At 64.1% G+C, this 120,429-nt stretch overlaps 6 protein-coding genes and 1 long non-coding RNA gene across 15 annotated transcripts; 3 read left to right on the forward strand and 4 right to left on the reverse strand.

Moving 5' to 3' along the window:
• Positions 1–2,029: 2,029 nt before the first annotated feature.
• DNMT1 (DNA methyltransferase 1) lies at positions 2,030–34,116 on the forward strand. 5 transcript variants are annotated; one of them, XM_048831399.2, is made up of 34 exons: positions 2,030–2,091; positions 7,955–7,997; positions 10,197–10,304; positions 10,753–11,017; positions 12,218–12,290; positions 13,298–13,385; positions 13,549–13,589; positions 14,696–14,747; positions 15,181–15,264; positions 15,347–15,456; positions 15,826–15,944; positions 16,499–16,591; positions 17,111–17,262; positions 17,963–18,150; positions 18,893–19,082; positions 19,740–19,837; positions 20,803–20,950; positions 22,012–22,127; positions 22,654–22,855; positions 23,511–23,644; positions 24,283–24,456; positions 25,776–25,997; positions 26,740–26,932; positions 27,606–27,696; positions 28,276–28,404; positions 29,172–29,454; positions 30,183–30,324; positions 30,638–30,804; positions 31,020–31,197; positions 31,556–31,751; positions 32,150–32,313; positions 32,660–32,776; positions 33,186–33,276; positions 33,733–34,116. In XM_048831399.2, exons 1-34 carry the CDS (start codon positions 2,045–2,047, stop codon positions 33,768–33,770), a joined length of 4,536 nt encoding a protein of 1,511 aa, XP_048687356.1. In that variant the 5' UTR covers positions 2,030–2,044; the 3' UTR covers positions 33,771–34,116. The 5 variants fall into 5 exon arrangements, with proteins under 5 accessions (XP_048687356.1, XP_048687354.1, XP_048687353.1 ...); XM_048831397.2 differs by lacking the exon at positions 2,030–2,091 and adding an exon at positions 2,207–2,290; XM_048831396.2 differs by lacking the exon at positions 2,030–2,091 and adding an exon at positions 4,073–4,146.
• On the reverse strand, positions 30,991–32,661 carry LOC142069696 (uncharacterized). The gene is made up of 2 exons (XR_012665646.1): positions 32,484–32,661; positions 30,991–31,968 (listed from the first exon to the last, which is right to left on the reverse strand). It is a non-coding gene; the product is annotated as an uncharacterized LOC142069696 (long non-coding RNA).
• Positions 34,117–37,684: 3,568 nt separating the features above from the next.
• On the forward strand, positions 37,685–44,785 carry EIF3G (eukaryotic translation initiation factor 3 subunit G). The gene is given in 13 exon segments (XM_048831472.2): positions 37,685–37,841; positions 37,844–37,995; positions 37,997–38,007; positions 39,013–39,059; positions 40,038–40,199; positions 40,282–40,370; positions 40,827–40,886; positions 41,364–41,468; positions 41,754–41,943; positions 43,784–43,891; positions 44,167–44,303; positions 44,419–44,525; positions 44,689–44,785. Coding segments are annotated over 13 exon segments (1,341 nt in total). The 3' UTR covers positions 44,705–44,785.
• Positions 44,786–45,101: 316 nt separating this feature from the next.
• Positions 45,102–53,353, reverse strand: LOC125627813 (uncharacterized). The gene is made up of 14 exons (XM_075121788.1): positions 53,245–53,353; positions 52,409–52,579; positions 52,011–52,112; positions 51,443–51,493; positions 50,926–51,096; positions 50,686–50,762; positions 49,857–49,964; positions 49,281–49,404; positions 48,975–49,053; positions 48,708–48,837; positions 48,322–48,488; positions 47,418–47,844; positions 46,982–47,224; positions 45,102–46,277 (listed from the first exon to the last, which is right to left on the reverse strand). Exons 1-14 carry the CDS (start codon positions 53,260–53,262, stop codon positions 45,302–45,304), a joined length of 2,844 nt encoding a protein of 947 aa, XP_074977889.1. The 5' UTR covers positions 53,263–53,353; the 3' UTR covers positions 45,102–45,301.
• Positions 53,354–57,993: 4,640 nt separating this feature from the next.
• On the forward strand, positions 57,994–64,111 carry ANGPTL6 (angiopoietin like 6). Of its 2 annotated transcripts, XM_048832326.2 has the most exons (7): positions 57,994–58,193; positions 58,775–58,831; positions 61,015–61,652; positions 61,771–61,906; positions 62,599–62,792; positions 63,234–63,510; positions 63,726–64,110. In XM_048832326.2, exons 2-7 carry the CDS (start codon positions 58,813–58,815, stop codon positions 63,977–63,979), a joined length of 1,518 nt encoding a protein of 505 aa, XP_048688283.1. In that variant the 5' UTR covers positions 57,994–58,193; positions 58,775–58,812; the 3' UTR covers positions 63,980–64,110. The 2 variants fall into 2 exon arrangements, with proteins under 2 accessions (XP_048688283.1, XP_074977720.1); XM_075121619.1 differs by lacking the exon at positions 57,994–58,193 and having other exon boundaries at positions 58,374–58,831; positions 63,726–64,111.
• A 673-nt stretch (positions 64,112–64,784) lies between these two features.
• On the reverse strand, positions 64,785–71,132 carry SHFL (shiftless antiviral inhibitor of ribosomal frameshifting). 3 transcript variants are annotated; one of them, XM_048831484.2, is made up of 9 exons: positions 70,952–71,132; positions 69,005–69,146; positions 68,367–68,416; positions 68,024–68,068; positions 67,769–67,807; positions 66,862–67,017; positions 66,663–66,766; positions 66,383–66,531; positions 64,785–65,719 (listed from the first exon to the last, which is right to left on the reverse strand). In XM_048831484.2, the coding sequence occupies exons 1-9, from the start codon at positions 70,976–70,978 to the stop codon at positions 65,514–65,516; spliced, it is 918 nt and encodes a 305-aa protein (XP_048687441.1). In that variant the 5' UTR covers positions 70,979–71,132; the 3' UTR covers positions 64,785–65,513. The 3 variants fall into 3 exon arrangements, with proteins under 3 accessions (XP_048687441.1, XP_074977660.1, XP_074977661.1); XM_075121559.1 differs by lacking the exon at positions 70,952–71,132 and adding an exon at positions 70,031–70,858; XM_075121560.1 differs by lacking the exons at positions 68,024–68,068; positions 70,952–71,132 and adding an exon at positions 70,031–70,860.
• A 9,666-nt stretch (positions 71,133–80,798) lies between these two features.
• Positions 80,799–118,360, reverse strand: LOC125627372 (complement C3-like). Of its 2 annotated transcripts, XM_048831386.2 has the most exons (41): positions 117,857–118,003; positions 117,162–117,366; positions 114,945–115,104; positions 114,736–114,806; positions 113,358–113,446; positions 112,654–112,736; positions 112,403–112,490; positions 112,005–112,107; positions 111,220–111,337; positions 110,441–110,556; positions 109,599–109,736; positions 108,995–109,195; positions 108,032–108,229; positions 107,689–107,853; positions 106,948–107,077; positions 106,338–106,412; positions 105,797–105,991; positions 99,303–99,426; positions 98,890–98,975; positions 98,269–98,414; positions 97,792–98,004; positions 97,465–97,516; positions 96,587–96,673; positions 95,774–95,977; positions 95,567–95,642; positions 94,974–95,136; positions 93,710–93,805; positions 92,792–92,945; positions 92,185–92,357; positions 91,127–91,291; positions 90,685–90,744; positions 89,748–89,838; positions 89,507–89,558; positions 88,917–89,004; positions 88,465–88,551; positions 86,595–86,700; positions 85,249–85,338; positions 84,719–84,802; positions 83,048–83,131; positions 82,221–82,356; positions 80,799–81,642 (listed from the first exon to the last, which is right to left on the reverse strand). In XM_048831386.2, the coding sequence occupies exons 1-41, from the start codon at positions 117,928–117,930 to the stop codon at positions 81,507–81,509; spliced, it is 4,962 nt and encodes a 1,653-aa protein (XP_048687343.2). In that variant the 5' UTR covers positions 117,931–118,003; the 3' UTR covers positions 80,799–81,506. The 2 variants fall into 2 exon arrangements, 1 of the variants encoding a protein (XP_048687343.2); XR_012665568.1 differs by lacking the exons at positions 80,799–81,642; positions 82,221–82,356; positions 83,048–83,131; positions 84,719–84,802; positions 85,249–85,338 and having other exon boundaries at positions 86,614–86,700; positions 87,977–88,551; positions 117,857–118,360.
• Positions 118,361–120,429: the final 2,069 nt, after the last annotated feature.

Raw genomic sequence — 120,429 nt, forward strand, 5'->3', positions numbered from 1 at the left:
TGGAACTGCTCCCCATGAAGCCAGTCAGGACTCTGGGGCAGTCGCCTTTCTGTGAGCAGCCTGTCTGCAGGACACACAGCTCACACAGCTTCCACCTTCCTGGGTCTGACCTCGGAGCATTCAGCATCCTCTGCCCCTCCGTGCGCTTCCCACAGCGAGTCCGCTCAGGCGGGGTCCTGGGGAAGCCAGAGGGTCCTGCCCCCCAACTCCGCAGTCAGACGTGATTCTCACCCAGCCAGTAAAACAGAAGGTTTATTAGACGACAGGAACATGGTCTAAAACAGAGCTTGCAGGTGCAGAGAACGGGACCCCTCAGCTGGGTCCATTTTGGGGGGCAGTGAGCCAGACACCCCATCTGCCCTTCACTCCATGTCCCAGCCAGCCCCAAACTGAAAACCCCCTCCAGCCCCTCCTCCTCTGGGCTTTGTTCCTTTCCCGGGCCAGGTGGTCACCTGATTCCTTTGTTCTCCAACCCTTCAGCTCTCACCTTGCAGGGGGGGGAAGGGCCCAGGCCATCAGTTGCCAGGAAACAGGGTGTTGGCCATTCTCTGTGTCCAGACTCCTGCACACACCTGCCCTCTAGGGCTCTGCAATGATCATACACCCTTACTCCACCCCCTAGATACTTAAGAACTGCCTAGGGGAAACTGAGGCACCCCCACACTATTCAGAGGAAACATTAAGAACAGTCCCACTTCGTCACAGCGTGTCTGGCGGTGCGTGTGCGAGCGTCACTCTGTGTCACGGTGTGCGCGGGTGTCTGGCGGTGCGTGTCTGGCGGTGCGTGTGCGAGCGTCACTCTGTGTCCCGGCGGGTGTGGGTGTCTGGCGGTGTGTGTCTGGCGGTGCGTGTGCGAGCGTCACTCTGTGTCCCGGTGGGTGCGGGTGTCTGGCGGTGTGTGTCTGGCGGTGCGTGTGTGAGCGTCACTCTGTGTCACGGTGTGCGCGGGTGTCTGGCGGTGCGTGTCTGGCGGTGCGTGTGCGAGCGTCACTCTGTGTCACGGTGGGTGCGGGTGTCTGGCGGTGTGTGTCTGGCGGTGCGTGTGCGAGCGTCACTCTGTGTCCCGGTGGGTGCGGGTGTCTGGCGGGGCGTGTGCGAGCGTCACTCTGTGTCACGGTGGGTGCGGGTGTCTGGTGGTGTGTGTGTGGCGGTGCGTGTGCGAGCGTCACTCTGTGTCACGGTGTGCGTGGGTGTCTGGCGGTGCGTGTGCGAGCGTCACTCTGTGTCACGGTGTGCGCGGGTGTCTGGCGGTGCGTGTCTGGCGGTGCGTGTGCGAGCGTCACTCTGTGTCCCGGCGGGTGCGGGTGCGGGGGGTGCTGACGCCCAGGGGCAGGGCCATGGTGCAGCCCGGGATCGGGCGCCATCTCCCATCCCGGCCCGGGGGGCGGGAGCCTGGTTCCAGAGGTGGCACCCGCCCTGGCCCCTGCCAGGCCCCTCGAGGTGTCGCCAGCCGGGATCCCACCGACGCCGCGGCCCCGCCGGTCTGGGTGTCATTTACCCCCACCCTCCTGTTGCCGAGCAACGGCCTGGGGCCCTGGGAGACTGGTACCACCCCCCCATCCGCGTGGTACGCCCCAAAGGCCTTCCTCTACTATCCCCTTGATGGTATATCCCAGCTCCCCCTCTGCCTCAGTTTACATGGCACATTCCCTCCCCCCCGTAAAGGATGGTACATCCCAACTGTCACCCCTCCGCCCTAAGTGCACTTGGTACCCCCCACTCTCTCAGGTGTGGTACGTCCCGTTTCCCCGCAATATGGTACATCCCGTGTCACACACTTCCCTTCCGCGCATCGCTCTTCCCGCCCCCCGCCCATTATGGAAATTAGGGCGTCCCCTCCCTTTGCCCCCCTTCCCGGGGAGCACGTGTGCCATCCGGGTTCCTGTGGTGCCCCCCATCCCACCTCCAGGATGGTACATCCCGCCACTCACTTCCACCCCCTGCCCTGGGCGAACATGGTACATCCCACCCGCTCTGTCTCCGGGACCCGCCTGCCGAACCCCGGCTCCCCTCCCTCATGGTTTGTCCCACCCCCCCCCCATAGATGGTACCGCCCCCCCGCAAGTGGTACCTCCCAGCCCCGGTCGGATGGTATGTCCCTGCCCCCGTAAATGGTACCGCCCGCCCCCCTCCCGGATGGTTTGTCCCGCCCCCTCCCCCCCTCCCTCCCCCCGTGGCTGGTTTCCGCGCGAAATCGTCTCCCGGCCCCTGGCTCCCGCCCGCCGCCCCCGATGCCGGCCCGGGCCGCCCCGCTGCCCCCCGCCCCGCTGCCCGCCGAGCTGCGCAGGCGGTGAGTGCCGGCCCCGCCTCCGGTCCGCGTCCGGTCCGAGCCGCCCCCGTCCGGTCCGAGCCACCTCCGCGCCCCCCCCCCGGTCCGAGCCTCCGCGCCCCCGTCCGGTCCGCGCCCGGTCCGAGCCGCCCCCGTCCGGTCCGAGCCACCTCCGCGCCCCCCCCCCGGTCCGAGCCTCCGCGCCCCCGTCCGGTCCGCGCCCGGTCCGAGCCGCGCCCCCCCCCGGTCCGAGCCTCCGCGCCCCCGTCCGGTCCGCGCCCGGTCCGAGCCACCCCCCCCCTCCGCGCCCCCCCCCCGGTCCGAGCCTCCGCGCCCCCGTCCGGTCCGAGACACCCCCCGCGCGCCCCCGTCCATTCCCCCGGTCCCCGTCCGGTCCGAGACACCCCCCCCCGTGCGCCCCCTGTCCGGTCCCCGTCCGGTCAGAGACACACAACCCCCCCCATGCGCCCCCGGTCCGCGCCCCCGGTCCGGTCCAAGGCACCCCCCCGCGTCCCCGTCCGGTCCGAGCTGCCCCCTGTCCGGTCCCCGTCCAGTCCGAGACACCCTGGTCTGCCCCCCCTGTCTGCCCCCCGTCCGGTCCGAGCCGACCCCTGTCCGGTCCCTGTCCGGTCCGAGCCACACACTGTGGGGACCAGACTCCAATGGGGGACCCCCGCACCCACCCCGGTCCGAGACACCTCGCGCCCCCGACTGGTCTCCGTCCGGTCCGAGAGACACACACACCCCCCCGCGCCCCTGTCCGGTCCGAGCCACCCCCCCATGCGCTCCCCGTCTGGTCCGAGCCACCCCCACCCCGCGCGGTCCCCCGGTCCAAGCCCCCGTCCGGTCCGAGCCCCCTGCACCCCTGGTCTGGTACCCCCGGTCTGAGCTGGTCCCCCCCCATCCGGTCCAAGGCCCCCTGGACCCCCATACAGTCCCCGTCTGGTCCGAGGTCCCACATCTGGTCCGAGACCCCCCATCCGCACCCGCCATCCTGTCCGCCCGGTCCGTGACCCCACCACGCACCCCCTATCTGGTCCGAGACACCCCCGTCCGGTCCCCCCGGTCCTAGACACCCCCCCCAGTGCCCCTGTCCGGTCCCCCCCGTCCGAGACACCCCCTGCACCCCCCGTCCGGTCCTCCCCCAGTCTAAGTGCCCCCCGGTCCGAGACCCCTCTCCTCCGGTCCCCACCCGTGCGGCCACCCTAGTCAGGTTCTCCCCCACAGACCCCCCACATTGAGGTCTGATTCCCCCCTCAAGAGGGCAGTGGCCCCCTACAGACCGTTGCTGTGGGGAGGCTATTGGGGGGCTGGGGGTTCCCCCATTGGAGTCTGGTCCCCACAAACTTAGGCCACCCCTTGGGCTAGTGCATGGGGTGAGCCCTGCTGAGCTTTGCCCCCTGCGGCTGACAGACCCCGGGTTGGGGGGCTGGGTGTGTTTGCCCCCAGGGGCTGAGCCCCGGCCTGGGAGGTGGGAGCGGAGGCGGGGAGGGAAGCATGTGTCTCCCCCGAATGGGATCCCCAATCACGTGGGGTGGCACGTCCCCCTGGGCTACGTCAGGGGGTCTTAGGAGTTATTTTATCTGGCCCTGCCTCCCCGCACCTTGTCCTGTGCTCGGGGCCCCCTGTCCTGCTGGGAGCCCCAGAGCCTATAACGGTGGATCCAGGAAATGGGAGGGGGGGTTAGACCCCATCCCGTTTTCCCCACCCCTGTATGGCACCAGGCTGCTTTGTCTTTCTCCTTCCCAGCACCGCGTCCCCTGCACACGCAGCTGTTTAGGACAGGAAGTGAAGGAGAGCCCAGCATCCGATCAGAACATGGGGGGCATGTGGTTGGGGGGCAGCAGGCAGCTGCCTGTGCTGTGCAGGAGGCCAGGGTAGGTGATCCTCCAGCTGCCCATGGACACCCGTCCTTCTGCAAACGACGTGCCACGGGCCGGGCAGGACCGCCCTGCCCTCCATTACGGCGCCTCTGGGCTGCCTGGGGCTCCCCGCTGCTCTGGCCAGGCCAATCTGCTCCCAAAGGAAATGTACCCTCCTGCCCGTCTGCAATTAACCTTCCTCGTTATTACCACCCTCACCCCTTAGGCAACTGCCTTTGTCTTGGCACTACCCTGATTCAGCAGGGGGCGGATCTGATATATGGGGCAGCCCTTTGGCGCCAGGAACCTGTTTCCTGTTAGCTGTTCGGCCTGACGGGGCAGAAGTCTGCTGGCTCTAGTGTATCCAAGGCCCTATAAAGCTCTTTTTATTTTCCCCAGGCCATTAGGGGAGAGGAGAGGGAACCAAAGAAAGTCCAGAAAACGCTCCCGCTCCCTCTCTGCACCCCCACCAAACAAGTAGGCATGGGGCTGAGTGGTTTAGAATTGCAGGTTGTTACTTCCTGAGATCAGAGACTCTGTTTTCCCCTTTGGGAGGGTCTGCCCGTGTGCAGGATATTAACTGCCCAGGCGGGTGTGTTCTGCTCTGGATCTGGGGTCAGACTGGACGCTCGTTCATTAAAATAAATGACTTCTCTTGATGCTGGTCAGATCCGCTGTGCTTCTCCTAGGCCCCTTAAATCTGCTTCCCTTTGTCACTCTCTGGGGCCCCAATCCTGCTGTCCAATCCACCCCTGCTTGTGTGCGGCTCTGGTTGCAGAATGGAGGGTGTGTGGCGGGGGTACAATATTCTAGTTAGCAAACCAGGCCAGGGATGTGCAATTAACATCAGCGGTGGCTGCAGAAGAGGGAATCTGTTTCCTTCTTAATTTTGCGTCGAGCTGCTTGCGGCCCGACCTCCTGTCTGGAAGAACGTAACTCTCCTGTTTTCCTCTGCAGCGAGCAGTAGCAGGGCCTGTGGCGGCGATTGTGTGTAGCACGTGGCGTGTGTGCACTTCCTGTGAGAATTTAACCCAGGTCCCTCACTGCTATTGTCCGTTCCGCTCGGCTTCTGTCTCCCCCCTTGTTCTTGCGGTGCCTCGTGCTTAGTAGAAGAGGAGACGGTTCAGAGGACTGCGTATGCTGGTCTTGTTGCTTCGCCAGCAGGCCACAAAGCGATCCAGGTGCACTCGGTGAATTGTGGGGGGGCTGCGCTGGCCCAGTTGTGACTCTTGGGTTAAAGGTTTGCTGCCCAGAGCAAACTGAGCCCACTGAGCATGTCTGTGCAACCCTGAGAACAACCTTCCCTATCAATAGTGGGAGCAATTTTCCGAAGTATCTGGGAAGGGAGCAGAAATGTTGGAGTCAGACCCTTAACTAAAAAGATGGATCACAGGCAGCCTGAAGCTACTTTCCTCTGTTTAGCTACGGTGCCATTGGTCCATCCTCCCCCCTCCCCTTAAAATACTGGTTAACGAAGCAAAGGGAATCGGGACTAGTTGCCTACAGTTAAGAGAAGCTGCAGGAAGAATGCGTAGTGAGGCTTTGCGGGGTGTGTGTGGGGGAAATGAATGGCTTTGATTCCTGGTACTGCTGCTTAGCCTGGCGCTTTCAAAGCCCCTGTGCTTATGAGGCCTTTCGTTTGCATTCTGCTGCGGGGGGGGGGCTGGGGCGCCTTAGTGGGAGCAACAGCCAGCTGGCTTTCTTAGCAACTCAAACCATGGAGCGGGCACTGAGAGAAACTGACAGGCACGCAGTTACTCATGGTCTAGTAACAGTCCCTGTAACTTAAAGAAAACCCTGCCATACAATGCGCCGTGGGTGGGGCGCTGAAGCTGAAACAGTATCCTGAGGGCGCTGGATTGCGAGTCATCCAGAGCTTGCTGTAGGTGCACATGAGGTGAAGTTAGGGAGACAGGCTAGCTGCAGTGTCAGTAAATGCAGGATGGGCTTGAGTGGTGGGACCCCGCCACACGACGTGCCCAGAACGGGGAATAAACGCCCCATGTCTGCGTCTACGGGGTCTTGTCGCTGAGCAGTAGTGTTCTGTAGGACGCGGGCCAGCCCTAGGTAACCAGGGAGTGGCTCTTGGCGGCGGTGCTCTGGGACGCTTCCAAGGGGCGAGATTGTTCCTCAACGGGGTTGGGGAATTATGCCATTCCCTGGTGTAGCTGCCCCTGTCCAGTCGTGTTCTTGCATGTGTATGTGACAGAAGCAATCCAAAGTTCGGGGAGGTTTGCGCGTCCTTCTGCAAGGCCTGTTTGTGCATGTGGAGGGAATGCTGGGGCACTGCTGAATTGCGGCTCCTCTCCTGGAAATGGTCTTTCCTTTGTTTTTGCTAATGGCTCCTGATAAGCCTCTCCCCTGTCTGGGCAGAGACCTGGTGTCTCCATTTCATTTCATTTGAACTCTGTGTGCGCCTGTAATGAGTCATTGACCTTAGTAATTAACTCTTAATTGATGAAAGGACAGCCAAGGGCATTGCTTGGCAACTGATGCCCGGGCAGCAGCTAGAGTCGAAACAGGAGAGTTGGGGTTGAAATACACATTGTGCTGAGCCGTCCATTTGAAGGTTGCGAAGAACTGGCTGGGCCAGGGACCGGAGGCTGTTTCTGGCGACTCTGGTGCGAAGGAATGTCCTGTAGGGTCAGTTGGTGGCTGGTGAGTGTATGGCCAAAGTCATCGCTGTTCTCCCTCCTCTAGAAAGTCACCATTGTTCCGGAAATCCGTGTCTTGTCACGGGCTCCATGCATCGTATTGAGAGAGACCCCTCTCTGCTCTGAAGCACTAAAAGGATTTCTTCTATCCCCAGCTTGGCTCTGGCTCAGACGGAGAGCTTTCCCGAAGGGCCAGACGCTATCCTGCGTCTGTTCTGCTCTGTCCAGGCCCGTATCTGAGCCTCATCGCCACAGCGTCCACACAGCCAGGCTTGCCGAGGCAGGAGGAAGCACTCCGACGGGGTCTCCTGAGTGTGTTCTCTTCTAGAGCATGGCCAAGGGATTTCTGATCCTTTGCCCTTAGCTGTTGGGTTTTGTGCAGTCCTTGGCAAGAGCTGCGATAAGGCGAGGCCTTGGCAGCGAGTCACGGCATGGTCAGGGACGCAGCGATGTTGTCAGAGCATTGGGACAGCTATGTAAATAGTGAGATATCCATGCAGACCTGGAGCCGAAGCATGGCCCTCCGGTGCAGCATTCCCAGAGCGTTAGAAGAGTATCTCGGTGACAGATGCATATACCTTGTCCGTCGTGGGGCCTCACTCGCTGGATGGAAGTCTTGTGGCAGCCTTTGCTGCTTAGAACCAGGTCTGCCACATCTCATAAAGGAGAGGGTGATGAGACACCCCTTGCGTTGGAGATTAGCGAGCATCCCGGGAGGCCAAGCCCCTTTCCCTTGCCTTTGTGTGGGCAGCTGAAGGGACCTTTCTATTTGTTGCTTGAGCTGGGATTTTCCCAGAAGCCAAGGGAAGTTAGGCATTGCAATCCCAGCCCTAGAATTTACTATCGCTCTTTGTTTTGCAGGGGAAAAGTTTGAAAAGCGGCTTAGACTCTCTAAGTTGTTCCGAGCCCTAACAGCTTTCCAAGAGATGCTGGCTCCCAAGGGCTCTGAAGTCACGTACCCGCAAGCCGGTATCTGTTGAGCTTGCACTTCCAGTGTCACCATCCACTATGCCAGAGACCTTTCCCATCCCTTTCCTGCAGTGGGAGGCCATAGAAACTGTACTCCTTCCCCTGTTTCTAGTTGGGGACGCAAAGGAGATGTCCCAATGGTTACCTTGTTGCGTTGCAAGTGGGGAAAGAAACTATAACAAGTCACAATTCTCTTGCAGGCTCCAAGACTTGGAGAAGGAGGAAGATGGGCTGAGTGAGAAGGTAAGGTTCTCTTTCGATTCTTGGTGCACTACCCATTTCTGCTGATCAACGCGTTTCCAAAGAGGCACCCACACTTTTATGGACTGTCTTGAATTGTAACTTTCATGAAAGGGGCTTTTGGTACTGCGCACACATGGCTTTTATTCTGGTGCTGCTCCCCAGTGCCCTTCTGTACAACAGTACTCCTGCTCTGCAGCCACGCAGTGGGTATTTCATAAGGTGTTTCTGTCCTCCTGAATTTGCCTGTGTATCTTAGTCAGGCCTGCCAAGCAGTGTTAATTTGCAGAAGTGACTTCAGTGGAGTTTAGCTGATTTCTCAGCTGTATCCTGCATACTTGGCCCAAGAGTCATGTCCTCCCTGAAGTCTGGCTTAAAAGTGTGATTCATTGGTGTGGCATGGCAGCTTCTGGGGCCTCAGCTGCATTGTCTGTTTGTATTACAGAAGGTCCCAGAGGCGCAACTGAGGTCAGGCCCTTTGTGCCTGGTGCTGCACAGACATAGTGAGAGAGGGTCCCTGCCCTGGGTCGCAACAAGGGTTTGGCTAGTCAGGCCTAGCGGTCAGGGCTGGTTCCGGAGACCAGGGGCCTATGTCAAGGGTCAGACCCGGGGCTGGCGCCTAAGAGTGCTAGCCGGAGTTCAGGACTGGGGTCAGGGTCCGAGTACTGATGCCAGCGGGTGGCAAGGAAGCCAGAGATGGAGGAGAAAAGTCAGGGTCCGAGTTCAAGTACCAAAACCTGGGGGCAAAGGTGACGTTAGAGTCCAAGTACCAAAGCCAGGGCTCGGGACCGGAGTCCCAAGTTCAGTAGTGGAAGCCGAGGGTCCCGCTCGTTGCACGGCTGCTTCCTGGAACTCCCCCGGACCAATCGGTACTGCAAGGGAAGCTGTCAGTCTGGTCTTCCGAGGCGGTATTTCCTGTAGTCTTCATCTCCGCAAGGTCCATGTGGTCATGTCCACAAGCAGATGGTGGCTGCCAGGTGGTGACATGGAGGCACTGGCCTTCCTGCATCCCGCAGACCTGGGTTCTAGTCCCATCCCTGCAGAGCCTCGCACCTTGAAGAGCTCAGTCTAAGTAGACAAGGGCTGGGAGGGGAAGAGACTTGCCCAATGGCACCCAGCAGGTCAGTGGCAGGGCTAGGAAGAGAACCCAGGTGTCCTGAGTCCCAGGCCCATGCCCTCCCAGCTGGGTCGTACTGCTCACCCTGCCCTCGTACTGAAAATCAGCGTGATAAATGCCCCATTGCTGGGGGGCTGGCTCTGGAGTCCAACTTAATAAGGAGCTAGGAAAACTTGGTGAGAAGGGAAGCCGCCGATTGCCCCACCGGAGCAGAGCGGTGAACGCTGCAGACTTGTTTCAGTAAGAGCCTCTCTCGCTCATCCGCTCCCGGCTCCTCAGATACATGCTCCTGCAGTGAGGTCATAGCCTGTATTTATTCTATCAGTCCGTTTCCATAGAAACTGCTGTCATGTCACAAACTGGGCTTCGTGACTTCACTACAGAGCTGGGTAAGAGGAGGCTGGAAACTCGGCCTGCACCATTAATCCTGGGGATGCGCCACAGTGGCAAAAAGCTTGTAGGGGGCGGGAGGGTTCCCAGGAGGCTCAGATGAGGGTCGACATGCCCCAGGGCAGGGTGGATTTCGCAAAGGCGTGGCTGAGCAGAGAATATGCTGCCCACAGGTTGCGTCTGGAGGCTGCATTGGTAATGATCCCTGCATTAGGGATATTGCAGCTGTAAACCCCTGAGCAAGAGTAAATATTATTGGGATAACCAGGTGTTCTGGAAGGGCCATAAACGCTGCTGCTCAGAGCGTAGGTTTGGACCTCTTAACTACTGGGGTCAGGAGGGGAACCCCCCCCCCCCTTACTGTCTCTCCCAGGGCTTCATGCACCGGTCTTCTGGCACAGCTGGTGCTGGCCTCTGCTCTGGCCCAGCCTAGCAACTCCTCTGGCAATATTGCTATGAAACACCAAGGCTGCTCTCCGCTATTGTAGTGAAGGAGGGTGTCCCTGCATACGGCAGTAAGGCAGCCCAGTTCTCAGTAATAGGCTGGCTCTTTCTCCTCCACCATGAGCTTCAGGTCGCAGAAGCTGCGTGTGCCCAGAAGGAAAGGCATGGGAGCAACCGGTGTCTGTGCGGCTGGGGGAACTGGCCGCAAGCTGGTTGCTTGTAGCACACGCTCCTGCTCCTTGTCCCCTCAGGAGTGCGTGAAGGAGAAGCTGAGTCTGGTCCATGGCTTCCTACAAGCAGATGCACAGAATCAGCTGAGTGACCTCGAGACCAAGCTGCACAGAGAGGAGCTGTCGGAGGTGGGGCATTGAACACAGCTTCTCTTCCTTCCATGTGTGTGCGTGCGTACACGCACCCCTGCCTGCCTGCATACATGGGAAGGAGGGACCAAGACATAGGCGCTCAAGGTTCCTGCCTGGGGGCCCTGGCTTCTGTAGTCAAGTGATGGCTCAGAATCTCTGATTTTATTTAAAAAAAAAAAAAATAAGGTAGATAAACCTGAAAATATGAACCGAGTATAACAGATGTCTGTCTGAGTCTGCAGGCAGCCTGAAACAGCCAATAGCTACAAGGAGTGTGAATTGCCCCATTCATCTTAACTCTGAAGCCTGCTGCCACCCAAGCAGGGGCAGGACCGCGGCCTGTGGCCAGGGTGGGGTATGTGTTGGATTCAGCCCTTGGAGGGCCAAAGGGTAACTGGGGAGCTTTGTGGTAGTCCTGTGTTGTAACTGTGCCTTGCTCCTGTAGGAGGGGTACCTGGCCAGGGTGAAAGCCTTGCTCAGCAAAGAGCTGTCCGTGGAGAATGGGGACGCCTCAGCGCTCGGCCAGAAATCCAACGGGTGCTCTGAGAATGGCGCCTACGGCAGTGACGAGGACTCAGAGAGAGCTGGCCACGAGGGGGAAGAGGACAGCGCTATGGAGACGGAGGAAGCTGTGGCATCCTCCTCATCATCGGCAACCATGTCAAAAACCCGCAAAGCCAGGAGGAGCAAATCCAACGGCGAGAACAAAAGTAATGAGCTGGCATTGTGCTGCCCTAGCAACCGAGACAGGGTCTGCGGGTTCTGCCCCTCGAGCCTCGCTTCGCAGTGGAGTTCCCTTGCTGATTCAGGGCAGCCTTACTGAATCCTTTCTAGACCCTCAGCTGAGATGGGGCTGCCCCTCACCCAACGCTCCTCAGTGCTTCACCTGAGTACGACTGGCTCACCACTTCCCTTGGGGAGGCTTAGGGGGAATGGCTTGGCTAGCAAACTCCCCTTTGTGGCTGCCTGGGCGGGATGGCCAGCTAGTTTGCATGCTCGCCGCGCCCCTTGGGAGCTCTTCCTTGGGCTCATGTAAAAGCCTGCTTGGCTGTAGGCACCTCTCAGTGTAGAAGTGGGTACAAATTTCTCCTTGGCATCCAATAGCAACCTCACCCCACTTGCTGTACCCTGCTGCAATGCAGAGGGTCAGACTCCTGGGGGCAAGAGACATGCTGCCCTGTAATGTTTGGTTTCATAACCTCCTGGTCTTGCTCTGTTCACTCCTAAAGCAAATAAAAAATAAGCAGAAATCTCTGTTGCGCAGGAGCTTTGGAAGCAAACTGCTCCAATTAAATGTTGGGTGGTATATTGCCAGAGCTCTTTAGCACAGCAGAGGCGCTTATCCCTGCCAGTTAAAGAATGGGAGGCGGGCAGGAGCTGTGCTCCGGTTTGATGTGTCGGAAGGAATGTGGCATAGCCTCATTTCTCCACTTGGGCACAGGGGAGTGCTCGAGCACATGGCGCAGGAACGGCTGGTGGCAGACGTTGATGGCCAAATTCTCAGCTGTGCTGAGGCCCTTCTGTGCGGCTCTGGCTTCAGAGCAGGTGGAAGCAGACCTCTAGTATCCCCCCTGCGCACAGGGTCCTCCCTGGTTGGTGTGGAGCTGGTATCTGTCCAGTTCCCAGAGGTGGGGGCTGGTCGGGGGCATGGCTGGAGTGCACAGCCCTGTGGCTATTCTCTCCGTCCCCGGGGCCCGTGGGACGCAAAGGGTGAGCTAGAACAGCCTCGAGGTGGGGAGTGACCCAGATCTGCTGCTGCCCCATAGGCTGGTATGGAGTAAAGGAAAATCGGGCCCTCAGGGTCGTTGGTGAGCGTGCTTGAGTGACGCAGGGCCTGGGCTTTTCTCGAGCTATGAATGACAACGGTTCTTCTCCCTGCAAAGTAATGATTGCTCTTTTTCTTCGGACAGAATCCCCAGCCAGCTCAAGAGTTACCCGGAGCTCTGGCAGGCAACCAACCATCCTCGCCCTGTTTTCCAAAGGGTCAGTACATCCTGCAGCTCCTGGTTGTGCAATCCTGGTGCAGCTGGACTTTCACAAGCGATTTTTGTTGGTTTTGAGATGTATATGTGTTTTTTTAATCTCTTAACAGTTCATTGGCGTCCTCCCTCTTCTTCGTTATTCTCTTTGCATGGTGGCTCATTGAGTAGTTGGTACGAGTTCTTGTGAAAGATTCCCAGTGGGCTAACAAGGTGGATCCTAATATTTGCAGGTCCATGACAATCTAACAGCCTCTAATTTGCACATCCTGTAACCAGCAGGGGAATGACCTGAAGCTCAGAAAGGGACACCTCACCCAACAGATTCTCAAGATATCTTAGCACAGTGGGGTCCCAGTCCTCGATGGGCACGTCTCTAATACACCCAGTGTGCAGTGCCTGGCACCCCAGGGTCCTGGTCCATGGCTGGGGTGACGGTAATATCAGCTGATAAATGTTTCATTTTGATAGACTAAGTTACGTTTATTAGGGTGAGAAGGAAGCTGATGTTCTCCCTATGAAGGTCAGAGGTGTGGTGTGGGCTAGTGGGTAGGTCTCCGGGCTGGGACTTGGCAGAACTGGCTTATGTCCTGGCTCTTCCACTGGCCTGCCTTGTGACTTTGTCAAAGTCACCTCCCCTCTCTGCCTCTTTCCCCTCCTACCCATTGTCTGTGTAGATTGTTGAGTGTGTTTGGGCAGGAATTGTCTCATGTATTTGTGTAGAGCTTGGGCCAGTGCGGCCCCGATTTTAGATGCTACTAAAATGCAAACAGTTAAGAAAACCAAGGTGTAGTGGATCAGAACAGCTTAGCTGTAGCTTGTTCCACGATCAGTTTTGTAACAGCAGCTGCTGCTATTGGCAGTGCCTAGACAGCCCATTAAAGCTCCTTTCACAAACTTTAGGCAGACTGTGCTGTTTGGGTCTATTTTGCCATGGTCTTCTCTGAAAAGCAATTTGCTCCTTTCAAAGAATTGATCTTTCTGTTGGTTTTCACCTTTAAAATCCAACAGATCCAACAAACGCAAATCGGATGAGGTGAACGGAGAAGTGAAGCAGGAAACGAATCCAGAAAAGGAGGAAGAAGAGCTAGAAGAGAGGGTACGTCTGGTGCATGTTTGAAAACAAATTCTTAAACAGACATCTCATTAGGCTGTCAAGGAAGAATAGTCAGGCATATTATTTCTGCTGCGACTCCCATTTCCTTAGTTTGTAAAGCTGATGGGCTCTTACATGCATTTCTTTCTTTTACCTCTACTTCAAGGAGCAAGATGAAAAGAGAATTAAAATTGAAACCAAAGAAGGGTAAGAGCAGCTAAAATTTCTTTAATCGGGTGTTAGAATGTTCTGGCTTGTGTGTGCATGGACTAGATGACCTCTCGAGGTCCCTTCCAGTGCTACGATCTGTGTATGTGCGTGTGTGTTTCTCTTTGCAGAAGTTTGTCACGGGGTCTGTTGTGGCAAAAGACCAAACAAAAAAATCAAAAAGATTTCTCGCTGAGTTTTCGTGTTCGTGTTGGACTTCATCACCCTAAACGTGGGGAGGCAGAGAAAATGCTAAAGACATGGAAGCAATTTAGTGTCTGAAAGAAAAAATGTTACTCTGGTAGTTTACTAATTTATAAAGCGTCTGAAAATAGAGATGAGTGATTGGGTCTGGCTCCGTGAATCCCTTTTTTGTGCTTCCAGCTGTGAAGTGTTGCTGTGAAAGGGCCTCATGGGGACCGTTTTCAGCAATGCCCAGGTGTCCTGTTAAGCAGGAAACTTCGGGCTTGTCTGTATGCAAAAGTTGTATTTCTTTGTGCCTCAGTTTCCCTGTCTACATACTGATGATGATGAGATTGAGCTGTTTAGTAAAGTGCTTTGAGATCTGCGGATGCAAAGCACTCAAGAAGAGCGAGGGATTATTATTATTTAACTCTACGGGTATAGTTAAAGCGGTACAGCAGCCCCCTCCCCAAGCGTGAATGCGGTATTCTGGCATAGCTTTCCTTGTACGGGGATTGTTTACACTGGTGTAAAGGCTTGCCTGCACTTGGAAACCAGCCGGAACATCTCTCTGTGTGGATGGTTTTATTCCAGAATAAGAGTGCCTTTTTCCGGTTTAATCTGCTTTCAAAGTGGGCTAAGTGGAACCAGAAAAAGGGCTTCTTCTGCTTCCTGGGCCGAGGGCTGGCATGCTGGAATCTGTGAGCGGATGGTGTGTGAGGAGTTCAGTGCTTTCCTGTAGCACAAAACCGCTTCAGCTAGAACGGCACATTTTGTTTTGTGGGGCATCGGCAATGAAACGTTTGCGTGTATTCAGGTCTCTCAAACAGCTGAGAGCACTAGGTGTGCGGGTGGTGGAATAGCCTCGATTGGCTTTTTTGCCCTATACCTTCATTCCTTGTCTTGATGTATTTTGTGCCCAGGTCTGAGATAAAAGAGGAAGCTACGCAGGTTAAAACTGCACCGCCTGCTAAAGTAAGTGGTTTTCCCTGTTCTTCTCAGCACTTGGGCCCTGTCCGAGCACTGCTGACAGCTTTTCGACTGCCCGGAGTGGCAGCGAGTCCAGAAAAAATACTCCCTAGCGCACATGTCACTCACGGCTCCGCGTGATCTTTAAATGCAGCATTTACAGCACAAACAAAACGTACCAAGAGGGCATGTGTGTGTTGTCGGTGCAGCGAGCCCTTCCTCATGCCACGCCTGGCCAGGTCAGAGAAGTTGCTAAACACCTGGTCCTAGACACCGTGTGAGGCGCTGGGGACTGTTTTACTGCTCCAGATTCCTGGTAGATACAGGACTGGCCGTCAGCATGGGAACATATAGTGATTCTTACGGAGGGCTGAGGCTGGTAAATGGCAGAACTGTTAATGGGGAAAGCTCCTGATGTCTTGTGGTGTTTCCCTTGCAGACCACTCCTCCCAAGTGTGTTGACTGCAGACAGTACCTGGACGATCCCGATCTCAAGTTCTTCCAGGGGGATCCCGACAATGCGGTAAGCAGCTCGTCGCTTGGGTTTAGAAACGTGGCCATGCCGCTGGGCGTGCGGGTCCAACGTGCCCCTCTCTCTTTCTCAGCTGGAGGAGCCGGAGATGCTGACGGATGAGCGCTTGTCCATTTTCGATGCCAACGAAGACGGCTTTGAAAGTTACGAGGATTTGCCCCAGCACAAAGTGACCTCCTTCAGGTAAAGGCTTCTTGTGCTGTTGCACCATCCGTAGTTTGGCAGTGCTGCATTTGTAACCCCTGGGGCAAATCAGACCCCTGGGGAGGGGGCAGCGTGCGCTCTCTTCTGCACAGCGTGGAGAGGCTTTGTTCTGCCCTGAGCACTACTCTGGACGGTGAGACTGCTTCCCCGGGCATGTAGCCTGGAGCTTGGTTCACGGGCGTGCAGTTCCTGCTTGGTCAAGGGAAGCGTGTTCGACACAGGATGTGTAAATGCAGAGCTGTTTGCAGGGAGCCCTGGGTGCTGGTTTAGGCTGAATATTAAGTGTAACATCCTTGAGGTGTTGAACAGCGAGCAATCGGGAAACCTCCTTTCTCTTCTCTCACACAGCGTCTACGACAAAAAGGGTCACTTGTGCCCGTTTGACACCGGCCTCATAGAGAGGAATATAGAACTGTACTTCAGTGGTGCTGTGAAACCAATATACGACGACAACCCTTGTCTAGATGGTAAGTGTCTTTCGGCGCAGAGCTGGGGGCAGACACCGGCCTGCCTGGCACCCTGGGACTTTCTCAGTCTGTGTCCTGAGGATCAGTCCAAAGGCCTTTGTGCTGTCAGTGGAATCCTGGCAGAGCGAGGAACAACCTTTCCTCTCAGGTGACGTTGCTCGCGCTGGGTTACTGCCGTGGAGGACGTTGCTCGGTTATGCTTGGGGTGGGGTCCACATGGCAGGGCTGATTCTGAACAGAAGTTCAACAGCCTGTTAATGGCAAGTGTTTTAAAAGCAGCTGTCCTCTGATCCTCTGATCTGGGCCAGTAACTCAGTGTGAGGGCCTGGTTCCCCAGGGATCTGCAGTGGGTGCAGTACGCTCCCACGGTGAGCCGGTCGCACTTCTCACCCACTCTGCTCTGGTGCCAAGGGCTGCATGGTGTGCGGCAATGGAGAATCTGGCCTCTGGGCAGCAAAATCCGAACCCTTGTGGTGTGTTCCTGGGTGGGGATGGGTGGGTGTATGTGTGTGAGAGAGAGAGAGAAAGAAACATCCTTGCTCTTCCCCGCTCAGGTGGTGTCCGAGCCAAGAAACTGGGTCCCATAAACGCTTGGTGGATCACTGGGTTTGATGGAGGAGAAAGAGCCTTGATTGGCTTCACTACAGGTAGATTCGCAAACTGGGGGTTGTCAGGGGGCTTCTCCCTTGCGGGGCTGGTGAGATCCCTGTGTTCTGAGGGTTAAAGACTCGAGTACCCATGAGGGTACGAAGCTGTGGGGTGGGGAGTGGGAGCCAAGGCACTCGATAACCACCGAAGCGGGTTGCTGCAAATTAATTGCTGATGCTGGGGGGTCCCTCCTGTTACGCGAGCCACGCAATGCTGATTTTACTCTGGGCTTGTCCATACGCAGCGGCCCCAGTGTAACTTGAGAGGGGTTTTTAACTCTTGCCAAAGATCATGTGGATGCTCCCGATTAGGAACAGGGTGATGCTAAACAGAGCTAAGCCACTCTTGAATTGAAGTGTGCATAGATGCTTGCGGGACTGACAGGACTCTGCTCCTGAGAGTCCTTTACACTTTTCCCGTCGCACGTTCCTTAGCTTATTTGGGCCTTTCAGCTGTTTGCTAACCTGTTCCGTAAAGCCCCTGCGGTCACTGTCTCTGGCAATCTCTCTCTGCTTCAGCCTTTGCGGATTACATTCTCATGGATCCCAGCGAGGAATACGCTCCCACCTTTGCGTTAATGCAGGAGAAGATCTACATGAGTAAAATCGTTGTGGAATTCCTCCAGAACAATCCCGATGTCAGCTATGAGGACTTGCTGAACAAGATCGAGGTGAGACATGGCGTGCCCGTCCTCTGACTCGCAGGGTCTTACCGTTAGGTTCCCAGCCCCCGGGGCACTGCGGACAGGAGCCGAGGGGTCACGGCCGTGTAAATGGCAGGGTGCGCTTGGCGAAGTGACAGAAAGATTCCAGGATGTGTCCTGCTATGGGAACTGCTGGACTAGTTGACTCTGAACTCTTGGGCCTTTGACACTGTCTGTCCTAGGGTGTGTCCATCTGCTCCTCCCCCTTGAACGGGGTGTGGCTGAGAGGCGAGGAGATCGACTTTTATTCTACTTGTGGTTTGTCTCTCTTTACTAACCCCTCTGGCGCGTGGCGCTCTGCCTCCGGTTCTTACCCTCTGCTCCACCGTACGGTGAGGGTGAATGCCGCTTGTCCGCACAGCTCTCCTCCAAGGCCTCGGCCGTGCTCAGGCCTAGTCTGAGAGCTGATGTGACCTGTAGTGTTGCACTAGCCCCACTGCATGAGGGTGACACTGGGCCTCGCGGAGAGAGTGAGAGGCCTCCCTTTTCAGTCGCTATTGGCGAGTTTGGGGGTCCGCCCTGAGTGGCCTGCGCCCCTGCGTCTGAGAACCAGGGACCCGAGGCGCTGGCTACCTGTGAAAACGTCCGTGCCGTTGCGCGTAGAGCTGCAGTGCTCTCGGGTACTGTATGTGGGGATGTCCCATGACCCTCCGCTGCGTCTCTCCAGACAACGGTGCCGCCCGCTGGGCTGAACTTCAACCGCTTCACGGAGGACTCTCTGCTGCGGCATGCCCAGTTTGTGGTGGAGCAGGTGGAGAGCTACGACGAGGCCGGAGACAGCGACGAGCCGCCCGTCCTCATCACGCCCTGCATGAGAGACCTGATTAAACTCGCGGGGGTCACCCTGGGGAAGAGGTAGGCGGGTGGGAGCACAGCGAGGCGTCCTCCAGCTGCTGCCACCCTTGGCCCATGCATCTCAGGCCCATGGCCCATGCATCTCAGGCCTTGCCTCGGCCCAGCGCTATTCCACTTTGAATTCACGCCCTCCCTTGTTCCGGGGTAACTTCCCTGTCTCTAGACAGACCCTCAGGGATCTATATGCCTGCGCGGGGTGAGTTGCCGTAAGGGGCTTGGTTAGAAATGAGAAATGCTCCTGAACTCAGCTTCCTAAGCCAGTCTAGTCTGGTGCAGAGAATATTCCCTCTGCGTTGCTGTTTAGGGAGCCAGGGCGGTCTGGTGGTTAAAACAGTGGGCCGGGACCCAGGAGTCCTGGTGTCCATTCCCAGCCCTGCCCCCAGCCCCCCGTGCAACCTCGAGTGAGTCCCTGCATCTCTGGGCCTCAGTTCCCCATGCGATCCTTCTGTCATCGGTCTGGATTGTGCGGACCCTCTCTTATGAGTGCGTTTTCAGTGCCTGTTAGGGGCTTTTACTGCCAAGCCAACAGTTACAACACGGTTTATCACGAGATGCTGTAGCATGTATTGTGCCGGCTTGCTGCAGCTGGCAGAAGTGTGCGGGAGTGTGTGTGTGAGGAGAGTGGTCAGTGGCGTTGCACGTAGCCAGAATTTTTCTGTCCCGGTCTGTGGCGGGAGGGGGTAATGCCACCAGTGTGGGACCCTGCTGCAGAGGATAGTGTCTGAGCTGCTCTCCGTTCCAGGCGAGCCGCGAGGAGACAGGCCATTCGGCATCCCACCAAGATAGACAAGGACAAAGGGCCCACCAAGGCCACCACAACCAAGCTGGTGTACCTGATCTTCGACACCTTCTTCTCGGAGCAGATCGAGAAGAACGAGAGAGAGGAAGACAAGGAGAACACCATGAAGCGCCGGCGTTGCGGCGTGTGTGAGGTAACCAGCAGGTTGGGCCAGAGCTGAGCTGTGTCTGACCCCTGGCTTTGGGGCTCTAGATGCTGGGAATCAGTCTTGTCTAGCTCTGGGGAGAGTGCTGGGGAATGGGCAAGGCTGGCTGGCTTCCCTCTGCCCCTTGAGCTGTGTGGCTGGCTGGAAGTGGTGTCCCGAGGGGAAAGGCTTAGCGGGGTGAAGTTCCCCTTTCTGGGGGCAAAGCGTCCATTTCCCTGCAGCCTGAGAAATGGCAGCATGCTAAGGGCGAGAATTGTCTGGGGAAAGGAAGGAAGCTGTGCTGTGTCAGGGCAGGCTCTGCTGCACTTTCAGGGTGGCCAAGCAATTTTCCTTCAGGCCTGGTTCTGCCGGAGGCCCCTTTGGCACCTCCTAAGCCAGACAGGGCTGCTCCGTGGCAGGAGGATGCTAAGGAGCAACATGTGGCTCTCCCTCTTGGCTCCAAAGCCTCTTCTAGTCAATGTGAGTCTTTCCACGGGTTTTGCTCATGCCCACAGTCTCCTGTTGGCTGTGGTCAGGAGCAAGCCCTGACGGAGCTGAGCTCCTGCTTCCTCTTGAGAGCGCCACGTCCTCGGGGACAAGTTACTCCTACGGCTCCTCCACCGTTCACAGGCACTCAGCCTTCTCCTTTCTCTCCTCCTCCTGCAGGTTTGTCAGCAGCCCGAGTGTGGGAAGTGCAAAGCCTGCCAGAACATGATCAAGTTTGGCGGTAGTGGCCGGAGCAAACAGGCCTGCCTGCAGAGGAGGTAACTGTCCCAGAAGGTGGTTCTGAGCGCCTGAGGGCAGTGCAGAGCCCAGGGGTATGGGTGCTTGGGGCCAAGCAGGGGGTTCCTCTACTCCTGGGGGCAGTGGACTTGACTGTGCAGGGAGTCAGCAGTCTCCTGGCAGGAAAGAATCAAGAGCTGATACTACCCGGGATTGGAATGACCAGACAGGATCAGAGGAGGGGCCCGTCTGGTCTGGTCTCCTGTCTCCAGCAGGGCCAGCACCGGCTGTGTCAGACAATAGTGCAAGATCCCCTGCAGCAGACAGCGATGGGATAACCTGCCCCTGGGGGAAATTCCCTCCCGACCCCCAGTCACTAGAGTTCAGCTCATGCCCTGAATCACTAGAGTTTATGGCCCTTCCAAAATGCTCGGTAGTTTGAGAGCTTTCCCGGTGTAAGTCTGGATACTCGTTAGCCATTCAAATGTGCTCTCATTACATTGAACCCGCTGTGCTCTGTGTCGATGTGACGAAGGGATGTAATACGCACGCTAATCTCGGTGACAGGTCCTTTCTGTATCAAGCCAGACCAGACCCAGATAGTGATGTGTATGTAAAACCGGAACAGAAGGGAGTGAAATTCCCTCCTCTCCCACTTCAGAACTGGCAGTGGACTGAGTGGGGCAGGGAGGGGACAATCTGCCCGTCTCCAAAGGGGGTGAGCGTGGAGGACGCAGCAGACTTGCTTCGGCAGCGTGTCACAGTGCGGGCTGGGCTGGAGCTGGGAATAATGGTCGGAGTCTCGGGGTGCGGGGGTGGAATCTGGGGCTGCAGCAGCATCTCCGACGGGAGACGGTGGAAGCCCCGGTGTTGGGATGGGCTGGACAAAGCACTGGGGAGCCTGTTGAAGGAGCCGACCCTGCCCTGGCGAGCCGTGAGGACCGAGTGTGTGGCCCAAGAAGGCCCTGTCAGTCACCAGGTGCACGGACTGTCACTCCCACCCTAGGTGCCCCAATCTGGCCGTCCGAGAAGCAGATGAAGACGAGGAGGTGGACGATAACATTCCCGAAATGCCGTCACCTAAAAAAATGCTACAGGGAAGGAAGAAGAAGCAGAATAAAAGCAGGATTTCCTGGGTGGGCGAGCCAATCAAGGTAGGGCTGGAGGAGACGTCTCACTGGCAATGCATGTTTCCACCCCAGTAACAGGGCTCGTTGTCTGGCATCGATGTCGTGAGCAGATCTCCCCAGCCGGTGTACCCTAGGCTTGTGGGAAACTGCAGGGTTCTCGCTGGTGCCCCATTGCTGGGCCTTTAACTCAGCACTGACAAACAGCCCTCACTTTCCTGCTTTCCTTGATCCACGTGGATCTGCTGCCCTGTGTGTTTGCGCAGCTAACGCCACTTGCATGCTGCTTAGGGAAGGTGCAGAGAGAGCCGACGTGCAGGTCTAATGCCTTTTCTCTGTGACGAGCGCGAGAGCGTTTGCGATGTACGGGCCGCCTGGGGGAATTGTGGCTTTTTAGCTGCACCTCTTTTGTCCACACTAGTATGTTTGTTTTGCCAGCACACTGTACTGGGAGCAGATTTGAGTGGGAGTTTGTGGGCCTGTCAAGGTTAACCCTAAATCTGAACCTTTCCTTGTCTCTGCGAGGCTCAAGGCCTTTAAAACCTAGCGTCACGCAGGAAGTGTCGAGTCCCTGTTGTTTGCAGGCTGGGGTGGTGGCTTGCGTGATGGTTGGGCTGTAGCCAAGGAGTAGCTACAATGCGGGGGCCAGAACCCCCTGTCTCTGGGAACAGATGAGGCTCAGGGTTCACGGCTTCTCCAGCCCCACCAGCCAGGAGCTCTGCTGCGGTCATAGCGGGGATGCTCAGTGAGGCTGCCTAGAGCGGAAGGCTAATGAAAGCCCTCCACCTCCCTCAAACGGGCATGCGATGGCTGCCCTCATGGCCAGCACACCAGGGACTGAGCCAGGGACCTCTATAGCTAAAAGCAGGAGCTGCTGGAGCCAGAGCGCTAAGGCTCCTTAGCTGGGGCTGTCCACTCATAGGCTCTGTGGGAGGGCATGGAGAGGGACCCGTAGCACGCTCACCCGTGGGTTCCAGGCGCTGTCCAGCAGGGAGTGGGAGGGTCTCTAGCTACGTGCCACGAGAGAAATGAGAAAACACTGGGTAATGGGGTTTCTGCCGGTTTTAATAACCAGCCTTTGTCCGCAGCGCGACGGGAAGAAGGACTATTATCAGAAGGTGTGCATTGATTCCGAGACCCTGGAGGTGGGGGACTGCGTGTCCGTCAGCCCCGACGAGCCCTCCAAGCCTCTGTACCTAGCCAGGTTTGTGGCGGTCCGGGGATGAACGCGCAGTGTGTGCCGGAAGGGGCCGGTGCGTGTCCTGCAGCAATCACACAGGGGCGTTTCCTGCATTGATTTTGGGGGGTCCCTGTCTGAGTGGGGCTGTGTTTCTGCTGTAACTGATTTGTGCGATGGTGGGTCCTAGAGGCCCCAGCCTAGAACAGGGTCCCCTTGTGCTGGCAGCTGCATGTATGGACATGTGGTAAGAGACCTGCCCCGAGGAGCTCGGTCTAAATACACGGGACAGACAGGTGGGAGGGGAAACCCAGGCTCTGATAAGGGAGGTGACTTGCCCACGGTCATCCAGCAGGGCAGTGGCAGAGTTGGGAAAAGAACCCAGGTCTCCGGAGTCCCAGTCCAGAGCTCTCCCCTGAACCTTCTCTGCCTGGGGTCTTGTTAGCCCCGGCCTGCTCAGGGTGAAGCTTTTGTAGTCCGTCCAGCGATTAGGAAAGCTTCTTTCCCTTGGAAGCCTGGGGGTGGTGCTAAAACATAAGCCCTTCCCTTGCAGAGTCACTGCGCTGTGGGAAGACAGCAGTGGGCAAATGTTCCATGCCCACTGGTTCTGCCAGGGCATCGACACTGTCCTGGGAAAGACCTCGGACTCATTGGAGCTCTTCCTGGTGGACGAGTGCGAAGACATGCAGCTGTCCTACATCCACGGCAAAGTGAACGTCGTCTACAAGGCTCCCTCGGAGAACTGGGCCTTGGAGGTGGGTGGTGCCGTCCTCTTGGCGGGCCTCCTGTGGGAAAGCTAGCCTAGCGGGAGAGCTCTGCGTGGATCGGTACCGAATGTAGGCAAGCAGGGCCTAGTTTGTTTATCTTGGGGCATCTGCAAGTGGCAAATGCTTCAAGTGCACTGCTGGTCATTGAGCTAGTGTCCCCTTGTATAATTCCTGCTTGGAGAAAACAGCTGTCTGATGAAACTGACTAGATTGCTTGTGTCCTAGTGGCTCTCAGTGGCCCCAGATGAGGTCAGGGCCCCGTTGCAGGAGGTGCTGTATGCCCAGCCAGTGAGAGATGGTCCCTCTTCTGAGGAGCTTGCAGTGTAAACAGATGAGAGAGATGAAGGGTAGGAGGGGAAACAGAGGCACAGAGAGAGGAAGTGCCTTGCCGAATGGCACGCAGCAGGGAATAGAACCCAGGCGTCCTGGCTCCTCTCGTTCTCGGAATTCTACACAGGCTCCGTTTGTGTAACTTCCTTCAGAGAAGTTTGCAAGGGGAAAGGTTCTTCCCTTCTCCCACGTGTGATGCTACTTTTGGTTGTTAAGTATCCTGGGTATGTCACAAGGTTCTGTCTGGCGGCGGGATCCGGCCAGCTGCTCGACCCCTGCCTGCGGGGCCCCTACAGTTTGTCTTTCCCCACAGGGGGGGCTGGACATGGAGATTAAGATGGTGGAAGACGATGGCAGAACCTATTTCTACCAAATGTGGTATGATCAAGAGTATGCCAGGTTCGAGTCTCCTCCAAAGACCCAGCCCTCGGAAGACAACAAGTACAAGTGAGTGCGTGAGGCTGACTGGCTGGCAGGAGCTTCTAGCTGGGCTGGAGCAAAAGGCTCCATCTTCTCTCTGGAGATGGGTTTAGATTCACCTGAGCTCTGGTTTATCTGTACTCGGTTTATTGCCCAGCTCAAGGCAGGCAGATTTTGCTCATGGAGAGTAGCTTCAAAAGAACTGGGGTGAACTGGCTGGTTCCTGTTTTCTCTGCTCAGCTCAGCGGTCTGGGGGACTGTGCTAACAGTAACTTGGAGTTTATTGGAAGAATGTTGTGGGCTAATACACAGGGAAAGAATGATTTTATCTAGTAGTATTTTCAACTTCTCTCTTGGCTCAAATAGGAGTGCTGATTAAATCACTCTCCCTCTCCCCCTCCCCGCCACCCCCCAACAACTCTCCCCCACAGCAGTTTGTTTAAGCCCGTGGGGGATATGTGTGAAAACCAGCAGGTGTGGTGCTTGTTTTGCAGGGATCAGGCCCCCATTGTGTTAGGTGCTGTGTATACAACAGAGGCAGCCCCTGCCCCCAAGAGCTTGGAGGCCAAACAAATGGCAATTTACAGCAGATGGGCCCATGCAACCTCTGCTCGTGGTCCAGCCGCCTTTTGCATCCAGCTCCAAGCTCTCTCCTTTCCCCACAGGTTCTGTATGAGCTGTGCTCGCTTGGATGAGGTGAGGCAGAAGGAAATACTCAAAGTCATGGAGCCTCAAGAAGAGGTGGACGGGAAGATGTTTTACGGCCTGGCGACAAAGAACGGAGTGCAGTACAGGATAGGAGATGGCGTCTTCCTGCTGCCAGAGGCTTTCTCCTTCAGGTTGGTTCTTGCCAAGTGGGCAGGGGGTGTCCCTTCTCAGCAGGGTTTATTCACAGCCCCCATGGCAGAGTCATCTTCAGTATCTCCCATAACGGAGAACACGCCAGTCTGCTTCAGCTATAAATTAAGTACCAAACAAGCCAGTTGTAAATGGATTCCTAGATTTTTAAGACCAGAATGGACCGTGATGATCATCTGGTCCGACCTCCCGCAGAGATCCTTCCCTGAGTTTGGGCTAGAGCAGTCTCTACAGAAAGAAACTTGGTCTTGATTTAAGAGCATATGTGATGGAATATCCACCCTGTCCTTGGGCAAGTTGTTCCCATGGTTAATCGCCCTCCCTGTTTAAAAAAACAAATTTGCACCTTAGTTCTAGTCTGACTTTTGTCTGGATTCAACTTTTGGCCGCTGGGTCTCATTCTGCCTTTTTTTACTAGACTAAGGAGCCCTCCACTGTCCTAATCTCTCCCCAAGTAGCCACTTGTAGCCTGGGATCAGGTCACCTCTTAATCTTTTCTTGGGTAAACTCCATAGATTGAGCTTCTTTAGTTGGCTTATGGATGTATAAACCCACTACAATTGCAGGGTGAGTTGGAATAAAATTTCTTTTGGGGGCGGGGGGATATAGTAGCCAGACACGGTGCTGGTTTGGCTGACACTCGGGTAACCTGGTTCTGTAGACTGACTGGCATGCGGCTCGTCAGTCGCAGAGGAGGAAATTCTCACGGATGTGTATCAGCCTCCATCAGGGAGTGGCTGCACCGAATCACTAGCCATAATAAAGGCCAGACCTAAACGTCATGCAGCTGCCTACAGGAGGGTGTTGTCTTTGTATTTGGGTAGCGCCTAGGAGTCCAGCCTGGAGCAGGACCCATTGCGCTGAGTTCTGCATGAACACCCAACAGTTCCTGCCCCGAAGAGCTTCCTGCCAAAGCGAATCTAAGTCTTGCACCTTCCTCTGAAGCACCTGGTCAGAGACGGGACGCTGGGCTAGAGAGCGTGCTGCACCTGAGACACGCTGGCAATTCAGGAGACGCGTATCCCGGCAGCATCGGGGCTTTGCCGTGCCTCAGAAAATGCAGGGGCCGCACATGCAGGGGATCGCGTACCTCCCTGCTGCAGGCAGGCTCTCTGCCTTGTCGGAGGGGCTCCTGAATTGGAGAACAGCCCCCTGGTTCAGAAAGCAGAGTCGCTGCCAGGCCGGGGGCGCTTCGGGGGGTTGCGTTGGGTTGTCCCCTGAAGGGTGGGTCGGTGGGCAGCCCGGGCGTCCGTGTTAGCACCTCTTACCCCCTGCTCCGCTCCGCTCCCCCCCACCCCAGCATGAAGCTGGCCAGCCCAGCCAAGCGCCCCAAGAAGGAGGCGGTGGATGAGGAGCTGTACCCAGAGCACTACCGCAAGTCCTCCGAGTACATCAAGGGCAGCAACCAGGACGCCCCGGAGCCATACCGCGTGGGCCGCATCAAGGAGATCTTCTGCAGCATGCGTAGCAACGGCAAGCCCAACGAAGCCGACATCAGGCTGCGGCTCTATAAGTTCTACAGGTGAGCTGGGGCTGGGCGCGGGCGGAGCCTCCGTAGGGTCCGTTTGGGGAGGAGCAGCAGGAGCAGGGGCCTTCTCCCCCCCGTCCCCAAAGCAAAGCCGGTGTGCCGCGCAGGCAAAGGGGACCTTTCCCTGGGGTCCGTCTGCACTCAGCTAGGAGGCTCTCGGCCAGACAGACGCGTGAGCTCTGCGGCCAGGGATAGCTTGGGCGGGCGGCTGCCCGCGTCCAAACCTCCCCCGGGCACGTACTCCAGTGGCTAGCCCGAGCCGCTCCTATGCTACACCCAGCTACGCGGCTGTTTTTAGCATGCTAGTCTGAGCAAAGCTAGCGTCTGTCTGTCTGTCGGAGGTGGGAAGCACTCTCCCAGCTGCAGTGTAGACATACCCTAACCCGATGCTCCATTCAGGCCTACCCAGCTCTGCAGTGTTCCTCGCTTTCCTCTCAGCCCACGCTCTGGTCATCCATCAAGAGCTACTCCCACCTCCTTGTGTGTCCTGCTGGGATAACAAACCAGCTGCTTTGTTTATCAGAACTTCTCCAGCAGGATGAGCTACGGGGTAGGAGAGATTTGGGTGAGCGTTCCTGTCTGTCTTCTCTAAGGGGACAGGCTTAACGCAGTGGATGTTGGGATGCAGGCAGTGTGCGAGGGGGAAGCAAGGGTATAATGCACAGTCTCTTTCCTATTCCCCCCCCCCCCGACCCCCCAAGCATGCTCCCTAGTGAAAGTGATCTGTCTGCTGCAGGCCTGAGAACACCCACAAGTCCATGAAAGCAAGTTACCACTCGGACATCAACCTGCTGTACTGGAGTGATGAGGAAGTGACACTGGACTTCAAGGCCGTGCAGGGACGCTGTGCGGTGGAGTACGGAGAGGACCTGACGGAATGTATTCAGGACTATTCTGCCAGCGGGTCGGACCGTTTCTACTTCCTTGAGGTAACCGCTCGTGGTGGGCACAGCTCAGCTTGGAGACGCACTGGGGCGGGGTGGGTGGCTGTAGCTAACCGAGCAGGTGACGTGAGGCGTTGCTAGAACTGACTTGCACGTCGTAAACATCAGTATCCAAGTTCTGGGACACATGCTCCAAATCATTCTTCATCACAAGTCTCAGGAACTCTTTCTACCTGCCAGGGGAGCGTGGTGCTGGGTACAATGAGCGTCTCTTGCAGTGGTGACAGGCGCTTACCAAACACTGCGCTGCTTGACTCTGCCAAGCTTTTCTGAAAGGGAAGCGGTCCCGTCTGTCCTGAGCAGGCCAGCAAGGCACGTGAGCTGTTCTCGGGGGAGTCTAGAGAGAAGCATAAGAGAGCCCTCTCTCCAAGAGCTGGCAGAAGCGCGTCACAGTTCCCGAAAAGGATTGCTTCGCTGTGGAGATGAGGGCCCGATCTGCTTACAGTGGGCAGTTTGCAGGATCACATGGGGGCTTGCGACCACCAGGTTTTGACAAAGCGGGTGGGTGGATTCTGGCTCTGCCCTACATGAAGTGAAGCAACGTAGTCCTCACGAAGGCAGCGTCCCCTGAAACTCGCGAACACCAGCTGTACCCGTGGCCTATAGGGCACGTGGGAGCCTTACGTCCGTGTGCCGGATTAACCCCTTCTCTTTGCAGGCTTACAATGCAAAAACCAAGAGCTTTGAAGACCCTCCGAACCATGCCCGTAGATCTGGGAATAAGGGCAAGGGGAAAGGGAAAGGCAAAGGTAAGTCTAAATCCTGGTGCTTTTGTCTCTTGCAAATTTTGTAGCTGCTTCTGCTCCATATTATCCCCCAGCTTGCCCGGAACTTTGCAGGGAAAACAGAGCATTGGCCTGTTGTGAAAGCTGCATTGTACATTAACCAGACACTGGAAATGCCGGTTTGAACTAAGCCATGCAGGGTACAGGTGTGTCTCCCGCAGCATTTTAAAGGGCCAGCGATGTGAAACTGTAACCCACTTCCCAAAGGTTAGAGAAGTTTCCTGTATCAGACGCCCGCGTCATGGCCCAGGCCCCCCGGGGCTGGGCACTGCGCAGACTCTGAGTCGAGGCGCTGTCTGCCCCAAGGAGCTCAGCCTGGCATCTGCCCAAGCTGTTGTGCTGGTTTCGTGTTTCTTCTCTCCCCTGTTGCGGCTTGGGTGCCAGCCCGCCCTTTAGAGAGAAGCCCCTTAACCCTTTCTGCTCGTCTTAAGATCCACACGTGCCTGCTAGAGAGTGACTGACCCGGAGTTCTTGCCCCCTCCTGACTGCGGCTGGAGAGGCTGCCGGGTGCCGGCACAAACGGTCTCTCCTTTCTCCACACAGGCAAAGGGAAGTCGGTGTCTGCCTTGGAGCAAAGCAAACAGGAGGCTGCCGAGGTGAAGCTGCCCAAACTGCGCACCCTCGATGTGTTCTCGGGCTGCGGGGGCCTGTCTGAGGGATTCCACCAAGCAGGCAAGGAGAGGGGGTGGGGGCAGGTCCAGGGGTAGAGCCAGGGCACTGGGGGACCCTTCGTTCTTGCGTCTCTTTGGTGTGAATTATTTCTAGTACTGTGGTGCCTGGAGGTCCCGGCACGGGTGAGTCCCAGGGGAGCCCCCTGTTCCTTGGCTTTTGCAGGTGGGCAGCCCCTTATTTGAAAGCAAAACGTGTCTCACCCCCTTAAGTTTACCGTAACAGTGGCAAGTAACCGATGGCATGTATGTGCATTTCCCGAGGGTGGCGGAGAATACGGGACCTCGAAGCAGGGGGAGGGAACGGGGTGGGCAAGATTTGCTTTACTTTATAGTAGATTGTAGCACTCACCGACCACGACCACCTGGGGGTCACAACCCACCAGTCTAGGCTGCCCTCCTGCGAGCAGGCCCTGGAGTGCCATGGCTGATTTCCTGCCTCCGGACACAACCCCCACGCTCTCCTGCTGGGCGCTGCACAGATGCTCGTATGAATCAGTCCCTGGCCAAAGAGCTCACAGCCCAGATAGACCCGGGGGCTGGAGGGAAACTGAGGCACAAGGGAGGGAAAGGGACTTGCCCAAGGTCAGTGGCAGAGGCGGGAATTGAACTCAGGTGTCCTGAGTCCCTGTCCAATGCTCCGCTCACTAGACCACACCACCTCTCGCAGCCACACACACATGCTCCCTGAAAATGACAGAGCTGAGTTGGGTGGAACTGGTGAGAGGCGCCTGCCGGGTCTAACGCCCTCTGCTCCCCCTCCGTCCCCAGGGATCTCGGAGACGCTGTGGGCCATCGAGATGTGGGAGCCAGCCGCCCAGGCCTTCCGCCTCAATAACCCCGGCACCACGGTGTTCACTGAGGACTGCAACGTGCTGCTGAAGCTGGTCATGTCTGGCGAGAAGACCAACTCGCTGGGCCAGAAGCTCCCGCAGAAGGGGGACGTGGAGATGCTGTGTGGTGGCCCGCCCTGCCAGGGCTTCAGTGGCATGAACCGCTTCAACTCCCGCACCTACTCCAAGTTCAAGAACTCCCTGGTGGTCTCCTTTCTCAGGTGAGGGGCCAGGCCTTCCCGCTGGCTGCCCGTCCCCTGATGCCTGGGTGCTGCTGGCGCACCTGAGAAGCCCCCTGCGTATGTTTATCGGAGCAGGTGGGCTCTGGCCGGGCGTGCCCCGCCAGGGAAATGCAAACTGGGTCTGCAGGTGCTGCCAGGGCTCTGGGCCCCACCTCTCCTCCCAAGGAGGCTTCCCGGGGCCTCGTGTGACCTGTGGTTGGCAGGCTCTGACCTTAGGGTAAGGACTAGACATTCATGGGAAACTGAGGCACAACAGTGTGGGGCTGGTTCTTGCCCCAAGCTCAAAGAGCCCAGGAACCCTAGCCCTCTGCTCTAACGACTGAACTGTCCACCAGGAGGGAGCGAGGGTAGAAGGGGCTGCTGAGGACTCTCTCAACGGCCATGTAACCATCAGTGGGGTAGGGCGGGAGGAGCAGGGGTAGGGCACTGGACTGGGATTCAGCAGACCCAGGCTGGTCGCTTCGTCTCCCCGTGGACTCGACTCTCTCTTTCCCCCACCCCCCCGAACCTCGGGAGACTCCCATGGCCCTGTGCCCTCCCTCTGAGAGGGGCTTGAAAGCTCTGGGCGTTTTGGCATGAGAGAGTCACCAGAATTGTGCCAAACCTCCAGTGGGGGAGGGTTAGTTTGTGGCACTGGCTCCAGGGGTCTGTCTGCTAGCCCGGCAGGAGCCCCTGTCTCTAATCTCGCTTGCCCCCGCCCCGTGCAGTTACTGTGACTACTACAGGCCCAGGTTTTTCCTCCTGGAGAATGTGAGGAACTTTGTCTCCTTCAAGCGCTCCATGGTGCTGAAGCTCACCCTGCGGTGCCTTGTGCGAATGGGCTACCAGTGCACCTTCGGGGTGCTGCAGGTAGGAGCCAGGCGCCGGCCGGGATCTGGGGGGGGTGGGGTGGGTGCCCCACTCCGATGGCCAGAGACTCTGCCGAGCTAACCCCCCTCCCCCCGCCAAACTCATTCCCCTCTGGGCCAGAATTGCAGCAGGGACTCCACGGCTGGAACACTGCCCCACTGAGCCCTTTGGCTCTGCTCCCCAGCGGCTGTTCCCACCCTGCCGCTCTCCCGGCAGCTGGGGCGTTCAGGCTCAGGATGCCATGGTCCTGTCTGGGCTGCAGGGGACGCAAGCCCACGTTCACGTTTGCTCAGGACGCTCTCCCTCGGTCCAGGCGGGCCAGTACGGCGTGGCCCAGACACGCCGAAGGGCCATCGTCCTCGCTGCGGCTCCTGGAGAGAAGCTGCCCATGTTCCCTGAGCCCCTGCACGTGTTCGCGCCCCGGGCCTGCCAGCTGAGCGTCGTGGTGGACGACAAGAAGTTTGTCAGCAATATAACCAGGTGAGCGCGTCCTTGGCAGTGCCGCAGCCAGGCCTGGAGTGTGGACGGGGCCCCCGGAGCGACGGCTCTAAACGCCCGGGAGAGGAACAAGCTGCTCTGAGACATGCCAGGTGTTCCCCTGTGTGAAGTGGGTTGGTCAGTGAGAAGGGGCGCGGGCAGTGCCGCGAGGGGCGAGCTGCGACTGGCTAGGTGACAGCTTCCTTTATTCCTCCTAGAACGTACTCGGGGCCCTTCCGAACCATCACGGTCCGGGACACCATGTCCGACCTGCCGGAGATCAGGAACGGCGCCTCGGCCCTCGAGATCTCTTACAACGGGGAGCCCCAGTCCTGGTTCCAGAGGCAGATCAGGGGCTCGCAGTATCAGCCCATCCTCAGGGATCACATCTGCAAGGTGAGGGCTTTCGCGGTGGTGCAGTGTCACCCAGACGCCCCAACGGGGCTCAAGCCCCTTTGGGCCGGGCCCTCACAGACAGCGCGAGGGACCAGCCCTGCCCGCAGCCAAGGGTGGAGTTATTACCCCTTCTTACCGACGGGGGACCTGAGACCCAGAGAGATGCCGTGACAGAGGAGAGCATGGAACCCAGGGCCTCGTGTCCTGGCCCCCAGCTTTTACCCCAGACTAACCTGCCTCTACCTGCCCCTGGGTACCCAGCAGCAGCAGTGCCCTGCGTGCTGAGACCCGGCCGTGGGGCGGCATCGGGTGAGCTGCGGTGGAAGGGTAATGCTGGATGCCGGGCTTGACCTTGCAGGATATGAGCGCGCTGGTAGCTGCTCGGATGAGACACATTCCCCTGGCCCCGGGCTCGGACTGGCGCGACCTGCCCAACATCGAGGTGCGGCTGTCGGACGGCCCCGCCACCCGGAAGCTGCGGTACACTCACCACGAGAAGAAGAACGGGCGCAGCAGCACCGGAGCGTTGCGGGGGGTGTGCTCCTGCGCGGAAGGTACAGGGGGGTGCCCGCAGGGAGCTGGGGGCTGCTGCAGAGGGGAGGGCACTGGAACTGGCTGGCGGGAGAGGGGGACTGCTAATTAGTTCCTCCCTCGAAGTCTGAGAGCCCTCCTCATTCTAAGGAGCACAGACTGCAGCTGCTCTTCTCAGACCCATGTCTTGTCCTTGTTCTCAGTTTCCATCTTGTGGCAATGAGTTCCACAGGATAAACACTGGGGATGGAAAATGTGTCAATTCTGTGCTGCTTAAATTCATAGGGCCCATTGCACTGGGTACTGGGATGGGACGTAAGGGAACCAGGCTATCCGCCCAGCTTCCTAGCCATCCTCCCCTCGAGTCTGCTCCTTGGCCCGTAGCTCAGAGGAAATCCCTGTGCTCTGTTCCCTCCCGCAGGTAAACCGTGCGACCCTGCAGACCGACAGTTCAACACCCTCATCCCCTGGTGCCTGCCCCACACCGGCAACCGGCACAACCACTGGGCCGGGCTGTACGGCAGGCTAGAGTGGGATGGCTTCTTCAGCACCACCGTCACCAACCCAGAGCCCATGGGCAAACAGGTGCGTGAGCGTGTCCCCGACAGCAGCTGGTAAGCCCTGTGGGTGGGCTGGGGCTCAGCCGTGGCTGCCGCTGCGTTTTGGGAGGGGCATGAATGTGGGGGCTCCGTTGTTCGGGTGCAGAGAGGGGGCAGGGAGATGTCTGCACAGCTGGTCGCTGTGGGTTAAATCACCTGTGAGCCAGATCCACTCTTGCGCTGAGTCTAAACTCAACGGCCCTTGGGGGCGTGTGCAGCAGGGTCCGGTGCAGCACCTACCGCAGCACCCTTCTCGCTGCCGTCCGACCGACCTTTGGCCTTCGCGGGCTGGGAACTCACAGCTGCCTCAGTGTCCCCGTTCCCTTTCCCAGGGCCGAGTGCTTCATCCGGAGCAGCACCGGGTGGTGAGCGTGCGGGAGTGCGCGCGATCCCAGGGCTTCCCGGACACCTACAGGCTCTTCGGCAACGTCCTGGACAAACACAGACAGGTGGGTGACTGTGGAGCAAGGTGCTGGGCGAGCCCGGTTTCCCCTGCACCTGGTGGGTATGGTGCAGCAGGGCCAGTCCTCCATCCCCACTCCTCTGTTCACATCGGCTTGTAGACGTGCTCCCATGGGGCCAGTGTGAATTACGGCACAAAGTGCAGTCTGATGGAGGGTCAGAGCCCCGGCCTTTAACGCAAGGCTGAGGTAAGGACCTTTCGCCAGGGAATCGGCAGCTACTCTGGGTTCCTGTTTGCAAGCAGGATGCCCAGATAAGGAAGGAGAGAGGCTGGCTCAGAATGGGGTCATTGGGCGGGTGATTGCAGCGGAGGCCGTGAAAGCCGTGCTGCTCTTTCCCGATGTAACGTGGCCCGGATCTGCACAGAGCTCATGGCTCCCCTGCCTCTCTTCTCAGGTCGGTAACGCCGTGCCTCCGCCTCTGGCGAAATCCATCGGGCTGGAGATCAAGTCGTGTGTGTTGGCGAAAGTGAAAGAGGAGGCCACAGGTATCTCGGGGCACGTGGACTCGAGCTGGTGTGTGCTCACTACTATACGCTCCAGTGCAGCTGCCCTCCTGCGGGCCCAAACCAGCCAGGGCATGAGCCACTTTGCCTGGCGCATCTCGGTTATCGAGGGGAGCTTCAGTTCTGTAACTTACAGCTGACTGCTCTCAGTAACTACTGCCCCCTTTGTGTTCAAGGCACGCTGGGCTTTGACGCCGTACCAAGCTGGAATTGCCTTTTAATAACTGGCCCTTTTTGGGACCATTTCATTCCCGGGATCAAGTCTTACTCTCCAGCTGGTGCTGGCGTTTGCCCCTCATGTCCATCAGAGCAGCTCTAGGTGGGGAGGTCACATTGGTGGCAACTTTTGGAAGGCAGGGGATGAACATCCCTTAGCGTGACTGGCTGAATGTAACAGGAGGGGCTGCTAGGCCAATGGTGTCTCTTGTTCCTTCACAGATAACAGCAAACCAGAAAAGATGGAAATTATGGACTAGCGTGTAAATCTCCCACCTGGCCCCTGGACTCCCAAACATGCACTGATTTTTGTTTGTTTTGTTTGATGACATGATGAGGTCTGTCTCCGTTCAGCTGCACTCATGACCAGTCTTCATCTCCTTGGCTGACCTTGGAAGCTGTATGTGATGGTCAAATTATCAACTAATAATCATTTTAGTGATCGGCTGTGCAGTGCCCCCACCGTGCATTCTGGATTTTAAGGATGATGTTTTTATTATGCATTGTATTGAAAATAATCAACCACTTTATACAAGTGGAAATTAATACTTTATGTAGTTTTTATATGTTGTAATATTTCTTCAAATAAATCTCTCCTATAAATTATACCCTGGGTGTCTCTCCTGCTTCCCCTTCCTGGCATCGGAGGCTGTGCAGCGAGGGGCAGCCTTGGCTCTGTGCGTGTTAAGAACCAGGAGAGCCTAGGTAGTGACTAGAAGCCGCTGCTTGGCTGGAGTGTGCGTGGCTGAGGAGCCCCTCCTTCACGACTTCCACGCCGCCACCTCTCCTCCAGACACGCCTGCGTGCGACCGTCCGTGAGTAATGCCCCGCCTCTGCCCCACGCAGCGCTGAGGTTCCCGACAGGCGGCGTTCCTGGGGATGAGGTCCCCACGGTGTCTGTGTGGCGCGTGGGGGCTGCTCCTGGGAGAAGGGGCCTGACCATGTAGGACATCCCATAGAATGCTGGGGAGGGAAGCCTCTGAGCAGCGAGATGTGCCTGTAAGGAGACCAGGCGCTGTAAATCTCCAGTTCGTGTCTCTAAAGCTTTCCACTGGACTCCAGCGGGACTGCTTGCTCGTGGGGCTGTCTATGCAGGTGAGGGTGGGAGATAGTCGGCCCTTGGCTGGGCGCTCGCGAGGCCTCCCACACGGACACAGAGAAGAGCCCCAGGGTCAAGGGGATATGTGGTTTAACAGGAGCAAAGTCCAGCACCGTTTGCTACGGGTCTGGCAGACTCTCAGGACTGATGTCTGACTAGCTCCTCTTGGGGGTTGGTCACACACACGCAGCATTCACCTGTTGTTTGCCACCCGGAGGCTGTGCTGTGTCCACAAAGGGAGGAATGACGGGGTTTGGCTAACTGAAGCTGGCTGTTGCCGTGGCGTTGTGCATCCTTAAACCAGGTCTCACGTGCACAATGTGCTGAGACACACCGGTGAGTGTGTGGTGCACGTCCCCACGCCTGTGCTGGCCTGCGTCTGTCCCGGCCGGACTCTTGTGCACGCTGTAGCAGCTCCTGCTTCTCGCTCTCCAGCTCCTCCGCTGTGTTGGCCACGAAGGCGGCGGCTGTCAGAGCGGCACAGTCAGAAAAACTTCCCTTTACACCCGATCCACTTTACCCCCGCTGAGAATCTGGCCCTGACCCCCCCGTGTCCTGGGATGATTGAATCCTTGTATCCTAGCTACATTACACAATCTGTAGGATTGTGTCGCATCTCTTAATAGCTGCCGAAAGGAAACTGGACACTAAACTGCTTCAGAACATGGGAGCAGGGCTCCCTGGATCTTCCTCATTTAGAAACATCCCTCGAGTGTTTGTTCAAACAACGCTCTTGTCTGTCTTAGTCTCTTCAATAAACCTGCCCAGTGGGATGCTAGGGTTACAGAGCCTGGTTAGCTACAGGGGGAAATGTAGTGTCCTTTTATTTCCAAGGGACATTGCAGATCAGCACTCAGTTGTCCCAGAGAGCTTCAGAGTTTGACATCCAGACAAATCCAGACTGGAAATAAGATGTACATTTTTCACAATGAGTAATTAACCCCGGACCAACTTCCCAAGGTTTGGGGTGCACTCTCCATCACCGACCGCTTTTTTTAAAATCAGGACCGCCTGGTTTTCTAAAAGCTCTGCTGGAGAAAAGTCCTGCACAGGGTGGTTCAGGCTCCTTAGATGATCACAGTGATCCGTTTGGGCCTTGCAAGCGATTAATTCAGAACTCTCATGGTGCCTTCTATGCAAGTCTTGATCCAAAAGGGGTCAGGAGCGAAGGGCAGACTCTGCTGTGTGTTAGGTAGCTTGTGGGTGTGGTGTGGGCAGTATAGGCCACGCAGGCTGGGATTCTCAGAGGGGCTCTGCTGGGTGTGAAGGACTCATCCCAGTGAAAATCAGTGGGAAGTGGGTGCCTCACTCTTCAGTTCCCTTTCAAACTCCCCATCGGTGCAGAAGGAAAGGTTCTGCCCTTTTCCACGCCGCTTTAGCGAGTCCCAGAAAGCAGCAGACGCTCCGCACGGCAGCATGACGACTTACGCATGTTCTGCTGCCATCTACCCTTCAAAGGAAAGAGAAAAATAGTTACATTCGTGTTGTAAAGAGAGAAAGTATCCTGGTCCAAGAGAGGCTGGTCACACCTCCATTTGCTTCCCGCTTCCCAGGGGGAAGGAGCGGGTGGGTGGAGGTCAGTGGGTGGCTGGGCTCTAAACGCTTAATGAGAGTTGGAGAGACTCATCCAGCTTCCGGCAGTGAATTGACAAAAGCTAGCGCTCCTGCTCGCGCTGCCGGTGTAAGGTTGTGTGTGGTAGGACAGGTTATCAACTGCCTCAGCGACCGAAAGCTCCCCAAGGCCTGTTCTCAGCCTGGGGCAGAGCTGTCCCTGCACTAGACGAGTACCCCTGGGGAGGGGTTGCAGGTGCAGCACCAGGCTGCAGCCAGGCAGCTCCCGAGGGGTCTCAGCAAAGTTGTTTTTCAGCTGCTCGCTTTCTTTCAGACGCATTTTCCCTGCCCCTGGGTTCCCAGCGGTTCTCGAGTCCCGTTTCTGCCCCTGCTGGGAGAACTCCTGGGGCTGCGGGGCCTGTGTGCTGGAGCGATGACGGCCCTAGAGCAGCCTGGGCCGCGCGTCAGGGCTCGGCTCTAGCACCCCCAGCCCGCGTCCCTACTGCCCTGGCTATGCGCCGCATGGTCGAGGCTGGATCCAGGGGCGCCGGCCCCCGGGACTGTCCGGGGCTCTCCACGAATTAGCGACTGTGGGGATGAAACCTCCAGGAATGCGTCCAGCCGAAGCTGGCACCCCAAGCGGGATCCAGCCAGGAGCCCTTCCCGGGGCGTCTCCCCATTTTGGCTGGGGGGCTGCGGGGCTGAGGGCTGGAAGTGCCCAGACCAGCCGCATGGCAGCACAGGCCCAGCTCTGCAGGGGGCGCCCCACCTGTGCTCCCTCCCCTCCCCCCGGCCAGGTGCGGCTCCCAGCATGCAATGCGGCTCCCTCTCCCCTCCCCCCCGCCCCCCCCCCGGCCAGGTGCGGCTCCCAGCATGCAATGCGGCTCCCTCTCCCCTCCCCCCGCCCCCCCCCCCGGCCAGGTGCGGCTCCCAGCATGCAATGCGGCTCCCTCTCCCCTCCCCCCCGCCCCCCCCCGGCCAGGTGCGGCTCCCAGCATGCAATGCGGCTCCCTCTCCCCTCCCCCCCGCCCCCCCCCCGGCCAGGTGCGGCTCCCAGCATGCAATGCGGCTCCCTCTCCCCTCCCCCCCGCCCCCCCCGGCCAGGTGCGGCTCCCAGCATGCAATGCGGCTCCCTCTCCCCCCCCCCGCCAGGTGCGGCTCCCAGCATGCAGTGCGGCTCCCTCTCCCCTCCCCCCCCGGCCAGGTGCGGCTCCCAGCATGCAATGCGGCTCCCTCTCCCCTCCCCCCCCGGCCAGGTGCGGCTCCCAGGATGCAACGCGGCTCCCTCTCCCCTCCCCCCGGCCAGGTGCGGCTCCCAGTATGCAGTGCGGCTCCCTCTCCCCTCCCCTCCCCCCGGTCAGGTGCGGCTCCCAGGATGCAACGCGGCTCCCTCTCCCCTCCCCCCCCGGGGCCAGGTGGGGCTCCCAGCATGCAATGCGGCTCCCTTCCCCCCCGGGGGCCAGGTGGGGCTCCCAGCATGCAATGCGGCTCCCTTCCCCCCCGGGGCCAGGTGCGGCTCCCAGCATGCAGTGCGGCTCCCTTTCCCCCCCCGGGGGCCAGGTGGGGCTCCCAGCATGCAGTGCGCCCCGGTGCCGGGCTAACGGCCCGCAGGACTCCATGTCCCAGCAGGCGCCGCGGCTCACGCCGTGCGTCGCGGCCACCCCGCTCCCAGCATGCACCGCGGCGATTCCCCTTCCGGTCGCCAGGGCTGCTTGCTGGGCCCTGCTTCCGGCGACGCTCTAGCCTGGGACTCGCTGCCCCGCGCGGCCTTCCGCTTCCGGTCTGCGCGAGCGAACCAAGTCGGGTCCTGCTGCGCGAGGCGCCGCGATGCCGACGGGGGACTACGAGTGAGGGGGGCCGGGGGGCGGGTTGAGGAGGGGGTCGGGGGGGCTGGGTGAGGAGGGCCCCGGGGGGCGGGGTGAGGAGGGCCCCGGGGGGCAGGGTGAGGAGGGGGTCGGGGGGGCTGGGGGGGGACTTGGGGGCAGGGTGAGGAGGGGGTCGGGGGGGCCCCGGGGGGCAGCGTGAGGAGGGGGTCGGGGGGGCTGGGGGGGGACTTGGGGGGGCAGGGTGAGGAGGGGGTCGGGGGGGCCCCGGGGGGCAGCGTGAGGAGGGGGTCGGGGGGGCTCCGGGGGGGCCCCGGGGGGCGGGGTGAGGAGGGGATCGGGGGGGCCCCGGGGGGCAGGGTGAGGAGGGGGTCGGGGGGGCTGGGGGGGACTTGGGGGGGCAGGGTGAGGAGGGGATCGGGGGGGCTGGGGGGGACTTGGGGGGCAGGGTGAGGAGGGGGTCGGGGGGGCTCCCGGGGGCCCCGGGGGGCAGGGTGAGGAGGGGGTCGGGGGGGCTCTGGGGGGCCCCGGGGGGCGGGGTGAGGAGGGGGGCCCCGGGGGGCAGGGTGAGGAGGGGGTCGGGGGGGCTCTGGGGGGCCCCGGGGGGCGGGGTGAGGAGGGGGTCGGGGGGGCTCTGGGGGGCCCCGGGGGGCAGGGTGAGGAGGGGGGCCCCGGGGGGCAGGGTGAGGAGGGGGTCGGGGGGGCTCTGGGGGGCCCCGGGGGGCGGGGTGAGGAGGGGGGCCCCGGGGGGCAGGGTGAGGAGGGGATCGGGGGGGCTGGGGGGGACTTGGGGGGCAGGGTGAGGAGGGGGTCGGGGGGGCTCCGGGGGGCGGGGTGAGGAGGGGGGGCCCCGGGGGGCAGGGTGAGGAGGGGGTCGGGGGGGCTGGGGGGGGACTTGGGGGGGCAGGGTGAGGAGGGGATCGGGGGGCTGGGGGGACTTGGGGGGCAGGGTGAGGAGGGGGTCGGGGGGGCTCCGGGGGGCGGGGTGAGGAGGGGGCTGGCGGCCTCTGACTCTCTCTGTCTCCGCAGCTCGAAGCCCAGCTGGGCCGATCAGGTGGAGGAGGAGGGAGACGATGGTGAGAAGCCCCGAAGCCCCGCCCCCAGCACAAGCCCCGCCCCCAGCACGGAGACCCCGGCCCAGGCCTTGGTGCCCCCCCATGCCCCCATCACATTGTTCTGCCCCCCGCCCCGGCTCTAGTGCTGGGGTGGAGCTGGTAAATCACTGGGGGAGGCTGGTCCCCCCGCCCACCCCCATTAACACTTCACTTGTTGGCCTGTTTAACCCTAAGTTTCCTTTAAGTTGCGTGGCCCCGGAGAGGCGCCTCGGCCCCAGGCTGCTGCGGGGAGAGAGCTGGGGAGGGGGTCCAGTCTCCCTGCCAAAGCCCCAGGGCAGCCTGCACCCCAAAACCCTCTTCCCTCCCCCGCCCAGAGCCCACCCCCACCCAAACCCTCTGGCTCTGAGCCCCCCGCCACACCCCAAACTCCTCATCCGTGCCCCCACCTGACCCTTCTCCCCTAGCCAGAGCCATCACCCCACCTAAGCCTCTACCCCAGCCCTGAGGTCCCCCCACACTCTGAACCCATGGGCCCCACCCCTGCCACACATCACCTCCATATTGGTGCACGTAACACAATTCATTTCGCATGTGGATGTAAAAAAATTAGAGAGGAACATTGGTTTAACCTGGGGGGGGCGGGGATTAGACACGTTGCTGGTTACGCTGAGATGCTGTAGGGATGAGTGCAAGGTCAGCGCCTGCTCAGGGGGCTTTCCCCCACCCCCAGGGCAGCTCTGCTCCTTGGGCCCCCCTCATGTGGACCTGATGATTCCCCATTGACCCCCCACACCCTGTTGGGATGTGAGATTCATGCCCGTGCAGTCCCCCAGGGGCTCAGTTGCAGGACTTGAGTGTGCCCTGTACCAGGATGGCAGTGCAGCCTCTCCGATCCCCAGCCCCCAGGGTGCGGGGGGACTTCATTCCCAGCCCTCCACCCCTATTGTTAGCTCAGCTCTGAGACCGCGCAGTGGCATAACAGCCGCTTCCCCTCCTCAGACAAATGCATCACCAGCGAGCTGCTGAAGGACCTCCCTTTGAGCGGGGGGCTGAAGGACACCCCTTTGAGCGGGGGGCTGAAGGACACCCCTTTGAGCGGGGGGCTGAAGGACACCCTCCTGAGCGGGGACCTGAGTGCAGATGTTGAGCTGCTGAAAGCAGGTAAGAGTCGGGACGTGGGACCCTATGCTGGGAACACCCAGTCACGCAGCTGTCTCACCAGCCTCCCCACTTCCCTCTGCAGGTCCCCTCCCATCCCCAAAAGAGCTCATCAACGGGAACATCAAAACCATCACAGAGTACCGGGAGGAGGAGGATGGGCGCAAGGTGAAGGTAAGTGGTGGGACTGGGGAGCGGGCCCCACAGTGCACCGGGCTTCAGGCTGGAATCCTCCCCAGCTCCCGCTGGAAAATCCACTTGGTCCAAGCCAGCCTGTTCCCGTCCTGGGGGCAGGATCGCTCCCCACAGCCCCTTCCCCGGGGCAGGGCCGTATATCCTAAGCAGTGGAGCTCCCCTGACTGGGTGGCTTTGTCTGCTTTTCCCTTCCCCTCCGCTTTCTCCTAATTGCAAGGCCTAGCCCCCAAGGAATACCCCAATTGCAGAGCACCCACGTGTGGTGTTCCACCCCATTGGAATGCAGGCGTGGCTGGAGCCGGAGCGAAGCAGCCAAGCATGTCTCCAACTGGAGCATCTGGTTGCGGGCCCAGCTTCAGCACCACTCCCCTTGGCACGCCATGACCCCGCCTGCCCCCATGGCACTCAGCGACTGGTACTGTTGTTCCTCTGCAGATCATCCGCACCTTCCGAATTGAGACCAGGAAGGCCTCCAAGGCTGTGGCGCGGCGGAAGGTGAGTGGGCTCCGCACTGGGATAGCAGGGCCACGAGGCGTTAATCCGCATAGGCTGTTCGCCTTGGGGGTAGCTTAGCAGATGTCTATGCAGGGAGCTGGGAAATCCTTCCCAGCCCTGCCAGCTCACCCCAGGGCTCTGCCTCATCCCTCATCTTGCTGCCAGGTCTCCCTTGTCCCTCCAGTTCTGTGTCCCTCCTTCCATCCCCACTGCGCTCCTGGAAGCCCTTTGCCCTTACCCTGGCTTAACCCTCTGCTGGGCAGTGGGGGCTGCTGAGCCGGGGCAGGGGGTCAGAGACAGTGGGGCTTTCCTGGGGCTACTAGGGGCTGGCCTTGCTGGGGCTCCCATGCCTGCGGGGCACTTGGTGTCAGGTCCTGCGAGAGGGGGCAAGGCCTAGGGAAGTGTGTGTGTGCGGGGGGGGAGAGCATGGCCCCATCAGCTCCTCAACACCCACTGTGACCATTGGCTCTCGCCCAGAACTGGAAGAAATTCGGCAACTCTGAGTTTGATGCTCCGGGCCCCAATGTGGCCACAACCACAGTGAGCGATGATGTCTTCATGACCTTCATCACCAGCAAGGAGGTGAGTGCGGGGGTGGGGGCTGGGCTGGCCAGGGGTTCTGGGGGGTGAAGTAGGTCTCTGGGTGGCTAATGGGATCTCGAGGGGACCCAGCGGGGGTGAGGGGCACAGGGCTCTGACAGCATCCGACAGGTCTGTCTGCCCTGGGCTACTCTGAGACGGGGGGGGGGGGGGGGAGCCTTGGCTCGCCGGCTTTGGGGTAGTGGGGTGGGGAATGGGCAGGAGGATGTGGGAGTCCCAGGTGGGGAGGGCTTCCTGGGGCTGACGGCCCTGCCCCGTCTGCTGCAGGACCTGAACTGCCAGGAGGAGGAGGACCCCATGAACAAGCTGAAGGGGCAGAAGATCGTGTCGTGCCGGATCTGCAAGGGTGACCACTGGACGACGCGCTGCCCCTACAAGGACACGCTGGGCCCCATGCAGAAGGAGCTGGCTGAGCAGCTGGGCCTGTCCACGGGCGAGAAGGAGAAGCTTCCAGGAGGTGCGGGTGGACCCATGCCCCGGGGAGGGCAGAGTCCCTGCACGGGGGTTGAACAGGGCAGGTGGGAGCCCGGGAGTACAGTGGGGGCACTCTGGATTAATCAAGGGGATGGGCAGGGGGAGCAACAGGGTCTCCCCAATGGAGGCTGAGGGGTAGGCAGGTCCCTGGAGGAGGGGGATGGGTGGGGAGAGCCGGTGGAGGGGGGCGCAGCGGGGGCGTGACTCTGCCCCTTTGCCTGTCTCTTGGTTAAATTGCCCGCCCTACGCACGCTCTGACTCAGCTGGGGCTTTGGGGGGTTTGGAGTCTGTTGGAAATCTCGGCTCATGCGTGTATTTCAAAGCCTGTCTGCGCCCGTCTCGCTAAGTACGCCAAATGGGTCACCCAGCGTGGGGACTCCCTTGTGCTGGATTCTCAGTATCAGAAGGGGTGATGGATTCTTCTAACCCCCCTGCCCGGTTCCAGTTCGGTCCACTGGGGCGTGCCATGGGGATAGGGAATACCTGGGAGCCGTGCCCCCTCATTCAGCTTGGCTGCCTTTCCTTCTCTGGGGCTGCTGCTGCTTGCAGTCCATAGTTCGCTGGTGGGCAGCTGTTTCCTGCCTCCCCGGCTCTGCTCTCCTTTCAGCTCCTGCAGCCCCCGCCTCTGTGCAGCCCCCGCCTGGCCAGATCCAGCTTTGGGGCAGTTTCGCCGCTGCTCGTTTTTATCCTTTTTTCGTTTTACTGCCTCACCCAAAATCACCAGAAACCCCCAAGCGGAGGCCAGCTCTGCTCTGAGTCACTTCAAAGCCAGTGCTTGAAGTGTGAGCCCCAGCCCCAGGTGTGTAAATCCTGCGACGGCGGCATGCCGCTGTCCTTGGGGAGCCCAGACCCAGACGCCCTGTGTTACCCCGCAGCTGGAGTGCAGAGGCTCCCTGCTGCCCCAGCCCGCCTGCCTCTCCAGCAGATGCCCTATTCTGCCACTCCAAACCTTGCCTGCCTGGAAGCATTCACTGCAGCCAAGGATCCAGGGGTTGCAGAGCCAGAGGGTGCTGACCCCTTTGTCCCCTTGGATGGATACTGCAGGGCCCTCCTTGTCCCCTTCCGTCATCCCGAAAACCTCTGAAAAGTGAACCCAGGCAAAGCCCCTCTGCCAGCTGCTTATTCTTTGGGGGCAAGCCCCAAGCCTTGGGTTCCTTTGCCCTCTCCGCTGGCTTGGTTACTTCGGTTGCCTTCGAGGCACAGGTCCTTCTGTTGTCCTTTGCTTGTCAGCAAGCTATGGAGCTTTCTCCTCCGCTTGTTAGCCTGGTCCCTGCAGACAGGGCAGTGCCCATCCCTTGGCCTCGGGCAGGCGGGTTGATCTGCTGCCTCCACAGGAGATTTTAAGAACGTCTTTTCAGTGCACACAACTCATCCTATGCAGCCCGACCAGCCAGCGGGTCGCTGGTGATTGTAGAGGTTACAAATGCCGTTTGGGTGCTCCTCTGCCAACTGGCTTCAAGGGCTCTTAGTAGGGTGACCAGATAGCAACGTTGAAAAAACGGGACAGGGGGTGGGGGGGTAATAGGTGCCTATGTAAGTCCAAAAGAACGAGACTGTCCCTATAAAAACGGGACATCTGGTCGCTCTTAGGGTCACAGGGTGTGTGCAGCAGGGCCACGCAGTGGTGGCGGAGGGGCAGGCAGGTCCCCAGGGAGGGGGTGCAGTGGGGGCTCCCCAGTGGTGGCTGAGGGGCGGGCAGGTCCCTGGGGAGGGGGTGCAGTGGGGGCTCCCCAGTGGGGTCTGAGGGGCAGGCAGGTCTCCGGAGGTGGGGGATGGGTGGGGTCTGGGCACTGCTCAAAGCCCCATGTTTCCGGCTTTCCCAGAACCGGAGCCGGTCCAGGCCCAGCAGAGCAAGACTGGGAAGTACGTCCCGCCCAGTCTGCGGGATGGAGCCAGCCGCCGCGGGGAATCCATGCAGCCTAACCGCAGGGGTAAGTGCTGGGGCCTGGCGCCCACCATGGGGCAGGGCTGAGCTGCAGACCAGTGGCCTTTCCACTTCTCACTGCTAGCTTGGAGGGCAGCCTGGACTCAAGGTCCCACCCCCAGCTCTGTGCCTCAGTTTCCCCATGCGCAGTGGGGCCGACGGCACCTCCTGCACGGTGCGTGTGACTCGTGCCGGACAGTTCCCCGCTTGCCCAGCCTGTGGTCCCCAGGGCTCTGGCAGCACCACCCTGCTGGCTGCCCTGACCTGTCCCCCTCTCCCCAGCCGATGACAATGCCACCATCCGGGTCACCAACCTGTCAGAGGACACGCGGGAGACCGACCTGCAGGAGCTGTTCCGTCCCTTCGGCTCCATCTCCAGGATCTACCTGGCCAAGGACAAGACCACGGGGCAGTCCAAGGTGAGGGCGAAGAACCAGGCCGTGCCAGGCACTGTCCCACAGTCCCTTTTTTCTGGGGGTCCCAGGGACTGGAGTGAGCCCCCACCCTGATCTCACCACCTGCCTCCTCCCCCAGGGCTTTGCCTTCATCAGCTTCCACCGGCGCGAGGATGCTGCCCGTGCCATTGCCGGTGTCTCCGGCTTTGGCTATGACCACCTCATCCTCAACGTGGAGTGGGCCAAGTGAGTGCCAGGCCTGGGGCGGATGCCGGGGGTCCCCTTGTCGCTACCCCCCTCGGGATCCTCTCTGGGGCGGGGCGGAGGGAGGTTGGAGGGCGTGGGGAGGGGGAGGTTAGAGCTGACCCCTGGCTTCATTCCCATTCTAACCCCGCTCTTCCCCACACAGACCCTCCACCAACTGAGGCCGGCGCCCTGCCAGCTGCTGCTCCAGGAATGGCTGCTGCTGTTGAGAGACTTGGTTCATAATAAAGGTTCATCCCCGCCGGGCGTGTGGCGGTCTCACTTCCTCCCCCGCCTGGGAGGGGCTGGCAGGAAGCTTGGGGTTGCAGGGGCTGCGCTGAGCTGCACGGCTTTATGCGATGCAGCTGGCGGGAGTGGGGGCTGGGCCGGGCCCTTGTCCTGACTCAGCCTCCAGCACCCTGTGGCCATGTGATGGGAGCAGAGCAGCGGGGGGGGGGGGGGGGGGCCGTGGTGACATACACAGGAACCAGGCGGCTCTGGGCCTGCTTCCCAGCCCTTGCAGGGGGGTTGCGGCTGCAGCCGGCCCCAGGACCTATACGAGAGTGACAGGACACGGAGCAGGGGGCTCAGACTCTGCTTTAATGGCTGATCTCAAAGGAGCCCAGCCCAGCCCCCCCTCGTGGGGGCAGGGGGTCTCCCCCAGGCTGGAGCAGCTGCTGTTACCCCGCTGCTCTGCATGGTCGGCTGGCCCCGGGGGGGGCAAAGCTCGTCCTGTGGGCCTGCAGCACAACGGTGGGGGGCTGGTTCCATCCCCGGGGTCAGCCACAGGCCTTTAGCGCCATGTTCTCTGCGGGCTGGGCCCTGTCCTGCCCGCGGGGGGCCCTGCACCAGGCCCGCATGCTGTCGGCCAGGGCGGCGTAGAGCAGCGGGTGGGTGCAGATGTTGAGGGTGACCAGGAGCTTGCTGAGCTGGTAGGCCGAGTGGATGAGCAGCACGTGCTGCTTGTCCTGCCCCTCGGCCTGCCGCTGCCGCAGGCCCAGGTTGAGGTTGCGCAGGGTGTGGTAGGGCAGGTAGGAGACGGCGTAGAGAGCCACCCCCACGCTCACCAGCCACCCCACCTGGCGCTTCTCCAGCGGCGTCAGGTGGGGGTTGCGGCAGATGGTGCGGAAGATGGCCCCGTAGGAGAAGAGCGTGAGCAGGAAGGGCAGCCTGCAGCCGAAGGCCGCCAGGAAGAGGCTGTAGGGCAGGTAGCGGGGCAGCTGCTCGTCCGTGGCGCTGCCCAGGCACTCGGTGCAGTTCCCCTGGGGCTGCAGCTCCGAGAAGTAGAGGGTGGGGGCGGAGAGGCCGGCCACCAGCAGCCAGCCGGCGCTGCTCAGGAGCTTGGCGTGGCGGGGCTCCAGCCGGCCGTGCACCAGGAAGGGGTGCACCACGCCCAGGTAGCGGTTCAGGCTGATGCAGGTGAGGAAGAAGATGCTGCCGTACAGGTTGCAGCTGAAGAGGAAGCGCTCGAGCTTGCAGAGGGCCAGGCCGTAGGACCAGTGCTTGGGCGGGTAGTAGTAGGCGGCCAGGAAGGGCAGGGAGAGGGCGTAGAGCAGGTCGCTGACGGCCAGGTTGAAGGAGTACACGATGCCCGGGTGCCAGGTGCGCTCGTGGGCCACGAAGCGGTAGATGGCGAAGGCGTTGCCGGCGAAGGCCAGGAAGAACTCGACCACCAGCGCAGGCCACATCTGCTGCTGGAACGAACTGAGGGAAGCTTTGAAGGGCCCCGGCCCGTGGTGGCCTGGTGCTGCCATCCTGGGGCAGAGGAAGCGGGAGGCTGAGTTCGAGGCTCCCTGCCTGCCTCCCCTCCCCCCTTCAGGCCGGATGCTGGTGCAGTGTGGTGCGAAGTGGCCCTAGGGTCCCAGCCTAGGCTGGGAGAGGGGGGAATTTTACAGCTGGGGGGTGAGACCAGGCTGCACCTGCCACATCTGTTCCCCTGCTGCTGGGGGGCCCTGGACCTCCTGCCCCCTGGCAGCCAGTGCAGCTTGAACAAAGGTGGTGGGACTGGCCACATGGTGCACCCAGCACAGCTGCCGTAGCTGGCCCCCCGGATTGTGTTCCCTACCCCCAGGCTGCTGCAGGGCTACTGGGAGCAGGAGCCAACTGCCCCTCCTGGTTTTCTCTGCCCATGCCCCTGCGGGAGAGACGCTCTCATGGTTGAGAACCCCTTCCCAGCATGTGCTTCCCTGGGCCTGCTGCCTGCCACAGAGCCAGAATTGCTCCCCCCACCCCCAAGGCGGCAACTCTGGGCCGCCAGCCCCCACGAAGTGTCTCCATGCCCACCCCAGCATCCTGCTTTGCTTCCCCCACAGCTGGTTGCTCACGCCGCAACGGAGGGCTCAGCTCTGCCCGGGGATGAGGGTTTAGGGACAGAACCATTCCCCCTCCCGCCCCTGACCCCACACGCTGTGCTATGAATTGCAACCGTGGCTAGTTGCCTCCCCCTGCCCGCACCTCACCTGGCACTGCCCTGGCCCAGCTCGGTGCTGCTGCCCAGCTGGGGGCAGGAAGCAGTGGCAAGTTCCTTCCTGCTCGCAGCTGACAGCAGAAGCTGCTCCTCCCCTTCCCCCACAGCAGGAGGGTGGCGGGAGGGCCTTGCGCCACCCTTTCGGGGAGGGGCAGGTAACCACCCACAGATCCCATCCTGCTCCGAGGTGGGCAGCATTGGGCTTGTGCCTGAGTAGGGTCCATAAGAGATCAGGCTGGGAGGGGAGGGCACCCGCATCTTGGCTCAGAGCAGTGGCCCCCCCCCAAACACAGGACCAGCACAGACAGACGAGAGGAATGCAGTGGTGTATTGCCCAGCCAGCCAGCACAGGGCCAAGAGCCCAGGAAATCCAGCACACTCCCCCCCTTCCCCCAGTCTATGGACAAGGTTGAGGGTCCTGGAGGGGCTAGTGCCACCCCTTTTTGGGGGCCCTGGGCCTCTGGAGCACCCCTTTCCCCCGGGCTGCCTGCTTCCTCTGCAGTCCCGGCTTCCCTGGCCCTTTGAACTTGGAGCCAGGGACCCTAAGGCCCCGCTTGGTTCCCTGCTGCGTGGGTCCTTTTGGCTTCAGACTCCGTGCTCCTTCCTGCCGCCTGTGGGCCTTGGGGCTCCGTGGGTCCTTCTGCTGGCCAGGCCTCTGTGAGATCCCCGGCTCCCTGGGGCTGCGCCCACCCCTCTGCTGCTGGCCAGGGAGGCTCCTGTGCTTCGCCTTGCGGCTGGCTCTGCCTGGCTGGGGGCTGGCAGGCTGCCCCCCAGCCTGGCTGGTTCGGAGTCTCTTGCTGGGCTGGGGGGAGCGCTGGGGCCCGTGTTTCCTCTTAGCACTTTTAGGGAACAGATCTAGAGACAGGGGAGAACCAGAGAGGAGAGTCACAATCCAGGACCGGCAAGGCCCCTTGGGTAGGGAATGGGAACAGCCATAGGGCAGGGGAGATAGGGCGACGGGGCTGTGAGATGGCCCCAGGCTGGGTTACCAGAACCACCCACCAAGGGATCCGTGCTCCAGAGGTCAGAGCTGGCTGAAGATGGGACCCCAAAACTAGGCTTCAATACCAGCCTAAGCTAGACCCAGTGCAAGGCCACTGCTGCCAGGGGCCGGGCACTGCAATGCCGGGGGGCTAGGCGCAGTCCATGCGGCAGGGCTGGGGGCCGGGTGCATCAGTGCGTTTACTTTGAACTGAAATCACAGAACACGCTCAGGAAGATTCGCATCATCAGCTGCTCCCGGCATGGAGACTCGGGGGCCCTGGCTCCCCCGTCCCGGGGCCGGTGCCAGCAGCCCAGCTCCGAGCACAGATCATCTGGGTCACGACTCACCTTGGTCGGGCTCCTCGCCCACCTCCTGCCGGTAATATTCCGCGTCGTCATCTGACTGGTCGGCCGGGTCCTGGTCCTCCGGCATCCCAGGATCCTCAGCACCGCTGTCGCCATCCTCCCCCTGCTGCTGCTGCTGCTTCCTCTTGATCCCTGCCAGGCTCTGCTTCCTGCACCCCAAAGCAAAGCACCAGCGTCGGGCCCCGAGGGGACTACAACTCCCAGCATGCACCGCACCGCGGGGAACAGGGCCAGGCTCAGGGCCCGTGCAGGCTCCGGGGCTGCAGCCGGCCCAGACCCAGGCTGGGGTTCCTGGCCCGTCTCCCTCAAGCCCACCCCCATCCCCCGCCCGTGGCTGCTGCCCCAGCGATGGGGGGCCTCCCGCTCACCTGTGGGCCTCCCGCTGCGCCTCCTTGCGCTGCACATCGGCCTCCTGCCGGCAGCGCCGCTCTGCCTTCAGCCGCAGTCGCTCCTCCCTCCGGGCCAGGGCCACCTGGAGCTGCTCCTCCGTCTTGAGAACTGGGGGGGAAGGGGGAGGAGCTCAGTGGGGATGGACCCCAGGGATTCGAACTCGCCACTCAAGGGCAGGAACGGGAGTCACGTGGGGCCTGGAGCCTGCGGACCCGGAGGGGGGCCGGGTCGGGCAGGGCACTTACTGAAGCTGTGGTAAAGCACGTTGCCCTGGCTCAACCCTTCCTCCACCTTGATGAGCTGCAGGGTCATTCGGGGACCAATCTGCGAGGAAGGTGACAGAACCCATCAGACCAGGGCCGGCCCCAGGCCCCTGCCCGGTTACAGCTGGGGGCAGAGCAGGCAGGGGGTGTGGAGCCCTCCCAGCCTCCCACGCAGCCCCATGGCCGGATCAGAACGTTTACTTTGAAGATCACGGTTCTATCAAGGTCTCTGTGTTCATCACGCCCTGCCAGCCGGCTCCACCCCCTGCCCCTGGCTGCAGCACACACCTCAGTGAGACGCACGGCACTCTGCTGGGCCTTCATGTTCCCCCGGCCCGCGTAGGCCTGGGGCAGCTCCAGGATATTGTGGGTCCCGTCCTGCTCGGCCTCACTCTCCGACAGGTTAATGTCCCTGCAGAGAAAACCCAGCCGGTCACAGGACACAACGTGGCAGAGCCCTGCACTGACCCACTAGACACCGCTCCCCTCCCAGAGCCGGGGAGAGAACCCAGGAGTCCTGGCTCCCAGCATCCCCTACTCTCACCACTAGACTCCCACTCCCCTCCCAGAGCTGGAACAGAACCCAGGAGTCCTGGCTCCCAACTGCCCACCCCGGCTCTAAGCCAATCTCTGCTCCATTGCAGAAGTGCAGCCTCAGAGGCCCGTCCCCTAGCTCCGGCCCAGTGGGCAAGTCCCCAAGCCCCGGGCACTCAGCTCCTGGTTCCCAAGCTCAAGAAGGGCGACGTGGGGTAAGCTGCCAGTGGGAGCAGTGGGCAGGGCCGACTCCGAGCCGCCAAGCACTGCACGCAGCTGCAGTGTCTCAGATCCCAGCCCGGCCCCCGGCGCGCAGGGCCCAGCGCTCACTTGGCCAGCAGCTCACTGATGTCCTCCAGCCGGCTCATGTTGGGGAACTTCTCCTGCAGCAGCTTCTTGAGGCCTTTGCTCGCCCCTACAGGCACCACCTTCAGGCTGCTGGGGGAGAGGAGACGGGAGGGGTCATGCACCAGTTCAGCAGGCAGGGGGTCTCTGGGAGCAGGAGGGGCCGAGAGGGACCCAGCTCGTGCACCAGAAGGGGCTCAGGAAGGAATCACGGGGCTCAAGGGCAGACGGGACTGAGCAGCTTAGCCGGTCTGCCAGCCGGGGTAGCCTGGCAATGGCAGGGAACTGACTGAGGGAGACAGCGCCAGAGGAACTGCAGTGGGATTCGAACCCAGCGCTCCGCAGCTGCTCCCGGGCTGGCACTTCGCCACGCACTGCACGGCTCCGGTCAGGCCGTAGAGATGAGGGGTTGGAGCCAGCAGAGCAAGGAGCACAGCCCACCCCCGCACACCCTGCTCTCCCCCGCTGCTGGGACGGGGCCGAGTTCTACGCCAGGCGCTCAGCACCATGCCCTGAGCTGCTGGGGATGCAGGTGACCCCCGGGAAGGAGGAGGAGGAGTCTGTCAGCCATCCCTGCCGGTTCCCGCTCGCTGGATGCCTCAGAGCATTTACTGTAGGATGAAATCACCGAACCATCAGCAGACTATACCCTCATTGCCAGCATCCAGAGGCGTAGGGGTCACCTGCCGAGACAGAGCCTCCCTTCCCCTCTCACACAGCCCAGTTGATCTCCCTTGGTGCCCAGCCATGGAACCAGGGAGCCCGGAGAAGCCGTGGTGCTTGGCCCCTGATGGTCCCCAGCGCAGACCCTTACTAGTGCCGGAAGTCCAGGAGCTGGGTGTCCGCGTTGTAGCTGATCAGCAGGCACCGCTTGATGGCGTTGAGGTTGACCTGGGGGCAGAGCCGCACGGCGGTGAGCACCAGAGATGAGCACTAGCCACAGCGGGTCTTCCCCCTACCCCTGCCAGCCCCCAGGGAACCCCATGCTTCCTGCAGCACGGGCTGGGGGGCCTCAATCCTGCTCCCCAAGTGCCTCCTCCCCCCACGCACCCACCTTGTGCACGTTGATGGAGGGGAACATGTTCTGGAACATGGTGGCCATCAGCTTGACGTGCATCTGCTGCAGCCCGAAGCTGTTGAGCACCAGGAGCGGGTGGTGCGTGAACTGCTGCTCGTGCATGCGGTGGTGCTTGAGTGACGACACCACGTCCTTGATGAGCGAGTACTGGAGGGCGGAGGGAGCGGGAGGTTGGGGCGCTGGCGAGAGGCATGGGGGGCTCTGGGCTGACTAGCTGGACCAGGGAGGGGGCCTCACCTCTTGGCATCCCCGGCTTGTGCTCAACAGCGCACGGGGAAGCCAGGGCAGCAGCGTGATCGCTGCGCGGGTAGCATCCCCTCCCCCAGAGGGGACACACGCCCAGCTCTGGCCAGGGACAGACTTGGACACCCACAACCCACACAAGTTGAGCTGGCCTGGGATTTAAGGAGGCAGGAGTAACCTGCCCGCGCTAATCCCAGACTAACGGGCGGGGGCAGCTCCGGACCCCCGGCCCAACGTGCCCAGCACCCACCTGCGTGACTTTGAAGGTCAGTGTTGGGCCTCCGGGGAGACGGACAAGTTTCTGCGGGAGAGAGACAGAGAGACACAAGAGTCAGGGCTGGGCATGGTCAGCACCTGCCCACCAGGGCAGTGCCAGGCCCGGTGCTGAGCAGGCTGCCCTGTCTGCTCCTCTCGATCTGCCCAGCGGGACGGATACATCAGTGCGTTTACTTTGGAACTGAAATCACAGAGCATGCTCAGTAAGATTTGCTTCATCAGCTGCATCCGCCATAGGAGACCCCAGGGGAAGGAATGTCACTGGAACTAGAAAGAGGGGCACCCAGCCAGGCACAAGCCTCCCTGCACCCCAGCTCGGTGCAGTGCCGGACAGTGCCGGCTCTGTGCTCTGGACCGGGCTGTAGGGGAAGGTGGTGGCAGGCACAAAGAGGCTCAAGCAATCAGCAAAGGCCCCAGTAAGACCTTTCCTAGCCATGGGGGGAGGCCTGCCCCTTACTGAACCCAGGGAGGTGTTCCAGCCTGACCAGGTACGGAGCTGGGGGACTGAGGGCTTTCCCTCCGGCCCCCATCGCACCACTTACGAAGTTGACATTGGTGGGGGATTTGGTGAAGACCAGGAAGTGTGTCACGCCCAGAGGCCCTGCCACCGCCACAAAATCCTTCAGGGAGTTCTTCTTCCGCACCTGGAAGACAGCAAGTGTCGCGCTACGCTCACCTCGGGGCTTGCGGCCTGCACTTGGGGGGCTAAAAAGGGGTGTTCCCAGAGACTCTGCTCCCCTCCCAGAGCCAGGAGAGAACCCCGGGGTCCTGGCTCCCACCCCACCTCCTCTCTAACACACTAGACCCCGCGGCCCTCCTGGAGCCGGGACAGAACCCAAGCGTCCTGCCCGCACAGCCTTGAATTCAAAGCCCAGCCTCCGTGGACCGGCAGGCTTCGCGGGACCCCGGGGCGGCCGGGACCCCGGGGCGGGGGGCTCACCTGTAGGGTGCTGGCTGTGAACGGCTCCATCACCCGCCGCACGTCCAGGATGAGCTGCTGCAGGCTCCGGCCCACGCGCCCGCGGTGGAAGACAAACGAGTGAGGGACGGAGGCGAACTGGTCCTGAGCCCGCTGCTGGGCGGCCGCCCGTGCCCGCTTCTGGTTCTTGGTCTGCGGGGGAGGGGCAGGGGGTCAGCAGGCCCCCCACGTCCTGCCCCCCACGCTCCCCTCCCCCCCACGTCCAGCCCGCCCCACGCTCCCCTCCCCCCCACGTCCAGCCCCCCCACGCTCCCCTCCCCCCCACGTCCAGCCCGCCCCACGCTCCCCTCCCCCCCACGACCAGCCCGCCCCACGCTCCCCTCCCCCCCACGTCCAGCCCGCCCCACGCTCCCCTCCGCCCCACGCTCCCCTCCCCACGTCCAGCCCCCCCACGCTCCCCTCCCCCCCACGTCCTGCCCCCCACGCTCCCCTCCCCCCCACGTCCAGCCCGCCCCACGCTCCCCTCCCCACGTCCAGCCCGCCCCACGCTCCCCTCCCCCCCACGTCCAGCCCGCCCCACGCTCCCCTCCCCCCCACGTCCAGCCCGCCCCACGCTCCCCTCCCCACGTCCAGCCCCCCCACGCTCCCCTCCCCACGTCCAGCCCCCCCACGCTCCCCTCCCCACGACCAGCCCCCCCATGTCCAGCCCCCCCACGCTCCCCTGCCCCCCCACATCCAGCCCCCCCACGCTCCCCTCCCCACGACCAGCCCGCCCCACGCTCCCCTCCCCACGACCAGCCCCCCCACGCTCCCCTCCCCCCATCCTGGCCCCTGGCGCCCCCCGCGGCCCCCCGCACCTTGCCCTCGCGCCCCATGCCTCCGCGTCCCCGTCCCCACGTGGACACGACACTTCCGGTCCAGCCCGTGCGGCAGCCTCTGCGCGCCGGGCACTTCCGGCCGGTGCCGCCCTCTAAAGGGTCCGGGCGCTTCCGGTACCTCAAGGGGGGCGGGGCTGACCGCCCTGTGCCCCACCCCCCATGTATCCCTTGTGACCCTCCCCGCACACGGGGACCCCCTGTGCCCCCCCACACACACTGCACCCCTACACCTAACCCCCCGTGCCCCATACACCCCCCGTGCCCCCCACATACACCGCACCCCTACACCTAACCCACGTGCCCCATACACCCCCCCATGCCCCCCACATACACCGCACCCCTACACCTAACCCCCCGTGCCCCATACACCCTCCGTGCCCCCCACATACGCTGCACCCCCTACACCTAACCCCCATGCCCCATACACCCCCTGTCCCCCCCACACACTGCACCCCCTACACCTAACCCCCGTGCCCCATACACCCCCTGTGCCCCCCACATACGCTGCACCTCCTACACCTAACCCCCGTGTCCCATACACCCTCCGTGCCCCCCACATACGCTGCACCCCCTACACCTAACCCCCATGCCCCATACACCCCCTGTCCCCCCACACACTGCACCCCCCACACCTAACCCCCCCGTGCCCCATACACCCCCTGTCCCCCCCACACACTGCACCCCCTACACCTAACCCCCGTGCCCCATACACCCCCTGTGCCCCCCACATACGCTGCACCCCTACACCTAACACCCCGTGCCCCCTGTCACGGAGTCCCCGGGCGATGCTCTGGGACTGCTCCCCAGGAAGCCAGGCAGGACTCTGGGGCAGTCGCCTTTCTGTGAGCAGCCTGTCTTCAGGACACGCAGCTCACACAGCTTCCACCTTCCTGGGTCTGACCTCGGAGCATTCAGCATCCTCTGCCCCTCCGTGTGCTTCCCACAGCGAGTCCACTCAGGCGGGGTCCTGGGGAAGCCAGAGGGTCCTGCACCCCAACTTCGCAGTCAGACGTGACTCTCAGCCAGCCAGTAAAACAGAAGGTTTATTAGATGACAGGAACATGGTCTAAAACAGAGCTTGCAGGTGCAGAGAACGGGACCCCTCAGCTGGGTCCATTCTGGGGGGCAGTGAGCCAGACAACCACGTCTGCACTTCACTCCATGTCCCAGCCAGCCCCAAACTGAAAACCCCCTCCAGCCCCTCCTCCTCTGGGCTTTGTTCCTTTCCCGGGCCAGGAGGTCACCTGATTCCTTTGTTCTCCAACCCTTCAGCTCTCACCTTGCAGGGGGGAAGGGCCCAGGCCATCAGTGGCCAGGAAACAGGGTGTCGGCCATTCTCTGTGTCCAGACCCCTGCACACACCTGCCCTCTAGGGCTCTGCAACGATCATACACCCTTACCCCATCCCCTAGATACTTAAGAACTGCCTAGGGGAAACTGAGGCACCCCCACACTATTCAGAGGAAACATTAAGAACAGTCAAACTTCGTCACACCCCCCACATACACTGCACCCCTACACCTAACCCCAGTGTCCCATTCACCCCCTGTGCCCCCCACATATGCTGCACCCCTACACCTAACCCCAGTGTGCCATTCACCCCATGTGCCCCCCACATACGCTGCACCCCCTACACCTAACCCCCCGTGTCCCATACACCCCCTGTGCCCCCCACATACACTGCACCCCCTACACCTAACCCCCCGTGCCCCATACACCCCCTGTGCCCCCCACATATGCTGCACCCCTACACCTAACCCCCCGTGTTCCATGTGCCCCCTGTGCCCCCTGACCCATCTCCCTGTGCTGCACGCAGCTCCCATTGTACGTTCCCATCTTCTCGTCCACACACTGCACCTGTCCCCCAGGTATCCCGTGTATCCCCACTTGCCCACTGACTATCCCCTGAGTGCCCCTCCGCTGTCTCCAGCCCCCTCGTATTATCCACACCCAGTGAAACCTTTGCAGAGACGCTTGCAGGCCCCATCGTGCCTCAGGTTGGCAGGTGCCCAGAACGTAAAGCCACCGCTGACCGGGCCGTTAAGAGTCCGGTCGGGGGTGCAGCGGGGGCCCGGAGCTAAGACAGGCTCCCTGCCTGCCCTGGCTCCACGTGGCTACCGGAAGCGGCCGCCAGGTCCCTGCAGCCCCTCGGCACATGGGTGGCCAGGTAGGCTCCGCACACTGCCCCTGCCCCGAGGGCCGGCTCCGCAGCTCCCATCGGCCGGGGACCACCGTGTGCCTAGGGGCTGCAGGGACCTGGCGGCCGCTTCTGGGATCCAAGGTACACCACCGGGACCCCACACCCCGAGGCCCCTCCCACAGCCCAACCCCCTGTCCCAGCCCAGAGTCCCCTGCCGCACCCAAACTCCCTTCCGGAGCCTCCAATACCCCAGCCCTCTCCTGCACCCCAAACTCCCCATCCCTGGCCCCACCCCAAAGCCCACACCCCCTCCCACACTCTGAGCCCCTCAGCTCCAGCCCCGGAGCCCCCTCCTGCATCCCAAACCCCTCATCTCCAGCCCCACCCCAGAACCTGCAGCCCAGCCGGAGTCCTCACCCCCCTCCTGCACCCCAACCCCTGCCCCAGCCTGGTGAAAGTGAGGGTTGGGGAGAGCAAGCGAAGGAGGGAGGGGGATGGAGCGGGGGGGCGGGGCAGAGGCATTCGGTTTTGTGCGATTAGAAAGTTGGCCACCCTAATGTCCGGTCAGATGTACTGCCCAGCCCCTGCTCTAACCTGGGTCCCAGCCCGGCCCCAGAGAAGAGGGAACCATGGAGGGGGGAGACAATCCAGCCAGTGAGGGGAAAAGAGGTGGAAGAGCGAGCGATGGGGGCGGGGCCTTGGGGAAAGGGGCAGAACCTCGGGGGGCAACCCTAAGGTGCCCCCCATGCCCAGGGCTGGAGGGAAACAAAGGCGCCAAGAGGGGGGTGATTTACTGGGCCAGGACGAGAACCCAGCCCGGCGCCCGCCCGGGCCGTCTCCTCTTTGGGCCCAGCATTGCCAGGGGTCCCCAAAGCGCAGGTCCCCTCGCAGTGGGGAGCCCAGCCTGGCCGGATCCCCCTGTCCTGGGAGCTCTGTTCTCCCCTCCACGGATCCCGGCCCCCCCGACCTGCCTCGCGCTCTGCTGGGCCCACGCCTGGCTCTCCGGAGTGGGTCTTGGCCGGGCTACAAAGGCCAGGAAATTAAAAGCAGATTGTCCCCTTCCCTGCTTTGGAATTAGGTGGTTGGGGCCCTGGGCTCAGCTCCGCCCCGAGATCTGGCACAGCACCATGGGGAGCTTCCCCTTTCCCAGGGTGCCTGCAGGGGCCTCGGTGGACACCAGCCCTCGCTTCCCCATACCCACCCTGCCGGGAGAGCCCCCATTCCCCTAATTCCCAGGATCTCTGTGCTGCTCGCAAGGCCCCTTAACCCTTTGTTTAATGGGTGGGCTCCACGCCCAGCCAGACGGCCCAGCGCTGAGGTGTCTGTGCCCGGCACTCCAGCCGCCTGTCCTGACAAACTTCGCCTGCCTTGTAACCAGCGTCCCAGCCCCCCCTCCCAGGCCATGCAGGGGCTGGGCAGAGGCCCGATGCTAAGCAGCAGCCGGATACGCTGCGTCCTGAGAGGCTCCATCGCAGCCCAGGGGATTGGCGAATCCTCCCCGGGGGCTCAGCCCCACCCACACTCGGCTTCCCTGATGTCCCCAGGGCTGCTACAGGCCAGGCCCGCACTCGGAATCGCCCCTGCTAAACCTCAGCAGGCTCTGTGGGTGCAAACCCCAGCTCGGCCATGTCTCGCTTAGGGGGCACTGCCCCACACCAGTGTGAGCACCCTGAGAGCACCAGCCCAGGGGCCCAAACCCGGCAGCCAGCTGCTACCACCAGTACAGCTGGGCGGGTTCTCCCCAGGGACGTGGGACCCCCAGGTTCAAGTCCCTGAGGATCCCAATCAGGCAGAGCAGGGACTTGACCTGGGTCTCCCAGATGAGCGCCCGCACCATGGCCTATCCTGGGTGCCCCATGCTGGCCCCGAGAGCCTTTCCCGCAAAATGTCCTGGTGCCACGGAATCATTTTCCTCCAAAAAACATTTAGTTGAAAAATTCCCACCTGTCTGGGCCTGTGGAACGTGCCGGGGCCGCCCGCTCTCCGGCGTCCGCCAGCCCAGCACGTGGCCCGCGCCGGGGCCGCCCGGGGCAGAGAGGCGTGTGGCACGGGGGGGGGCACCAGACAAGCCTTGGGGGTTCTCTGTGCACTGCACTGCTGGGCTGGCACTCCGGGGATGGGCCTGGCATCTGCAGAGGGGTGTGTCTGCCTGGAATGCCAGCCCCGAATCCCACTGCTCGGCCTGCATGTGCATTGCTCGTTTAAAGCGGGCAGCGTTGGCAGAGCAGGGCTGGCTCAGCAGAGCCGGCACCGGGCACCAGGTGCCCTGGGGGCCCTGATCTCGGTCAGATACCATAATAGAAAGCATACCCGGGCTGTGCCCTGCGCTGCCAGGGCTCCGGGGTGTCCCGTGTGGTGACCCCCCCACCCCTTTGTCCCTGCCCTCTGGGCCGCTGCCAGGCACCATGCAGGGCTGTGACCAGAAGCCGGAATCTGCTCCCCCAGGTGCCACCCGCAGCCGGCCTGGGCTGGGCCCTGCTCGGAGCTGGGAGGGGAGGCGGAGGAGGCGGGGAGCAGTAGCTGGAGTTGCCACTGGCTGCCTGCCTGTCCGGGAGCGAGCGGCATTCCTAGGCAGGCGGCTGCAGAGCTCAGCCGGGGCCTGCAGCTGTCACTGGCATCTGCACCCTGGGCAGGGACCGGGGCTGGCCAGCGGCTCGTCTGCCCCATCCGCTGGCTGGGCAGAGGTGCCAGGGCGTTGGCATTCCACTGACCTGCCCTGGGGCCGGCAGCTGTGCGCTGTGGAGCTGGGGGATTGGACCCTTCTCCTGGGGGACAGATGGGGGTCAAGGTGGGTCCCAGGGGGCTGGAGGGGAACGCGCTGGGTCGGGAGGACTGCTCGGGAGACTTTGGGGGAGTTTGTCCCAGCTCCTAGCTGCTGGGAGGGGCGTGGGGAGCAACAGCCCAGGGGGTGCCTGGCAGGATGGGGGGCGGGTGGGGTGAGCAGGCACAGAGTGGAGGAATGAGCAGGATGTAAATATTTACAGCTGGGCTCGGAGCGCTGCCCTCAGACCTGATTGCGGGGCCGGGGGTCAGGAAAGGCATTCCCATGCCCTGCTCCTGCTTAGCATCACGGGCCTTCTGCTGGGAGAGCCCTGCCCACACGGACGGCCTGGGCAGGGGCTCTGGGCAGGCAGAGGGGCTGGGAGCCAGGACTCCTGGGGTCTATCCCAGTTCTGGGACGGGAGTGGGGGGCTAGTGGTTAGAGCTGGGGGCTGGGATCCAGGGCTCCTGGGTTCTGTTACTGGGTTGGGGACAGGAGTGGGGTTTAGGTGGTTGCTAACTGGGCTCTTCCACATCTAATGCGTCTGCTCCTACTTTGTCCCTTGCCCGGCGTGCGGGTCGGCGGTGGCCACCTCCTGCCCGCCCCAGCACTGACCGCACCAGAGCACCCTCTGCGGCCGAGGGAGATGCGCCAGGAGGTAACTGGTAAGTGGAGGCAGCCAAGCGGTGACCCCAGGGGCCAGGCCTGCCCCTCTGAGAGGGGACCTGCAAACCCAGGGGGGCAGCTGCACATGGCAGCCTCCCTGCCCACAGGGGCTGCAGCAAGCAGGGGGCTTGTGGGGGGGGACATAGGACTGGGCCCTAGGAGCTCTGGGTTCAATTCCTGGCTCTGCCACTGAGTCCCTGTGTGCCCGGTGGCAGGTGCCTGCATCTCTCTGGGGCTGACACTCTGACGGGCAGCGCCTCGGGGCTCCACGAAGCGCCCCGCTCTCCTCTGGGACACTCGTAGCCCCGTGGGGGTTCCCGAGCCTCTGGCCGGGGGGGTGCCCCCCGGTGACGGGCACTGCCATCGCCCATCCTCTGCTGTTTGGCCGTGCCCAGGGCCGCATTACCCTGCTGGAAGTGCCCTGCTCGTAGCCAGGCTGTCCAGCTGCCTGTGGGGCAAGAGGTCAGCCTCGGCAATCCCGACCCACGGGGGGCCTCAGTACCCCCCACCCCGAGAGCTGCCAGGCTCTCAGCAGGGACCCTGGGGGGCTCTGGGACGGGTGGGTGTCGGCCAGGGTACCAACGCTGCGGGGTGCTGCAGGACTGTCCCCCCGTCAGGTCTGTGGGGCCCTGATCTCAGCAGGGGTCTGGGCAGCATCCGGCACTTGGGGTGACCCTGGTGCCCACCTGCCGGCTTCACCCCCCAGCCTGTGAGCCGTACGTGCAGCGGGGACATTTCCTCCCTCCGCTCTGCCCGGGACAGCCACGCTGCTGGGCTCCGCTCCGCACCGGCCTGGCCGCGGGAGGCAGCCTGCCTCGCTCAGACCCAGGCACCGGGGTGCCCCGAGCCGCCCTGCTCTGGAGAGGGGCCAGCTAAGGGGGCTCTGGTGGGGGCAGGCGGGTGGAGCTTTGCGGTGCCGAGGGCCCGATTCCGCGCCCCCGGCATGTGGCTCCGCGGGGCTGTGCGATAAACAGCCCTGGGAAAAGCCTTCGCTGGCAGCTGGAATAGTCACCTGATGCGCTGGGGGTTTGGCACCAGGGCCGGTCCCCTCCTTCCCGGCACTGGCTCTGCATGTGTGGGGCGGGGGGGCGAACGGCCCAGCTCCTGCCGCGTCTGCATGCCAGGGAGCGGCTGGAGAAGGGTTTCTGTGCTGGGGGACGCGGGGTTGGGTATTAAGACTGCTGGGTCCTGTCCCTAGCTCTGCCAGAGGAGTGGGGGCTAGTGGTTAGAGCTGGGGGGACGGGCTGGGAGCCAGGACGCTATCCCCACCTTCACCCGATTTGTGCAACTTGGGAGCAAAGCCTGTCCTCATTCTGTGCCTCAGTTTCCCCACTGGCAAATGGGGCTCGCACTGGTGCTGTGTGCGGGGGGGGGGGCAGGGCTCAGTTCTCTGTGGTGCTTGGAGCTCTTTGCACAGCCACGCCACTGATGGGCAGAGCCCGGCCCTCGTTGCAGCCAGGCTCTGTGCCCAGATCTAGCCAGGGAATGCCCCTTGTCCCATGGGGGGGCTGGGGCTGGGTCAGCTTCTCCCCCCCAGGAATCCAGGCATCCTCCACATTCCCCCCAGTGGGTGGGGCTCCGCTGCCCCAGGGGCAGCGTGGGAACGGGGTCAGGGGCCAGCCTTGTCTCGAGGCAGGCATAAGCCCAGCACAGGCCTGAGATGGGGCGGGTGGGGAGCAGCTGCCCAGGGGCCGCCAGGGAGCTGGTATCCTGGGACCCCCCTCCCCTGCCAGGGAACTAACAGAGCCTGGGGCGGGAGTGGAGCAGGCTGCCTGGCCCCACTGAGCGGTGCTGGGGGGGTGAGGGGCAGCTGTCTCCAACAGAGATTACTTCACCAGGAAGCATTGGGGGTTAGAGCAGGGGGCTGGGAGCCAGGACTCCTGGCTTCTCCCCCCAGCTCTGGGAGCTGAGTGGGGTCTGGTGGTGAGAGCAAGGGGGTGCGTCCTGCCCCCACACAAGGGGGTTCGGTTAAGGTAGGGACCCTGTTCTATTAATTCTAGACCAGCAGCACCCAGCGGTGCTCCCCCGCCACGCAGGCAGCCCCGGGGTGGGTGAGGAAACTGAGTCACGCAGAGGGGAAGGGACTTGCCCAAGGTCAGCCGGCAGGGCAGAGGTGGGAACCGCTCCCAGGACCCCGGCTCCCAGCACGGAGCCCCCCTCTCAGCTCCGCTCTCCCCCCCAGAGCCCGGCGCCGTGGCCCCCTGGCCTGTGGCCCTGCTGCTCCTGAGCCTGGTGGGGCTGGCGCACCCGGAGAGCCGTGCGGAGGAGCCGGGGCGGAGCCGGGGGGGGCGGGCGGCCGAGCCCCCGCCCGGGGCCAAGTGCACCTACACCTTCGTCGTGCCGCGGCAGCAGTTCACGGGGGCCGTGTGCTGGAGCAGCGGGCGGGCGGCCCCCGCGCCGCCGGGGCCCGATGGCGGCGAGACGCGGGCGCAGCGGGCGGAGCTGGGCCGGCAGCGGGCGGAGCTGGGCCGGCTGCGGGCGGAGCTGGGCCGGCTGCGGGGGCTGGCGGCGGTGGATGGCGCCCTGGTGAGCGAGGCGAAGGCCCTGCGGAAGGAGAGCCGCGCCCTGAACGCCCGCGTGGGCCAGCTCTACGCCCAGCTGCTGCACGAGATCCTGCAGCGGCGCCAGGGGCCCGGGCTGCGGGCCCAGCTCGAGGGGCGCGTGGCCAACGCCTCGGCCCAGGCCCTGCGGCTGGCCGCCGGCTACCGCCAGCTGGAGCTGAGCTACCAGGCGCTGGCCGCCCTCGTCAACAGCCAGAGCGCCCTCATCGCGCGGCTGGAGCGGCGGTGCCCGGGGGGCGCCGGGCCAGCCCCCCCGCAGGTAACGCCAGGGCAGGGGGGCAACGGGGCAGGGCGGGGGGTGCCCCACGCTGGGCAGTGGGGGGGCGGCGGTGCCCGGGGGGGTGCCCGGCTCAGGGCCCCGTCTCGTCTCCTCGCAGCCCCCCCTGGTGCCGGTGGTGCCCCTCCGCCCGTCCGGCGTCGCCAACGAGAGCCGGGCGCATTTCGACGCTGCCGCCGAGCTGCAGATGGACCAGACGGAGCCGGCGCCCCCGACGCTGCCCCCCAGGGCCCCGGGTGAGTCGGGCGGCCGGAGCCGCGGGGGGAGGGGGGGACACCCAGATTGCAGCCCGCCCCCCCCTCGCCTGTTCCCTGCTGTGGCCACGGTGCTGGCAGCAGCGTCTGCAGCCCGAGCCAGGCGGGGGGAAGGGGGGCCTGGCCCACGGCCTCCCCCTCCACGCCTGGGACGTGCCACCGCCCCCCACCGGCTTTGGCTGAACATCCATGGGTCGGGGGAGTGGGGCCAGGTTTCACCGCAGGCTTTACAGGCTGACAGGGCCATAAAATAAAGTTCACGCTCACCCCTAACCCACCACCTCACCCCCCCCTCCAGCCTGGGGTGCCCTCCCCACCCAGGGCCTCCCACCCCCTACCTCTCCCCCTCCCCAATGCACCACCTTGCCCCCCTCAGCCTCCTGGCAGGGGTCTCTCCCCGCCCCGATCCACCCCCACCCCCCCACAGATGGGTTAGGAGGTTCACGACCGGGAGGGGGGAAAACCACCCATTCCGCTCGCCTCTCCCCCCATCCCAGCCCCAGGGACCAAAGGGCATCTCTGGCTGGGGGTGGCCAGCAGCAAAGGGGGCAGGACAGGGGGAGCCCAGAGGGGGCAGTGCCCCCAGACATCCCCACCCAGGGGGGGTATGGTGGGCAGGGGCGGCCTGCCTGGCCCGGCCCCCCTGTCCCTCTGACGCGGCTCCCGGGGCGCAGGGCCCTGGCGCGACTGCCTGGAGGCGCGGCACAGCGGGCACCGGGCCAGCGGGGTCTATCTGGTGCAGCCGGCGGGCACAGGACAGTCCCTGCAGGTCTGGTGCGAGCAGGAGCTCGAGGGCGGGGGCTGGACCGTGATCCAACGGCGCCAGGACGGCTCCGTCAGCTTCTTCACCACCTGGCACCACTACAAGGTATGGGGGGGCCGCCCTGGGTAGCCTGGGGTTCCACCCCCAGGGGTGGGGCGGGGGCTCCAAGGCCGTGGGGGCCCGAGGGGGCGCCAGGTCCCGGTTAGGCCTGGGGGTGGGGGGGTGGGGGGGCAGCTTAGAACCAGGGGAGGGCGTCAGACCCCACGAAGGGGATGATGCAGCGATGGGGCTGGTGGTGAGGGGGGTGGGTGGGGCCTGGGCTCCAAACGGCCCCACGGGACCCCACAGCAGGGGGCCGAGGGCTGAACTGGCCCTGGAGCCCAGGGGGGTGGGGGAAGGGGATTTGAGGGAGGGTCCCCACTCACCTTCCTGGGGCCAGAGACTGTCCCCCTTCCCTAGGAGCCCCTGGCCATTACCCACCCCCCACTCACCTCCCAGGGCCCCCCAGCCCTGTCTCTTCCCTCACTCCCCCTGCACCCCCCCCAGCACGGCTTCGGGACGCTGGACGGCGAGCACTGGCTGGGGCTGGAGAACACCCGCCAGGTGACGGGGCAGGGCCCGGGGCCCTACGCGCTGCGGGTGCTGCTGGAGGACTGGGCGGGGCGCCAGGCGTATGCCCACTACGACCGCTTCGCCCTGGAGCCCGAGAGCGACTCCTACCGGCTGCGGCTGGGCCGGTACCGGGGCAGCGCCGGGGACTCGCTGGCCTGGCACGACGGCCGCCCCTTCAGCACGCTGGACCGGGACCACGACGCCTACAGCGGTGAGGGGGCTGCAGGGGGCGGGGGGCACCAGGGACCACAACTGGGTAAGCAGCGGGCAGGTTCTGCCCCGTTCCCTCTTACCCACCACGGCTCCAGAGAAAGGGGGCTGGTGGGGGGGCTGGCTGACTCCCGGGCCTAGGGGGCCATGGGGGTTGGCGCCGCCCCCGCCCCCGCGGGACCCTCCCGGCCCTGATGCCGTCTCCCCTCCCCGCAGGGAGCTGTGCCCAGCACCAGAGGGGCGGCTGGTGGTACAATGCCTGCGCCCACGCCAACCTCAACGGGGTGTGGTACCAGGGCGGGCCCTACCGCAGCCGCTACCAGGACGGCGTCTACTGGGCCGAGTTCCACGGCAGCGCCTACTCCCTGCGCAAGGTGGTGATGATGGTCCGGCCCGCGCCGCCCGCCCCCGACGCCCAGCAGCCGCCCGCCCCCGACGCCCCGGAGCCGCCCGCCCCCGACGCCGCCTGAACCCCCGGAGCCGCCCGCCCCCGACGCCTGCAGCCACCCGCCCCCGACGCCGCCTGAACCCCCGGAGCCGCCCGCCCCCGACGCCCCGGAGCCGCCCGCCCCCGACGCTGCCTGAACCCCCGGAGCCGCCCGCCCCCGACGCCCCGGAGCCACCCGCAGCCGCCCGCCCCCGACGCCTGCAGCCACCCGCCCCCGACGCCGCCTGAACCCCCGGAGCCGCCCGCCCCCGACGCCCAGCAGCCGCCCGCCCCCGACACCCAGCAGCCGCCCGCCCCCGACGCCACCTGAACCCCCGGAGCCGCCCACCCCCGACGCCTGCAGCCGCCCGCCCCCGACGCCGCCTGAACCCCCGGAGCCGCCCGCCCCCAACGCCCCGCAGCCGCCCGCCCCCGACGCCGCCTGAACCCCCGGAGCCGCCCGCCCCCGACGCCCCGGAGCCACCCGCAGCCGCCCGCCCCCGACGCCCCGGAGCCGCCCGCCCCCGACGCCCCGGAGCCGCCCGCCGCCTGAACCCCCGGAGCCACCCGCCCCTGACGCTGCCAGTACCCCCGGAGCCGCCTGACGCCCGAGTCCCCGGAGCTGCCCCCCCGGACGCCCAAGACCCCTGCCCCTGACGCATGAGCACCCAGGCCCACCAGCCCACGCCTGAGACCCCAGGGCTGCTGGAGGGAGGGATCCTGCCCAGCTTCCTCCCAGGCACCGGGAAGGGCAGGGCATCGCCACAGGACAGAGGGCAGCACCGTGGTCCCTGGGCAGGGCTCCCCGCGCCCGGCCCTGCCAGCCCAGCAGTGCCCGGGACGCCGGCTGTGACAAACCTTCTTTATTCTGAATCAATTTAAAAAACGGTGGCTGCTAAGAAACTGTAACCACGGTGATGGGCGTCTCCCAGCAACCCCCAGGCCCAGGGTGGCAGGAGGGGATGGGCACTTCGGGATTAAAGCTCGGGACTTGCCCCCGGAGCAGACAGACACAGGACAGACGGGCCGGCCCAGCCGAGCCGGCCCAGCCGAGCCTGCCGCGGAAAGGGGCGAGGGCCGCGGCTCTGGCAGGGCCATGGGGAGAATTGCCCCCCGCGCCCGCCCTGGTTTGGTCCCAGGGGCAGCCGGCCTTGCCCCGTCCAGCCGCTCGGCTTTGGTCAATGCTGCAAGCCCAGGGCCTGAGCCAGCAAAGAGAGAGAAACAAAAGAGCCGGAATTCAGCCTGAAATCCAGGCCCTGACTCCATCCCCACAGCCCCCCCGGATCGGGGAGGGGACCCCGGGGCCCTCCAGACCCTGGTTCTCTAAGAGTTACGTGGAATAATTAAGGGGGAGGCAAAGATCCAGTGCCAGGCCCAGCACCCGCAGGGCCCCAGCAGCACCAGGCCGGCTTGCGGCTTCCACCAGGGCTGGGCAGAGACGGGCCCCAGCCCCGCCCCAGAGAGGAGCCCCACCTGCTCCGAGGAGCGGGGTCGGCCTGGCCAGGCAAGAAAAGCCGAGAGAAGGATAAAGTGCAAACAGAGCCCTGGGCGCAGGGGCCCCAGGGCCAGCAGGGGCGCTAGTCCCCGGAGCCCTCGCTCTCCTCCGCCAGGTCCTCGAGGAGGAGCTCGTCCAGGTCGCAGTGGGCCAGGCTGCCCTGGCTCAGGCAGGTGGCCACGGTGGAGCCGGTGCTCTGGTGCTCCAGGCTGGCGAACAGCACCTTGGGCAGCCTGTTCTTGGAGCGGCTGCGGGGGTGGACGCAGTGGGTGCCGGGCACATGGGGCTCTGTGGGGGGGGGGAGGGAGCAGTGTCAAATGGGGCAGTAGCCGGGGCTCGCAGGGCGCTGCTCCCAAGTTACCAAGGGGAAACTGAGGCACAGAGCAAGGAAGGGACTTGAGTCAGTGGCAAAGCCAGGGATGGTGGGACGCAGCAGGGAGGGGAGAGTGTTGACCTGGGAATGTGGCAGGGGAGTTTCCCTGGGAGACCTGACAGCCTGTAACCTGAGCCGGGAGGGGGCGGGGGAGGTGACACCTCTGCCCAGGAATGTGGACAGAGGCTGCAGGAGGGAGCATGCTGGTGGGGGGGGGTTAGTTTCAGTTCGGGGCTGGGTGGTGGAACGCAGGGAACCCCAGGGCTGGGGTCTGAGCTCCCTGCTCCCCAGAAGGACTTGACTGAGGGGTCCTGGTTGTACCCACAAGCTCTGTTGTGGACTGTGTTCCTGTGGTCCAATAAACCTTCCGTTTTCCTGGCTGGCTGAGAGTCTCAGTGAATCCCAGGAAGAGGGGTGCAGGTCCCGGACTCCCCCCCACGCCGTGACAGATGGAAACCACGTGTCCGAACTCCCAGCTCCCCCCTGCTCTGACCCACCAGACCCCACTGCCCTCCCCGAGCTGGGGATAGAACCCAGGAGTCCTGGCTCCCAGCCCCCCTCCCCAAACAGCCCCTCACCTCGGCGGTTGTAGCAGTCCTCAGCGTAGCAGGAGTGGGGGTTACGGCTCCGGGACCCGGCGACCTGGCGCGGCGAGAGGATGCGGCTGGGCAGCACGCGGGTGCCGCAGATGAAGCAGGGAGAGGCCATGCCCATCTGTGCTGAGCCCCTGGCAGGAGGAGAGAGGGTGGCTGTGAGTCACGCTCCGCCCCGCCCCCCAGCCGCTGGCTGGAGCCTGCCTGTGCTCCCCCTCCCTCCCCCCCCATGGCAGGGGCAGGCCGTGGGGAGACCCCCCCTCACCTGAAGCTGCGGTTGCAGGCGGGGCAGAGGAACTCGGCCGTGCCCCACATCCTGTCGTAGGGCACCGGGTCATAGCGATTCCCGCACAGCCGGCACCGGGACACCTGTGGGGGGCACCAGAGAGCGTGAGTGTCCTGGGCCACGGCCCCGCCCGCCCCCACCGCCCGCCCCCACCGCCCGCCCCCACCGGCGGACGCACCTGCTTTCTCTCGGGCACGCGGCGCCACCAGGCGCTGTCGCAGGGCTGGCAGGCGAACTGCCGCTCGGCCGAGGGGATGAGGTTGCGGCTGGCGTGCTCGAACATGCGGAGGTTCCGCTCCGTCAGGGGCAGCACCCGCAGCTGCTGGGCGATGGCCTGGGGGGGCGGCACGGGGGCCTGGGGCTCAGGTCACCTGCGTTCTCCTCCCTCCTCTGCTGCTGAGGTGCTGGGCGAGCACGTCCCGTCCCCCCTCGGTGCCTCCTTCCCCTTCCCCCGGCCTGTGTTTAGATGGGGAGTTGCCCAGGGGTGGGCTCGCTCGGGGTCTGGGCAGCGCCCGGCGCGACGGGGCCCTGGTCTTGGCCGGGGTCTGGGTGGCGCCCGGCGCGACGGGGCCCTGGTCTCGGGTGGGGTCTGGGCGGCGCCCGGCGTGACGGGGCCCTGGTCTCGGTTGGGGTCTGGGCGGCGCCCGGCGCAACGGGGCCCTGGTCTCGGGTGGGGTCTGGGCGGCGCCCGGCGCGACGGGGCCCTGGTCTCAGTCGGGGTCTGGGCAGCGCCCGGCGCGACGGGGCCCTGGTCTCGGGTGGGGTCTGGGCGGTGCCCGGCGTGACGGGGCCCTGATCTCGGTCGGGGTCTGAGCAGCGCCTGGTGCAACGGGGCCCTGGTCTCGGCTGGGGTCTGGGTGGCGCCCGGCGTGACGGGGCCCTGGTCTCGGGTGGGGTCTGGGCAGCGCCCGGCGTGACGGGGCCCTGATCTCGGGTGGGGTCTGGGTGGCGCCCGGCGCGACGGGGCCTCATCTCAAGCTAGGGCCTCTATTTGCCACGGTAGTAACAGCGAAGGGAAAGATCTGCCAGGAGCAGGGAAGCAAAGTCTCCGTCCCTGTGGGTCCCATGGGCCCGGCCCCCCTCACCTCGATGTCCTTGTCGTTCTCACAGTCGAGGCTGGGTTTCTGCACCGGTGGGGGCGAGAGTGGGGAGAGAAGAAATAAAAGTCAAATGCAAATAACGAGGTGTGTGTGAACAGTGACCCCAGTGCCAAGACAGGGGTGCATCCCCCTCCCCCTGCCGGGCACCTCCCCTCCAGCCAGGGACACGGACACATGCAGACACACGCACAGATCCACCGGCACACCTGTGCACACGCACAGAGGGATCGGCACACACACCTGTTTCTGTTGCTCCTCTTCTTGCTTCAGTTTCTCCACCACTTTCTAGATGGGAAGCGAGAGGAGCCTGGCATGAGGGGCCGGCTCAGCGAGACCCGGGGCTCCCCACCGGCTGGATGACCCAGCCCAGCCCCGGGCCCCAGGCTGCACCGACGCCCCCCTGCTCTCCGCCCGGCGAGCAGTGGGCCCCATGCAGCCTGGCTGGCCACCCCGTGAGACAGAGCCCAAGCAGTGTCCGGTCCAGTCTGCATCTCGGCCCAGGGTCTCCCAAATGCCGACCACAGCCCCCCTCCCCCCCCACGACCCCCCTCCTACGGTGGGACGAGAATGGAGAGTGAACTACCTTCACCACCGGGTCGTGCTCCAGAGTCCGGCGCTCCTCGGGGTCTGCGTCTAGGGCAGGACAGACCATGGTTACCCCCAGCCTGCCTCGCCGGGCCCGGCTCCTCTGCCCCCCCCGAGCCTGCCTCGCCGGGCCCGGCTCCTCTGCCCCCCCCAGCCTGCCTCGTCGGGCCCGGCTCCTCTGCCCCCCCCCGAGCCTGCCTCACCGGGCCCGGCTCCTCTGCCCCCCCCCGAGCCTGCCTCGCCGGGCCCAGCTCCTCTGCCCCCCCCCCAGCCTGCCTCGTCGGGCCCAGCTCCTCTGCCCCCCCCCGAGCCTGCCTCGTCGGGCCCAGCTCCTCTGCCCCCCCCCGAGCCTGCCTCGCCAGGCCCGGCTCCTCTGCCCCCCCGCCCAGCCTGCCTCGCCGGGCCCGGCTCCTCTGCCCCCCCCGAGCCTGCCTCGCCGGGCCCGGCTCCTCTGCCCCCCCGCCCAGCCTGCCTCGCCGGGCCCGGCTCCTCTGCCCCCCCCCGAGCCTGCCTCGCCGGGCCCAGCTCCTCTGCCCCCCCGCCCAGCCTGCCTCGCCGGGCCCAGCTCCTCTGCCCCCCCCCAGCCTGCCTCGCCGGGCCCAGCTCCTCTGCCCCCCCCCCCGCCCCCGCACTCACCCCCCAGCTGCTCCCGGCAGAGCACGATGACCTTGCAGACCATGGCGTGGTCATTCTGGTAGCGGCTCATGAGCAGCGCGGCCTCCTCCACGCTCACCCGCCCGTAGAACTTCTCCCGCAGCCGCCGCACGCTCTTCTCCAGCTGCCAGAGACAGGCCCTTACCGCGGCCGGCAGGGGCACGGCCCCCCCAGCCCGGGCCCCCTCACCGCGCCCGGCAGGGGCACGGCCCCCCCACCCCGGGCCCCTCACCGCGCCCGGCAGGGGCACGGCCCCCCCACCCCGGGCCCCCTCACCGCGCCCGGCAGGGGCACGGCCCCCCCACCCCGGGCCCCTCACCGCGCCCGGCAGGGGCACGGCCCCCCCAGCCCGGGCCCCCTCACCGCGGCCGGCAGGGGCACGGCCCCCCCAGCCCGGGCCCCCTCACCGCAGCCGGCAGGGGCACGGCCCCCCCAGCCCGGGCCCCCTCACCGCGGCCGGCAGGGGCACGGCCCCCCCACCCCGGGCCCCTCACCGCGGCCGGCAGGGGCACGGCCCCCCCCAGCCCGGGCCCCCTCACCGCGGCCGGCAGGGGCACGGCCCCCCCACCCCGGGCCCCCTCACCGCGGCCGGCAGGGGCACGGCCCCCCCACCCCGGGCCCCCTCACCGCGCCCGGCAGGGGCACGGCCCCCCCAGCCCGGGCCCCCTCACCGCGCCCGGCAGGGGCACGGCCCCCCCAGCCCGGGCCCCCTCACCGCGCCCGGCAGGGGCACGGCCCCCCCACCCCGGGCCCCCTCACCGCGCCCGGCCCCAGGCCCTTTCCCTGCCGGGGCCTGGCCACCCATCTGCAGGTTTGAGTGGTTTGTTCTCTCCACCCCCGGGAGGCCTGGCAGTGCCACGCGGTGGCTTGTTTGGGGAGGGTGTCTGCCAGGGGGAGCGCGCCCCATTGGCTCAGCTCCCAGGCCTCTGCTCCCCAAGGGGGGCTCCATTTGCCGAGCACAAGGTGGGGTGGGCTGAGCTCATATGCCGGCCTCTGCCCCCCGCCCACCTGGCCGGGGAGGTGACTGCCCTCGAGGGCCTTCCCCACCTGGCTCGCAGCGCGGGGCCAGAGCAGACACCAGCAGCGAGCCCTTCTGGGGGGGCGGGCGGGGGGGAGCTGAAACCACTTTGTCATCGCCCCCCAGTTCCTCTTTTCCTGCCAGATCCCTCCAGCTGGGCACTGCCTGGCTCATGTCTTCGCCCACCGCGCCGCGAGCTTCTTCCGGCCAGCACAGGCCCCCGGCCCCCTGCCCCCTGCCCCCCGCAGACCCGCTGCGATCCAAAGCGCAGGGCCCGCTGGCTCTCGGCCCTGCTCCCTGCACGGGGCTGGCACCAGGCCGCAGGGTGAGGGGCACCAGAGCCCAGGGGAGCCAGCTCTGCGGCTCTCGCATGCCCAGCACCAGGGGGCCCCATGCAAACACCCCGCCGGGATGAGGCTCCTGCGTGCTTGGGTGTCCCAGAGGGGCCGGGCTCCCCCCGCCTGGTGCCATGCCGGGGGGCAGGCTGCCCTCCAGCCGGGGACCCCCCTCTAAAGATTCCCCTTGCCCCCGAAGCCCTGGGCTCTCCTGGCGCCCCCCACAGCCCCTGGCAGGGATCCTCCCCTGAGGCCCGCAGAAGCCCAGAGGCGTGAGCGGGCGAAGACCCCCAGCGGGCCCGGCAGCGCCGAGCCCCACACGCTCCCCGGGGCCAAACCGGGTCCGGGGTGCCCCGCAGCGGCTCGAGGCCCATGGGGCTGCGGGTCACACACCGCGGGGAGCCCCTGGGGGCCCCTTGGAGCGTGGGGCGGGTGGGGCAGCAAACCCTGCGCTCCATGGATCGGCCCCTGCCTCCCTAGCGCACCCCACACTGCCCCCAGCGTGTGCCCCAGGCCCCCCCGAGATGCACGCGCCCCCCCCGGCCCCGGCCCCGGCCCCTCGCTCGGCGCCGGTACCTCCACCTCCTCCCCGCGGCGCTCCATGGTGCTGCCGGGCGGCTCCGCGGCGCGCAGCGACCGACCCGGCCGGGGCCTCCTGCGCCCGCCCCCGCCCGGAGCCGCTTTCGCTTTCGATCGGCGCGGCCGGCGGGTGGGGGCAGCGCCCCGGAGCGCCCGGACCCCCACAGCGCCCGGAGGCACCCGGGCTCCTCCCCCCTCCAGCGCCGGGCGCCCGGACCCCCACAGCGCCCGGGGGCACCCGGGCTCCTCCCCCCTCCAGCGCCGGGCGCCCGGACCCCCACAGCGCCCGGGGGCACCCGGGCTCCTCCCCCCTCCAGCGCCGGGCGCCCGGACCCCCACAGCGCCCGGGGGCACCCGGGCTCCTCCCCCCTCCAGCGCCGGGCGCCCGGACCCCCACAGCGCCCGGGGGTACCCGGGCTCCTCCCCACTCCAGCGCCGGGCGCCCGGACCCCCACAGCGCCCGGGGGCACCCGGGCTCCTCCCCCCTCCAGCGCCGGGCGCCCGGACCCCCACAGCGCCCGGGGGCACCCGGGCTCCTCCCCCCTCCAGCGCCGGGCGCCCGGACCCCCACAGCGCCCGGGGGCACCCGGGCTCCTCCCCCCTCCAGCGCCGGGCGCCCGGACCCCCACAGCGCCCGGGGGCACCCGGGCTCCTCCCCCCTCCAGCGCCGGGCGCCCGGACCCCCACAGCGCCCGGGGTACCCGGGCTCCTCCCCCCTCCAGCGCCGGGCGCCCGGACCCCCACAGCGCCCGGGGGCACCCGGGCTCCTCCCCCCTTCAGCGCCGGGCGCTCGGACCCCCACAGCGCCCGGGGTACCCGGGCTCCTCCCCCCTCCAGCGCCGGGCGCCCGGATCCCCACAGCGCCCGGGGGCACCCGGGCTCCTCCCCCCTCCAGCGCCGGGCGCCCGGACCCCCACAGCGCCCGGGGTACCCGGGCTCCTCCCCCCTCCAGCGCCGGGCGCCCGGACCCCCACAGCGCCCGGGGGCACCCGGGCTCCTCCCCCCTCCAGCCCCGGGGGAGCATCTCTCCTATTCCCTGCTGGGCTCTGCCCGGTGTTTGAGACCTGATGGGGGGTCGGGCTGCTTTGCGGTGGGAGGAAGGCCCCTGGAAACGCCTTTGGCCCCAGAGGGGGCTCGTCCCGACCCCCAGCAGGGTCCCCAGCCCTTCCTCTGGGGTGCTGTTCCTGCCGGAGGCAGGGTACCAGGCTAGATGGGTCCTCGCCTGACTGGTCCAAGGAGCCAAACCCCTGCCCCAGGCCTGACCCTTCCCCTTTGCCTTCTCAAAACGGGGTAGGTGTGAAAACGGGGGTGTAACACGCCTGCCTCAATCCTGGGGTGCCCCAGAGTAGCCTTCACCCCCCAGTGCAGGCCGGGCACCTGGCCGACCTCTCTGCAGTGCCAGCAGCTCCAACCCTCTTTGGAGGGAGCTGGGGCTTGATGGGGCAAGGGGCCGCCTGTGAGGACAGCAGGGAGGGGGGAGTGTTGACCTGGGAATGTGGCAGGGGAGTTTCCCTGGGAGACCTGAGAGCCGGTAACCTGAGCCGGGAGGGGGAGGGGGAGGTGACACCTCTGCCCGGGAATGTGGACAGAGGCTGCAGGAGGGGGCCTGCTGGGGGGGTTTAGTTTCAGTTTGGGGCTGGGTGGAGGAACGCAGGGAACCCCAGGGCTGGGGTCTAAGCTCCCTGCTCCCCAGAAGGACTTGACTGAGGGGTCCGGGTTGTACCCACAAGCTCTGTTTTGGACTGTGTTCCTGTTGTCCAATAAACCTTCTGTTTTACTGGCTGGCTGAGCGTCTCAGTGAATCCCAGGAAGAGGGGTGCAGGCCCCGGACTCCCCCCCACTCCGTGACAACTGCCCAGGCCTGCGAGTGGCCAGCAGGGAGATATACGCTAAACGCCTTAAGAGCGACCTGGTGGAGCTGTGCAGGCAGAGGGGGCTGCGCATCGGGAGGTCCACCAAGGAACAGCTGATTGCCCAGTTGGAGGAGGGGGATCGCTGATCCCTGTCCCGCAGGGAAGCCGCCCGGTGGACGCAGCGTGGGCCCTGGGGCCTGACCAGGCTGGGAGGGGTCAGACAGCTGCCGAGGACATCCCGAGACCCTTCCTACCTATGCCTGGGGGAGGGGTTGGGGGAAGCCCAGCGAATACCGAGGGCACCCTGACCCCAGCAGCCAGCAGGGGATCCTCCCGGCGGAGCTCCCCATCCCTGGAGCGGAGGCGGCTGGAATGGGAGAGGGAGATGAAAATGAGGGAGCTGGAGGATCCTGAAAAGCAGCGTCAGCATGAGCGGGAAGAGAAGGAGAGACAACGCCAGCATGAGCAGGAGGAGGAGAAACAGAGACAGCATGAAGAGAAGCAGAGACAGCATGAGCTGGAGCTGGCCAGGCTGAGGAGCATTGGGGTCCCGGCTGCGGTGAATGAGGGGGGACCCCAGACTGCAAGGAGCTTTGATAAGTGCTTCCTGGCCCAGCGTAAGGAGGGGGAGGACATAGATTGTCTGCGAGATGCACAGGGTTGACCCTGCCGACAGGCTCCAGTTTCTCACCCCCTTACTGGACCCCAAAGCCGTGGAGGTGTACAGCCAAATAACAGGGGCGGAGGCAGGGGACTACGAACTGTTCAAACAGGCCCTGCTCCGTGAGTTTGGGCTGACCCCCGAGATGTACCGGAGAAGGTTCCGGAGTCAGCGTAAAACGCCTGAGGTCACCTACCTACAACTGGCCAACCGGATGCAGGGGTATGCCCGCAAGTGGACAGCTGGGGCCCGAGCTAAAGAGGACCTGCTTGACCTAATCGTCCTGGAGCAACTGTATGAACAGTGCCCTTCCGACCTGAGGCTGTGGCTGGTGGACAAAAAGCTCGAGAACCCCCAGCACGCAGGGCAGCTGGCCGATGAGTTTGTGAACAGTCGGTCAGGGGGTAGCCGGGAGGAGTCACAAAAGAACAGGCCCCCCCCGATGCAGAGAGAGAGTCACCATGGAACCTCCCAGCGGGGAAATAGGGAGAGCCCCCTCCCAGGGGGAACGCCTGGCATCGGGCCGCTCCAACCCGCTCGAGGGGACCAACGTGACCTGAGCTGCTATCACTGTGGCCAGAGAGGCCACGTACGGACCCAGTGCCCCAGGCTCAGGGACAGACTGGGCAGAGCTGACAGAGAGGCCACCTACTCAGGAACCCAGCTGGACGAGGGGCAGATGGCCCAGGCAAAGGGGGCTGCCAGCTTACCACCTGACGGGGGTGGGTGGGACCCCATTCAAGGTGCCCGTGGCAAGGGTACACCTGAAATGGGGGGCCAAGGAGGGCCCCAAGGACGTGGGGGTGCATCACCATTTGCCCACTGAGGTTTTGATGCGGGGAGACCTAGAGGACTGGTCAAGCAACCCCCAGACTGCCTTGGTTGTGACCCGTAGCCAGAGCCGGCAAGGGGCCCTGCGCCCTGACCTTGGGGAGGGTACCACACTGGGGGCGCAGGACCCTTCCCTGGTGGGGAGGGAGCGCCGAGGGGCATGGCTCAGAGAGGCTGAGGCCTCAGACCTGGCCACTGAGGGGGAACCGGTCCCCATCCCTTCCCCAGCCGCTGAGTTCCTGGCCGAGTTGAGGAAAGATCCCTCCTTGCGGAAGCTCAGGGACCTGGCCGACCTCGGTGTGGTACGGACCATGAGGAGAGGCTGCCAGGAGAGGTTCCTGTGGGAGAAGGGGTTCCTGTACCGAGAATGGGCTCCCCCAGGGGAAGTGGAGTCCTGTGGGATCAGGAGGCAGCTGGGGATCCCCCAGAAGTATCGTCGCAAGCTACTGTACCTGGCCCATGACATCCCCCTCGCAGGGCACCAGGGAATCCGGCGCACCCGGCAGAGGTTGCTACAGAACTTTTACTGGCCCGGGGTCTTTACCACGGTCCGGCAGTATTGCTGATCCCGTGACCCCTGTCAGAGGGTGGGGACGGCCCGGGACAAGGGGAAAGCGGCTTTGAGACCTTTGCCCATCATAGAGGAGTGTCACGGAGTCCCCGGGTGATGCTCTGGAACTGCTCCCCATGAAGCCAGTCAGGACTCTGGGGCAGTCGCCTTTCTGTGAGCAGCCTGTCTTCAGGACACACAGCTCACCCGGCTTCCCCCTTCCTGGGTCTGACCTCGGAGCATTCAGCATCCTCTGCCCCTCCGTGCGCTTCCCCCCAGCGAGTCCGCTCAGGCGGGGCTCCTGGGGAAGCCAGAGGGTCCTGCCCCCCAACTCCGCAGTCAGACGTGACTCTCAGCCAGCCAGTAAAACAGAAGGTTTATTAGACGACAGGAACATGGTCTAAAACAGAGCGTGCAGGTGCAGAGAACAGGACCCCTCAGCTGGGTCCATTCTGGGGGGCAGTGAGCCAGACAACCACGTCTGCACTTCACTCCATGTCCCAGCCAGCCCCAAACTGAAAACCCCCTCCAGCCCCTCCTCCTCTGGGCTTTGTTCCTTTCCCGGGCCAGGTAGTCACCTGATTCCTTTGTTCTCCAACCCTTCAGCTCTCACCTTGCAGGGGGGGAAGGGCCCAGGCCATCAGTGGCCAGGAAACAGGGTGTCGGCCATTGTCTGTGTCCAGACCCCTGCACACACCTGCCCTCTAGGGCTCTGCAATGATCATACACCCTTACTCCACCCCCTAGATACTTAAGAACTGCCTAGGGGAAACTGAGGCACCCCCACACTATTCAGAGGAAACATTAAGAACAGTCCCACTTCGTCACAAGGAGCCTTTCCAGAAGGTGGCCATGGACATCGTGGGGCCTCTCAGCAAGACGACCCGGTCGGGGAAGAAATAGATTCTGGGGGTGGTAGATTTTGCCACCCGCTACCCCGAGGCAGTACCCTTAGCTTCCATTGAAGCCGACACCGTGGCAGATGTGCTCCTGACCATTTTCAGCCGAGTGGGGTTCCCCAAGGAAGTCTTGACAGACCAAGGCTCCAACTTCATGTCGGCCCTGCTCCGGTGCGTGTGGGAGAAATGTGGGGTCCGGCACGACTGGGCCTCAGCTTATCACCCCCAGTCCAATGGGCTGGTGGAGAGGTTCAACGGGACGCTAAAGATGATGCTGAAAACCTTTATGAACCAGCACCCGCAGGATTGGGACAAGTACTTACCTCACCTGCTGTTCGCGTACAGGGAGGTGCCCCAGGAGTCGACCGGATTTTCGCCTTTCAAACTGTGATATGGCAGGAGGGTGAGGGGCCCCCTGGACCTGATGAGAGACGAGTGGGAGGGGAAGGCCACTCCCGATGGAGAGTCAGTGGTGGAGTATGTCCTGATCTTCCGAGAGAGACTGGCTGAACTCATGGGCCTGGCCAGGGAGAATCTGGCCAGAGCCCAGAGGAAGCAGAAGGTCTGGTATGACCGCACGGCGCGGGCCCGTGCCTACGCCACCGGGGATCCGGTGATGGTTCTCATCCCCGTGAGAAAGAACAAACTACAGGCCGCCTGGGAGGGCCCTTTCAAGGTCGTCAAGCAGCTCAATGAGGTAAACTATGTGGTGGAGCTGTCGAACTGGGCGCACCACCGCCGGGTGTACCATGTGAACATGAAGAAGCCATATTATGCCAGGGGGAATGTGGTGTTGGCTGTGTGTGGACAGTGGGAAGAGCAGGGAGATGACCCTTTCGTAGATCTATTCCCTGGGACCAGAGCTGGTTCCCCCCTGGAAACAATTCCCCTCTCGGATCAGCTAACCCCTGCCCAGCAAGCTGAGGTCAGGGGGGTGCTGCATCCGTACCGACAGCTGTTTCCAACCAGCCTGGACGCACTAATCTGACTGTCCACCGGGTGCAGACGGGTCGCACCCACCGATAAGATGCTCCCCCTTCCGAGTCACAGGGAAAACTGCTCAGGACCTGGAAAGAGAGGTCCGGGACATGCTGGCTTTGGGGGTGATCCAGCCCTTGGGCCTCGCCGGTGGTGCTGGTCCCCAAAAAGGACGGGTCGGTCCGGTTCTGTGTGGACTATCGGAAGCTCAGTGCCATCACTGCATCTGATGCCTACCCCATGCCCAGGCCGGACGAGCTCCTAGGCAAGCTGGGAGGAGCTCGGTACCTCACCACCATGGACCTTACAAAGGGCTACTGGCAAGTGCCGCTGGATGCAGATGCCCGGCTGAAATCGGCCTTTATCACCCCTCTGGGGCTCTATGAGTTCCTGACCCTGCCTTTCGGCCTCAAGGGAGCGCCGGCCACCTTCCAGCGCCTGGTGGACCAGCTCCTGAGGGGGATGGAGAGTTTTGCCGTGGCGTATATTGATGACATCTGTGTCTTTAGCCAGACCTGGGAGGACCACGTGTCCCAGGTTAGACAAGTGCTGGACCGACTCCAGGGGGCTGGGCTGACTGTAAAAGTGGAGAAGTGCAAGGTGGGGATGGCGGAAGTGTCTTACCTGGGCCATCGGGTGGGGAGCGGCCGTGTCACGGAGTCCCTGAGCGATGCTCTGGAACTGCTCCCCATGAAGCCAGTCAGGACTCTGGGGCAGTCGCCTTTCTGTGAGCAGCCTGTCTGCAGGACACACAGCTCACCCGGCTTCCCCCTTCCTGGGTCTGACCTCGGAGCATTCAGCATCCTCTGCCCCTCCGTGCGCTTCCCACAGCGAGTCCGCTCAGGCGGGGCTCCTGGGGAAGCCAGAGGGTCCTGCACCCCAACTTCGCAGTCAGACGTGACTCTCAGCCAGCCAGTAACACAGAAGGTTTATTAGATGACAGGAACATGGTCTAAAACAGAGCTTGCAGGTGCAGAGAACGGGACCCCTCAGCTGGGTCCATTTTGGGGGGCAGTGAGCCAGACAACCACGTCTGCACTTCACTCCATGTCCCAGCCAGCCCCAAACTGAAAAACCCCTCCAGCCCCTCCTCCTCTGGGCTTTGTTCCTTTCCCGGGCCAGGAGGTCACCTGATTCCTTTGTTCTCCAACCCTTCAGCTCTCACCTTGCAGGGGGGGAAGGGCCCAGGCCATCAGTTGCCAGGAAACAGGGTGTCGGCCATTCTCTGTGTCCAGACTCCTGCACACACATGCCCTCTAGGGCACTGCAATGATCATACACCCTTACCCCACCACCTAGATACTTAAGAACTGCCTAGGGGAAACTGAGGCACCCCCACACTATTCAGAGGAAACATTAAGAACAGTCCCACTTCGTCACAGGCCGCCTAAAGCCGGAACCAGCCAAGGTGGAGGTGATCAGAGACTGGCCCGCTCCCCACATCAAAAAGCAGGTCCAAGCCTTTATTGGGATGGCAGGATGCTACCGAAGATTTGTGCCCAACTTTAGCACCATAGCCACCCCCATCACTGAGCTATGCAAGAAGGGGAAGCCAGACAAGGTGGTCTGGACCGAGCAGTGCCAGGAGGCTTTCTGGGCGCTGAAGGAGGCTCTGGTCAGTGGCCCAGTTCTGGCAAACCCAGACTTTGACAAGCCCTTTGTGGTGTTCACCGATGCCTCAGACACGGGACTGGGGGCGGTGTTAATGCAGGAGGACAAAAAGGGGGAGAGACACCCCATCGTGTACCTGAGCAAGAAGTTGCTACCCCGGGAGCAACACTACGCGGCCATCGAGAAGGAGTGCCTGGCCATGGTGTGGGCCCTCAAGAAACTAGAGCCCTATCTCTTCGGGCGACACTTCACCGTCTACATCGACCACTCGCCCCTGACCTGGCTGCACCAGATGAAAGGAGCCAACGCTAAACTCCTGAGATGGAGCCTGCTCCTGCAGGATTACGACATGGACGTGGTCCACGTGAAGGGAAGTGCCAACCTGATAGCGGATGCGCTGTCCCGGAGAGGGGGCCCCGAACTTCCCCAGGTCACTGGTCACAGTGACCCCGCTCAGTTCAGTCTCGAAGGGGGGAGAGATGGGACTCAGCAGGGAGCGGGGAGTGTTGACCTGGGAATGTGCCCTGGGGAGGGGAGACCTGAGAGCCTGTCACCTGAGCCAGGACGGGGAGGGGGAGGTGACACCTCTGCCCAGGAATGTGATCAGAGGCTGCAGAAGGGAGCCTGGTGCGGGGGGGGGGGGGGGGGGGGGGGTTAGTTTTCAGTTTGGGGCTGGGTGGTGGAACGCAGGGAACCCCAGGGCTGGGGTCTAAGCTCCCTGATCCCCCAGAAGGACTTGACTGAGGGGTCCTGGTTGTACCCACAAGCTCTGTTTGGGACTGTTCCTGTGGTCCAATAAACCTTCTGCTTTACTGGCTGGCTGAGAGTCTCAGTGAATCCCAGGAAGAGGGGTGCAGGCCCCGGACTCCCCCACACTCCATGACAGTGCCTCACTCCCTCAGCACCCTGTTACTGACCCCGCCCTGGGCAGCTTCAGGTGTGTTTCTATTTGCAGCTACTAGAGGCCTGATGTGATCACGGCCCCATCGTGCCAGGCGCTGCACAGACAGACAGTCCCTGCCCAAAGAGCTCACAGTCAAACTAGATGGGAGGGGAAACTGATGCCCAGGGAGGGGAAGGGACTCAACACAACATGCTAGGAGGGCCTCAGGCCTCACTCTGAAGGGCCCCACTGCCCTGTCCAGCAGTGTGAGAGAACATAAGAGGGGCCATACTGGGTCAGACCAAAGGTCCATCCAGCCCAGTATCCTGTCTACCAACAGTGGCCAATGCCAGGTGCCCCAGAGGGAGTGAACCTAACAGGTAATGATCAAGTGATCTCTCTCCTGCCATCCATCTCCACCCTCTGACAAACAGGGGCTAGGGACACCCTTCCTTACCCATCCTGGCTAATAGCCATTAATGGACTTAACCTCCATGAATTTATCCAGTTCTCTTTTAAACCCTGTTATAGTCCTCGCCTTCACAACCTCCTCAGGCAAGGAGTTCCATAGGTTGACTGTGTGCTGAGTGAAGAAGAACATCCTTTTATTTGTTTTAAACCTGCTGCCCATTAATTTCATTTGGTGGCCCCTAGTTCTTATATTATGGGAACAAGTAAATAACTTTTCCTTATTCACTTTCTCCAACCACTCATGATTTTATAGACCTCTATCATATCCCCCCTTAGTCTCCTCTTTTCCAAGCTGAAAAGTCCTAGCCTCTTCAATCTCCCCTCATATGGGACCCGTTCCAAACCCCCGAATCATTTTAGTTGCCCTTTTCTGAACCTTTTCTAAGGCCAGTCTATCTTTTTTGAGACGAGGGGGACCACATCTGTACGCAGTGTTCAAGATGTGGGCGCACCATGGATTTATATAAGGGCAATAAGATATTCTTTGTCTTATTCTCTATCTCTTTTTTAATGATTCCTAACATCCTGTTTGCTTTTTTGACGGCCGCTGCGCACTGCATGGACGTCTTCAGAGGACTATCCACGATGACTCCAAGATCCTTCTCCTGATTAGTTGTAGCTAAATTAGCCCCCATCATATTGTCTGTACAGTTGAGGTTATTTTTTCCAGTGTGCATTACTTGACATTTATCCACATTAAATGGAGACGGCGCAGCAGGAGAATCTTTCTCTGCACCCAGAGCAGCTGTGGCTGAAGCGGAGCCTGGTGCCCTGTGCAGGGTCCTGGGGGCGGCTCTCCGGCCGGTGCTAGGCAGGGGGCTGACTGGGTGACCCTAACCATCCCTTTGTCATGGCGTTCCCGAGCGATGCTCTGGAACTGCTCCATCTGAAGCCAGGCAGGACTCTGGGGAAGTCTCCTCTCGGGGAGCAGCCTGTCTGCAGGACACACAGCTCACCCGGCTTCCACCTTCCTGGGTCTGACCTCGGAGCATTCAGCATCCTCTGCCCCTTCATGCGCTTCCCACAGCCAGTCCGCTCAGGCGGGGCTCCTGGGGAAGCCAGAGGGTCCTGCCCCCCAACTCCGCAATCAGACGTGACTCTCAGCCAGCCGGGAAAACAGAAGGTTTATTAGACAACAGGGACATGGTCTAACACAGAGCTTGTAGGTGCAGAGAACAGGACCCCTCAGCTGGGTCCATTCTGGGGGGCAGTGAGCCAGACCACCACTTCTCTCTTCACTCCATGTCCCAGCCAGCCCCCAAACTGAAACTCTCCACAGCCCCTCCTCCTCTGGGCTTTGTCCCTTTCCTGGGCCAGGAGGTCACCGGATTCCTTTGTTCTCCAACCCTTTAGCTCTCACCTTGCAGGGGGGGGAAGGGCCCAGGCCATCAGTGGCCAGAAAACAGGGTGTCGGCCATTCTCTGTGTCCAGACCCCTGCACACACCTGCCCTCTAGGGCTCTGCAATGATCATACACCCTTATCCCACCACCTAGATACTTAAGAACTGCCTAGGGGAAACTGAGGCACCCCCACACTATTCAGAGGAAACATTAAGAACAGTCCCGCTTCGTCACACCCCCCTTGCCTATGATGACTGGCTTATACACTGCAGCAGCGGGTCCAAGCTTCCTGCCTGCAACTGCACAGGTGAGGAGAGTCCAGGGGTGGGGGCACCATGGCAGAGGGAATGGGGGGGGGGGTCCTGCAGGAACAGTGGGGGCAGGGGGAAGAGCCCTGCAGGGTGTGTGGCAGCAGCTGTGGGGATGGGGGTGGTGGTCCTGCAGGGACCGTGGGGGTGGGGGTCCTGCAGGATCTAGGTGTCACAGCCCTCAAAGTTGGCGAAGTTTTCCAGGGTTTGCAGGAACCTTCTCATTCTCCTGTCGGTTCCGGCTTCCTCCGGGCTCAGCCAGGGCACGATGAAGCTCGTCTTGCCCAGGACGTAGGTGTAGCTGGTTACAAGGACGGGAGAAGGTGCCTGTCAGTGCCGGGGGGCGCAGAACACGGGAACGGGCCCACATGCCCCTGTCCTGGCCGGGTGCCCCCCTAGCTGGCCACGTACCAGCCAAGAGACCAGGGAGCCTCAGCCGGGGGGGCTGGGGCTGGGGCTGCTTTGATCCCATTCTGGCCGAGGGAGCAGGGACAGCTGGGCCCAGCACCAAGCGGGCAGAGCTCTCTGCTCCCCATCAGCCCTGCTGGAAGTGTCTGACCCCCAGGCACGCAGAGCTGGGCACGTGCCGGGGCTCCAGCACATCGAGCCAGGGCCCGTCCAGAGCTGAGCTCCAGACCCCGCAGCTTTGTGCGGCCAGTCGCCCCCAGTGGATCAGCCCCTTACGGCTGCCTAGGGGCTCCTTGGCTCTGGCCAGGGCTGCCCCTGGCGCTGCAAACGGCCTCCTGCTCGGTCGGGCACACCAGGGAGCTCCCAGCTGCCGAGACCCCCTGTGGTGCCAACCCCCAGCTGGGCTCATGCTGAGCCATGCCACAGCCCCCGGCTCCGGTACGCACCAGCCACAGGGGAGGGGACACGCACCTGTCTTTGGACAGCCAGAGATCCCGCGTCCGGCCCATCACCAGGTACTGACCCTGCTCTCGCAGGTCCAGGGCGGCCTCGCAGGTCGCGTGGGAGACAAATCTCCTCACTTTCCCGTTCACCTCCGCGTCTGTCCCTGGGGGAAGGGATCGTGGGTCAGGCTAACGGTGGGGGGCACCTCCCTGCCAGCGGGGCGCTGCCCACAGCAAGGGAAGGGCACCCCTTTCCCCCAGGGCATCCGCTTCCCAGCTGGAAACGGCTCAGGACAGTGGCAAGAGCTCCTGGCATCCCTGAGGGGCCTGTGCCCCCAAGTGACCCCCCCCCAGCTCCCTAGAGGGCAGAGGGGGGCAGGACCCCTGCCCAGGCTGCTCGTCAGCTCCCACTCCATAGGGCAGGGGAGGAATTGGCAAAATGAAACCCATTGACCCTGCCGGGAAATGTCGGGGGGGTGGAGTGTAACTACCCTGGGGGGTCTGGCCAGGCCGGGGGACCCCACTAGTCCTGCAAAGACCCACAGCAGGTTTCCATGGGTTCCAGGGGGCAAGGCCCCACAGTTTGACTTTGAACCTGACAGAAGTTTGAGCAGCACAGCGCCCCCTAGCGCTGCACTGGGCCCAGCACTGACTGAGGGGAGCGTGCCCCCCGCTGAGCCCCTGCCCCGCTCCCTCCAGCGCCCCCTGCCGAGCCCCCCATTCCCTGCAGCCCAGGCCCCAGCACCGCAGTGGGGCAGTGGGGCCAGCACTGACAGGGAAAAGCCCCCTGCTGTGCCCTCCCCCGTGGACCCTCGGGGGTCTCCGCTCGCAGCCCAGCCTGCCCGCGGCGCTCACCAGACTTGATGACGGCCAGGACCCTCATGCTGTAAGAGACGGTGCTGTTGAGCGGCTCCCGCTGCTCCAGCTGCAGCTTGTAGACTGAGGCAGAGGAGAGGAGCCAGCGGTGAGCCGTGTCCCAGGGACCCCGCGTGCCGCGCAGGCCCGGACCTTTCAGCCAAGGGGGCGAGGGCAGAGCCAGAACCCCCCGCTCCAGGGGCCCCTGCTCCTCTCCAGGGTCTGTTACGTCCATGCATTGCCCTGGCCCCGGAACCGCCTGCCGCGTTTACACCTCACACTGCAGGGCTGAGCAGGCAAGGAGCAGGGTGGCCCCAGCTCGGCCTGGCAGAGGGGGGACGTTCAGCCGGGCTACGAGGGGGCCGAAGGCAAGGGGGGCAGACTGCCAGGGGTGGGAGCCAGCAGATGGGTTCTGACCCGAGCCCCATCCAGCCTGGTGTCCCGGGCCCAGCAGCAGCTGCTTCAGGAAGGGGCAAAACACCCGCAGGGCAGGAGGACGAGCTGCCCCCAGGAAGGTCTCGTCCTGACCCCGAGTAGTCAGAGGTTGGTTTAAGCCAGAAGCAGGTTTTCTCCCCCTCCCAAACTCTGTTCACAGTAACTGCCTGCTCCTGCTCTCCACTGAACGTCCGGTCACCCTGTGCCCCTTCGTGAGCTTTTGGGCCCATCCCATCCTGTGGCAGTGGGTTCCACAGGCTAACGACACCGCATGTCACTGGCTGGTTTGGAATTGCTGCCTTACAACATCATTGGCCAGCGCCTTGTCAGGTGTGAGGAACTGGGGGATTTTCTTAGAATTTTGCAAGAACATTGTGTGTGCCTCAGTTTCCCTGTGTGCTGCATGTGTAATGAGGGGGTGGGAGAAGGAGTTTGTTGGTGCAGGGCACCAGGTGTGACCTCACCTAGCAGCCAGGACCCCAGATAGCTGCCTGGAGATGGGGGACCCTAGTGAGCAGTGACCTGGTGACCAGAGGCCCACCCCAGCTCGGGAGTCTCAGCCGGGTCTGGCCAGTGGGAGGACAAAGGGCTGAGGAGGGAGGACACTGGTGACCTGACCAGCCGGTCCCAGCCAGAGGGGCCAGAGGACAGAGGTGAGGGGGCCCAGGCGGCCTGTTTACCTGGGAGGGAGGACAAAGGACAGGGGAGGTGCTGGTGGGGGAGGTGATATAGGATGATTGGCTGGAAGTGGGGGCTCGGGGCTGGAGGGAGGGGGCAGGCAGAGCCCCCCTGGGTGCAGGGGAGGCTGGGATGTGCTGGGCTGAGGGAGGCCAGGCCTGAGGCCGGAGAGTTTCCTGTGCTGGGTTCAGATGCTCAGTAAACCCTCCTGTGTTATGGTGGCCGAGAGTCGCTCCGGTCTAGAGAACGGGGGTGGGGGCATCATCCCCTTCGGGGGGTGGAGGCCCCGGGGACCCAGAGCGAGGGGACTCCCTGAGGGCCCACAGCAGAGACAGGCGGGCTGAGGCTCCGCGAGGTGCGGCTCCAGGAGGTGGAGGGGCTGAACCCCCGAGAGGGGGATCCCCCAAGAAGGGCTGTCACACTGAAGGGGGTCCTGCCCAGGGGCCGGAGAGCCGGAGCCTGTGACAACTGGGACACATGCCGCAAGGTAACACCCTCGATGGCAGCAGAGCAGCGCCGAGCGCTCTCAGCCCCCTCGTGAGCCCACCCGGGGCTTACCGTAGTCCATGCCAGTGTCGCAGGCTTTCTCGTAGAGATCGTCCTCCGTCAGGCCGTGGGGAGGGGTCAGCTGAAGGCAGTTGTCTAAGTGCATGGAACGGGGAGAGGTCTGAGGGGGTCCCGGCCTGCCCAGTAGCCCACAGGGACGTGGTGAGAGCCTCCCACGGCACATGGGGGCTCACGGTCTTGGTCCGAAGCCCAACAGACACCGAGGGGACGTGGGGCTCAGGGTCCGGCTCAGCCGGTGTGTTTCCGGGCACCGCTCAGCGAGCGTTAGCCCCAGTGAGTTCTCGGCCCCGCAGGTGGCCCGGGCAGCGGGGAACGAGCCTCAGCACAGAGCCCGGCCGCGGGTAACTCCGCGGGGACGTGCGAGGCCCGCACGCTGGCGGGTGACTGTCACGCCGAGCCGGCCGCTGTGGCCCGTCCCTGACGTCCAGCACCAGCGTCCCCCTCCCGGGGCGGCTGTGCCGTGAGCAGCGGGGCAGCGAGAGGGGCCGGCGAGGCCAAGGACCAGGGGGGGGCGGCTTTACCTTGGGCGCATTTGCACACCTCCTCCTGGCAGATCTTCCGCAGCAGCGCGCTCTGCGAGGGCATGTTGTAGAAGCGGCTGCATCGCCGGGCTGCGGAGGGGAAGAGACCCGGAGGCCGTGTTCTCCCCAGGCCGGCTGCTGAGGGGCAGCTCCTGCCACTGGAGACCCCCCCCGCCCCCAGGCTGCTCCACGTCCGTCCGTTCCTCATGGCGCAGGGCACCCGGACACCCACCGAGCGCCCCTCCCCCGGGTGCCAAGCCAGCGGGGTGGGCGCAGCTCTCCGGGGGGCTGAGGCCTGGGGAGACCCCATTCTCTCTCTCTCGCTCCGGCCTGAAGCCAGACCCCCACCCTGTGCCTGCGGGTAACCCTCCCCTCGCACCCTGCCCTGCAGCCACGGGCCCCCCATCGCCCAGCCTCTGCGCAGCTGCTGCCCTGGCTCCAGGCAGGGCATGGCGCTGGCCCTGTGCCCCTCGACCACTGCTCTCACCCGCCCTCTGCCCCCTTGGGCTCCCCCTGAGCAGGGAGCAGCCGGAGCGCCCCCGACCCGCCACGCCGAGGCAGGGCCCTTCCGCCCACCCCGCGCCAGCCTGGGTGAGCAGGGAGGGGACGCTTGGGGAGGTGCAGCCTGGGCGTCACAGCAAATCTGGCCCATCAATCTCAGCCCTCCCGCGCTCGGGCCCACGATCGGGGCCGGCTCTACCCTGGTGGGCACCCGAATGAGGGGCAGGTTTGCAAAGCTGCCCTGCAGCCCCTCGGGCGCCTCCGTAGGGGCAGATTCCTAGGCCAGTGACCGGCCCCGAGCCCGTGTCCCCTCCCTCCCCCCGGAGCTTCCCACCGGCAGCCACCTGGCCTCCGAGTGGCGCTGGTCCCCCATGTGCCCGTCAGCCTATGGGCAGCTCTGCCTTGGGGCCCGGTTCGCCCCGACGCCCACCCGCCTGTGAGCTGTGCTCTGGGGGCACCGAGCAGTGCAGGGCCCCTGGCCCGCACTTGGCCCCGTGCCCTGGTATCGGCTCTTCCCCTTGCCAGGCATCGGGCAAGCCCCTTTGCAGCGGGGGCTCTGCGTCCACACAAGGTGGGCAGTGCGGTGGGAGAAAGCCCCCAGGGGCTGCGCGGACAGGCCCAGGCCCCCTGCCCCGGCTGAGCCCCCCGCCCCGGCTGAGTCCCCCCGCCCCGGCCCTCTCCCTCTCCCCCCGCGGGGAACTCCCAGACGTGGAAACAGGGTTCCAGTGCAGACGCTGATGCAGGGGCCTTCCCGGCAGCGTCGCTCGCCCCCGCGCCCGGCCCGCTGGAGAGGCAGGGCCGGTGCCCGCAGCGCCTCTGCACGGACCTCTGAGGCAGCCGCTCACCGGGCTCGTAATACTCATAGATGGTGGCCACGGCTGGCTGCAGCAGCCCCAGCTCCAGGCGCTGGTGAATCCGGAACCCGACTTCCGTGTCCGTCTGATTGGAAACCTGCAGAGCACGGGGAGAGACTGGCCAGCTCGGCCCTGGGCCCATCCAGCCTGGGGCGGGCCACAGGGCACCCGGCAGCAGCTGCTAGGGGGTAACCTGCCCCCTTGTGCCCCAGGCTGGCTGCAGCCCGGGACGGTCCTGCCCCAGCATGTGATGGTGTCACCGGCAGACCTCTGCATGTGCCCCCCATGGACAGACCCAGGCCCCTTTGAATCGCCGCAGCCCTGCTGAACCCCAGTGCCAGGCCAGACCCGCTCTGCCTGTGCCTCGCTGCCCAGCACGTGGGGAACCCCCTCCCCGAGCCGAGAAATCCCTGCGGGAAGCGCTGCCAGGGCTCAGGGATGGGCGCCGGGGAAAAGCCCATTGGCCCAGCGGGGCTGCGGTGAGGGCAGGACACAGCCGGGGCCAGCCTCTGACCAACCCCCTCGGGGCAGCTCCGGGGCCCCCTCCTCTGGGCACCGCTCAGCCCAGCTGGGCACGTGCTGGCTTGAGCCGTCTCAGCTGACCCCTGCGTGTGGGGCTGGGCCCGGCCCCGGTGAGAGGCCAGCAGGAAGCACTGGGCGCTCGCCCAGGAGGCCGGGGGGTGGGCGCTCAGGCAGCCCCGATCCTGGCATTGGCTCCCGCATTCTTACCACAGGGTTGCGTGGCGCGGCAGGGCCCTTCCCGGGCGTCTCCGAGGTCAGTGCGGGCACTGCCGGCATGGGGTGAACAGCCCCAGGTCTGCGCTGAACACCCCGGGCAGGCTGCGCCATCCCCTCCTGGCTGCCTCCCCGGACTGCCAGGCAGCCGTGCCCTCAGACACCCTCGTGGGAACCCCATTCTCTGTCACGCTGGGGGCCAACACCCCTCAGTACAGCCCGCAGGGTCCCCAGAGCCCCCAGTCACCCCGGGCTGCACCGTGAGAGGCCTTGGTTGGAGCATCTCAGGGGGAAGCAGACTTGTGGGGTAGGGGTACTGTGGTGAGGGGCAGGGTCCCTGGGTTGGGGAGGGGCAGGGTCTGACACAGGGAGGGAGGGGCAGGGTCGGACGGGGGGGGGGGGGAAGGAAGGAGAGGGTCCCACGTTGTGGGGGAGGGACAAGAGGCGGGGGGGGGAGGGTCCCACATTGAGGGGGAGGGACGAGGGTCAGGGTCCCGGGGGGTGGGGGAGGAGCAAGGTCTCACAAGGGGAGGGTCCCACATTGAGGGGATGAGGGGCAGGGTCACATGTGGGGGGGAGGGACGAGGGGCAGGGTCCCGGGGCGCTGGGCAGGCGGGCGGCTGGGCCAGGCCCCTCACCTGGCGGAAGTAGAGGAGGACGGAGTGGTGGGGGGGACGAGGGGCAGGGTCCCACGTTGGGGGGCACGAGGGGCAGGGTCCCGGGGCGCAGGGCAGGCGGGCGGCTGGGCCAGGCCCCTCACCTGGCGGAAGTAGAGGAGGACGGAGTGGTGGGGGGGATGAGGGGCAGGGTCCCACGTTGGGGGGCACGAGGGGCAGGGTCCAGGGGCGCAGGGCAGGCGGGCGGCTGGACCGGGCCCCTCACCTGGCAGAAGTAGAGGAGGACGGAGTGGTGGGGGGGACGAGGGGCAGGGTCCCACGTTGGGGGGCACGAGGGGCAGGGTCCCGGGGCGCAGGGCAGGCGGGCGGCTGGGCCAGGCCCCTCACCTGGCGGAAGTAGAGGAGGACGGAGTGGTGGGGGGGACGAGGGGCAGGGTCCCACGTTGGGGGGCACGAGGGGCAGGGTCCCGGGGCGCAGGGCAGGCGGGCGGCTGGGCCAGGCCCCTCACCTGGCGGAAGTAGAGGAGGACGGAGTGGTTGCTGAACATGGCCTTGCTCTCGAAGAGGAAGATGTACTGCTCCACACTGTTGGTGAGCTGTGGGGCCAGGCAGACACGGCTGAGCTGGGGCTCTGGGGCTGCCCTGCCCCTGACAGGCCCAGCTGCCCCCTCAGCCAGCAGCACCCCCCAAGCTGCCCCCAGCTCCCAGGAGCCCGGCTGCGGGTCCGGTCTGTGGGGTGCCCCTGTCTCCACCCCCTCCCCTGCCAAGCCATGGGGTGGGCGCTGCAGGGACCCTGTCTCTGACCCCCAGGGCTAACAGGGCCACGCGCGGGGCTGGCTCCCCATGGGTGGGTCTAGCCTGGCTGAGCCCCATGGCAGCCCCACAGAGCCTCAGGCCCGGGACCAGCAACCCTCTCGCCATGGGGCCTGGAGCCTCGGGCCAGCCCATTACCCCGAGTCACCTGCTTCAGATCCTCCAGGTCAGGCTCGAAGCCCGTCAGCAAGGAGACGTCGATGATGGTCATTGTGGCATCCCGCAGCCCCAGGGACCTAGGGACCAGAGAGTGGCCTTCAGGTATGGGCAGGGGCAGGCCCCATGGGGCACAGGGAAGGGGCAGGGCTGTGAGGGCAGGGCCCATGGGGAACAGGGAACAAGCAGGGAGCAGGGCTGGTGGGTCAGGACCCCATCGGTCTCATGGTGCAGGCAGGGGGCAGGCCCCATGGGGCACAGGGGAGGGGCAGGGTTGTGAGGGCAAGGCCCCATGGGGCACACCCTGCCTTTCTCTGCTCATGTTCTTTGTACAGGGCTGTGAAGCAGAGTGGAGGGACCCGGGGGGCCGGACCCACGGCGGGGGCAGAATCTCCGCGGGGGACGGCTGGGGCTGACTCCCCGCCCTGCTAGGCAGCGGGAGGCGCGAAGGCACTGCCCTGGAAGTGCCCTACCCCGCAGGGACCCTGGAGCAAGCCCCCTGCCCCGGGCGTGACACAAGACTCAGCCAGCCCTGGCTCAGCCGTCGCCCGGGTTCTGCCCTCGCCAGGGCCGGGTCGTTACCTGGCCTGGAGCCGGAGCCGGAAGGTGTCGATGTATTCGTGCTTCTTCTTGTCTGCGAACCCAAAGGGCAGGATTAGGGCAGGGCCGAGCTATGGGGCTGGGCCCCAGGGGGCGTCTCCTCCTGTCAGGCAGAGGGGCCCCGTTTCTGTCAACCCGGGGCTCGGGGACATGGTCTGGGGCGGCCGGGCCGCAGACGCAGCCGGGCCGGCTCCCAGGGGAGCAGACGACAGCCCCGCTGTACCTTCGGGGACGTCCTCCACGGTCACAGCCAGCTGGAAGGCCTGGCACTCGTGCTCGCGGGCCGGCGGCAGCGTGCGGTACACGGTCAGGAGCTGGGAATGAAGCCGAGCGCGTGCGTGAGGGGGTCACCCCCGCCAGCCAGCCTGTGGGCAAGGTGCACCATGGCACAGCAAGGTGGGGCCAGCATCAGGAGCAGAACCCAGGAGTCCTCCTGGCTCCCAGCCCCCCCCCCCGCTCTAACCACTAACCCCACTCCCCTCCTAGAGCTGGGGAGAGAACCCAGGAGTCCTGGCTCCCAGCCCCCCTAGTCTCACCACTAACCCCCACTCCCCTCCTAGAGCTGGGGAGAGAACCCAGGAGTCCTGGCTCCCAGCCCCCCCGCTCTAACCACTAACCCCCACTCCCCTCCTAGAGCTGGGGAGAGAACCCAGGAATCCTGGCTCCCAGCCCCCCCCGCTCTAACCACTAACCCCCACTCCCCTCCTAGAGCTGGGGAGAGAACCCAGGAGTCCTGGCTCCCAGCCCCCCCCCGCTCTAACCACTAACCCCACTCCCCTCCTAGAGCTGGGGAGAGAACCCAGGAATCCTGGCTCCCAGCCCCCCCGCTCTAACCACTAACCCCCACTCCCCTCCTAGAGCTGGGGAGAGAACCCAGGAGTCCTGGCTCCCAGCCCCCCTGCTCTCACCACTAACCTCCACTCCCCTCCTAGAGCTGGGGAGAGAACCCAGGAGTCCTGGCTCCCAGCCCCCTCCCTCCCTGCTGTAACCACTAGACCCCACTCCCCTCCTAGAGCCGGGGAGAGAACCCAGGAGTCCTGGCCCCTGCGCCTCTCTAGTCTAGCCCACTGATGGGCACAGCCCCGGTCCCCGTGTTCCCCAGGAGGTTCAGGGCTGGGTTGGGCTGTGGGTGACCAGCCGGGCCCAGGCTTCACACTCACTGTCACCGTGCCGGTGCCCCTCCCCTGGGCGGTGATGTTCAAAGTGTCCTGGGCGTAGAACTGCAGGGAAAGGGGGAGATGCTGAGGAGCTGTTAGGCTCTGCAGCACCCCGGAGCCCGCAGCCGCCTGCCCTGGCCGTGGAGCACAGGGTCCTTGGCGGGAGCTCTGCTCAGGTCTGCGAGCCCTGTACGCCAGGTGTGTTCCCAGGGGGTGTGGCTTTGTGCCATGGGCGTGGCTGCATGCCAGGGGGTGGGGCCCAAGGGCAGGGGGCGGGACCTGAGGGGAGGGGGCGGAGATCAAGGGCAGGGGGTGGGGCTGCATGCTAGGGGCGGGGCCTGAGCGCAGAGTCCAAGGGCAGGGGGCGGGACCCGAGGGGAAGGGGCGGGGCTGCATGCCAGGGGCGGGGCAGGGGCGGAGCCTGAGGCCAGGGGGCGGGGCTGACCTTTTTGGAGTTGGACCGCTGCAGGTAGGCATTGTTGTTGTTGATGTCCCAGAGCTCGGCCAGGTTGCGCGTGGGCGCAGTGACCCGCACCTTCAGGTCGACGACCTTCTCGGCGGGGACGGTGGCCCGGTACTGCGCCAGGGCCTGCATGCCGATCACTGTGGTCTGGGGAGCAGGCAGAGGCTGGCAGCAGGGGCCGCGAGGGGCCGGGCCGTGGCTGCGGGGGGAGCGCGCTGGGGAAGGTCCCGCCCGGGCGAGGGGCATGGAGGCACCAGTTCAGCGAAGCTCCGGAGCACGTGCTCGAGCCCCGTGTGCGGAGAGGCACCAGCCGCGGCGGGTGCCTGGCCAGGGGGAGGCTGCTCCAAAGCCCCTCACGCGCCACAGCCAGTCTGGTGGGCAGGGCAGCCCCGCGAGCACCCCCGGGCAGGGCAGGAGGAGCGGGTCCGGCTCCCGTCGCGCCAGGTTGCTGCTGGCTGGGTGCACTGGGACTGGCTCCCTCCCGTCGCCACCCCGAGGGGCAGTGTGGGCAGGGCCTGCCTGGGACCTCCACCCCTGGCCAGCCCCTCCCCACCCCACCCCCACAGGGACTGCTAGGGACGTGGCACCAGCTCTGAGTCTCCCCGGTGGAGACCTCTGGGTCTGGGGATGGTGGACACAGGCTTGTGGTGTGTGGAGGGGTGTGTTCACTTGCAGCGTGGGGGGTCGTGGAGGCGGTCAGTCGGCAGCCAGCCAGCCAGGGGCAGTTGGGCCTCCCTGCCACAGGGAGCAGCCTGCTTTGTTTCTCTCTGGTTTGGGTTCCTGCATGTTCTCAGGCACTAAAGCCGTGGCATGTGGCGGCCTCCCAGCAGACGGATCCATGTTTTCATCCAGCGGCTCTGTGTGCTGTGAGCACGCCAAGGCCGAGATCCCAGGGGGGCACTGACTGGCCACCAGCTGGGAACCAAGCCCCCGAAGCGGCGGGAGGGACCCCCATGTGGGGCGGGAGGGAGGGCTGGCCATGCTCAGGCCCATGCACGATCCCGCCTCCTGGCGCTCAGGGCCCCCACGCCAGCTCTCACCTGGGTGCTGTCATACCCCCCGCCGAACCCCCTGCTCTCGACCAGCCACCGCACAATGGGGTGGGTCTCCTCAAAGCGCCCGAGTGTCAGCTTCTGCAGGAGGCCGTAGGCCGTGGCTTCGATGCTGTACAGAGCACGGTCCGTGTGCTGGTCCACGGGCCAGTGTGTCTTGTCTGTGGAGAGCGGCGCTACCGTCAGCAGGGGACCAACGGGACACAGCACACGCATCGCACACACATCGCACACGCAGCTCACATGCATTGCACATGCATCGCACATACATCGCACATGCAGCTCACATGCATTGCACACGCATCGCACACACAGCTCCATGCATTGCACATGCATCGCACATGCAGCTCACCCAGGCAGAGCCCACCGCACGCACACACAGGTGCAGAGTCACTTGCCATTGCATGCTCACGGCACACACACAGTCACGTGTGCCCCCCCCTCAGCGTTTGGCACAGCCCCCTCCTCTCTGCCTTCCTGCCCCACTTCACCAGCCCAGCCCCGCCCCGCACTCAGCACCCGCCTTGCTCTGAGCCCCCAGCCCCGGGCGGTGCCGAGCGCCGGTCCCAGCCCCCCGCCCCGGCTCTGCACTCACTGTGGGCGGCGAAGCTGTCCAGGACAGCGTTGGCCAGGGAGCTGTTCACCAGGGCCAGGGCGTAGGAGCTGATGGCCACGCTGTAGGGGTTCTGCAGGCTCCGGAGGCGGCTCTCCAGGTAGCCCTGGGCGCTCCGCAGGCCGTCGGGAAGCTCCTGTCACCGGGACAGAAGGAAAACAGACTGCGGGCAGGACCTGTGGGATTCAGCGCCCACGAAAGGTGCCGCAGAACGGGGACCAGCTGGGACCTTTCCCCCACGCTCCCCCCAGGTACTGGGTCCCTGCCCCAGAGACAAGCTTGTGGGATGCCCATGGGAACACTGGCCCCCGGCACCAGGATCGCAATGGGCTGGGCCGGTCCTGCATCGGCTGCTGGTTTGGGGACTCTCGGAAGCCCATCACCAGGGCACCTGGGCTGCTTTGCAGAGGCCCGACGTGATGCAGCAGGGAGGGGGGAGTGTTGACCTGGGAATGTGGCAGGGGAGTTTCACTGGGGATGGGAGACCGGAGAGCCGGTCACCTGAGCCGGGAGGGGGCTGGGGCCAGGGGACACTTTTGCCTGGGAAACGGGACAAAGGCTGGAGGAGGAGCTGGGGGGAGGCTGGGTGGGACGCTGGAGGGGTTTTCTTTCAGTTTGGAGTGGGCTAGGGAAGAGGGGGGAGGCCCAGAGCGGGGGTCTAAGCTCTCTACCCCCCAGAAGGACCGGACTACGGGGTCCTGTTCAAGCCTTCAAGCTCCGGTGTGGACGGGGTCCTGTTCTGCGGGCTGGCTGAGCGTCACGGGGAACGTGACTCGCAGGAAGCGGGGGCTGCAGGACCCTGACTCCCCCGCGCTGCCTCACACCCTGCCCAGCAGCTGCCGCCGAGGGGGACCGCGCCGGGCGCCCGGGACAGGACCGCGCCGCCCGCCCTCGACCTACGTTCACGTGGTTCCTGCAGATGGACTCAGCCCCCTTCAGCGCCACGAGCACGAAGGCTGTGAGGGAGGCGTCTGCGTCGGAGCCGCGGTACCCGCCCTGCGGAGGAAGAGCAGAGGGGGATGGGCGAGCCGCATGGGAGCCGGGTGGGACCCCCGACCCCGGAGCCCTGCCCGGGGCAGGGGCAGAGCTGAGCAGCAGCCGGGCAGGGAGGGGAGGCGCCAAAAGAGCCTGCCCGCGTAGCCAGCTGCCAGGGGGCCACGTGCCCAGGGCACTCAGCCAAAGGGTGTCCCGGAGCCCTCCCAGGGGTGAGAGCATGAAGCGAGCCTGAGACAAGGGCTGCAGGGGTGGAGGGCGAACTGCCCCTCTTGCCCCAATGGGCTGTTGACTCTGAAGCCTAAGGATGCCACTAGCAACGTTGGCTCTGTTTGCTGCAGATCATCTTAGCAGACAAATTCAGCTAACGCACTGCTCCCCAGTCCCGGACTCACTCCCGCATCTCCCTGAGGAGGAATTTATATCCAGGAAGTACCCCTGGGGGAAGCAACTGGACTAGCTGATCTGTTGTTCTCTGATGTAACAAACCCCACGCGGGGCCCGTCGCCCTGCGCCCGCGCCCCATCCCCAGCCTTGCCAGCAGCGGGAGGGAATGCAGAGGGTGGGGCTCGGGGTGCTGATCCCTGAGCTATCACTGGCTCCCTGGTGTGACCGCGGGCGAGGGACGGAGCTTTGCCCAGTGCCCCGTGATCAGAGAGCCTTGCCGGACAGGCTAGCCCGGGATACCACGCCAGCAGAGAGCTCCTAGCGTGGACAGTGCTCGCCGGTCCCGGGGCAGCCTTGCCGGCATGCCCACGGCCGCACTAGAGACTTTGCTGGCCCAGCTTTGCCGGCCAGGGCATACAGCTTAGCCCTGGCGTTCGCGGCCGCCTAACCGCGGCTGCACCGCCCAGCTCGTCGGAAAATCACCCCCTCCCCATGGCTGGGACAGCCCATCCAGTGCAGAGGGAGGAATGCCAGGTGCCCAGACACCGTGGGGATGGGCACCAGAGAAGTGGCTAGGCCAGCAGTGAGTGCAGATCCTGCTGCAGGCGAGGGTCAGCAGCAGGCGCAGGGCCCTTGTTCTGTAACGTGAAAGGGAGCTGCAGGGGAACGTCCGGCAGGGCCCAACCTGGCACGGCCGGGGGCCTGGGGCTGGCGTCCATCGCGCCATCTGTCGGGCCTGCGTTTCCCGCCCAGCCTCCCCTCTGGCCAATGGAGCGACCGGTACCTGCATCGCGGGCGTATAAATCGCAGCGTCCTCACGGAAACACCCGGACGCTTCCTGCCTCTGGCCGATCAGCCACCGGGTGCTGGCACACAGCTGGCTGGTGTCGACGGGGGCGCCCAGTGGCAAGGCCATGGCAAACACCTTGAGGATGTAGGCGGTCAGCCTGCCGGGAGTGGGGGTCGCATGAGTCTGCAGGGCTGGAGGGCAGGGGAGTGCCGAGGCCATGGGAGAGCTTTGGCCAGACCTGGCAGCAGGCGGCACCGTGCCCAAGGGAGCTGCTGCGAACACGTCACTGCGGGGAGCTGAGCCGGGAGGCGGCACTGCCCCCTTGCGGGGCTCTGTGTGGACGGGGCCCTGCCCCCTTCGCGGCACCACAGCCAGGCCTTCCCCCACACCAGCACAGACCCCAGCTCCCGCTGCCCCTGCCCAGACAGCCGAGCGAATGGAGAATCCCCACTTGGTGTGAGCTGTATAGGGTGTATGACACACAGCCCGAGCAGCTCTAATCTCGCCTGGGGAGGGCAGCATTGCACGCGCACTCTGCCCAGCTCACCATCCCCAGCCCCGCCGCCCCCGCAAGGCAGGTGCCTTACCAGGTGCTGCCGGTGCTTCCTGCATAGGGCCTGTAGGAACCATCATGCTCTCTGTAACGCAGCTGGTGCACATAGCCTGTGGGAGAGACCAGACAGACACACAGTCGGGGCTGGGCTGTCGGAGCCCCAGGGCAGGGGCTGCATGGAAACCCCACCACATTGCAAACCCGCCCTCCCACCCCGCTGGCCTGGCTGGGCCCCGCTCACCTTGGACGATGTTCTGGATGGCCCGGTCCCGGAGCTCCACCCCGATCTGGTCCCACTGCTTGGTGGTGTCCAGGTAGTGGGTGAGGATGATGTTCGGGGTGACCCGGAAGATGTTCTGCTCCACGCACCCCCCCGGCAGTGTGATCAGCTTCTGCAGCGTGGAGCTCTGCAGCCCCCCCACCAGCGTCTCGCCGAGCAGGTCCCCTGCCGAGAGCCCTGCAGTGATGCCCACTCGCGCCCCAGCTTGCCCCTTCCCCCCAGCCCCGGCTAGCTGCGGGCAGCCTGGCCACGCCAAGTGTGCTCCTGAGAACCTGGTGCTCCTGGGACAGGGAAGGGCAGTGGCATTGTACCCCAGCTCTGGGAGGGGAGTGGGGGCTAGTGGTTAGACAGGGGGCTGGGAGCCAGGACTCCTGGGTTCTCTCCCCGGCTCTGGGAGGGGGGTGGGGGCTAGTGGTTAGAGCAGGGGGCTGGGAGCCAGGACTCCTGGGTTCTCTCCCTGGCTCTGGGAGGGGAGTGGGGGCTAGTGGTTAGAGCAGGGGGGCTGGGAGCCAGGACTCCTGGGTTCTCTCCCTGGCTCTGGGAGGGGCGTGTTTCTTGGGGCAGAGCAGGGTGATTTACAGCAGTGTGGGCGAGAGCAGAGTGTGTCCCATGCGATGCACTGGGGCCAGGGAGGCCCCTGGAGCTCAGAGGGCAGGGAAACGGGGGAGGGGAGCCCTGGGGGGACGTTTATGGGCCCAGCAGCTGCTCAAAGGCCGAGCCGCAGGTGCTGCCTGGTGCCCCTGCGGAGCTGGGCCCGGCTGGCACCCCGCGTACCTTGCACGCTAATGAAGACCTCAGAGTCTGTGTCGGGCACCAGGTTTTCGAGGTGATGGCTTCGGACCAGCTCCTGCTGCAGTTGCCCTGCCAGGGGAGGACGGAGCATTCGCGGTGAGGGAGGGGTGGTGCCCTGACACTCAGATTGGCCTTAAACGAGCTTCTGCCATGGGGCTGCAGGGGGTGGGGCGCTGAATGCTGCAGGGGAGGGTGTGGGGCAGGGAGATGCCTGTTGCGGGGCAGCCTAGGCCAGGAGAGCCAGCAGCAGGTGCCTGGTCCCTGTAGCCTGGAAGGTGTTAGCGGCCCTTCGATCTACAGACAATCGCAGACCTGGGTGTGCTAAGCACCCCTCTCCTCCTCAATGGAAGGAGCAATTAAACCCCCGTATGTAGCGAGAGCCACCGCCCAAGGCTGGGCCGGGCACCACAGCTTGTGAGAGGCTCAGCCACATGGGTGGAGGGGCTGCCCTGGGCACGGGCTGTGACGTGCCGGGGCCGAGCAGCTGAGGGCATCTGTGCCCCAGCACAGAGGGCAGCAGTGGGACCATGGCTGTGGCGGTGTGGGAGGAAGCTAACGGACAGAGCTCTGCCGGGCACAGGACTGCCTTGGAAATCGTGAGCAAGGAAATTCCCTGTGGCTGCTTATTCCTGCTGCGCCCAGGGGAGCGGGGTTCTGGCCATGCTCAGGAACCGGGATTGCACTAGGGACCACCTGCCTGGCACCTGCTACTTCTTCTCCTCATGGAAAGGGCCCGGCAAGGCCCCGACCGGGGGGAGCTGCTCGGGCCCCGGGACCCCTGCCTGGGGCGGACGGTACAGGCCGTGAGAGTGCAGAGCCCGGCTGCGTGGCCGGGGCGACCAGCAAGTTCCTGCACGAACCTTTGGGGTTCAGGATGATGCTCCGTGAGAGCCGCCGGATTTCACCCCCCGCCTGCAACGCGAGGAGCCGAGAGCGGGTCTGAGGGACGGGGCTTCAGGGGGAGCCCTTCCATCCTGAGCCCGGCCCCCTACTCTCCTGGAGCCTGCCCATCCCCCACTGCCCCCAGCCCCTTCCAGCCCCCCCAGAGCCACCCAGACCCCCCCCAGCTCCCCTCCCAACCCCAGATCTCCGCAGAGCCGCCCACTCCCCCAGAGCCCGCCCATGCCCCCACTGCCCCCAGCCCCTTCCAACCGCCCAGCCCCCAGCCCCTTGGCAGCGTCCGTTACCTGGACGTTGAGCATCCTCCGCACGGTGTCACGGAAGCCCAGGCCCTGGGCCGAGGCCCGAACCTCCACCATGATGGGGCCCAGCTCCAGGGGCACCACCACGATGCGCACGGCCCGGGACGAGCCCCGGGGCACCCGCAGCCTCTGCCGGAAGCTTGTCCCCTTGGTGGCTGGGCTGCACAGCTGCTCCTGGTAGGGGAACTCCACCAGCACCTGGCCCGGCACGCAGGGGGCAGTGAGAGTGCCCCCCAGAACTGAGCCCGCCCCCCTGGGGCTGGGGCCCCCCAGCACTCAGAGCTCCCCCCCAGAACCCCCCAGAACCGAGCCCCCCCTACCAGGGCCCCCCCCCAGAACCCCCCAGAACCGAGCCCCCGCTACCAGGGATCCTCCCAGCACTCAGAGCTCCCGCTGGGGCCAGGGCCCCCCAGAACTCAGACCCCCCCACCGGGGCCCCCCAGGACTCAGAGCCCCACTCACCTGGAGCACTTCATCGTCCTCGTAGTAGTTGTAGACCACGGCCCGCAACTCCACCTGCTCGTTCCGCACCACGGAGAAGGGCAGCCGCAGATCAATGAAGAACGGGACCTTCACCGTCACCTCGTAGGGCTCAGAGACGCAGAGCCCTGGGGGGCCGGGGGGTCAGCCGGACGTATCCCCTGGGACACTGGGGCCATTGCTGCACCCCTCGCTCCCGACCCGCAGCCCCTGCTAGCCCAGCCCTGAGCCCCCCAGCTCTGTCGGTGCCCCTCGCTCCCGACCCGCAGCCCCTGCTAGCCCAGCCCTGAGCCCCCCAGCTCTGTCGGTGCCCCTCGCTCCCGACCCGCAGCCTCTGCTAGCCCAGCCCTGAGCCCCCCAGCTCTGTCGGTGCCCCTTGCTCCTGACCCGCAGCCCCTGCTAGCCCAGCCCTGACCCCCCAGCTCTGTCGGTGCCCCTCGCTCCCGACCCGCAGCCCCTGCTAGCCCAGCCCTGAGCCCCCCAGCTCTGTCGGTGCCCCTTGCTCCTGACCCGCAGCCCCCTGCTAGCCCAGCCCTGCGCCCCCCACCCCAAGCTCTCCTGGGGCCCTCACTCCCGCCCTGCAGGCCCCAGAGGCTGGGTTACCTTTGTCTTTCCTCAGGCTGACGGCCAGGATGTGCCAGGTGGTGATGGAGTCGGGGAGGAATTTGCTGATCAGGTGTCTGGCCAGGCTGTGGGGAGGGAGGCGAGTTCGAATCAGGGGCATTCACTGAACACTGCGGCTGGTGCCAGCAGCAGGATCCTGGCTGGGGGTTTGGACCAGGCCCTGGGGCATCTTCTGGGCTGGAGTTGAGACGACACAGGGGGCCATGGGGGCCGCTGGGAACCCAGAAATCCCCACCCAGGGGCCTGGCCCAGTCTCCCGGCTGCGACCAGGGCCAGCCCCGGCAGGGGAAGCTGCACAGTGCCCTGGCGTGCGGGACACCCCACCTTCTCCCCGCCCTGTGGGGCTGGCCGGGTTACGGCCCCCCCCGTGCCCCAGGCCCAGCCCCCCTCACCCCGGCTGGAGCGGGGCTGCCTTGGTCAGGACGAACTTCTCCCACAGCCAGCTCTCCGGGAAGTAGCTCCTCACCACGGCACTGCCAGCGCAGTCCTCGTCCTCGCAGCCCTCGTCCTCGCTGGCTGCAGGGCGTTCGGGGGCGGTCAGCGCGGGCCTGATGGCAGGGGCCCCCCTGAGCCCCCCACAGGCCGGGCCCCTCCCCCACAGTCAGCCCCCCCGCAGGGTGGCCCACTTTCTAATCGCACAAAACCCAACACCCTTTCAGCACCCCTGCCCCTCCCCTTTCCCAAAGCCCCCCTTTCCCTCCCTCCGTCTCTCGCTCTCCCCCACCCTCCCTCACTTTCACTGGGCTGGGGCAGGGGGTTGGGGTGCGGGGGGGGGTGCAGAGTGAGGGCTCTGGGAGGGGCTTGGGGTGCAGAAGGGGGCTCAGAGCTGGGGGAGGGGGTTGGGGTGCGGGGGGGGTGCGGAGCGAAGGCTCTGGGAGGGGCTTGGGGTGCGGGAGGGGGCTCAGAGCTGGGGGAGGGCGTTAGGGTGCGGGGGGGTGCGGAGTGAGGGCTCTGGGAGGGGCTTGGGGTGCGGAAGGGGGCTCAGAGCTGGGGGAGGGGGTTGGGGTGCGGGGGGGTGCGGAGTGAGGGCTCTGGGAGGGGGTTGGGGTGCGGGAGGGGCTCAGAGCTGGGGGAGGGGGTTGGGGTGCGGGGGGGGTGCGGAGCGAGGGCTCTGGGAGGGGCTTGGGGTGCGGGAGGGGGTTCCAACCTAGGGCAGGGGGTTTGGGGTGCAGGCTCTGGCCGGGCAGCACTTACCAACCGCTTACTGCGGTTCCCGGCCAATGGGAGCTGCGGAGCCGGCACTGGGGGCGGGACCAGGGCACGGAGCTTCCCTGATCGCCCCGGCGCCGTGGGGCTGAACGTGCCGGCAGCTTCCGGGAACGGCGCGGAGCCAGGGCAGGCTGGGAGCCGGCCTTAGCCCCACTGCGCTGCCGACTGGACTGTTAACGGCCCCGTGAGTGGTGCCGTCCCTGGGGATTCCCCTTGAAAACCGGACACCTGGGACCCTAGCCCCCCCCCCCCCCAGCCTGGGCCCCCTCCCCTGGCAACCACCTCCATAGACCAGCGGCCCACCCCCCGGTCTGCTGCCCCAAATCAGACCAAACTCTAGGCCGGCTCGTGCTGCCCCAGCCCTGATGGGCATCTCCCCTCCTGGCTTGGTTCTCTGCCCCCCCTCCCCGCTGGGCTCTCTCTGCCCCCCCGGGCTCTCTCTGCCCCCCCCTCTGGGCTCTCTCTTTCCACCTCGCTGGGCTCTCTCTGCCCCCCGGGGCTCTCTCTGCCCCCCCCCGCTGGGCTCTCTCTTTCCCCCCCGCTGGGCTCTCTCTTCCCCCCCCACTAGGCTCTCTCTGCCCCCCCGGGCTCTCTCTGCCCCCCCCCACTGGGCTCTCTCTTTCCCCCCCGCTAGGCTCTCTCTGCCCCCCCTGGCTCTCTCTGCCCCCCCCCCCGCTGGGCTCTCTCTGCCCCCCCTGGCTCTCTCTGCCCCCCCCCGCTGGGCTCTCTCTGCCCCCCCCTGGCTCTCTCTGCCCCCCCCCCGCTGGGCTCTCTCTTTCCCCCCCGCTGGGCTCTCTCTGCCCCCCCCGCTGGGCTCTCTCTTTCCCCCTGTGACGAAGTGGGCCTGTTCTTAATGTTTCCTCCGAATATTGTGGGGGTGCCTCAGTTTCCCCTATGCAGTTCTTAAGTATCTAGGTGGTGGGGTAAGGGTGTATGATCATTGCAGAGCCCTAGAGGGCAGGTGTGTGCAGGGGTCTGGACACAGAGAATGGCCGACACCCTGTTTCCTGGCAACTGATGGCCTGGGCCCTTCCCCCCCTGCAAGGTGAGAGCTGAAGGGTTGGAGAACAAAGGAATCAGGTGACCACCTGGCCCAGGAAAGGAACAAAGCCCAGAGGAGGAGGGGCGGGAGGGAGTTTCAGTTGGGGGCTGGCTGGGACATGGAGTGAAGGGCAGACGGGGTTGTCTGGCTCACTGCCCCCCAAAATGGACCCAGCTGAGGGGTCCCGTTCTCTGCACCTGCAAGCTCTGTTTTAGACCATGTTCCTGTCGTCTAATAAACCTTCTGTTTTACTGGCTGGCTGAGAGTCACGTCTGACTGCGGAGTTGGGGTGCCGGACCCTCTGGCTTCCCCAGGAGCCCCGCCTGAGCGGACTCGCTGTGGGAAGCACACGGAGGGGCAGAGGATGCTGAATGCTCCGAGGTCAGACCCAGGAAGGTGGAAGCTGCGTGAGCTGTGTGTCCTGAAGACAGGCTGCTCACAGAAAGGCGACTGCCCCAGAGTCCTGACTGGCTTCATGGGGAGCAGTTCCAGAGCATCGCCCGGGGACTCCGTGACACCTGGTGGCAGCGGTGGGATGTACTGTACCCCGTGGACGGCGCTTCCTGCAGTAAGTGACTGGGGAGCAGTAACACGCAGGGGGATTGACGAGGACCAGACGTGCTGAAGGCTCAGAGAGGAGCGGTTTCGGGGGGCGGTTAACCCCTGGGAGTGTGTGACCAGCGAGAAGGACTGTGCAGTAATGGGGTCCCCCTGGGGACTGCAGTGAGCAGTCTCAGGGGCGGAGGAGCCTGCAGCTTGGCCCGGGGAGAGAGAAGGACTTTTGCAGTAACAGGGTTCCCCTGGGGATTGCAGCGAGCAGTCCAAGGGGCGGAGGAGTCTGCAGCTCGACCCTGGCAAAGAGGTGGTGACCTTGAGAAGGGCTGGCACACTAGGGGTTCTCCCTGGAAACCGTGGGGAGCTGAGAACACACGGGCCTGTGAGTCCACAACAACTTGGGAAGAGCGGAGTGATGGCCTGTCACCGTCTCCTTAAGAAGGACATTGTAACCCTGTGCAGAAAGAGAGGGTTGACTTTGGAAAGTTCACCAAAGCAGAGTTAATCGTGCAGCTGGAGGAGGATGACCGCTCTAAGGAACAGATTCCTGACCCCAACTGGGGCTATAGCAGGATCTGGGAGCAGCTGGAGTGGGAGCCAGGCATCCCCAAGACTCCTGTCCCTGACCAGACGAGGGTCTTCACGATCGGGTTCCCCATCGGGGGATCGAGAGGGACGGGATTGGAGCTGAGTCCGAGAGAGCAAGAGGACCGTGGGAGACAGCGAGAGCCCGAGAAAGAGCTGCAGAAGCAGCAGCAGCATGAACTGGCGGTGGTGGGGCGGAGAGGCCTAGGGGACCTCCCCAGGGTGAGTGGGGATAGACCCCGGGGGGCCAGTTCCGCAGGGAACCTCGAGACTAAATTGCTGCCCCTAGTTAAGGAGGGGGGGTGTGTGGATGCCCACCTCACTGCCTTTGAGCAGGCTGGCGATTTGAACCAGGGGGACCCTGCGGAAAAGCCCCGGTGTCTAGCTCCCTTGCTGGGTCCCAAGGCCACAGACTCCATCAGCCAGATGGGTGGGGAGGTGGACACGCTCCCACTCCTGACCTATATGTCTGTGTGGAGTTTCCTGGGGCCAGGCCCCTCGGACCCCCAGTGGGAGCGGAAGGGGATGGTCAATGGGGAGACATTCCTGGGGTGGCGAGATCCTGGGACAGAGAGAACTGGTGTCAGGCCCCGGGTGGTGCAGCCTCAGAGGCTGAGGGCCTGTGTGAGCTGGGTGAGGGTCCCAGGGACGAAGCCCCTCGCCCTGCCTATGGCCCAGATCCCCGTGCAGACCCAGGAGGGGTGGGGCTGGCTGGTCGTTGGGGTGCCCCAGGACACCAGCTGCGAGACCCTGTTGTGGGGTGACTGTGTCTCTTTGGGACAGGATCCAGGCCCTGTTCCTGTAACTGCCAAGGGTTTGAATTTGAATCCAGGGAACCAATCGGCAGAGAGGGAATGGTCAGTGAAAATGCAGATGACCTGGCTGGCAGCAGGGAGGAGCCGCTAGGCTCAGGCTACCTGCCTGCCTGTAACCAGACCCCTGGGGCTGGGTGGGACAGAGAGATGCTCCCTGCCCCCTTGCACACCAGACTGGGGACTCTCGCTGGCTCTGATGCATTGAGGAAAGCAGTGGCCTGCCCCCACTGGGACAGCAAGGGCAGCGCTGAGCACGGTGGGAGCTGAGACCCCAGCTGAGTGGGGGGAGACACAGGCAGGGCAGGGGATCTGTGGGGAGTGGCAAGGTGCTTGGTAAGGAAAGTTTGGATGAGCCTAGGCAGCCTTGTGAGCTGATGGCTGTGGCTAGTCAGCAGGGTGGGAAGGCGAGGAGAGTGGAAGATGAGTGTCCCTGGACCTTACCTGTTAGCTGGGTGGAGAATTGGGACAGTGAAGGAAATGGGTCTCTGTCTGTCAGGGGTATTGACTTGCCTATGGAGGGAGCTACCCTGATCTCCAAGCAGTTGTCTGTGACCAGCCTTGTGTGCTGGGACAAAGGGAATGAGATCCCAACCTGTGTGTCTGGTAAAGGAGGAAGTGTGTCCGGCTCTTCTTGGTCTGTGGAGCAGACAGAAGGGGCCTTTCAGCCTGTGATGGTTGAGGGTCGTGCAGTTGTCTCAGAGCTGGTTCTGGATTCAGCTAAAGTCCAGGAAGGGAAGGGTCCTAAGTTTGTGTCTGCTCGGGAGAATGGCCCTGTAACTAGGTCGCATCCAGTTAGTGTCTATGTAAAATCCCGAGACCAGACAATTCTGGTGCTTGTATTTTGCCTGTTGCTAGTGTGTTGTTGGAAAGGGTGGAGCAACTCTGTCTAATCAGGGTGAGATCCTAGCCAGGGCACAAGGAGAGCATGAAGGTGTGTGATTGTGTTACCTACTGAGGGTGTGGAAACCTGTAGCAAGGAGGAAAAGATTCCTGAACTTGTGTGTGGCAAAGGGAAGGAGAAGGCTTCTAACCTTTTATCTAGGAAGTCTGTAAGTTTGCCTGAAAGGGGATTGTGTAGGAATCCGCCTGATGGGCCAGAGGTGATTCTGGATGTAAGGGAGACCCAGAAAGAGTCTGTAGTTGCTCAGGAAAGTGTTCCCCTAGAGCAAGCCCTAGGTAAAGAGGGTAAGAGCAGAATTTCTGGGAGGGGTGAATTGTTGCATAGAAAAGCCCTTGGGAAAGGAATCCTCATGGAGTCTTTGCAAGCAGTTTACTGCAACTGAAGGGTGTGAAAGTGATTTAATCAAGAAAGTTTCAGTTCCTAACAGCCAGAAATTTTCTGTTGTGAATGGATCCACTGACTTTGCTGTTGAAAGATCCAGTGTGGAGAGCTTTGAGAAGGTCTCAGATGGAGTGAAAGCTGTTAAGAAAGGTATACCGTCCTATAACCAAGTGGCTGTGTTTGGCCAGCTTGTTGGGGAGACAAGGTTGTGGAGAAAGGGATGTCTCCATGCTAGTTCTGTAAGTGAACAGTATGTGGCCCAGGTCAAGATGGGGGCCCTTAACCAAGAGAGCCCGAATTGCAGCCCTCCAGACTGGAGCTCTGGGAGAAAACCCAATCCCAGTTTGACCCCCTGGGTTTTTGGGGTGGCCAAAGGGCATGGGCTGCAGAAACCTTCCCACATGCAGCCTGCTAGTGCTATCGACCACCCCCGACCTAAGGGAGGGCGTGAAACTGGAAGGGCCTGGTGTAACTCCTACCAAGGAATGGGAGAGATGCTGGGGCATCCATGGGAACATTGGTGGCTTCGAACTTCCCCAGGTCACCGGGTAAAGTGACCCCGCTCAGTTCAATCTCGAAGGGGGGAGAGATGTGACGAAGTGGGCCTGTTCTTAATGTTTCCTCCGAATATTGTGGGGGTGCCTCAGTTTCCCCTATGCAGTTCTTAAGTATCTAGGTGGTGGGGTAAGGGTGTATGATCATTGCAGAGCCCTAGAGGGCAGGTGTGTGCAGGGGTCTGGACACAGAGAATGGCCGACACCCTGTTTCCTGGCAACTGATGGCCTGGGCCCTTCCCCCCCTGCAAGGTGAGAGCTGAAGGGTTGGAGAACAAAGGAATCAGGTGACCACCTGGCCCAGGAAAGGAACAAAGCCCAGAGGAGGAGGGGCGGGAGGGAGTTTCAGTTGGGGGCTGGCTGGGACATGGAGTGAAGGGCAGACGGGGTTGTCTGGCTCACTGCCCCCCAAAATGGACCCAGCTGAGGGGTCCCGTTCTCTGCACCTGCAAGCTCTGTTTTAGACCATGTTCCTGTCATCTAATAAACCTTCTGTTTTACTGGCTGGCTGAGAGTCACGTCTGACTGCGGAGTTGGGGTGCCGGACCCTCTGGCTTCCCCAGGACCCCGCCTGAGCGGACTGGCTGTGGGAAGCACACGGAGGGGCAGAGGATGCTGAATGCTCCGAGGTCAGACCCAGGAAGGTGGAAGCTGCGTGAGCTGTGTGTCCTGAAGACAGGCTGCTCACAGAAAGGCGACTGCCCCAGAGTCCTGACTGACTTCATGGGGAGCAGTTCCAGAGCATCGCCCAGGGACTCCGTGACACCCCCCCGCTAGGCTCTCTCTGTCCCCCTGGGCTCTCTCTGCCCCCCCCGGGCTCTCTCTGCCCCCCCGGCGCGGTTACTTTTCCCCAGCAGCAGCTTGGCGCGGTCCTCGCGGGTCAGGGCCCGGGCGTAGCGGCAGCAGTCCAGGAAGGCGGCCACGCAGGGGGGGCCCAGGTGCACGCGGCTCGTCCTCTGCTCGCACGAGTGCCCCATGGGGTTCTCCCGGATCCCGGCCTCGCAGCACCGTCTCTCCAGGGCCGTCGGGTACTGGTCCACTGGGGCAACAGTGCAGGCAGGGCTGGAACCCAGGCATCCGGGCCAGGGGAGGGGAGACGAGCACGGGGCGAGGGCCTTGGGCCGGGAGCCGGCGAGCACCCAGAGCCGGCGGGGGTGAGCGGGGCGTAAGGACCGGGCACACGCCAGCAGGGCAGTGCCACGCTGGGCGGGCAGAGAGCCAGGGGCCAGCCTGAGGCCTGTGATGGGCTCGATGCATCCTGGGTGGCCGCGAGGGCCGTGGTGGCTCCGTGGGGCAGGGCGCTCTGGGTGGGGCACGCGTGGGGCACGGGGAGCCTGGCATGACGAAGCAGGACCCCCCCCCCCCCCCCCGAAAACCCTCCTGACCTTTGAGCTGCTTCTTCTGCAGCGTCTGCAGGGAGCTTCGCCGGCGCCTGGCAGCCGGCTGGGGGCAGCGCAGATCTGCAAGGTCAGGGGGCCGTTAGGGGCGGTGGGGGGGCCTCCCCCACCTCCAGAGACCCCCCCCCCCGGAGACCAGGCCTGGCTGCTGTGCCAAATGGCGCCAGGTTTGCAAAGGGGGCAGTGGGGGGCTGGGACCAGTTCAGTCACAGGCCGTGTGGACGCTCCGGCCCTGGTTTGAACCAGGCTGCTGGGACCAGGGTGAAGCGAAAGCGAAATCGGAGCGTGGCCCCGGGGGATGTACCCCTCTCCCGTGTGTGCGGACGAGGCGTCAGGCCGGGAAAGGGACGTACCCAGGCCAGGCTGCAGCCTGGAGGGGACAGGCCCCATGTCCCATTCCCTGGGCCAGCCAGGCCCCACCCTGCGGCAGGGCGGGAGCCGGCGCCCCCCGAGGGGACAGGCCCTGTGGCCCGTTCCCTGCCCCGAGCTGTCCTGCCCCCGTGTCCATTCTATGCAGAATGTGCTGGCCGGGGCCCTGCCGGGGCCGCAAGCTGGGATCTCTGCCCCCCGTGGGAGGCCCTGTCCGTCCGTGCCTTACCTGTCCTTGCTGTGGTGGAGATCCCCAGGCTGGTGGCCACGTCCAGCCCCGCATCCGTGAACACCCCCATGTGGTTCCTCCCGCTGCCCGCTGTACAGGCGATGTCGTGTTCCTCCACCATGTCCCAGACCTGCCCGGGGGGTGGGGGGGTGGGTGGGAACAGGACACAGAGAGACAGGTGACCCCTGCCACAACCCAGGAGTCCTGGCTCCCAGCCCTCTGCTCCAACCACTACACCCCACTCCCCTCCCAGAGCCAGGAGAGAACCCAGGAGTCCTGGCTCCCAGCCCTCTGCTCCAACCACTACACCCCACTCCCCTCCCAGAGCCAGGAGAGAACCCAGGAGTCCTGGCTCTCAGCCCTCTGCTCCAACCACTACCCTCCCCTCCCAGAGCCAGGAGAGAACCCAGGAGTCCTGGCTCTCAGCCCTCTGCTCCAACCACTACACTCCCCTCCCAGAGCCAGGAGAGAACCCAGGAGTCCTGGCTCTCAGCCCTCTGCTCCAACCACTACCCTCCCCTCCCAGAGCCAGGAGAGAACCCAGGAGTCCTGGCTCTCAGCCCTCTGCTCCAACCACTACACCCCACTCCCCTCCCAGAGCCAGGAGAGAACCCAGGAGTCCTGGCTCTCAGCCCTCTGCTCCAACCACTACACTCCCCTCCCAGAGCCAGGAGAGAACCCAGGAGTCCTAACTCCTAGGCTGCCCCCTCCCCCCCTCCCATGGTCAGCGCCTTCTCTCACCTTCTTCTGCGTCAGTTTGTTTTTCTTGGTGAGCGTGACCAGGGCCTTGTCCATGGCCACCAGCCCCACCATGGCCTGGGGGTCCCCAGTCACCTCCAGCTTGAGTTCCCGCTGGGGCTTGAACTCCTTCTTCTTGTCATCCTTGCTCTGGGGGCCAACCCGCAGCTGGACGGGACGAGGAGACGGGGTGAGACGAGAACCCGGCCCCTGGCGCCCTCCCCACCCCAGGGCAGGGGGCCTGGGCTGCCCCTGCCGTGGAGGGGGCAGGGAGCGGAACCGGGGGGCCAAGCAGGGAAAGGCCCGTCGGGCCGCAGCCGCCCCGCCCGGCGCCCCAGGGACTCACGGTGCCCATGCAGCCGTCCGCCACGTCCACCCACACCGAGTCGGCCACCAGCTCCGCAGGTCCCGGCAGGTAGTAAAAGGCCACGATGCGGAAGGAGGGCAGCAGCTGGGGCTCCACGTCCAGCGTCCTGGCTGTCACGACGGTGCCAGGGTTGCGGGGCTGGGTCCAGGCCCGGACGATCCTGCCCTTGCTCAGCAGCTGGGGGAGGGAGGGAGCCGAGTGAGGCGCCAGGGGCCCGGGCAGCCCCATGGGAGCAGGGCCTGGCTCTCGGCACTCGCAGACCAGGGCTCTGAGGCTGCAGAGCCGAGGGCTGGGCAGCGCCCGGGCACCACCCAGGAGCCATTAACGTGGGCGCCCACGTCCACCACGTGGGAGCAGCCCCCTCTGCGGCGAGGTGACGCCATGCCAGGGCGGTGGGAGCGTGATAGCACTGGGGGGATATGGGGCAAGACGGACCTATGGGGGGAGAGACCGATCCATGCGGGGGCATGTGGGACAGACAGACCCGGAAGGGGGGACAGACCGATCCATGCGGGGGCATGGGGGGCAGACAGACCTGGAAGGGGGGCATGTGGGGACAGACAGACCCGGGGGAGACGGACAGACCGATCCATGCGGGGTCATGGGGGGGCAGACAGACCCGGAAGGTGGGCATGTGGGGACAGACAGACCCCGGGGGGGACGGACAGACGGATCCATGGGGGGGCATGCGGAGCAGACAGACCCAGCAGGCCGAACGCCAGCCCAGGGCCGGCTCCTCAGACAGACGGTTGCGGTTCCCGACGCGCAGGGGCGCTCGCATTTCCCGGCTCCCGGGGCCTGTCCAGCCCCCCCAGCCCCCCCCGTGGGTTCTGGGCCCCGGACGCTGCTGCTGAAGCCGGGGGGTGCCCAGCGCAGGCTGTGCCGGGGGCTGGCCGCGTCCCCGGCAGCGGATCCCAGGCTGGGCGCCGGCCTGGCGCTCACCAGGATGGTGAACTGCTTGGCCTCTGAGCTCCGGTGCTCCGTGTTGAGCATGACGCTCAGCGGGGTCCCCACTTGAGCCGCCTCCGTCTCCACCCCGATGTGCAGGAGGTGCCCAGAGCTGTTCGGCGTCTCGTAGGCCAGGATGGTTTTCGTGGCCGTGGCCTGCTGCGCTGGGGGTGCCAGAGGGCCGCAGGTCGCCACCTGCAATGGGGAACCGAGCCCTGGGCATCCCGCACAAACGCCTCCCGGGTCCATCTCTCCCCCCGCACCCTGGGACCCGACGCAGCCCGCGGGGTGCCCCTCTGCCACAGCCCCACTGCGCAAGAGAGGGGGAGTCGGAGGTGAGGATTAATCAGGGTGCATTGGAAAAACTCAGGGGAGGGGAGCCCAGGGCTGGAATATCAGGGGCTCTGGGTGGGGATTGGGGGCACCGGCAGAGCTGGGGGGGCCAGGGCTGGGCTAGCAGGGGGCTGCGGGTCGGGAGTGAGGGGCACCGGCAGAACTGGGCGGGGCAGGGCTGGGCTAGCAGGGGGCTGCGGGTCGGGAGTGAGGGGCACCAGTGGGGCTCTGCACTTGCTCCCAGACAGCCCAGAGCAGCAGGTACCTGGACCTCCAGGGTTTTACTGCTGGGTTGGGTGTTGAGGACCATGGAGGCCAGGCCCTCCTTGGTCATTCCCTTCTGGTCCCTGCTACAAACAAGGACGTCGGTGGCCGGCGACCCGTCCGGGTTGGTGACGTAAACCTGGTGCAGGGGAGCAGAGCGGCAGACGGTGATGTGGAGCAGCGCAGGGGGGATGAGATTTATCTTTCCCCGGCTCTAATGAGCCATGTGGCCTCTCCCCCGCCCACCCCGCGTCACAGGGCGAGTGTGGTGCTGCCCTGCCCGCAGAGGGATCGTGCGGGGCCCAGGGGCGTAGCAAGGCTGGGGCAGAACACAGACCTGGCCGTCCTGCCCCATGCTCTGATCCCAGCCCCAGACGGTCCCACTCCGCAAGCCAGACTTGACTCGTGTGTCCCACAGATAGGTCACCTGCCCCTCGGCTTGGATGAGCTTCCCACTCCCTTTCACCATTAACCTGTGGAACTCACTGCCACAAGATAGCTCTGAAGCAAAGAGCTGGGCAGGGTTGAGAAAAGGGACCAGCCGTTTCTGTGGCTAATGAGAACATCCCTAGTTAGAGCAGCGAGGGGCAGAACGGGTCCAAGAGGCCTGGCTGTGCCAGAGACCCCCTGCATCATGACGTCTAATTCCCCGGGGCTGGGAATCTCATCGCTGAGGCCTGCAGGGCTCCGGGCCCTTTCCTCCACAGCAGTGGTGCTGTCGGAGCCGGGATACCGGGCTAGATGGGCCCAGGGCCAGGCCGGGCTGACGACGGCTCTGCTCCAAGCCCTCCCCGCCCCCGGCGATTCCGCACGGGGGGGATCTGACGCCGGTGCGTCCCTTACCCTGAAGTTAAAGGGCATCCCCGGCTTGAAGAACCCCGGTGTCCTGACGAACCGGATGCTGTAGGGGGTGCTGACGATCTTGACCTCTGAGTTCTCGGCCTGCATCATGTCACCGCCTGGCGGACGACATGGCGCGTCAGGAAAGGGGGAGCTGCTGCTGGGGTGGGGGGCAGTCACCCCGGCGGAGGGGCTTGGTGGGGGGAGAAGGAACACCCGGGGCCTGTCAGCCCTTCTCTACCCCAGGCTGGAGGCCGTGGTGCCTGGCGCCCCCGGCACAGGCCTGGTGCCCGCGTGCTCCCAGTGCTGGCGACGCTGGGCCGGGGAGGAGCCCAGAGCTGGCCCAGAACCCCAGGGCCTGAGCCGATGGCCACCTGTGCGCCACGCTTGGCCTACGGGGGGCGCTACAGAGCAAGGCCCAAGGGGTGGGGGTTGAGGGGCAACCTGGCCCAGCAGGGGGCTGGTTAAGGGCCCCGAGGGCTTGCAAAATGGCCCCCACGTGATGCCAGCAGAGCGTGGGCTCCTGTCCTTGGATGAGGTCCTGTGGGGCTGCCGTCCAGGGTGGGTGGGGAAGGGTCCTGGGTTCAAGTGCCTCGGAGACCGAGCTGACACCCGCCAGGCCTTCGTCCCTCCTGCCACACACGCTGCCCTCTCATCCAACCCCTCCTGGAAGGAGCTGGCTCCAGGCCCTGCCACGAGCACCCCGCAGCGCCCTGGCACGGACGCAGCTGCCTGGGCGGATCCCGCACGGCCCCCCCCGCCCCCCCCGGCCCAGCGCTCACCGGAGGAGAAGACGGTGACGTTAACGAAGATGAAGGCGTTGAGCAGCTCCTCTGGATTGGCAAACTCTTCCCTGAGCACCTGCCCCGTCAGTGTTGCTTGGCCTTCGCCGTCATTTATCTGCAGGGAGAGTTACTATCTGGGCAGCGCCCGGCGCGACGGGGCCCTGATCTCAGCTGGAGTCTGGGCAGCGCCTGGCACAACTGGCCCTGATCTTGGTTGGGGTCTGGGCAGCGCCCGGCGCGACGGGGCCCTGATCTCAGCTGGAGTCTGGGCAGCGCCTGGCACAACTGGCCCTGTGTGATGATGTGACGCAGCAGGGAGGGGGGAGTGTTGACCTGGGGATGTGCCCTGGGGAGGGGAGACCTGAGAGCCTGTCCCCTGAGCCAGGAGGGGGAGGTAACACCTCTGCCCAGGAATGTGAAGACAGGCTGCAGGAGGGGGCCTGCTGGGGGGGTTTAGTTTCAGTTTGGAGCTGGGTGGAGGAACACAGGGAACCCCAGGGCTGGGGTCTAAGCTCCCTGCTCCCCAGAAGGACGTGACTGAGGGGTCCTGGTTGTACCCACAAGCTCCGTTTTGGACTGTGTTCCTGTGGTCCAATAAACCTTCTGTGTTACTGGCTGGCTGAGAGTCTCAGTGAATCCCAGGAAGAGGGGTGCAGGGCCTGGACTCCCCCACACTCCGTGACACCCTGATCTCAGTGGGGGTCTGGCCAGCTCCCGGCACGACGGGGCCCTGATATCAGGCAGGGCCTGTAGGTGCTGCCACAATCCATGTAATAACTCACCTCAACTCTCTGGAGGGACTTCTGGAGGCGGATTTTCTGAGTCTCTGTCTTGACCCCGAAGATCACCAGGGCGTAGCCGTCCACGGGCTCATTGAACACGTACCTGAGTCACCAGGAAAGAAGAGGGGAGCGTTTAGCCCCTGGCGTCTCGCAGGGATGCCCCTGTGATTCCCCCTCAAAGTGCTGGGTAGCTGCCGTTCCCCCCCAGAAGTGGCTGCATGACAGTGCTGACAGGGCCAAATTCTGCTCCCTGGCTAGGGTTGCCCTGGTGGAAGCGGCAGCAGAAGCTGGTGCTTTGGGCTCGAGAGGGCCACAGGCCCAGGAGATGGCACCCTGCCCCACGGCCTGAGCTGCCCCCCGCGAGACGCCCCAGGCAGGACTGAGGGGCCCCGGCTCACCTGGATTCGATGGCGATGGTCAGGCTGTCGTCGCTGAGATAGAAGAACTTCTTGGTGGGTGTGAGCAGCACATCGAAGCTGGGCAGCTCTGGGGGGACAGGGGGGGCCGGGGCTTAGACAGGCGGTGGGGGTGGGGGGAGGGAGCTGGTTGGCTTCCCCACGGGGCGGTGGGGGGCTCCGTGGGCCAGGCGGGCAGGGAGGGAGTGGCTGAGCCAGACGCCCCCTGGCCCCCCGTTCCAGCCGGCACTCACCGTACTCCTTCACCTCGAACTCGGTGCTGTGCGGCTGCCAGGGGCTGCTCTGGAACCGCGTCACGATCCGCCAGGAGCCCAGGCTGGAGGGAAACAAAACCCAGCGTGTGGCACCAGGCAGCCCCCCTGCACCTTGACCCGCTGCCCGGAGGAGGGGGGCTCCTGCCTGAGTCCGGCCGGGGCACGAGCCACGACAGCCCCCTGCAGCAGCCTGCCCTGCAGGACATGCCCACGCTCAGTGAGCCCCCCTGCTGCCCGGGTGCCCATGGGGCTGTGCCCCCCCACTGCCCAGGTGCCCCTGGGGCTCTGTCCCCCGGGTGTCTATGGGGCTGTGCCCCCCCCACTGCCCAGGTGTCCATGGGGCTCTGTCCCCCGGGTGCCCATGGGGCTGTGCCCCCCCACTGCCCAGGTGCCCCTGGGGCTCTGTCCCCCGGGTGTCTATGGGGCTGTGCCCCCCCCCACTGCCCAGTTGCCCATGGGGCTCTGTCCCCCGGGTGTCTATGGGGCTGTGCCCCCCCCACTGCCCAGGTGCCCCTGGGGCTCTGTCCCCCGGGTGTCTATGGGGCTGTGCCCCCCCCCCACTGCCCAGGTGCCCATGGGGCTCTGTCCCCCGGGTGTCTATGGGGCTGTGCCCCCCCCACTGCCCGGGTGCCCATGGGGCTGAGCCCTCCAGGGGCTGTGCGGCCCGTGGCTCTGGTGCCCACCTGACGTGCTCAGGGATGTGGAAGGTGCCGGCGTACAGGCCCTTTTCCAGTTTCCGGGTGGTGCTGCTGACGGTGATGCCCTCGGGGCTCTGGGGTGGGAGGGGGAGTTCGGGTCAGTGAGGCGCACGCAGGTCTCCCCAGGGTGCTGTGGGGGGCTTGGCAGGGGGCGAACCTGGCTCGCGAGCCTCTGGCACGCAGCGGCCATTGGTGGGTCCCTGCTCGGCCTGAGGCCTGCCAGACTCACTACACGCACTGCACCGTTGCCAGGACATGTACCCGCGGGGGGAGACGCAGCATGGCCCTGGCCTGAGGCCCAGCACTGCCTGGACGGGCCGTGCGCCGAGGTGCTGCTGGACTCGGTTCTCGGCGTGTCTGGCAAACCCTGCGCCAGCCCGACCTAGGCCAAGGAACCGGCGTCTGCCCATCCTGGGTGCCAGGCTGCGCCATGGGACGCACTTTGGCAGGCGTGACGAAGCGGGACTGTTCTTAATGTTTCCTCTGAATAGTGTGGGGGTGCCTCAGTTTCCCCTAGGCAGTTCTTAAGTCTCTAGGGGGTGGGGTAAGGGTGTAGGATCGTTGCAGAGCCCTAGAGGGCAGGTGTGTGCAGGGGTCTGGACACAGAGAATGGCCGACACCCTGTTTCCTGGCCACTGATGGCCTGAGCCCTTCCCCCCTGCAAGGTGAGAGCTGAAGGGTTGGAGAACAAAGGAATCAGGTGACCACCTGGCCCGGGAAAGGAACAAAGCCCAGGGGAGGAGGGGCTGGAGGGAGTTTCAGTTTGGGGCTGGCTGGGACATGGAGTGAAGGGCAGACGTGGTTGTCTGGCTCACTGCCCCCAAAATGGACCCGGCTGAGGGGGTCCTGTTCTCTGCACCTACAAGCTCTGTGTTCGACCATGTTCCTGTCGTCTAATAAACCTTCTGTTTTACGGGCTGGCTGAGAGTCCCGTCTGACTGCGGAGTTGGGGGGCAGGACCCTCTGGCTTCCCCAGGACCCCACCTGGGCGGACTGGCTGGGGAAAGTGCACGGAGGGGCAGAGGAGGCTGAATGCTCCGAGGTCAGACCCAGGAAGGTGGAGCCGGGTGAGCTGTGTGTCCTGCAGACAGGCTGCTCCCAGAGAGGAGGCTCCCCCAGAGTCCTGACTGGCTTCATAGGGGGCAGGTCCAGAGCATCGCCCGGGGACTCCATGACAATGACATAGCCTCCCCAGGCCCTCAGAAAGGGGTTGGCTAGATGGTGGGTGAGGGGGATACTGGACATTGGGGGCCTGGGGTATTACTGTGCTCTGGCTGCACCGTTCTGGTGGCAGTAGTGGGATCATTAGCCCCACCCCTTCTGATGGGTTAGCCCCACCCCCTTCTGGGATTGGCTGTAATACCTGAATGACAATGATGCAGTTAGCCTCCAGGGGGTCCATCCGGTGGTTGACGGCGAAGACCCTGTAGTTCACTGGAGGGGTGAAGATATGGGAGACGCTGGGCTGGTTGGGTATCTAACCCGAGTGCTGAAGTCAGTGGCTGCACCCCCACACCCCACTCGCCTGCAGGCAGGAGCCCCCCCGGCCCCTCCCCCGGCAACATGCCTCACCATTCTGGCTGGGGGTGTAGATGGGCTTGTCGGTCTGGACAAAGGTGTAGCCGGTGTGTGGGGAAATCAGGATGTATTTCTCCAAGGGGACGTCTCCGAACATGGCCTGGACCACCACGTACTGCTTCTCGGTGCCCTTGGAGACGTACTGCTCTGGGACCTGGAGGGCACGAATGATCCATGCCAGAGCCCCGGGTGCAGGCCCGCTTCCGCCCCCACATCTCCGGGGAGCATGCGGCACCCAGTCCCAGCCGGCTCTCGGGTCAGGGCACCTGGGTCCGTGCACTGTGAGGGACGGACCAGTGCGAGCACCCGGGGTCCCGTGTGCGCGAGGGCAGCTGGGGACACCCCCACCCCACCCACCCAGTACTCCCAGTAAGGAGCCCTCCTCCCGTCCGAGGCGCTCCAGGGGCTTGGCCAACCACTCACTTCCCCCGCCTGCCAAGGGAGCCTCAGGGACCGGGTCACCCAGCACTGAGAGGCGGCCGCCTCTGGAGAGGACCACGGCAGGTGTTTAACAGCCGGGCAGAGGGGAGTGAGGCGGGGGAAGGGGGCCTGGACTCCAGCGTCAACACCCCGATTCTCATGGAAAGGGCAAGGGGGGCCTTAGCAATGGGGGGGCGGGGTGGAGTTTCACGTTGTGAGGGCGTGGGGAGTATTAACCCGGGAATGTTGCGTGGGAGGTTTACTGGGACTGGCTGCATCGGTGCCGGCTGGTGGTGGGATATCGGGGGGCGGGGGGGTTCACTTGAGGGCCGATAGGTGATCACGTAACCTGGGCCCAGGAGGGGGCTGGGGCCGGGTGACACCTTCTGCCCCGGAAGCTGGAGGAAGGGCCGGGGGGTGCGGCTGGGTGAGAGGCTGGAGGGAGTTTCAGTTTGGAGCTGGCTGGGGAGCGGGTGGGGTGGGGAGGGGGCTGGGGGGGTGCAGAGGCGGGGGTGGTGGGAAGGCCCAGCACCGGGGTCTGGCCTCCCTGCCCCCCAAGAGGGACCTGACTGAGGGGTCCTGGTCTCTGTACCTACAAGCCCTGTTTTGGGCTGCGTTCCCGTGGTCCAATAAACCATCTGTGTTACCGGCTGGCTGAGTCCCGGGGAATGGCAGGAAGTGGGGGGTGCAGGGCCCCAGCTCCCCCACACTCTGTGACACCCGTCTCCTAGAAACCCAGCAGCAACCCCCCGGGACCAACGCTGACCCTCAGGGGAGAGCCCCCTGGTGACCCCCCCAACCCCACTCCCTGCAGCACAACGCCCCCCACCGATCCCCCCGCCCACCACTGATCCCCCCAACTCCCCGCAGCACAGCGCCCCCCACCAATCCCCCCCGCCCCCCACTGATCCCTCCAACTCTCCACAGCACAGCGCTCCCCACCAATCCTCCCCGCCCCCCACTGATCCCCCCCACCCTCCACAGCACAGCGCCCCCACCGATCCCCCCTCCCCCACTGATCCCCCCCACTCCCCGCAGCACAGCACCCACCACCGATCCCCCCCGCCCACCACTGATCCCCCCCACTCCCCGCAGCACAGCACCCCCCACCGATCCCCCCGCCCCCCACTGATCCCCCCCACTCCCCGCAGCACAGCACCCCCCACCGATCCCCACCGATCCCCCGCCCACCACTGATCCCCCCAACTCCCCGCAGCACAGCGCCCCCCACCAATCCCCCCCGCCCCCCACTGATCCCCCCAACTCTCCACAGCACAGCGCCCCCCACCAATCCTCCCCGCCCCCCACTGATCCCCCCCACCCTCCACAGCACAGCGCCCCCACCGATCCCCCCTCCCCCACTGATCCCCCCCACTCCCCGCAGCACAGCACCCACCACCGATCCCCCCCGCCCACCACTGATCCCCCCCCACTCCCTGCAGCACAGCACCCACCACCGATCCCCCCCGCCCACCACTGATCCCCCCCCACTCCCCGCAGCACAGCGCCCCCCACCGATCCCCCCCACTGATCCCCCCAACTCCCCGCAGCACAGCACCCACCACCGATCCCCCCCGCCCACCACTGATCCCCCCCCACTCCCTGCAGCACAGCGCCCCCCACCGATCCCCCCCACTCCCCGCAGCACAGCGCCCCCCACCGATCCCCCCCACTCCCCGCAGCACAGCGCCCCCTAGTGGCATGCACCGCGGGGGGGTGGGGGGCCTGCAGCAGGACGTGTTGTGGCTAGAGGTGGTGCCCCCCCGCCCCCCAGCCCCTCCGGTCGCCCACCTGCACCGTGGTCATGGCCAGGGAGCCGTTGGCTGGGCTCAGCCAGACGACTTTTTCTTGCAGCACCGTCGCCCTCTTCGGGAAGTCGAAGAGCCGGATCTGCACGCGGACGTCCTGCGAGAGGCTCCCCTCCCGGTCCTGGGCCTGGAGCACCACGTTCTCCTCGTTCCCCACACGCAGGACGTTGGGGGCCGCCAGGAAGTACCTGCCAGGGAGAGCACCAGGCTGGCACACAGGAGACCCGGCCCCGCCTGGCCCTGCCCGACCCTCTGTCGTGCCCTGGGAACCCTGGACCCCCCAGCCACCATGGCACAGGGCACACGCTGAAGGGAAACTTGCTTCCCCGTGCCCCCCGGCCTCCGGGAGCTGGTCCCCGTCCCACCACCCACTGCTGGGGGGCGCTGCCTGCCGGGGGGACGTGGCCCTGGGGCGGGTTTGGGGGCGGCCAGGTACTCTGCTGGGGGGGGGGGGCACAGAACCCTTCCCCCCACGTTCTCCCAGGCTGGCTCAGGAGGGAGACCCCAGACACCGGCTGGGTGGGGGGAGCTGGGCCCCCGCTCAGACCCCCCAGGACCAGCCCGTGGCTCTGGGCCCCGGGCAAACAGCAGCTGGGCGGTAGGTCCGGCGGCCTGGAGCCGCCCCTGTTCTGTGTCCTGCCTGCCCCAGCCCCGGCTGCCCCGGCCCCTGGCACTCACATGGGCCCAGCCTGGCCCAGCCCTGGGCCCAGCAGCAGCAGCCCCCTGAGGAGGCACAGAGCCCGGGTGCCCATGCTGCGAGCCAGGGGGGCTGGAGTGGGGGGCAGCGCTGGGCACGGCCTCTTTATCTGGCTGAGCCAAGAGGGCTGCCCTGGAGGGGGCAGCGAGTTAATGGCCAACCCAGGGGGACGGACTGTCAGGAAGGCCAGAGGTTTCCCGTAAGTGCCAGGCTGGGTCGGCCTCCCTGGGCTGGGGCCAGGCTGATTCTGAGATACCCTGGTGCCACTTCCGGGTGGGGGGATGGAGCCGGGTGAGGGGTCCCCCGTGTCAGGGTGACTGCAGGGGGGGGGCTCTGCCCAGCACACGGCCTCTCTCTGCCCCTGGGCGTCCCCCCTTCTCTCTCCAGAACAAAGTCCCCTGCTGGGGAGGCATCCCCTTGGCTCTGCCCCTCATAGAATCATAGAATATCAGGGTTGGAAGGGACCTCAGGAGGTCGACTAGTCCAACCCCCTGCTCAAAGCAGGACCAATTCCCAATTAAATCATCCCAGCCAGGGCTTTGTCAAGCCTGACCTTAAAAACTTCTAAGGAAGGAGATTCTACCACCTCCCTAGGTAACCCATTCCAGTGTTTCACCACCCTCCTAGTGAAAAAGTTTTTCCTAATATCCAACCTAAACCTCCCCCACTGCAACTTGAGACCATTACTCCTTGTCCTGTCCTCTTCTACCACTGAGAACAGTCTAGAAGCATCCTCTCTGGAACCCCCTTTCAGGTAGTTGAAAGCAGCTATCAAATCCCCCCTCATTCTTCTCTTCTGCAGGCTAAACAATCCCAGTTCCCTCAGCCTCTCCTCATAACTCATGTGTTCCAGACCCCTAATCATTTTTGTTGCCCTTCGCTGGACTCTCTCCAATTTATCCACATCCTTCTTGTAGTGTGGGGCCCAAAACTGGACACAGTACTCCAGATGAGGCCTCACCAATGTCGAATAGAGCTGGCCCTCCAGAGCTGGCAGCCTCTCCTCAGCCACAGTGGCCTGGCAAGCTCCCCACGCCCACCTCCTCCCCCAGCTGTGCCCCCCAGGCAGAGGAAGCTCTGTCTGCTGGGCACGTCCTAGCTGAGCGAGGCCCTGGCTCTCCGGGGGAGGCCGGCTGTGTCCCCAGCTCGTGAGAGCGGGTGCTCTCCTAATGCCCCAGCGCCCGGCGTCCCTGTCTCCGAGCACAGAGAAAGAGGGACCAAGCCCTTGTGGCTGCAGCGAGAAGCTGAACCCAGGGCCCTGCCAGGCGCCGCGGGGCGAAGCAGCTCAACCCGGGGTGGTTATTGGTAAAAAGCTCTTGGGTTTCCGGGGCTGGCGCCTGGCCTCCGAACTGCCTCCTCCCCCATCCAATCTGCCCCATAATCACCCGCCCCACCTGCCCATCGGGGGTCAACGACCCCACCCCTGCGGCCGAGGAGAGGAACCCGCTGCAGGTAAGAACCAAACGGTGCCCAGACCCACTTCCCAGCTGGCTCGCGGGGCAGGGACCATGGCTCCAGGAGCTCCGGGCATGGCGGGGCCAGACTGGGGCTGGAAGGTGCTTTGAACCCGGATGTCCCTGCAACGTTCCCAGAGCAACCACCTCCCAGGTCCTTTGGGTACTGGAGCAGGGCAGCACCCTGTCCCTGGTGCCTGGCCATTCCCCGGCTGGCCCCATTGCCCCAGGGCACGGTGCCGCTGCAGAATCACACTCACCTCGAGGGCTTTCGGCGTTATTGGCTAGCCAGCAAACAAGCAAAGAGGCTACACACAAAGCATCCGTCCATCATGGAGCAGAGCTGCCACCCTCGCTGAGCGGACCTGTTTCCAGCCCCAGACCCAGTGAGGCTTCGTCCCCCGGCAGAGCCGGCCAGATCCCAGCTGGCATAAACTGCCGCAGCTGCATTGATGGGGCTGCACCCCTTCGTGCCAGCCGTGGTTCGGCCCCACAGCTTCAGCCCCTCGTCCCAGTAGAGGCTGCATCCCTGAGATCCACACTCACCACGTGGCCCCTGAGGAGTCATGATTGTCCTTGTTCCTTCGGCCAGGGCCATAGGGGGTGTCGCCCCTGACGGAGCTGGGGTGATTGGCAGCCACCATGGCTCTGGCCTTTGGTTCCCGTTCTGGCTGGATGAGGTCCAGTGGAGCCAGCAGGATTAACTGAGCGCATTGGTTCCATGCAAACAGAATAAAGTCCAAAGCAAAGTATCGGTGCTTGGCAAGGGCCAGTCCCACTGAGCTGGAAAAACAATTCTGAACCAAATTCACTGGGAGAAAGAATTGAAATGGAAAAATTGGGAACTTCTTAAGAACAGGAGGACTTGTGGCACCTTAGAGACGAATCAATTTATTTGAACATAAGCTTTCGTGAGCTACAGCTCACTGCATCGGATGCATGCAGTGGAAGCTTATGCTCAAATAAATTGGTTCGTCTCTAAGGTGCCACAAGTCCTCCTGTTCTTTTTGCGAATACAGACTAACATGGCTGCTCCTCTGAAACCTGTCTTAAGAACATGTTAGTAGATGCCCAGAAATCCACAGTCAAGAAAGCAGGCC

This window comes from Caretta caretta, chromosome 20 (assembly GCF_965140235.1).
Source record: "Caretta caretta isolate rCarCar2 chromosome 20, rCarCar1.hap1, whole genome shotgun sequence".
In the NCBI taxonomy this organism is placed as follows: Eukaryota; Metazoa; Chordata; order Testudines; family Cheloniidae; genus Caretta; species Caretta caretta.

Coding starts and splice junctions, on each gene's coding strand:
- LOC125627372 (XM_048831386.2), bottom strand. CDS start 117,930: ATGGGCACCCGGGCTCTGTGCCTCCTCAGGGGGCTGCTGCTGCTGGGC. Junction 99,427..105,796: donor CAAGCTGCTGCTGGGGAAAA/GTAACCGCGCCG, acceptor AACGCCCTGCAG/CCAGCGAGGACGAGGGCTGC. Junction 81,643..82,220: donor CTCTGGCTGTCCAAAGACAG/GTGCGTGTCCCC, acceptor CCTTGTAACCAG/CTACACCTACGTCCTGGGCA.
- ANGPTL6 (XM_075121619.1), top strand. CDS start 58,705: ATGCGTCTGCTCCTACTTTGTCCCTTGCCCGGCGTGCGGGTCGGCGGT. Junction 61,907..62,598: donor GCTGCCCCCCAGGGCCCCGG/GTGAGTCGGGCG, acceptor CCCGGGGCGCAG/GGCCCTGGCGCGACTGCCTG. Junction 63,511..63,725: donor GGACCACGACGCCTACAGCG/GTGAGGGGGCTG, acceptor CCCTCCCCGCAG/GGAGCTGTGCCCAGCACCAG.
- LOC125627813 (XM_075121788.1), bottom strand. Junction 49,965..50,685: donor CTCCTGGACTTCCGGCACTA/GTAAGGGTCTGC, acceptor CCTCTCCCCCAG/CAGCCTGAAGGTGGTGCCTG. Junction 49,405..49,856: donor ATCAGTGAGCTGCTGGCCAA/GTGAGCGCTGGG, acceptor TTTTCTCTGCAG/GGACATTAACCTGTCGGAGA.
- SHFL (XM_075121559.1), bottom strand. CDS start 70,156: ATGACAAAGTGGTTTCAGCTCCCCCCCGCCCGCCCCCCCAGAAGGGCT. Junction 68,417..69,004: donor CTGCCGGGAGCAGCTGGGGG/GTGAGTGCGGGG, acceptor GTCCTGCCCTAG/ACGCAGACCCCGAGGAGCGC. Junction 67,808..68,023: donor AAGAGGAGCAACAGAAACAG/GTGTGTGTGCCG, acceptor CCACCGGTGCAG/AAACCCAGCCTCGACTGTGA.
- DNMT1 (XM_048831397.2), top strand. CDS start 2,232: ATGCCGGCCCGGGCCGCCCCGCTGCCCCCCGCCCCGCTGCCCGCCGAG. Junction 12,291..13,297: donor CTCGCCCTGTTTTCCAAAGG/GTCAGTACATCC, acceptor AAAATCCAACAG/ATCCAACAAACGCAAATCGG. Junction 15,265..15,346: donor AGGGGGATCCCGACAATGCG/GTAAGCAGCTCG, acceptor TCTCTTTCTCAG/CTGGAGGAGCCGGAGATGCT.